Source organism: Mustela erminea, chromosome 5 (assembly GCF_009829155.1).
Source record: "Mustela erminea isolate mMusErm1 chromosome 5, mMusErm1.Pri, whole genome shotgun sequence".
Classification (NCBI taxonomy): Eukaryota; Metazoa; Chordata; class Mammalia; order Carnivora; family Mustelidae; genus Mustela; species Mustela erminea.
In genome coordinates this window covers 88,871,467-88,993,362 of record NC_045618.1, presented here as the reverse complement: position 1 = coordinate 88,993,362, position 121,896 = coordinate 88,871,467, and the positions used below count along the sequence as shown (strand labels likewise).

The 121,896-nt window shown below is 38.7% G+C and overlaps 1 protein-coding gene, 1 long non-coding RNA gene and 1 other non-coding gene across 4 annotated transcripts in view; all 3 read left to right on the top strand.

The window, feature by feature from the left end:
- Positions 1–5,595: 5,595 nt before the first annotated feature.
- SEC23A (Sec23 homolog A, COPII coat complex component) lies at positions 5,596–70,418 on the top strand. Of its 2 annotated transcripts, none has more exons than XM_032344088.1 (20): positions 5,596–5,861; positions 11,302–11,540; positions 13,501–13,558; positions 13,762–13,848; positions 14,781–15,017; positions 18,309–18,388; positions 20,246–20,390; positions 22,278–22,436; positions 23,519–23,634; positions 27,083–27,206; positions 29,203–29,283; positions 31,486–31,575; positions 32,964–33,070; positions 39,101–39,254; positions 48,166–48,243; positions 50,465–50,626; positions 52,860–52,946; positions 55,118–55,273; positions 57,432–57,497; positions 68,119–70,418. In XM_032344088.1, the coding sequence occupies exons 2-20, from the start codon at positions 11,320–11,322 to the stop codon at positions 68,206–68,208; spliced, it is 2,298 nt and encodes a 765-aa protein (XP_032199979.1). In that variant the 5' UTR covers positions 5,596–5,861; positions 11,302–11,319; the 3' UTR covers positions 68,209–70,418. The 2 variants fall into 2 exon arrangements, with proteins under 2 accessions (XP_032199979.1, XP_032199978.1); XM_032344087.1 differs by having other exon boundaries at positions 5,597–5,861; positions 11,299–11,540.
- Positions 70,419–100,072: 29,654 nt separating this feature from the next.
- LOC116592295 lies at positions 100,073–100,257 on the top strand. Its single transcript, XR_004286451.1, has one exon. It is a non-coding gene; the product is annotated as a U2 spliceosomal RNA (small nuclear RNA).
- Positions 100,258–120,183: 19,926 nt separating this feature from the next.
- LOC116590002 overlaps positions 120,184–121,896 on the top strand; it is a 10,959-nt gene continuing 9,246 nt past the window's right edge. Inside the window, exon 1 of the long non-coding RNA XR_004285478.1 lies at positions 120,184–120,193. This is a non-coding gene — a long non-coding RNA (uncharacterized LOC116590002). The remainder of the gene's footprint in view (positions 120,194–121,896) is intronic.

The following is a 121,896-nucleotide window of genomic DNA, read 5'->3' as shown; positions in this document are numbered from 1 at the left end:
CAGAGTGGCAGGATGAAGTGATGCTGAAATATAGTATTGGTGGCTCACTCTGTGGAACAGAAACACCTGCTGTTTGAACAAGAGCGAGAAGCTTTTTTTTTTTTTTTAAGATTTTATTTATTTATTTGACAGACAGAGATCACAAGTAGGCAGAGAAGCTGGCAGGAAGAGGAGGAAGCAGGCTCCCGGCTGAGCAGAGAACCCGATGTGGGGCTCGATCCCAGGACCCTGGGATCATGATCTGAGCTGAAGGCAGAGGCTTTAACCCACTGAGCCACCCAGGCGCCCCAAGAGGGAGAAACTTTGAAAGCAAGTCTTATTAACATTTAAAGGGGAAAACATAGACATGACATGAAAACTCAGTGTTATAGTTTTTTTTTTAATATTTTATTTGTTTATTTGACAGAGAGCTAGAGAGAGAGAGCACAAGTAAGCAGAGCATCAGGGAGAGGGGGAGAGAGAGAGAAGCAGGCTCTCTGCTGAGCAGGGAGCCCAATGTGGGGCTTGATCCCAGGATCCTGGAATCATGACCCTAGCCGAAGGCAGCTGCCCAACCAACTGAGCCCCCCGGGCGCCCCAGTGTTATAGGTTTTAAATGGGCATCAGCACCTTGACCTTGGATATGCTATTTAACCTCTTTTATCTTTACTTTCATTGTGATGTATAGGGGTTAGACCAAATGATCATCAAGTTCTATTTGAATTTAGAATTCTGTAACTCTCGTGTGTAATTTATAAATTAGCCTTATTTATAATTACTATATTGAATGTGATTCTAGTGTGTGTGCATACACTAGAGCACACTAGTCCAATATATATGGACTTGACACACTACTGATGCTGAAAATTCAAAGTTAGAACAATCTGAGTATTGCTTTTTCTAGTGAGTACTACAAAAATAGCTGGTGAGTGCCTTATAATGTCACAGTCTGAACAAATGGAAGAGAATCCACATTAGAAAAAACGACAGGCACTTGATTTATATTAGAAAATGTGTTAAACAAACAAAAAGAACCAGGGAAAGCTCCATCTGGTGGTGATCATATGAAATTCCAAGCAAATTACATTATTATATTTCCGTTGACTCTTCAAAGTTCTGGAGTCTTCAGTTGAGAAATATCTTTGGGGAACACCTGGGTGGCTCAGTGGGTTAAAGCCTCTGCCTTTGGCTCAGTCATGATCCTGGGTCCTAGGATTGAGTCCGGCATCAGGCTCTCCGCCCAGCGGGGAGCCTGCTTCCTCCTCTGTCTCTGCCTGACTCTCTGCCTACTTGTGATCTCTGTCTGTCAAATCAATCAATCAATCAATCTTTAAAAAACAAAAAACAAGAAATATCTTTGGGTTCAGAAGTAGGCAGGAAAATACTGGTTGTTACACACTAACTATTATTTAAGGCAATTAATGACTGAAAACAAAGTCATAGGGTGTTCAGAATACTTGATCCTAGATAGTCCTAGGGAAATTTCGAGGTAAAATATCTTTGGGAAATGTATTTATTTTTTAATTTTTATTATTTTTTAAAGATTTTATTTATTCACTCGACAGACAGAGATCACAAGTAGGCAGAGAAGCAGGCAGAGAGAGGAGGAAGCAGGCTCCCCTCTGAGCAGAGAGCCAGATGTGAGGCTCAATCCCAGGACTCTGAGCCGAAGGCAGAGGTTTTAACCCACTGAGCCACCCAGGTGGCCTGGGAAATGTATTTAAATGTTGTCCTTAGAGCGCCTGAGTGACTCAGTGGGTTAAGCCTCTGTCTTGGCTCAGGTCATGATCTCAGGATCCTGGGATCGAGTCCCGCATGGGGCTCTCTGCTCAGCGGGGAGCCTGCTTCCTCCTCTCTGCCTGCCTCTCTGCCTACTTGTGATCTCTGTCAAATAAATAAATAAAATCTTTAAAAAAATGCTGTGCTTAAAGATTCACAATGAATATTAGCATATTAAAACCTCTGACGAGTCAGGAGACCTATTTTACATAATTTAACTGGTGTTACCAGACTTTACTTGACTCTAGAACCTCTCCCTCTCTTTCTCTCTCTCTTTTTAAAGATTTGTTTATTTTAGAGAGAGGGGCAGAGAAAGTGGGAAAGAGAGAATCTCAAGTAAATTCCCTCCTGAGTGCAGAGCCCCATGCAGGACTTGATCTTAAGACCCTGAGATCTTGGGGCACCTGGGTGGCTCAGTGGGTTGAGCCTCTACCTTCAGCTCAGGTCATGATCTCAGGGTCTTGGGATCAAACCACACATCACGCTCTTTGCTCAGCGGGGAGCCTGCTTCCCCCTGCCTCTCTGCCTACCTGTGATCTCTCTGTGTGTCAAATAAATAAGTAAAATCTTTAAAAAAAGAAGAAGACCCTGAAATCATGACCTGAGGTGAAATGAAGAGTGGACACTTAACTGACTGTGCCACCCAAGCGCCCCTTCTCTTTATATATATATATTTTTTTTTAAGATTTTATTTATTTATTTATTTGAGGGAGAGACAGAGTCAGAGAGCAGGGGCAGGGCAGAAGGAGAAGCAGACTCCTCGCTGAGCAGGGAACCCAGCTTGATATCAGGACCCTGGGATCATGACCCAAGCTGAGTTGATGGCAGATGTTTAACCCACTGAGCCACCCAGGAACCCTACTCTCTCTTTAAAAAAAAAATTTTTTTAAGATTCTATTTATTTATTTATTTATTTGAGAGCAAGAGAGAAAGCATGAGAAGGGGGAGAGTCAGAGGGAGAAGCATACTCCCTGCTGAGCAGAGAGCCCAATGCAGGACTCGATCAGGGGACTCCAGGATCACTATCTGAGCTGAAGGCAGTCGCTTAACCAAGTGAGCCACCCAGGTGCCCCTCTCTTTTTTTTTTTAAGAGGAGGTAGAATGTTGAATACACTGCAAGGGAGCAGCTGGTAGGACAGCAGAGAAGAGGCTCTCTGCCTCCCTCTCTTTTTTAACATTCTCTGGCATTTTAAAAATGCCAGTTTGAAAAAGTAATGATCTTAGAGTATTGGGTTTTAAAAAAGGGAATTTTATTTATTGCAGCATTATTTGCAATGGCCAGATTATGGAAGCAACCCAAGTGTCTATTACTAAATGAATGGGTGAAAGACATGTGTATGTATACATACACACACGTACAGACACGCACAACGGGATATTCTGCCATAAAAAAGAATAAAATCTTGCCATTTGCAACAAAATGGTTGGATCTAGAGAGTTTAATTTTGTTGTTGTTGTTTTTAATTTTTTATTTATTTGACAGAGAGAGCGAGAGAGGGAACAGAGCAGGGGGAGTGGGAGAGGCCGAAGCAGGCTTCCTGCTGAGCAGGGAGCCCAATGTAGGGCTCAATCCCAGGACCCTGAGATCATGACCCAAGCTGAAGGCAGATACTTAACCACCTGAGCCACCCAGGCACCCATGGAATTAAAATTTTAAAAATAATGAAAATAAAAAATTTTGGGGGGGAGCTTATGTCAGATTTTATATTTTTATAGTTAATGCCAAAGCTTAAAAATGATGATAGTGGGCGCCTGGGTGGCTCAGCGGGTTAAGCCGCTGCCTTCGGCTCAGGTCATGATCTCAGGGTCCTGGGATCGAGTCCCATATCGGGCTCTCTGCTCAGCAGGGAGCCTGCTTCCCTCTCTCTCTCTCTCTGCCTGCCTCTCTCTCTGTCAAATAAATAAATAAAATCTTAAAAAAAAATGATGATAGTAATAATTTTTTAAAGATTTATTTACTTAGTTGGGCGGGGGGGGGGGGCGCAGAGGGAGAGAGAGAAAGAATCTCAAGCAGACCCTGTTGCTGACTGCAGAGCCCAACAATGTAAGGCTTGATCTCATGATCCTGCGATCATTACCTGAGCTGAAATCAATAGTCAGATATTTTTTTGTTTCCTTTCCCCTAAAGACTTTATTTATTATTTGTCAGAGTGGGAGAGAGAGAGAGAACAAGCACAAGCGGAGGAGCGGTAGGCAGAGGGAAGAGCAGGCTCCTCATGAAGCCTGATGTGGGACTCAGTCCCAGGACCCTGGCACCATGACCTGAGCTGAAGGCAGACACTTAACCCACTGAGTCACCCAGGCATCCCAATAGTCAGATACCTAAGCAACTGTGCCATCCAGGCACCCCAATAATAGTAGTAATAATAATAATAAATATGTATATAATTATTTAGGTTTTCATGCTCATTCTTGAATTTTTTTTTTTAATGCTGCAAAATAGTGGTTATATAAAAGCATGGGACAAGACCTATGGGCAGAAAGAGCTGCTGCTCATTTATGAACATTTAAGGAAAAATTATTTTGTGCCAGGACCTGTACAAGGTGGTGTAATGAAAGTAAACAATTACAGTCAGTTGCATGTTGGTAAATGTTTAACAACCTTCAGATTCACAAATTAATCCCAAATGCCTTGGGCCAGGGATGTCTATAGATTATGTTTGAAAGCCAGAGAAGGTTGTTTTAGGAGAGTCTTCCCTTTCTCCAATTCCTAGTCTAACTCTCTTTTCCCAGTACCTCAAGATATTTTCCATTCTTTCTCTATTCTTCTCTTCCTCAAGTCAAAACCTCTTAACTTTCAGTACACCAAGAAAAATAGTCTTTACCATTTATAATGAGTTCAATGGACTGTATAATTTTTACATTTTTATGAGATATTTTTATGAGATACAAATTAGAGTAAAGGGATATTCAAAGCTGTTATAAAAAGAGTAAGCTTGTATAAAAAGAGTAAAGGCATAATGGAAAACAGCTGTATTGGAAATTTAATTATCTAAATATAGCAAATCCCAATTTTTATTCCATATTTTCCTGGTTTTGTAGACATACCCAAAATGAGCAATGTCCTCTGAATGCAACTGCGATGCATGAGTATGGAACATACCCATCTTGTAAACAGTGACTGCAGATTTCCAATGCATCACTACTATATCCTAGCTAATTGATACGTTTGGTTCTTCATGCATTTGTACCATTAAAACACAGGACTTGAGGACTTTTTTGAGACCTTTAAAGTCTCGTAATTTTTGTTGAAAAGAGGACAGCCTTTTTTTTTTTTTTTTTGCTCTGTAATTGCACATTTTTTGTATTTTTAGTTTTATAAATAGGCCTGTTTTGCCTATGTCATATCATAGGCACTGCTACTGTACCTGGTACATAGTGTTCAGGGAATATATGTTGCACTAAGTGAATAAACGAACTTTTCACTTTGTTTGTTTTTTTTAGGGGCGATGTAGTTTTGTGGTTTTAGGAATCAACCAGGGGCCTTACAGGAGGGGATGTCCTACCGGACGCCGCCCCCGCCCCACCGCGAGTTGAGGAGTCTGAATGGCGACAGAAGGTCCTACTCTGGCCTGTGGCCCTCAGGGAGTGGGATCTGCCCTAGATCCGTGGAAAGGGTTAAGGAGCTCCAATTCCGCTGGGGCCACTCTCCGCTCAGGTGGTCCCCGACCGGGTCAGTTTCGGTTGCCTCGCCGCCCCCGGTTCCGTCACCGCCCCTTCCCTCCCCTTTCTCGTTCTCGTCTCCGCCCTCACGGCTCCGCCCGGGTGCCCTCCCATTAGTTCGCTCCTCCGCGAGCCCCGCCCCGGCTCCGTGCCCGCCCCTTCCCCTCCCCACTCTCCTCCTAGTGCCCTATCCCCGCGGCGTTCCGCCGGGTCCCGCACTCTCCCCTTCGGTTCCCCGGCGCGGTCGCCCCGCCCCTCCACCCCTTGACGTGGCAGAGGCGGCACCAGCCATGTTGGCCCGGCGGTGTTCTGCGCGGAGGCCGGGGGCGGGGCGGCGCCGGCCGTGATTGCAGTGCCACGGTTGCTCTGGGTCGGCTGAAGGGACCGATTTTGCGAGGCGGTGGCTGCGGCCGGCGCGGATCTCGTTTGGAGGCCCTGGGGTAAGGACCGACTTCGGGTCTTCCTCCTCCCGGCTCCCCGGAGAGGCCGCGGGCGCTCCGCGGAAAGCGGGGGAGGGGAAGCTGTGCTGCTGTGGGCCGGCGGGCGGGTGGGCCGGGGTCTCTTGGGGCCGGTGCCCGCTCTGCCCTTTTGGGGTGCTCCGGAACAGACGGGGGCGCCGGCGGCAGCGACCGGCCGGCGAGGGCACCTTTGAATCCTGACCCCTTCACCCTCTCACCCACCACTCCGCTTCGTTCTTCCGGGCCTGGGGGCCCGGGCCCCTCAGCAAGCTCTCCTGGGTAAGGTGCGAAAGATGGGAGTCGGGTGCAAAACGGCAGTTCAGCATCTCGCCCAGCACCCACCCCCGACTCCAGGGCGACCTGCCTTCCTCGCCCCAGCTTATCACTGCTTCTGGACACTTGGCTTCTCGGTTCATGCCTTCCCTGATCTGGAGTGCCCTAGACTTTGAACCCAGGTGACTTCGTCACGGGTCGTTCGGCCTTGGGAGTCGAAGAGGGTAAGGAGAATTAAGTGGCAGGTCAAGCTAACGCCTTAGGCCTCGATTGCAAGTGGGGTGCGGTTTTCAGATCCGACCAGTCTTCTCTGTTGAGCTAGCGTTTTCCCGTTTTGGTGGGAAAGGAAAAGTACAGTCTACATGTAGTCTCTGGGGTATGTTGAATTCACGTGAATTTCCTCAGCCTCCATCCGGTACAGCCGCGTATAACCAGACACATTAACTTGGTTAAAAAAAGTTGTAGGTTTAATGTGGGTTTAAATATAAATGGTAAGTTTTCCTTCTCTCCCTTTCCAGTAGTCTCACCTCGTTTTGGAAGTCCGACCATTTTTATTTGACTCATAGAGTTTTAGAGTTAGAAGGGGCCTTGTAGTGTTTTAGCCTCAACCCCTCATCTTACCTGAGAAATTGAGGATCAGAGAAGTTAAGCTATTTGTTCAAGATCATTAATCTACGCATGGAAAGCAGTTGAAAACACTTCATTGAGGATTTTACAGCTGGAAAGTAGAGGGGCACACTTAATTGGTAAACACATCTGATTGGAAGAAATTCAAATTTTACTTGCAATTTAGGTTATTTTTCACTTGGGATCTATAAGCGTGCTATAATTGGAATATTGCAAACTCCTGATTTTTACTGAATAGAAAAAGCTTTAAAAATACTGTGGGCATAAAAAAAAATTAAAAAAAAATACTGTGGTTATGTGTTTAATAGGTTAAAGAGACATGATGTTTTGCTTCTTTGATTTTATATCATGAGAAATTATTTAAAGTAAGTTCTGCTGATTATATATAAGTTGTGCTGGGAAACGAGACATTTCTTTAGCATAGTCTTTGTGTTTTTGTACCACTTTAAAAAATATTATGACTACAGTTTTTTTTATGATTAGTATTTTTAATCTCCATTCTAATACAGTCTCTGAATCATATTTATTTGGTTTTAACATAAGATTAGGGGACAGAGTGCTGATCAAATAATGCCATTTTATAAAAAGCTAGTTTGTGAAAGGAATTTATTTTATTCATTTATTTATTTATTTATTAAAGATTTTATTTATTTATTTGACAGAGAGAGATCACAAGTAGGCAGAGAGGCAGGCAGAGAGAGAGGAAGGGAAGCAGGCCCCCCCCGCCGAGCAGGGAGCCCAATGCAGGACTCGATCCCAGGACCCTGAGATCATGACCTGAGCCAAAGGCAGCGGCTTAACCCACTGAGCCTCCCAGGCGCCCAGGAATTTATTTTAGATATGCCATTGTTGGATATGGGGTCCAGCGTGGAAAGGTTTGTACTAGAATTAGTGATTTTAAAGGTGAGGGAAGTTGGGGAGGTGTTGTGCATGGCCATGTAACTGGACCAGTTAAGAAGAAGTAGGTGGGACTTTTTCAAAATACTGCTGAAAAGTGAGAATGTACAAAATACAATAGATGTCATTTAGTAAACAAATACGATCTTAGAGCAGAGAGGAGAAGGAGGGTAATTGTGCTCAGATATCACACAGGTGATATTTAGTATTTCATAATAAAAAGCAAGGGTGTTACGATCCACCTTTGTTACTTGTAGAAACTTAAACCTGTCAATTGTGTGTCAATGTCTTTATGTTAAATCTAATAGAGCCTTTCTCTACTAGGCTCTCTGAATGAATTGTCCTAACGTCCTAAAACCTTGCTTCTTAGGACCCCTTTGGACTCTTGAACATTGTTGAGGATCCAAAACAAAAACCAAAAAACCCCAACTGCCCCCCTCCTTGGAAAAGCCCACCCTGCCTTAATAGAAGACAGGTGGATTTTCATATTTACTTCTGCATTCAGTCTATTGTAATATGTTATTTTGCTTAAATTGTATGAAAGAAGTCTTGCCTTATATAGATACATAGCTGGAAAAAGGAGGAATATTTTAATAACTTTTCCAGATAATTGTGCATATTCTTTTTTTCATACTACACTCCAACTTGACAGTTTTAATTCAGAAATCAAGGGTTAATAGCAGTGTGAATAATGAAATTTTAGAAATGAACTTTTTGTACTATATTGCATTGAAATTCATTGGTCTGTCCTGCACTTTGAATGGATCTCTATCCATGCATGATTTTGTAATATCATGAACTGACCTTTTGGGAGATTTGCTTCACTGAATAAAGTATATTTTCCAAATGTTGACATGTTTCATTATACAATAGAAAATTCACATTAGTATCACCACCGATCTTATCAGAAAAATCTTTACATATTAGCCGGCTGCGAAGCTCAGGGTCATGGTCACCGGTTTTCATAAATTTTGATATTTGCAGGGCACCTGGGTGGTTCAGTGGGTTAAGCATCTGCCTTCTGCTCAGGTCATGATCCCAGGAGCTTGAGATGGAGCCCCACATTGGACTTCTTGCTCAGCAGTGAGCCTGCTTTTCCCTCTCCCTCTGTCTGCCACTCTCCCTGCTTGTACACTTTCTGTGTCTTTATCTGTCAAAGAAATAAATAAAATCCTAAACATTTTTTCTAAACAGCTTAGTTATTTTATTTTTATTTATTTATTTATTTTTAAAGATTTTATTTATTTATTTGACAGAGAGAAATCACAAGCAGATGGAGAGGCAGGCAGAGAGAGAGAGGGAGGAGGAAGCAGGCTCCCCGCTGAGCAGAGAGCCCGATGCGGAACTCGATCCCAGGACCCCGAGATCATGACCTGAGCCCAAGGCAGCGGCTCAACCCACTGAGCCACCCAGGCGCCCTTAGTTATTTTATTTTATTTTATTTTTTTTTCAGCTTAGTTATTTTAGAATTCCTCTCTATATTTATCAATCTTTGAAAAATCTGTTTGCTTTTGATTAGCATATAGTTTTCTGGTTGTGAGATTCTGATAGGAATACAGTGTTTCATTTTTTTTTTTATATATATGTATTTGTATATATATTTAAAGATTTTATTTATTTGATAGGCAGTAAAAGAGGGAACACAAGCAGGGGGAGTGAGAGAGGGAGAAGCAGGCTTCCTGCTCAGCAGGGAGCCCAATTGGAGTGGTGGGTGCCCATTCCAGGACACTGGGATCATGCTGAGCAAAAGGCAGATGCTTAACAACTGAGCCACCCAGGCGCCCCTAATTTTTCTTTTTTTTAACAGGGATATATTTAAAATAGAAGATTCTTATGTCTTTTAAATAAAAGAAAATTCTTAGCTGCCAAGGAAGAGAAATAACCTAGATTTGTTAAGCTTCGCTTTCTGTAAAACTTATTAACAAAATCTATTTGAAAATGTTCCTAAAATTAAAACTATTATATTCAATATGCTTTTTTCAAATAATATCTTTTCTTCCCTCAGTTACATTTTAGAATCAGTTCCTTGTCCTATTGTCATTCTTAGCAACTTCAGTATTTCTGTTGGCTTTTGGTACCCTACCTTCATAATTCTTTAGTTCTTGATATCTTTCATCTCTCCTTCAAATCTTTGGCCAGCCACATAACAATTTAAACTCTCTATCCTCTCAGAACTTTAAATTTTACAGTTTCCTTCCTTACAAATCACTGTTGCAGTTTGAGAATGTGAGATAGACCTAACTGTTGCCTAGGTAGGAAGGCTGGCATTCTAGATAGGTAGTAAGAAGAGTAACGAGATGGATATATGTCTTGATACTGGGCCCTAATGAGAGTGGAATCCTCCTTCTAATAAATTTAAGAGAGTATATTGAAATTGTATGGATCAACTTAGAGTTTAAAATGCTCTCCTTGGGGCACCTGAATGGTTCAGTGGGTTAGGCCTCTGCCATCGGCTCAGGTTGTAATCCCAGGGTCCTGGGATCGAGCCCCGTATTGGGCTCTCTGCACAGCGGGGAGCCTGTTTCCCCCCCCCTCTCTGCCTCCCTCTCTGCCTGCTTGTGATCTCTCTTTCTGTCAAATAAATAAATAAAATCTTAAAAAAAAAATAAAATGCTCTCCTAACTTGGAATGTTAAAAATATTCTTTTTTTTTTTTTTTAAAGATTTTATTCATTTATTTGTCAGAGAGATAGAGTATAGGCAGGCAGAGTGGCAGGCAGAGGCGGAGCGAGAAGCAGGCTTCCTGCAGAGCAAGGAGCCAGATGTGGGGCTCGATCCCTGGATCCTGGGATCATGACCTGAGCTGAAGGCAGCCGCTTAACCGACTGAGCCACCCAGGCGTCCCTAAAAATATTCTAATTAAGTTTCTGCAAAAGAAGTCAGATGGCATATATAGAACACCACTTAGCAAGCATTTTACTTATTGTGCCACAAATGGTCCTATATTCACACAGTAGAAAAATTTACCTGTCTCAAACAGAAGTACTCAGTTTTAGAAAAATGTTTTTGTTGTGTACTGTTAAGCATTCTCTTCTAGTAGGTTTTGTGGAAACTTGTCATCTTCTGGTTAGAAAACCATATGAGCTTTAGAATTTAATGTTTTTGATAATCTGTTCATTAGAATAATGTAATTTAGAGGGCTGATACCGAAAACATTGGCTCTTTATTTCCCCCCATCTTTGACTTTCTTTCCTATACACCTTAAATAAATAGGACACCTATTATACCTTTTTTTTTTTTAAGAATGGCTGAAAAAGGATGAAATACCTCTTACTGAGCCTAATGAACACTTAGTTCTGTAGAGTCATTCATTTGTTATAAGTGAGGTTATTGTTGCTTGCTAATTTTTTTTCTGGGATTTCTCATTTTTCTTGGGTGAATATGGCTGACAGTGGAAAAAAAATACTTACTTTTTTAAGAGGATTTTTAGGAGTGCCTAGGTGGCTCAGTTGGTTAAGTGTCTGTCTTCTGCTCAGGGTATGATCAGGCCCCCTGTTCAGCCAGGAGCCTGCTTCTCCCTCTCCTTCTGCCTGCTGTTCTCCCTGCTTGTGCTCTGTCTGTCCAGTAAATAAATAAAATCTTAAAAAGAATAAAATTTTTAAACATCTTTAATTTTGTCACAGAAGTAAGCATCACGCACTACGATGACAACGTATTTGGAATTCATCCAACAAAATGAAGAACGAGATGGAGTCCGATTTAGTTGGAATGTTTGGCCATCAAGTCGACTGGAAGCTACAAGAATGGTCGTTCCAGTAGCAGCCCTATTTACACCACTGAAGGAGAGACCTGATTTACCACCTATTCAATATGAACCTGTTCTGTGTAGTAGGACCACTTGCCGTGCAGTTTTGAATCCTTTATGGTAATTAAAATTATATTGAAAAATGAATGTTGAAATCCTGTTTAAGAGTATAGTTTCTTTCTTGTGCATTTATATGAAGGTGTTTGTTTTGTTACAGTTATTTTTTCAAATTAGAGTAGTCACATCCAAGGAGCTGTAAAATTGAAGGATATTCTAGTTGTAGTGAGTTGATAAGAGACCAAAGGTAAAATTATCACTATATGAACTGTTAGATTCTGTCACTAGTATTGCTAGGTAGGTGATGGCTGTGCATAATTAGACCCATCTTGTGTCATTAGAAAAGTTGTAATTGAGTGGTATGGTGTTTGAAAATGTTATGATTTTTTAAAAAATATTTTATTTATTTATTTGACAGACAGAGATCATAAGTAGGCAGAGAAGCAGGCAGGGAAAGAAGAGGCCTTAACCCACTGAGCCACCCAGGCGCCCCTGAAAATGTTATGATTTCTTTTTCTTTCTTTTTTTTTTTTTTTTAAAGATTTTATTTATTTATTTATTTATTTGACAGAGAGAAATCACAAGTAGATGGAGAGGCAGGCAGAGAGAGAGAGAGAGAGAGGGAAGCAGGCTCCCTGCTGAGCAGAGAGCCCGATGTGGGACTCGATCCCAGGACCCTGAGATCACAACCTGAGCTGAAGGCAGCGGCTTAACCCACTGAGCCACCCAGGCGCCCCGGAAATGTTATGATTTCTTAATGCATAAACCAGAATATCAAGAATCATCTTTTATTCTTTTTTCCACACTCTCTCCCTACTCAGTCCACTAGCAACTCTGAATCTGCCTCTGGAACATTACTGATTCCATCTCTCATATTCAGTCTCTGCGAGTACACTCTACTTCAAAGTATACCATCTTTTTTTCTGGACAATTTTCTGGACATCCTGTTTCCATTCTTGTCTTTTAGCAGTTTATTCTTTATCCAGAAGCTAAAGTGTTACAAATGGATATCAGATGATTAAAATCCTTTAATAGTGTCTTATAGACTGAAAATCCAAACTGTTTGTCAAGACTTATAAAACCCTTTATCATCTAGCCTTTGTATATTTCTGCCTTCTTCTTATCCATTTCCTTTATTCTTATCTACATTATACCTTACCCTCTTTCTGATCCTTGAACATACGAAATTTTTTCCTACCTTGAAACTTGTGCAATAGCTATATATTCTGCCTGGATTGTTCTGCCTGGATTGACTGGTTCCTTTTCATTTAGATCACATTTCAGTTGTTTATTTAAGAAGGCTTTCTTTTAAAGTACCCCTCCCAAGCACATTCTTACACCCTACTTTATTATCTTTAATCTCTATTATCACTGTCTGAAAGTATCTTCTGTATTTATGCACCTACTTTTCTATAGTATGTTTTTCTGTTCTAGATTATAAGCTCAGTGATTACAGGGTACTTTGATCTCTTATTTACTGCTGTATTATCAGTTTCTGGAATAATGGCAGGTACATATAAAGTATTCAAGAAATATACTTCTGAATTAATTATTTTTTAGATCTGAGTGTAGAAGTTACTAAATTATTTGAAGAAAAAGGATTATCTTAATTTTACTGTTATTTGCTATGTATTAAAAGTTCATTTAGGTAAACTTTGCTAAAAGTGTGAATTAGATATTGGCAACATCTAGAAGTAATAGCTTTTTTTTTTTTTTTTAAAGATTTTATTTATTTATTTGACAGAGAGAAATTACAAGTATACTGAGAGGCAGGCAGAGAGAGAGAGAGAAGGAAGCAGGCTCCCTGCTGAGCAGAGAGCCTGATGCGGGACTCGATCCCAGGACCCTGAGACCATGACCTGAGCCGAAGGCAGCGGCTTAACCCACTGAGCCACCCAGGCGCCCTAGAAGTAATAGCTTTTAAAGATCACTTTAACTATTTGAATGTTTTCATGTTTCAAAATTAAGATCATTGTACAGTTGAACTGAAACATGAGCTCTGTTTTATCTTTTCTTAAAACAGTCAGGTGGATTATCGAGCAAAACTCTGGGCTTGCAACTTTTGTTATCAAAGGAATCAGGTAAGAAAACTCGCAATGCAGATGTTAATGCTTTGGTATTAATCTAAATATGTAGAAAAATGTGTATTAAAAAAAGATGAAATAAATTTTCATGTGAAAAACACTTTTTAATAACTAAATGATCAGAAAATTATTTGCAGTTTAGAATTTCATTACTCTTTCTGGCAAGTAATTTGTTAAAAATTTCTTTTTTTCCTCCATAGTTTCCACCTACTTATGCTGGTATATCTGAACTGAATCAACCCGCTGAGCTTTTACCTCAGTTTTCTAGCATCGAATATGTAGTTCTGGTAAGAGCACAAGAATAAATCCTTAAGAAGGTTTTAAATATCTAGTAATTTACTTTATACCAAAATAATTGTTAAATTCAGATGAATTAATGGGCATCATTCTTGATTCTCACATTGAATTGATGGAGCTTTTAAGAGGTAAGAACTGTCTTGGTCAATTTGAATAAGATAATCTCTCTGTTGTAGTCATTTAATGGGTGGCCAGGATATTGGGTGATGGGATGATTTGCTATATTGAGTAGATCAATAAATAGTACAGAGTCCGTGTTGCTGTGTAGTTGGAAGGTTAGTTCAGAAATACTTAAGTCAGTATGATGCTAGAACTTGATGGTATATCTCCAAGTCTAACTAATAAAGTCACTCTTACATTGGTCCTTGTTAAGAAAGTCATTTTTCTTCCCTTTCTGAAAGGCTTTACATAGTTGTTTACATATGTAAGTATTAAAGTTATAATATTCTTTGTGAGTGTTGTAGAGAAAGCAGAATATGGATCACTTCAGCCAGTAAGTAATTTGTCCAGCCTACCTAGTTTCCAGGTCTCTTGCAGTAAAATTCAGGTTTAGATAATTATTTTATAAAAATCACCTTATTTTGTTTTTAAGCTTTATAGCTATTGTTTTCTTATTTTGAGAGAAATAAGTACTTGTATAGGAGATGAAGGCTCATACAATTAAATGAAATCAAAAGCTTTTGAAACTATAAATAATGTTTGTAAATTTAGTTTTTCTCTTGATATGTCTTAGATGTTTCTGTGTGTATATAAAACTTGTTTCATTTCTGAAATAACTTAAGATTGCATTGTATGAATGAATTGTAAATTTTTTTTTGAACTGTAAATTATTTAATTAGTCCTCTACTAATTATGCTTGTATGTTGTGCTGAGTGTTAATACATTAACATTATTTTCTTATTATTGCAACATTTTTTAAAAGCGTGGTCCTCAGATGCCTTTGATATTCCTCTATGTGGTTGATACTTGCATGGAAGATGAAGATTTACAAGCCCTAAAAGAATCTATGCAGATGTCATTAAGTCTTTTACCACCTACAGCCTTGGTTGGACTTATTACTTTTGGGAGAATGGTACAGGTTCATGAACTTGGATGTGAGGGCATTTCAAAAAGCTATGTGTTCAGAGGAACAAAAGACCTGTCTGCCAAACAACTTCAGGTAAGCAGCAAGAATGGTAGTTTGAACCTTGTCTATGGGCATCACTCCATAAATGTCTATAAATGCATTCTGGATAGAAGTTTGTAGAAAATATTTTTATAATAATGACTAATTGTATTATTATCAATGTATTATAAGACCTTTAAATTTAATATTGGTATCAGTTTTCCTTCAGTTGTCTGAAATTGTTATTATACAGATTGAACCCCTCACATTTAATGGTGAAACTGAAGGTATTTTGCTAGAGATTTGAAGGGCTTATGGAATTCATGCTGAAGACTGAGGGAAAGCAACCACAGAATATTACCTTTTGCTTCTTGACATCTCATTTAGGACCTAAACACTTTTTTTTTTTTTTTTTAAAGATTTTATTTATTTATTTGACAGACAGAGATCACAAGCAGGCAGAGAGGCAGGCAGAGAGAGAGAGAGGAGGAAGTAGGCTCCCCGCCGAGCGGAGAGCCCGATGCGGGACTCGATCCCAGGACCCTGAGATCATGACCCGAGCCGAAGGCAGAGGCTTAACCCTCTGAGCCACCCAGGCGCCCCCTAAACACTTTTTTTTAAAAGATTTTATTTATTTGTCAGAGAGAGAGAGAGCACAAGCAGAGGGAGGAGTGGCAGGCAGAGGGAGAAGCAGGCTTCCTGCCAAGCAGGGAGCCCGATGTGGGACTCCATCCCAGAGCTCTGGGATCATAACCTGAGCCAAAGACACACACTTACCTGACTGAGCTGCCCAGGTGTCCCATGACCCAAACACTTTTATTAGGTTTGGCAAAGGGAATATTTTAAGGCTTGAGGGTTATTAATATATGAACTAAGAGTATATATTTTTTCATACACTAGGACATTTTTATTTTGGGGGTAAATTGAAGCTTTTCTTCCAAGATAGGGAGTTTTGTGTGGTTTACTAGGATCATGTGGGGATATTTTTCAATATATATTTTTGATTAGAGATTTTGCTAGACTCTGAGCGTGAGTGAACATGTGCTTGTATTGGGAGGTTATTAAGAGGGTAAGATTGTTCATATAAGTATTTTGATAAACTCTGTGATTCTGATACAACTCCCAGTTAAGAGTAGTTATCCTAGAAGATGATAGGTAAGCCTTGTACAAAGTAGACAGACATGAAGTCAGACTTTGGAGCATCCAGGTAGCCCAAAATGAAAAAGAAAAAGAAGATTTTAGGAATGGATTTAAATGATTCTAATTTGAAGCTTGGCAGACTGGGGTAGTGGCGCGACAGTTAATTGAGATAGAAAATAGTGGAGAAATTTGCAGGTTTGGATGGGGAGGATAATGAACAGTGAATAAGATTGTGAATAAGATTTGAGGAGGTGAAGAAAATTAGAGTCTGTTCTATTTTTTTTTTTTTTAAAGAGTTTATTTATTTATCTGACAGACAGAGATCAGGAGTAGGCAGAGAGGCAGGCAGAGAAAGAGGGAAGCAGGCTCCCCGAGGAGCAGAGAGCCCAACGTGGGGCTTGATCCCAGGACTCCAGGTTCATGACCCGGGCCGAAGGTAGAGGCTTTAACCCACTGAGTTACCCAGGCACCCCTAGAGTCTGTTCTTTTAAGAGGTTTGTTGAAGGTAAGCTTAGCAATAGTGTGGGAACTTGAGAGAGGGAATTGAGTTCACGGGTTTACTCTAGGAGGTACACTTGAATGTGTTTACACACAGGAGAAAAGAGAGACTAAAGAGGGTGAGTGAAAGCAGGAGTGAGGTGAGGTTTCAGAAGAGGTGATGGGGATTCCTTCAGGAGCGTAGGAAGCAGAGTACCTTGGAGTGGAGGATCATTTGTTTCTATGAGACAGGAGAGAAAGTGGGCAAGTTTTAGTCTTTCTGTGCCTTAGGTTTTTTTTTTTTTTTTTGTTTGTAGAAGAGAGGTAATAATGGTATCTATCTTACTTTGTGGTCATGAAAATTAAATGGATTGTGCCTCTAAGTATTTGCTGTTGTTTGTTTTTTTTAACTGTAATTTTTTTTTAAGTTGTTTAATGTTAACCTCTGATTGTAGAGTACATTTTACTTAAATTATATAACACATATGTAACACATAATATTCCTCCTTTTTTGTAGCAGGAAATAAATGCCTACAGACTAAATTTTTTTCTCCATTAAAGTGTTTTTATTTTTCTTCTCTATTTTCTCAAAAAGAGCTTGGTCTTTGCTCCCCAAATAGTCCTGGATTCAAATCTTAAACTCTTCCAGTTATGCAGTCTTGGTTTGATCTCCTTGCTTGTTTTATTATCCTCTGTGGAAAGGGATAAACACCTGTTTTACAAGGCTGTTACTAGTACCAAGTGAAGTAACATGAGAATACGAAGAATTGTATAAACTCTTACAAGGGCTTTCCGGCAAAATATAGATTAATATATTGCTTTACCACTTACTAGTTGTGTAACCTTTAGCAGGTTATGTAGCCTTTCTGAGTGTCAGTTTTCATTTTTAAAGTAAGGATAAAAAAATCCACTTCATTATTGTTCTTTGAAGAAATAGTGTATATAAGGAGTTTGGCACAGAATCTAACGTGCAGTAAGTCGTTGGTAAAAAGTGGTTTTTCTTCTTAGGAGTATAGGAAATACTGTAGTACTAGTTCAGTATTTTTTCTTTCCAAATATTTAGACTTTCTGATTTTCTGTTATGTACTTTTACTCTATTACTTCATGACTAAGCATTTCTAAATTCAAGGAGACTTTGGTAAAATAATATTTTCATGTGTCTAGAAAGGAATTTTGTGCACATTTAAAATTCAAAATGAAACTGGCAGTTTGGTTAGGCAGTAGGTTAAAAATTAAGAAATATAGACATACAAAGTATATGTACCTTATAACCCCATTTATATGATTCAACTGCTATTTGTTTTGCCAGATTTTAATTTCATAAGGTCAGGGACTTTATATATTTTACTACCATTAGATTTTCTGGCACATAGCAGACACTTGAAATATAGTTGCTCAAAGGGGTGGATGAATATAAGTTAAGAAATACATTCAAGTTACCCAGTAACTTTTTGACTATTAATTAGAAAGAAAGTATTTCTGAACTAGTATCCCTCTTTGCTTCTGTAGCACCTTGTACTTTGCTCTCTTATTGTGATTATTTCATTGTACTGTTATTGGTTACCTGACAGTCTCCCCACCTGGACCTTTTGCTTTCTGAGGAAAGAGACTTTATGTTCTTTATTTTTGTGTTCCTACTACCTAGCATAGCACCTTGCACATGTTAAGTAGTTGATATATCTTTGTAGGAGTAATTGAATGGATATCACAGAAATCATCTCTTTACAGGAAATGCTGGGACTCTCTAAAGTACCCGTTACTCAAGCAACACGTGGTCCTCAGGTACAGCAGCCACCTCCTTCCAATAGGTAATAATTAAATAATAATTAAATATAGCAAAGTTAATTTTACAATTTGTGCAGCTCTTTTAAGCAACCCGTACCCTTAATTTGAACATAGACATTCAGTGATACTATGTTGTTAAATATTTTTAGTAATATAAATACATTGCTTCAGTATACCTTCTAAAGAGATGAGGCAGAATCATGTCACCAAAATGGTTTCTCATCATTACAATGTTAAGGAGTTACTTTAGTTTTGATATGTTCCTGATCTTCTGTTCTTAAGTTCATAAAAACTTTTCTGGTTGAAGGCCGCCAAGCAAAAATACGGCCTCAAGAGCTTTTCAGGGGTGCCTGGATGGCTCAGTCATTAGGAGTCTGCCTTCGGCTCAGTCCTGGGATCAAGCCCTACTCAGGCTTCCTGCTTGGCATGAGGCCTGCTTCTCCCTCTTCCACTGCCCCAGCTTGGGTTCCCTTTCTTGCTGTGTCTCTGTCAAGTGAATAAATAAAATCTTAAAAAAAAGCAAACAAACTTTCATTTTGCATTTTTAGCCTTTGAGGTAGTTTTTTCCCCCCTAAACTGACTAATCAGAGGTGGTATTACTAAAATTGAGTTGATGTGTATTCTTAAAATTATTTCAGTAGCCTAAAAACATTCTCGACTTTTAAATAAAAGATGCAGTCCTGATACTTGGTGTGAGAGCGTTTCCGTTATAGCAGTTGTACTCAAACTGTGGTTCTGAACCAGCAGATAGCATCACCTGGGAACTTATTTGAAATGCAAAGTCTTGGACCCTACCCCTGACCTACTGAAACAAAGCTGTGCAACCAGCAGTCTATTAAAATAAATCCTCCCACCAATTCTGATGTACACAAAAGTTAGAAAACCATTGGTCTCATTTGCAACGACATGGATGGAACTAGAGGGTATTATGCTGAGCAGAATAAGTCAATCAGAGAAAGAAAATTGTCATATGATCTCCCTGATATGAGGAACTTGAGAGGCAGGGTCGGGGTTTGAGAGGTAGGGAAGGAAAAAATGCAACAAGATGGGATCGGGAGGGAGACAAACCATAAGAGACTCTTAATCTCACAAAACAAACTGAGGGTTGCTGAGGGGCGAGGGCAGGTATGGAGAGGGTGGTGGGGTTATGGACATTGGGGAGGGTATGTGCTCTGGTGAGTGCTGTGAAGTGTGTAAACCTGGTGATTCACAGACCTGTACCCCTGGGGCTAATACTACATTATATGTTAATAAAAATAATCATAATACAAAAAAGGAAACCATTGTTATGTATTTAAATTACTTTTTCTATTTCTTTCTTTTTTTTTTTTCTTTTTAAGAGAGAAAGAACAGGTGAGCCGGCAGAGGGTGGTGGGGGGAGAACAGAGGGAGAGAAAGAAGCAGGCTCCCAGCCGAGCATTTGGTTATAGTGTTTCATTAGTCATCACAAACCTATTCAATTAGAGGTTAATATGAGTTATTAATATGATGAACACCTGTCTTCTATTTCATAGAAGAGAGCTTAAACAGAGACACCTGGGTGGCTCAGTCAGTTAAGCATCTGTCTTCCATTCAGGTCATGAACCTTCAGGCCCTGTGCCCAGCTTGATCTCAGGACCCCAGGATCATGACTTGAGCAAAAGGTAGATGCTTAACCCACTGCGCCACACAGGCACCCCATGCTTTTCTCTTTCTAAAAAAGTAGACAGCTTGGTTCTTAAACTCTTTTTTTTTTTAAATAATTTTTTATTTTTTATAAACATATTTTTATCCCCAGGGGTACAGGTCTGTGAATCGCCAGGTTTACACACTTCACAGGGTTCTTAAACTCTTAACCACAAACATTTATAAATGACTTTTTATTTAATTTTGTTTTACAGATTCTTGCAGCCAGTACAGAAAATAGACATGAATCTCACAGATCTTCTGGGAGAACTGCAGCGAGACCCTTGGCCTGTACCACAAGGAAAGAGACCCTTACGTTCCTCTGGAGTGGCACTCTCCATAGCTGTGGGACTACTTGAGGTAATGATGATAACTCTGTTTTGGAATGTAAATGTATATGTATGTGTATCAGTAATATGTACAAGGTAATGTTGAGTATAAAAATCAGGTCATTAGGACAGCAAGTATATAATTATATTTGAAGTTGGACTTGCAGGGTATCCTTTTGTGTACAGAGAGGCACCTAGAAGGGTGTTTGTCCAAATATTAACAGTGGTAGAATAAGGGGAATTTTGCTTTTAAGTAGTATTTGAAAATTTTACACATCTCTTAGGCTTTGTAACTATAGTTAGAACTTTATAATTATAAAAATGCTTTTTAAAATTGTGAAATGATACCAAATTTACAGAAAAGTTGTAAAGAACTTTTTTCTCCTTGAACTATTTAAGTTGCTAGTATGTTCTCAACCCCTTGAATACTGGAGTTGTGTTTTCTATAAATGAGGATGTTTTCCTACATAACCACAATACAATTATGAAAATCAGAGTATTGACACTGATAAATTACTACCACCTAATTTTCAGACCTCATTCAATTATTTCAATAATTTCTTTTACAAAAGAGATATAGTTCAGAGACATGTATTTAGTGGTATGTCCATTTAGTCTCCTTCGGTCGGGTATAGTTCCTCAGCTTTGCTTTTACTTTCATGACCTTGATGCTTTGGAAGATTCAGTCCAGTTATTTCATAGATTCTCTCAAATGAGGTTTGTTTTGATGTATCCTCACAATTAGATTCAGGTCTTGCATGATTGGCAGGGATATCAGAGGAAAATGCTGTGTTTTCATTACACCCTATGAGGTGACCCATGATTTTCATTTGCCCCATTCAAGGTGATATAATCACCACGATCACTTACTAAGATTGTGTCTGCAGGTTTCTCCACTATAGAAGTACTTTTAAAATTTCTCCTCCTTTTGTGATTAATTAAACGTTAGATGGTAAGGAACTTTGAAACCATGCAAATATCCCATTCTTCATCAAACTTTCAGTTTATTTATTAATACCATTATGGAGTTTACATTTCCTTCTCTCTATGTATAGTTACTCTACTTTGTCCCATAATTAGAAAAATTTATATAATCATTTTAGAAATGCTTTTATTTGTAATTTCTCTAGTCAGTTACTGGACAAAAATACAGAGCACATTTTTCATGTTATGTTATAGCTTCAGAAAAGAAAGAAATGACAACTTTTGTTATCCATTGTGTTTGGATTCCTCAAAATTTCTGGTCTACTGAGAGCAGTCTTTCTTATTTTAAAAATAATACCATTTTTCTCATGTCACTGGTACCTTGGTTAGGAAGGAGAGGTAGATTGGAGTACTTTGTCCATCATCTTGAACTAGAAACATAAGCTATGCTTGTGTTTTAAACATAAAAAGTAAAACAACAACAACAAAAAATAGAAGATGCGCTCTTGGGGTGCCTGTTTGGCTCAGTGGGTTAAGCCTCTGCCTTCGGCTCTGGGATCGAGCCCTGCATCGCATTGGGCTCTGTACTCAGCAGGGAGCCTGCTTCCCCCTCTCTCTCTGCCTACTTGTGATCTCTGTCTGATGAATGAATAAATAAAATCTTAAAAAAAAAAAGAAGATTCTTTCTTTCACTCTTTCTCTACTCCTCCCAGTCAGGCTTTAAGTAAGCAGGAGAAGCATCCTTGTTTAGAGAGATCAGGTTTATAGATTATTTTAAAGTTAGGAAGGCACTATTGTTTAGGGTAGGATTTCAAAAGAAAGGTATTCAAATAAATACCTTGTTTTTAAATTTCACTTTACAACATTTGGTTATTTCCTGAAAAATATATGCTTTCCTGTTTTCTAGAAAGAATATATCAAAATTCACTTTTAGAAATGTATATCCTTGTATTTTCTTTTAAATTCTTTTGACAAGTTACTTTTTTTCCAATAGTGTACTTTTCCCAACACTGGTGCTCGTATCATGATGTTCATTGGTGGTCCAGCCACTCAGGGGCCCGGAATGGTGGTTGGTGATGAACTGAAGACACCTATAAGATCATGGCATGACATTGAAAAAGATAATGCCAAATATGTTAAAAAGGGAACTAAGGTAAATTTTGGTTTTTAAGCCTTTTTGCTTTAGTAGAAAAATTCATTTTATGGAAGAGGAAGTATACAAATACTTGATGATAAGTGATCTGATATTGTGAAGTCTGATATTGTTACTACTATTCAGAATTGGAGAAACAGTGTTTTTTTTTCTTGATAATTTTTCTGGTTTTAAATATTTAAAGACTTAATAGCACCAATAAGTATCTCTTTAAAGAATATTCTAGAGAGAAGCTCTGTGTGCCTTTTTAAATATTCATTTTAAAGAATATCCTGCCTGCTTTGGAAAAATTCCTTGCATTTTCCTTTTTCATTTCCAGAGGCTGTCTTGTAGATACATATATTGTTCATAGCATGAATAGTCCATTATTTTCTTGTGAGTTGTTTTCTGTTCATGTTACTTCAATTTTATTTGTGTTTGTGACAGTATATTCTCACTTTTGACTGTGTACTCCCTTGAATTGGTTTTGCTGTTAATGTCCCTTTTTAAAAAAGAAATTCTCTATAGTTCACAATTTTATTTTAGTTTTGCTGTATTATCTCTTTTCTTTTTGGCAGTCATTATACATAATTTTAAAAGTATAACAACATGATTTTTGTCACTATTACTGGATGCTTTTTTCCTGCTACCTAATTTTTCTTTTGAGCTTGGAATTTTTATTAGAGCTTCAAAAAGTATTTCTTTTATTGTTTATCTAATAGTTTTTGTTACTGTCTTTCCGTACTTGACGTTTTTGTTGCCTGGATGTGGATTTAGCCAGGAAAACCAGTTCTGTCTTCTACTATGTTCATGTATGAAGAGCAAGATATTTGGTATGCCTTTTCTCCAAAGTTAGCTTCATTTAGGAGTATATTTAGAAAGAATTCTTAAAATTTGAAAGTGTCATACTTATAGAAGTTATTATATCACTTTATGAACAATTTTTTATCATAGAAAATTAAATTAGAACATCACATTTAAATTATTATGTATTATTCTTTTAGAATTTTTAAATGTTATTTTGATCTCTTTATGGAAAAATGATTTATAGGGTGGTTAAGTTTGTGCATTGCTTTGATTTGATTAAAAAAAATCTTTTGTAGCACTTTGAAGCATTGGCTAATCGAGCTGCTACGACTGGTCATGTTATCGATATCTATGCATGTGCGTTAGATCAGACAGGTCTCCTGGAGATGAAATGCTGTCCCAACCTTACTGGGTATGTATTTACAGTGTTTACGGTTTTTGCAATTATAGACTGATGATTACAGTTTACAAATATAAACCAATAATGACAGTTTAGGAAAAACAGTCATCATCCTGCCACTCCAGGACAACTATTAACAATTTTTGATACTCCTTTCAGTAAAGCTCACTTTAAATTTTTTCTGAAATTCAGTTATAAAGTCACAAGTTCTGTTTGAAAAGCTGTTTTGATATCGTGCATTGTTTTATTATTGTAGCAGCTTTTTTTTTTTTTAAAGATTTTATTTATTTATTTGACATACAGAGATCACAGGTAGGCAGAGAGGCAGGCAGAGGTGGTGGGGGAAGCAGGCTCCTCCCAAGCAGAGAGCCCGACGTAAGACTCGATTCCAGGACCCCGAGATCATGACCTGAGCTGAAGGCAGAGGCCCAACCCAGTGAGCCAACCAGGCCCCCCTGTAGTAGCTTTGTGAGATATAATTCACACACCATACAATTTCCCGTTCAAAGCTTACAATTTAATGTTTTGTTTTTGGTTATTTACAGGCGAGCAACCATCACCAAGTTTTGTTTTTGAACATTTATGCTACCCCAGAAAGTAGCTCTGTACCCATTAGCTGTCATTTCCCTTTCCTGCTTCCTTGTTCCCCACATCCCCCACCCCGCCGCCGCCCCTCAGCCTGGGCCACTAATCTACTTCTCTCTCTATAGATTTGCCTGTTCTTGATCTTAGGGGGAAACTATTTCATCTTTCACCATTAAGTGTGATGTTAGCTGTGGGGTTTTGTAGATATGTTTATCAGGTTGAAGAATTTTCTGTCCTTAGTTGAGATTTTGTTAATTAAGGGTGTTAGATTTGTAGCTGGAGTGGGGTAAGTGAGAAGGACAGATTGTGAGGGTCTTTTGACTGATGTAAGGCTTCAGATTTTACTTTGAGTGAGATGCAGAGTCATTGGAGAGTTTTCAGTTGAGGTGTGATACGATCTGATGTAATGTTTTAAAGGGACCATTTGACTTCAGTTGTCTACAGTAGAGATATATAGGGATACAGGAATACCAAGTGGTGGCTGAGAAGTGGTTGGATTTGGGGTATATTTAGAAGGTAGAAGATTTGCTGATAGGTTGGATCTAGGGTTTGGGAAAATCAGAGGGAGTGTACTGGAAGGATTGCCTTTTGTTGAATAAGACTGTGGAAAGAAGAGTATTTGGGGAGAAGATTGGGAGTTCAGTTCTGAATATGTTTGGTTTCAGATGCCATTTGATATCCATGAGGAGGTATTGAGTAGGCAGTCAGGTATTACAACATAGAGTGCAGGAGATGGGTCTGGGCTGGAGATAAAAAGGTGGGAACTGTCAGAATTTTGGTGTTTCTTTTTTTTAAAATAGCAATAAAAATGGTAGTGTTCTAAGATTTTGCAATTTAACACCACAAAGATCATTGGTGACCTTCCTAAGAGCAGTGAAAGTTGACTTAGAGTAAACTAGAAGAATAGGAAGACGAGATTGATAACAGCTGGTATAGATTACAACTTTTCAAACTTTCACATATTAGGTCAGCCGGGTATCTTATTAAAGTACAAATTCTGGATTTACTGTGCGAGGGATGAGACTTGGAATTCTGCTTTTCATACAAAATCCTTGATGATGCCAGTATTGCTAGACCAGGGTCCACACTGAGTAGTTAAAGGTATAGATAGCTCTTTCTTAGTGGTTTGCTGTAAAGGAGGAAAAATTAGTGAGGTGGTATAAGTTGTCCTTAATGTATTATGCATTACCAGGTTTAGTGATAAGAGAACATCATAGATGGACATGTTTGTTGAAATAGAAAGTCTGAAAGAATTTATATACTGCTATTGGAATTAAAATGTTAAGTTGTTAAGACTTCTAGATAAAGGTCAGCATACAAAATTCAACTATATTTTTGTACACTGGTGAGAAACATAGAGAAAACAGCATTTACAAAGGTATAATATAGGGGCGTCTGTGTGGCTCAGGCTGTTAAGTGTCTGCCTTCAGCTCGAGTCATGATCCCAGGGTCTTGGGATCCGAGCCTCATGTCTGCCTCCCTGCTTAATGGGGAGTCTGCCTCTCCTTGTCCATCTGTCTCTCCCCCAGCTCATGCTCTCTCACTCTCAAATAAATAAATAAAATCTTTAAAAAAAGGATGTATAATAGCATCAGAGATAACATAAATCAAGAGTTTCATAGTATCAAAAATAAAATTATCATTAATTAATTGTGCCATATCAGTTTTATTCTTTGGCCTCTTTTAAATTTTGATTATATTTTAAAAATATGAGGAAATACATGTAAATATTTGTATGCATTTGGGTATATGGGTGTGTGTGTGTCCTCTTTTTGTATGAGAAGCAGAAAGATCTACATATCTTTACCAACCTTGCATTTTCACTTATACCCTACAAAGTGGTTTATAGGAGTTTATTACCTCATTGTGTGGATGTACCATATTTTATTTAACTAGTCTCTAATAGATGATCATCCAGATTGTCATCTGGAATATTTCCAATCTTGTATTATTAGAAATAGTGAATACTCTCGTGCGTATATTCTTCTTTTGTTTTTGTTTTCCAGAATATCTTTGGGATAGATTCCCAATAGTGGGTTGGCTAGAGTAAAGAGAAAACACATAGGTAATTTTGTTAGATATTGTCAAATTCTCCTGCATTCAGGTTCCATCGTTTTGCACTCCCATCTGTGTTTCCATAGTCTCATCAACAGAATATGTTGTCAAACTGTGATTTTTGCCAATCTGTTAGGACAAAATGTTATCTCTGTTATCAGAATTATTTTTGACAGTTAATATATAATAATATAATAATATCTGTTATCAGAATTATTTTTGACAGTTAATGTTCTTTAAAACTTAAAAAAAAATTAAAATAGGTATATGCTTACTGAAAAAAATCAAGCCGAATATAAGAGCTTAAAGTGAAAACGGTCCTTCAGTCTCCTAGTCTCACTGAGTGTGATCCTGTTAAGTTTGTGTGATATACACAGGGACAGTATATGCAAATATATACATACACAGGTATATATTTGTTTTTAAGAATGAGAACGTGTGCCGTAAACTGTCAGGTATCTTCACCAGTGTGGAGAACTGGGTGGCTGGAATGGGAGAGATGTATTTGCTACCATGCACCATTTTGTACCTTTTGAATTTTGTAATGTATGGCTGTATATCTGTTTATAAAGGAATGTTAGTAAATTACTGAGGATCAATGCAAGTGTTAGGGGCACTCAGATACCCTCAGGATTGAGATTATTTGTGGGGTGAAGATAGTCTTATATATTTGAATTTTTTTAAATTGATGATAATATAGCACATTTTGGAAAGCAACTTCAAAATTTGTTGGTAGTACTGAGAGGTAATTTACTTCTGTTTTTAACACATGGACCCAATACTTGTGTCACTTACATTATTTTTTGTTCTTTCCATGCAGAGGATACATGGTAATGGGTGATTCTTTCAACACTTCCTTATTCAAGCAGACTTTTCAAAGAGTCTTTACCAAAGATATGCATGGACAGTTTAAAATGGGCTTTGGTGGTACATTAGAAATAAAGGTAAGAGCCAAAACTTGATATGTATGGTATGTTATCAAAGAAATTTGTAGGCTTGAGTGTGATTTTAAAATATCATTAATCAAATTCAATATATGTATTAAAAGTAGTGGTGGTTTTATTTCAAAAACCAGAATTAGAGGTTTTACCAGAAAAATGTGTCATCATTAAATGTACATGAAATTTTACTTGAGCATTTCCAAATAATTGTTAGAAAGAAAGATACTATATAGGTAAACTTCCATTTTAAGTGTGCTTTGTCTTTTTAGTGTTGTGTTTGCTGTTGTTAATGCTAGATTTTTTTAATTGTAGGAGTTAGTAACTAACTTAAAAGAAACCTGTTCTGTTCTATTTAGGTAATCGGTAATTGTTTCATGGTTGGTAGGTTGTTGATATTGGTTACTTCTGTCATTCACTTCAAATTTGGATTTGAAGAGTCCAAAGGCTTGGGGATACCTGGGTGGCACAGTCGGTTGGGCATTGGACTCTTGGTTTCAGCTCAGGTTGTGGATTGAGCCTTAGCCTCAAGGCTAAGAGGGGAGTAAGCTTGAGATTCTCTCTTGCCATCCTTTGTCCCTCCCCTCTTCTCTTTCTCTCTAAAATAAATAAATCTTTAAACGAAACAAAAACTCAAAGGCTTAGTGTTAGTTACAAGTGTATTACAAACACATTGATTTTGAATTTCCATTAAATGTTTCTTATTAATCTTTTTATTTGAATGCTTGTTCTATGTCCAGCATTAAAAAAGGAAATTACAAATTATAGAGATCTCAAGGGATATATAGGGCACAGGTTTTATTAAGAAGAAACTCAATCTTGGGGCACCTGGTTGGCTTGGGCAGTAGAGCGTGCAGTTCTTGATCTCAGATCTTGAATTCAAGTTCCACCTTGGGTGCGAAGCTTACTTAAAAAAAAAGTTTTGATAGAAAGATAAGATTAACACTTGTGATAGAGTGAAATAACAGATTATAAAAGTCCTACACAGGTTTATGGAAGAAACATGAATGTATGCAGGACACAGTTTACTCTTGACAAATGGTTTTATAGTAACTTACAGTGGTTTTGAAAGATGGCAGAATTAAAGCTGGTTGAAGAGAACACATTTTAGTTAGGATCCCATTTGATGAGACGTAAAGAAGTGAGAATCAACATGGTATATTTGGGGAAACTTCCCAGTTAGTGAATGGTTTTTATTGCAGGGTAAGGGAAATAGTTTCAATTATGTGGTTGGTTGTAGTTTGGAGATGCATGTCTAGGCCAAAGAAGCCATTGTAAATTAATGAAGAACAGTGTTTTCGAGTAAAATTTGTCTGACTGTGATATTCAGTTTGTTGGGAAAAAGAATCTCAAGAAAAGTGAACTAGGCTACCTAATTTTTTTTTAAGATTTAATTTATTTATTTGGCAGACAGAGTGACACAGGCAGGGGGAGTGGCAGAGGGAAAGGGAGAAGCAGGCTTACTGCTGATCAGAGAGCCTGACCTGGAGCTTGATGTGGAGCTCAATCCCAGGATCCTGGGATCATGACCTGAGCTGAAGGCAGATACTCAAAAGATTGAGCCACCCAGGCACTCCCTATTTTTTTGATAGAAAGTAACAATGGCTTGAATTTTGGTGTCAGTAGAAATTGGAAAGGAACCAATCTTGGTGACAGATTTTCTAAGGGAGGAAAAACAGAAGATAGCATTTAAGGTTTTGAATTAGGATGTATGAATTTTGGAGATGCTGTTATTTTGAATTGAGGGTGAGGTTCCCAAATGGAGTCCTCCTATGGGCAGTTGGAAATAGAGTATTAAAGTTAGGTCAGGGCTAGATTTTAAATTAGGGCATTGCAATCTAGAAGTACCTGGTGATTCATTATTTCTAATATTAGTATGTTTTCATTGACTTTTGAGTTTTAAATATGGAAAAAATGTCTATTCTTATATACTTGTAGTTGAGTGTATATTTGAGTTTGTCTTTGAGTACACTGAGGTTTTCACTGTATTCTTACTTTGCAGACCTCAAGGGAAATAAAGATTTCAGGAGCTATTGGACCCTGTGTGTCTCTCAATTCTAAAGGACCTTGTGTATCTGAAAATGTAAGTCATCTTTACTCTAAAAAGAAAATACAGTTAATTCAAATGGCAGACCAACAAGAGACCTAGAGTGGCAGCCTATAGCATTCCTTTCAAAATTATTGTGTAGGCTAAGTTTCAGTAGAATGTGGTTCAGTTTCCATTTCCATTGGTATAATCTACTTGTGCTCATTCCTTTTGCATATCCCTTTTACCATCTACCCCTAAATCTAAACCTTATATAAATTTGTACTGTCAGCAGTCTTCTTTTTTTTTTTTTGCCCAAGTTATTCCTTGTCTCATTATGTCTGGAAAAACTGAACAACTGTGATTTAAAAATTTGGAGACCTTTGAAAGTCAAATCCGAAACTTTTTTTGTTGTAGGATTTCCAGGAAAGTAACCAAATTAGCCAGATTTGAGTTTCAATTCCTTTCTTTTTTGTTATCCCATCTAGGGGCCATATAATACACTTTAAAATGGTAGAATTAATATAGCTATAGAGAGGATGATGGGACATAACAAAGTGAGTAATCATCTCTAAAAATATAGTTTAAAAGTTACTTCTAAGCAATTTTCATGGTAAAAATTGATATCTAAAGTTTTTTTTTTAATCAGACTGCTTACATTATGGAATTCTGATCTAGAGAACCTATTCATATGTGCGTATGAGTTAAATCGATATCACTTTACACAGATCAATTAGTTGGATAGAAGGATAGTGTTAATTGTAATTACTTCATTAAATGGTATGTGCTTTTTTAAAATCATTAAATGGTGTATACTTTTTTTTTCTTTTTTTTTTTAAAGATTTTATTTATTTATTGGACAGAGAGAGAGATCACAAGTAGGCAGAGAGGCAGGCAGAGAGAGAAGGGGGGAAGCAGGATCCCCGCTGAGCAGAGAGCCCGATGTGGGGCTCGATCCCAGGACCCTGAGATCATGACCTGAGCCGAAGGCAGAGGCTTTAACCCACTGAGCCACCCAGGTGCCCCTACTGTTTTTTTTGTTTTTAAGATTTTATTTATTTATTTGACAGACAGATCACAAGTAGGCAGAGAGGCAGGCAGAGAGAGAGAGGAGGAAGCAGGCTCCCTGCTAAGCAGAGAGCCCTACTCGGGGCTCGATCCCAGGACCCTGAGATCATGACCTGAGCCGAAGGCAGAGGCTTTAACCCACTGAGCCATCCAGGTGCCCCTAAATGGTGTATACTTTTAGGGTTGCCTGGGAGGCTCTGTTGGTTAAGTGTCTGCCATTAGCTCAGGTCATGATCCCAGGGCCCTGGGATCAAGGCCTTCATGGAGCTCCTTGCTTAGTGGGGAGCCTGCTTTTCCTTCTCCCTCTCCCTCAGCCTGCCGCTCCCCCTGCTTGTGTTCTCTCTGTGTCAAATAAATAAAAATATTTTTTTATGAATTAGGAAAAAAGTAAATGATGTCTACTTTTTAAGTCTACAATATGAAGAGCTTGTATCAATACTTAGCAAGAACTTGAATTATTTTATAATTTTACTTTGTAAAAATTGTTTAATTTTATTTAATGACATATTTATATGACTTCAAAAAATCTTAAGCTTTTAACATTCATTAAATTAGAAATGTGAAAGTTTTTTTTTTTAAAGATTTTATTTATTGATTTGACAGAGAGAGATCACAGGTGGGCTGAGAGAGTGGGAAACAGGCTTCCTGCCGAGCAGAGATCCCGATGCAGGGCTTGATCCCAGGACTCTAAAATCATGACCTGAGCCGAAGGAAGAGGCTTGACCCACTGAGCCACACAGGCACCCCAAAACAGTTTTTCTTAACTGCAGTTTTTTCTTCCCCTTTTTACCTTACTATATATTGTTGTAGTAGGGATGCCTAGGTGGCTCAGTCAGTTCAGTCCTGGGATGAAGTCTGGCATCAGCCTCCTTAGTCACCGGGGATCCTGCTTCTCCCTCTTCTCCCTACTTGTGCTCTCTCATTCCCTCTCTCTCTGACAAATAAATAAAATATTAAGAAAAAAAAAAGAAATGTGAAACAGTTTTTCTTACTTCAGGTTTTTCCTCCCCTTTTTACCTTACTATATGTTATAGTATTAGATTGAGGGTACGTGGCTGGCTCATTCAATGGAGCATGCAACTGTAGATCTTGGGTTGTGAGTTCAAGCCGCACCCTGGGTATATAGATTACTTAAAATCTTTAGAAAAATTGTGTTCTCTAGATTTCACATATACTCTTTTATTTTTACAGGAGATAGGAACAGGCGGCACTTGTCAATGGAAGATATGTGGACTCAGTCCCACTACAACCTTAGCTATCTATTTTGAGGTTGTCAATCAGGTATGACTTTTTATATTATAAGTACTCAATTTAGGCCATAAATGTTTCATATTTTTTCCAGTAGTAATTATGACTTGAAACTTAATCTGTTTTGGAATTTTTGTTTATCATTTTCTGTTTCTCAAGGCTAAACTTCTTGGTGAGAGGATAAACTATAATAGAGATGTTAGGGAAACCCACCAATGCCCAACATTGGGCAACCCAACTTTTAGTCTGTTTTTTTTTTTCTTTTTGTTGGTCTTAATATAAAACTGAAGCATAAATAAAATCTTAAATTCTGTCTAGTTATGCATTTTTGTAATTAGCGATTGAGGTCCTCCTAGTTGTCACAAGGTATATAAAGATATATGAAGCCCCTACAAGAAAGTTTAATATATCAAAATTCATAGAAAAAGATTGGAAGGTAAAGATTCTAATATGTGAAAAATTTTTTCTGGTATAGGAAGAAGTTATATTAAAGAATGATGTAATATACAAATTACTGCATTACATACCAATAGATATTAGGCATAAAATGAACCACAGAGGTTCATGGTTAGCCTTCCTAAGATACAGAAGTTTTTTTGTTTAACCATCAGAATTTGTGAAAAAGAGGTGGCTCTTAACTGACTGACCAGTCAGTCAATAAAGCAAGAATCCTTATTGTTAAAGGTCATGAAGGTTTCTTGTATTGACTACCTGCTATTTCTTTCTAAGGATCATTATTATAAATTACTGTTGGGCTCTTCTTTTTTTTTTTTTAATCTTTTTTAAAAATTTAATTATTTATTTATTTGACAGAGAGAAATCACAAGTAGATGGAGAGGCAGGCAGAGAGAGAGAGAGGGAAGCAGGCCCCCTGCTGAGCAGAGAGCCTGATGCGGAACTCGATCCCAGGACCCTGAGATCATGACCTGAGCCGAAGGCAGCGGCTTAACCCACTGAGCCACCCAGGCGCCCCAAGGGCTCTTCTTATTAATAGTTTTCCGTTGGTCATCTGTTTATCATGTGATTATCTTCCTATAAGTTCAGTTTTCATTTCCTATACTGAGGGGAGAAGGACTTGGTTCAGTTTCTCTTTTTCCAGCTACAATTTGGCAAAATTGCCTTGCTGTGCCTTTGTGTATCTGTTAATTTCTTTACACTTCTCCCTTCATTTTGTTCTTTTACATCTTCCGATTATATATTACTTGAAACTGATATCCTAAATGGACTCACTTCTTTTTTTCTTTGTCATTTTTCCCCTTTCCCAGATCCATTTCTCTTTTATGTGGCAAATCACAACTGTTTGGTGTGCACTGGAAACAAGCATCCTTCTAATTGATTTTAGAATGACTTTCATTAATGCTAGGGAAACTGTATAACATTATAATAGATTTTACTTAGTTTTTACTCTTATTTTCACATAGCATAATGCTCCAATTCCTCAAGGAGGACGTGGTGCAATCCAGTTTGTGACTCAGTATCAGCATTCAAGTGGGCAGAGACGCATCCGAGTGACCACCATCGCTAGGAAGTGAGTTGTATTTGTTAGACACTTAATTTACATATCAAAACTATTCTTGGTCATGTTTCCAAACTGGGTTTCTGTTTTGAGCAATATCTCTAACTAGAAAGTGGACATTTATGATTAATAGCATTTTATTATTTTAACTCAGCTTATTGGCTAAAATATTCATTGTTAGGATCCATAATTTTAAAAAAATGACTCCTAAGACACATTCTTCAAAATATTCTTGTATTTAGCATAGTCCTCAGAGAGGAGGAGAAAAACTAATAAACATTATCCTATAATAGGCAGTGGTAATATGTATATACGTGTAGAATAATATACCATAATAATAGCATTATTTTTCAATTGATAATAAAGTTCTTAGCTAGTTTTATCATTCTATATTTTTTTCAAGTTTTTATTAGATATTTAATTCATTTACCAAGCCTTTATTCCTTGTCTCCTTTGTGATTAGGTACTTCTAGGGCAGGCTATGGAATGCAAAGGACTTGAATATACTTGGTCTGCTATATGATACAGAATAGTCCAGTCCTCAGAATTCTGTGTAGTGAAGGGACAGTTTTTTTTTTTTTTTTCTTCCAATTTTTTGGAGACTAATACTTTTATTAAATACAATAAAAATGAATTATTAGAAAATGTAACTTTACAAATTCAAAATATAAGTCTCTATTTTTATTAGATTTATTAGACAAAAAATTATTTTATTAAATTGCTTAAAAATTTCTAAATATTTATTCTCAGTTTCTGTTCTTATCTCATGGCAAACTGACACTAGATTTGCATACCACACTTTGTATAGCACTGCTTGAGACCACAAAGGTGAAAGTCTTTCAACAGTTAATATTATAAGGTAGTATTTTATGTAACAAAGTAATGTCCTATATTTCTTGAGGTAGTTACAGTTCCCAAAGAAAGTGATAAGACATACCAGATCCCTTTTCTTGCTCATCTCTATATGATGTATTTTCTGAGTAAGGCAAAAGAGAGAGTTGATTAGGATAAACTTAACAGATTTAAGCATGGGCTAGAAAATGGACACAGAGGGCATCAAAGCTCTTATTTTATTGAACTGTATTTAAACTCTGGCTTCATTCCTGAAAACCACGAGATTGTTTTGGTGAGTGATGGACATTAACCTTATGCTTAAACTGAGTATTAGTTGGTTGGATTGTCTTTTGGTTAGCAAAGGATTGTACATAGGTTTGTTGTCCTGCTCTGCTACCTTGGTTTGACTTAAAATCCCGGACCAATTTCTTGGAAGTTTTGATTCTTGGCAAACATGTCAATTTATTTTTTTAAAATTACTTACTTATTTATTTATTTATTTATTTTTTAAAGGGTTTTTATTTATTTGACAAATGGAGATCACAAGTAGGCAGAGAGGCAGGCAGAGTGAGAGGAGGAAGCAGAAAGCCTGATGCGGGGCTCGATGTCTGGACCCTGGGATCATGACCTGAGCTGAAGGCAGAGGCTTTAACCCACTGAGCCACCCAGGCACCCCCATGTCAATTTATTTATGCCTCCTCACACACACACATGCATGCACGCATATACATGTGCAACTTAAATTCGACATTCAAAACATTTACATAAGGAAACAACTGGACATACCAACTGAGGGATATTTTATAAAGCTACTGACTTAGACTTGTCAAAAATGTCTTAGAGGGCAAGAAAAGCATTATAACCAGTCCAGATTAAAGGAGACTGAAGAGATGTTATGACTAAAGCCAGTATGTGATTCTGGGTAAAATCCGGTGTCAGGAAAAATTTTGCTGTAGAGGACACTACAGAGACAATTAGACAAATTTGAATGTGGTTCATATATAAGATAATGTTACATCAGTTTTTAATTTCATGAATTTGATCATTAAGGCTTTATAAGAATAGAAGATAATTTTCTTGATCTTAAGAGATACACACTGAAGGTTTTTTTTTTTTTTTAAAGATTTTATTTATTTATTTGACACAGAGAGATCACAAGTAGACAGAGAGGCAGGCAGAGAGAGAGGACGGAAGCAGGCTCCCCGCTGAGCAGAGAGCCCGATGCGGGGCTCGATCCCAGGACCCTGAGATCACGACCCGAGCCGAAAGCAGCGGCTTAACGCACTGAGCCACCCAGGCACCCCGACACTGAAGTTTTTAAGGGAGGGTCATATCTCTAACTTACCCAAGAAGTTTGACAAAGGAAAGAGTACGTGTATGAAGGAAGAGAGAATGATAAAGCAAATGTGTTAAAATGCTAACAATTGATAAATCTAGATGATGGATGTATAGGAGTTTATTCTAATCGTAGCTTTTTTTTTTTTTTTTTTTTAAGATTTATTTGTTTATTTGAGAAAAAGAGAGCATGAGTGGGAGGGGCAGAGAGAGAACAGGAGACCGTCTCAAGCAAACTCCACACTGAGCGTGGAGCTGGACACAGGGCTTCATCTCACAACCCTGAGATCATGACCTGAGCCAAGTGCAAGACTCAAGTTGCTTAACTGACCTCCCAGGCATCCCTCTAGTCATAGCTTTTATGTTTAAAATACATTTTAAAAGAATATATATTTATTTATTTGAGAGAGTGAGTATGTACACGAGCAGGGGACGGGCAGAGGAGGAAGGGGAGAGAGAATCCTCAAGCAGACTCCCCACTTATTTAGGAGCCCAACTCAGGACTTGATGGCAGGGTCCTGAGATCATGACTTGAGCCCAGATCTCCAGCTTGGCCACTTAACCGACTGAGCCACTCAGGCATCCCTATTTAAATATTCTTAAAGTGAAAAGTTTTAAAAAGTTAGGTAATCCAGTTAAGAAATGGGCAGCAGAAGACCTGAATAGATATTTTTCTAAAGAAGACACACAGATGGGTAATAGACATATGAAAAGATGCTCAACATCACTCATCATCAGGGAAAAACAAATAAAAACTACAGTGAGATACATATACCTTACACCTGTCAGGATACTTAAAATTAACAACACAGGAAACAACATATACTGGTGAGGATGTTAAGGAAAGAGGAACACTCTTACTCTGTTAGTGGGAATGCTAACTGGTGTAGCCACTCTGGAAAATAGTGTGGAGGTTCCTCAAAAAGTTAAAAATAGAGTTACCCTACACCCAGCAATTACACTACTAAGTATTTACCAAAAGTGTATAAAGATACTGATTCAAAGGAATACATGCATCCCGATGTTTATTTATTTTTATTTTTAAAATGGTTTTTATTTATTTGACAGAGAGACAGTGAGCAGGAATGCAAGCAGTGGGAGTGGGAGAGGGGGGAGCAGGCTTCCTGCTGAGTGGGGAGTCTGATGTGGGGCTCAATCCCAGGACCCTGAGATCAAGACCTGAGCTGAAGGCAGCCGCTTACTGACTGACCCACCCAGGCGCCCTGAATCTCAATGTTTGTAACAGCATTATCAATAATAGTCCAACCATTGAAAGAGCCCAAATGCCCATCGACTGATGAATGGATAAAGAAGAGGTGATATAAATATATATATATACACCCATGGAATATCACTCAACCTTCAAAAAGAATGAAATCTTGCCATTTGCAATGATGTGTGTAGAACTAGAGTGTATTATGCTAAGTGAAATAAGTCAGAGAAAGACAAATACTTCTGATTTCACTCATATGTAGAATTTAAGAAATGGGACATAAGAGCATGGGGGAAAGAGAGGGAGAGACAAACCATAAAACAGACTTTTTTTTTAAAAGTAGGTTCCATCCTAGGGGTTGAACTCATGATCCTGAGATCAAGACCTGAGCTGAAATCAAGGGTCTAATGCTTAACTGACTGAACCACCCAGGCGCCCCTAAAACATTTTCTTAACTATAGATAGTACAAACAGGGTTGGAGGAGAGAGGTGGTCAGGGAATGGGCTAAATGGGTGATGGGCATTAAGAAGGGGCCTTGTTTTGTTTAGCACTGGGTGTTAAATGTAAGTGATGTGTCACTAAATTCTACTCCTGAAAATAATACTACACTGTATAAGTAACTGGGATTTAAACAAAAATCTTAAACAAAACAACAAAAAAGTTAGGTAAAATTTTTTTTTTCGTTAGGTAAATTTTTTAAGAGAAAGGGGACTCTCTTGTGAGAAATTTCATGGGTTTATATATTTTCAATTTGCACAGAATTTATGAGGTTATTATAGAGATACATATTATGTGTGTTTTGGTGCCATTTATGTCATTATGTCTCATCAAAACACCCATCTTTTCAAATTAACTTATCCTGACCATTTTCAATAATCAGCACTTACTTATTTTTTTATTTATTAGGAGTATGATTTTAGGGGCGTAGGCAAGTGTAATTGTTTAAGTGAATAAGCCATGTGAAAATAAAGGACTCAGGTTCCTGAGATACAGTCAAAAGTTAACCCTATTTTTCATAAAGAAAATAACTTTGATTTGGAAAGTTTGGTGTGAAACTAGTTGTAAGAATTACAGTGAGAAGGGAATATTGGAAATGCAGAAGACAGATTTTTACCATGTGAATAAACTCTTTAAAACTTGATTCTAAGAGCATAATTTTTAAGTTATAGCTAAATAAGTTTTAATTAGTAAATATGCATGTGCTTACTTGTCACTGTAGTTAAAATATCATCTTTATGTTTCATTTTGAAGCAAGTGAATATCATGGTCATCCAAGCTGGGGAAATACTGATTTGGATAATTTTGTTTTTAGTTCTTTGAGTTTTTTAAATTAAAACTTAAAAAATAACTGAACTATTAGTATAACTATTGTTTAAGTTGTATTAAAAATGATTTCAAAATTACTAGTTCTTACTCTTTTACTCATTCTCATTCTTTTTTTGCCTCTTGCCTGTTTCACTAGACTGAGATACTTAACAGTTGTTAGTCATCTAGAAAATATTAAAAAATTGTTTGTTTGAAACAAATTAAAAGTAGAGGAAGAAGGGAGAAGAATTTTGAATATGTTACTGCCTAAATTTTCATGGGATCACTTCTTACATCTTTGAGTAATGCAAAAGTGGTCTAGCTTTTCAAAAGCGCTTAAGTATTACCATACTTGGTTAAAGTGAGGCACTTTAGAATTAGGATCAGCTGAAGTATTTCAAAACTCTGTGAAACATTAAACTAACAAACCACATATAAGCTGTTGCTATGTCTACCCAAGATCAATTTGACTGGATTGGATTTATAAAACATGTGAATTTAAGGGGCGCCTGGGTGGCTCAATAGGTTAAAGCCTCTGCCTTCGGCTCAGGTCATGATCCCAGGGTCCTGGGATCAAGCCCCGCATTGGGCTCTCTGCTCAGCAGGGAGCCTGCTTCCTCCTCCCTTTCTCCCTGCCTCTCTGCCTACTTGTGATCTCTGTCAAATAAAAAAAAAAACAAAAACCCCAAAAAAAACCACATGTGAATTTAATAAATTATTGCTATTTTTATACATAATAGCAAATTAGTCCCTTAAAGTAAAATTTTCAGTTACTAACTTTTGATTAGTTTTGGTCATTGTATTAGCATGGAGAGAAAAGAATACATAGAAACTTCAATTATATCATTTTTGTCATTAATAATTGAATTAAAGACCAAATGAGAAAACTTTTTGAAATAATTTTGTTCATTTTCCAGGTTAGTAAATGAGAATTATTTAGGCTGGGAGAAAACTTGTATTTTTTTGTTTTAGTTCCATGTTGCTGCCTTTAGAAAATTGAAGAAATAATTTCAAAGTCTGACATAGAGACTTGTGTACATGCACACAAACACATATACTTGTGCCATTTTTTTACTTGTAAAAGTCTTAATGTTTTAAGGAATGTGTTTGAAGATCTGTCTTTACAGTTATTTTTGAGGACTTTATTAGATTTGGATATATTTTTCTGAAAAATAATGCTATACTGAAACTGCTATTAGTGATTTTAAAATGCTCGTTTTCTAGGCAATGTTGGAGTTTTCAAGTATTGAAGTAATTTTCTGCATCATTTTAATTTAAGTCTGTGTGGTAGCCAGCTGTGATATTGTAACTTTAGTAATTCAACAGTATCTCTGTGCTTTCTTCTTGCCTTTAGCTGGGCAGATGCTCAAACTCAAATCCAAAACATTGCTGCATCTTTTGACCAGGAGGCAGCTGCCATTCTTATGGCCCGGCTGGCAATCTATAGAGCAGAAACAGAGGAAGGACCAGATGTGCTCAGATGGCTAGACAGACAGCTCATTCGACTGGTAAGAAGTGAACATAGCGCTTTTCTCAATCTGAATGCTTTTGTTTGTCGTATTTGTTGCTTTTGTTAAGTATCTCTTTCAACATACTTAACAGTTAACTGAAAGACTGTATGGGAGATTCCTATTCAAGTTGCTGAGAAAGGCATAGTACATTTATCTCTTCCAGTAAACTAAAATACATTTTTTTTCTTAAAACGAAAGAGTGCCACTTAAGTAACCTATTCTTTTTCTTTTTTCGGGGCTAGAATCATATTGTTCCAAATCTAATCCTAAATTATTGAAATGTTTTTTTCTTAGTGCCTTTTTGGATATTTTTTCTTCATTGCTATGATTTTAGTTTATTTTTACTTAAGAGAAGTTAATTGTGACATAAAATTGTATACATTAATATACAAAAATATAGGTAAGTCTTGATTATTTGAATCTATATTAGCAAGTTAGTGTTAGTACAGTTACTGGTAATGCTGATTTACTTGGGTTTTTAATGTGGCAGGAATCCGATACATTTTGACCTAGAATGCTTAAGTTCTAGTCTTTTTTTTTTTTCCTTAAGATTGATTTATTAATTTGAGAGGGAGAGAGAGAGCACGAGCACATAGAGGGAAAGGGAGAGGGAGAAATAGACTCCTCACTGAGCAGAGAGCCCGATGCAGGGCTCGATGTGGGGCTCGATCCCAGCACGCTGAGATCATGACCTGAGCCGAAGGCAGACGCTTAACCAACTGAACCACTCAGACACCCCTCAAAATTCTGTTCTTTTTTTTTTTTTTTTTAATTTAATTTTTTTAGTTTTTCAAGATTCATTGTTCATGCACCACACTCAGTGCTCCATTTTTACTCAGCAAACTGTGGCCTATTATTTTAGTCAAACACCCTGTTGAGAACTCTCTCTGCTAAGCTATTAGATTTCTGTTTGTTTTGTCCTCTTTGTTTAGATTCTCAGGTAGTTTTTTAAAACATTCTTGAGTGAACTAGTCTTTGTTAATATAATTAGCCATTTTTGTAGCCATCATCCAGGACTTTTTTTTTCACTTTACTGTCAAGGGGGTTTTTATACTAACTTCTCTGTGATAAAAGCAGTGTTAAAATATCAGCACATCTTTTTTTTTTACAAGAAGAGGCGTAAAACCTCTCATAGAGTTAATCACTGATTGAAAACACCCTCAGTACAAATGCCAACTCAGTTCCTCCAAGATGAACCATTGTTTCTAGATAGGAAGATAAAATAGTAAATATATTTTGACTTATGCTAGTTTAGAACAGCAGAAACATTTTTTTTTTAAAAGATTTTATTTATTTATTTGACAGAGATCACAAGTAGGCAGAGAGGCAGGCAGAGAGAGAAGGAAGGCAGGCTCCCTGCTGAGCAGAGCCCAATGTGGGGCTCTATCCCAGGACCCTGGAATCATGACCTGAGCCGAAGGCAGAGGCTTTAACCCATTGAGCCACCTGTCAGGCACCCCAGCAGAAACATTTTCTTGAGTCACACTATCATTTAGCGATTTGACATGACATTAGTGAAATCTGTTGACTCATCAACCTGGATAGAAGCTTTTGTTTTTCAGCTGATTGCATAAACCGCTTCAGTATCATGTGACATGTTATCAATGCATTCACTTATTGTAGTGTTTTAAAATGGAACCTTTTCGGGTCGCCTGGGTGGCTCAGTGGGTTAAAGCCTCTGCCTTCAGCTCAGGTCATGATCCCAGGGTCCTGGGATTGAGCCCCGCATCAGGCTCTCTGCTCAGCCAGGAGCCTGCTTCCTCCTCTCTCTCTCTGCCTGCCTCTCTGCCTACTTGTGATCTCTGTCTTTCAAATAAATAAATAAAATCTAAAAAAAAGAAAAAAAAAAAAAGAAAAAGAAGGTATTTGAAGTAAGCACCTTTATTTGCCAGATGACTGTGGTTTATAATGAAGTGCTTTTGCTGTTTTGGTAGAACTATTACTGCATTTTTAGGTTATGACACGTGATACAAAACTGAGTAGTACAGCTTGGGTTATCAGCCCTCATAAAACCCCGTGATGGGGCACCTGGGTGTCTCATTCTTTAAGCATCTGCCTTTGGCTCTCTGGGATCAAGACCTGCATTGTGCTCCCTGCTCAACAGGACGCCTGCTTCTCCCTCTCCCACTCCGTCTGCTTATGTTCTGTCTCTCTGTCAAATAATAAGTAAAATCTTAAAAAAAACAAAACCCATTAATTAGTAGCTTTCATTGTAAAGATCAACCTTTTCTGTATCCCTTATTGCCTAGGTGTAGTGAAATGACTCCGAAGATTGTAATTCTTAGGAATTCTCTGTGGGCTTATGTTGAATCTTTGTCTTATATTTCACACCCGAACTTCAAAATTTGCCATATTGTTTGACATGCTTGTAAAACATAAATGCTATTAATATATAAAACAGAATGGTTTTGTAAAGAACTAAATGAGATACTTACAAAAACTATGAAATTACAAAACCTACAATATAATTCACTTGTACACATTCTGTAATTTTGTAGCATTAAAACAGGAGCACAAGGCTTCTGAGGATAGAGAATAGATGAATCATGGGATGATGAAAATTTTACTCTTATCTTTGTCACACCAGTGTAGCTTCTTTGTTCCTATCAGTCAGTTGGCAAATGTATGTAAGAGGAAGTTGGTGGAGGTAATTTGAAGGAGAGGCTGACATTACCAGACTATTGCCCTGCTTTCTCTGCAAAATAGCTTTCTAGCTTTCACTAGTTCCTGGTGGCCTCCCTTATATGTCAAAAACTGAGAATGAAGTTCTCCAAATGAACATAGTCCTACTGCATACTGACACATGGGACTGAAAGGTGGCTTAAAGAAATTGTTAACAGGATATCTTGGAAACTGTTTATCACTGTGGCTGGCATCATATGGTATACAAAGTTCAGAAAACAAATTAAAAAAAAAAAGTTTTGGGGCACCTGGGTGGCTCAGTTGGTTAAGCCTTCGGCTCAGGTGGTGATCCCGGGATTCTGGGATCAAGCCCCGTGTTGGGCTCCTTGCTTCAGCGGGAGCCTGCTTATTCTTCTGCCCGCTGCTCCCACTGCTTGTTCTCACACTCTCCATCTGTCTAATAAATAAATAAAAATTTTTAAAAAAGTTTCTTGTGGAACCCCTAGTGACTGAGGGGCCCTCATCTATGGTAAAAGTGGTGAGAATATGATCTTTACATTCTTTTAATTGATTGACTCAAATTAGCATACAGTTGAAGTAAAGCTCCCAGTGATGACCAGTGAACCTTAGTTACAGAGGCTGTTCTAAGATTCATTTTTTGTACTGATTCCACATTGCTAAAATTTTAGTTGTAAGAGTGATAACAACATAAATAGAGAAGGGGTTAATAATACCTTTTAGGTACTATACTTCTGTAAGTTTTTTCCTAATGAAAAAAAATCTGTGAAATTATACTAACTTCTTTCCTCAGCTTGGCATAGTGAATATAATGTTTTCTTTTTTCTTGATGACTCAGACTAATTTTTGTTAAAAATAAACATCTTTTTTGGGGCACCTGGGTGGCTGGCTCAGATCGTAATCTCAGGATCATGAGATCGAGTTTGACATTGTGCTCCGTGCTTGGTGCGAAATCGGCTTGAGATTCTTTTTACTTTCCCTCTGTCACTCCTGCTCATGCTCTATCTCTCTGTAAATCTCTTTAAAAAGCCAGACATCTTTTTAAAAACTGTTTTGTAGATAATGGGAAAATTATGGCCAGATTGATGCTGTAGCACATTTGCTTCTGACCCTTTTAATCTAAGTCCTTGCTCCCCTTGGGCATAATCACTTAAGATACTGGTATCAACATTTGATCTGTCACCTCCATGCAGAGTCTCTTGTTTGGATCCCTCTTGTGCCCACCTCCATGGATCTGTTCCTTACCTTTTATGGTTGCTGTGCCTTTTTTGACTCTTGACCTTTTCTATTGAATGACATCCTTTTTACAACTTAAACCTGATATTTGATTTTTTCCCCCCATCTTTGACCTTTGGTTTACTCACTAACCACAAATTGTATTTTCCCTTTCGCTGTGCTGCTAGCTACAGTGGATAAACAGTTCATCTGATTAGACTTGGCTCAGGAAATCGCTGTTAAGACCCTTGGACTTTTCTAGCAAATCCTACCCCTGCCAGGTTTTTTCTTGTTATACCAGTGGGATCAGGCACTTTAGTTGTGCTCTTTTGTGTGTGTGTGTGTGTGTGTGTGTGTGTGTGTTTTTAGGGAGAGCGAGTGGGGGTGGGGGAGCAGACAGAGACTCTTAAGCAGGTTCCACAGCCAGCTCAGAGCCTGACACAGAGCTTGATCTCACAACCCTGAAATCATGACCTGAGCCAAATCAAGAGTCAGCCTCTCAACCAACGGAACCATGCAGGCACCCCTGTTGTGCTGTTTTTAAAGATGACCATATTTGTCATACCAAATTCTTATAGAGGTTAGGCACTGACCATTAGGGCCCTTTTATATGTCTGCCTTTGTGTGTAAATAGTTAACTGAATTAAAGACAGGACTAGATTCCTTATAAGTTGTTATTTTCCTCAAGAAAATTATATTATTGGGGCACCTGGGTGGCTCAGTGGTTTAAGCCTCTGCCTTCAGCTCGGGTCATGATCTCAGGGTCCTGGGATCTAGCCCCACATCGGGCTCTCTGCTCAGCAGGGAGCCTGCTTCCCCCATCTCTCTCTCTGCCTGCCTCTCTGCCTACTTGTGATTTCTCTCTGTCTATCAAATAAATAAATAAAAATCTTTAAAAAAAAAAAAGAAAATTATATTATTATTGCTTTTTCTGCCTGAAAAAGCAATATTCTTATTACTTCTAAATAACTCAAGCCATGGATCTTTGATATACCTCCTTTATTCTTAAATCTGTTTTTGTTTGTTTTTTTTTCCCATCTGTGGTAGTGTTTTGGTTAGGTTGTTAATAAGGACAATTCCTCATGATTCCAGTAATTAATGCTAGGGCACTTGATAAGTGTTTAAAAATTTTTTTAAGAAGTAACTCAAAGTGGGACACCTGGGTGGCTGTTAAGTCTCTTAAATGTCTGCCTTCAGCTCAGGTCATGATCCCAGGGTCCTGGGATCAAATCCTGAATCAGGCTCCTTGCTAAGCTGGGAGCCTGCTTCTCCCTCTTCCTGCTACTCCCCCTGCTTGTGTGTGCTCTCTCTCTGTCTCTCTGAGAAATAAATAAATAAAACCTTAAAAAAAAAAGTAACTCAACGATTAGAAATGTATGTTTTTAAGAAGTTTTGCAAATTTTATATTGTTATCTGCGGTAAAGTTTGGGTATATTTATCAAAAAATAGGTTAATACACATTTAACTTTTTTTTTTTTAAAGACTTTATGTGACAGACTACAAGGAGGCAGAGAGGCAGGCAGAGAGAGAGAGGAGGAAGCAGGCTCCCTGCTGAGCAGAGAGCCTGACGTAGGTCTCGATCCCCCAGGACCCTGGGATCAGGACCTGAGCTGAAGGCAGAGGCTTTAACCCACTGAGCCACCCAGGTGCCCCCACATTTAACTTCTGGATGCAGTTTTTTTGTTTTTGTTTTTGTTTTTTTTTTTAGAGGGAGTGTGGGAGGAGCAGAGGGAGAGAGAGAATTTTAAGCAGGTTCCACACCCAGTGTGGGGCCTGATATAGGACTGGATCACACAACCCTGAGATCATGACCTTGAGCCAGTGCTTAACTGACTGACTCACCCAGGTGCCCCTGATACAGAAGGATTTTTTTACAGGAACTATTAAATAAAAATATTAAAAGTTTTACTATAGGGGCACCTGCGTGTCTCAGTTGGTTAAAAGTCCGACTCTTGATTTTGGCTCAGATCAGGATCTCAGAGTTGTGGGACTGAGCCCTGTATCGGGCTCCAAAATCAACAGGGAGTCTGCTTCAGATTCTTTCCCTCTTCCTCTGCCCTTGTTCTCTCTCTCTAAAATAAACAAATAAATCTTTTTTTATTATTACTTTTTATTATGTTAGTCACCCTACATCATTACTTTTTGATGTAGTGTTCCAAGATTCATAAAAATAAACAAATCTTTAAAAAAAATAAAAGGTTTTATTACATTAAAATGGAATAAAAAATCTGTGTGGTAGGGGCACCTAGGTGGCTCAGCTGATTAAGTATCTGCCTTTGGTTCAGGTAATGATCCCCAGGTCCTGGATAGAGCCTGGTGTCAGGCTCCCTGCCCAGCAAGGGAGTCTGCTTCTCCCTCTAACTCTGTCCTTCTTCCCAGCTTGTACCCTCTCCCTCTTTCTCTCAAATAAATAAAATCTGTGTGGTAAAAATACCATTATCAAAATTTAATGCCAACTTGTATGTATTGCTTATATCTTTGATATATTCTTATATGTATAACAGAATGTGGAAATTTTCATATACATATATGTATATGTATGTTTATATGCTCTTATATATCAGTAATATTTGGGCAAAAAATCAGTAAAGTTCATGAATAAGGAATTAGCCAAAGAAGGAATGCAAGTGACCAGTCAACATATGAAAAAATTACCAATCTTATTTATAATCAGTGTTAGAAAATAGAAGATAATAGTTTTTATCTGTTAAACTGGTAAGAATTAGAAAAACACAGTAAAGCTTAAAAGTTGGGTAGTATTCAGGGAAACGGACAGCTTGTAGGTTTGAAGTATGAGCTGTATTGTAAACATCTGTCTAATCTTATATATAGAAGGCAATTTATGACATACAACAGAAGCTTAAAAACTGCCTTTTAGGGGCACCTGGGTGGCTCAGTGGGTTAAAGCCTCTGCTTTCAGCTCAGGTCCTGATCCCAGGGTCCTGGGATTGAGACCCACGTCAGGCTCTCTGCTCAGCAGGGAGCCTGCTTCCTTTCCTCTCTCTCTCTCTCTCTGCCTGCCTCTCTGCCTACTTGTGATCTGTCAAATAAATAAATAAATCTTTTAAAAAAAAAAACAAAACTTCCTTTTACCTAGAAATTCTACCTCTAAGAATTTATTCTCGAGATAAAACAGGATAAATATAAATGCTAATAATGATTGGATAAGATTGTTATGGTGTATACTTTAATATAGTGGAATCCTAGTCAGCCTTTAAAAATGAAATGATAGATTATATTTAGCGATATGAAAATAAATACTCATATTACAAGCAAAAATGGACATAAGTATCAAATGCATCCCACTCTAAAAATCAGCCTTTTGGACATTCCTAGTTATCCAAGCATAAAAGTCAACAATGTTTTTGTTACCCTTATTAACCATAACATCAGATTTTCCTAACACTTTAACAGAATTCCAGGCACGGTTTAAAATGTATATATTGTAATGCTATCAGTAGTTCTGAATAATGTGTGACTACTGGTTTTGCTCACAGTGTCTTTTCAGTGTATTTCATTGTATTTTCAGTGTATTTCATTGTATTTGACATTTTAGATTTCAAGAGTATCTGATACTCAGATCAGCAAATCAGGAGAGCTTTCTGCAATGGTGAAAATGTGTAATCTGCACTGTCCCTTACAGAAGTGTTTACTACGCACATAGAACTGTTGAACTCTTGATATATGGCTAGTGCAATTGAGAGGAACTGGACTTTAATTTCAGTTTATTTAAATTGCTGCATATAGCTGTGGCTATCATATTGTACAGTGGAGATCATTCTCTTAATCTGTAAATTCGTCAGTGAAATGTTACTAGGGGCATTAAAGAAATAATAATCTTATTTCCAGATATCAAGATCTATTTTCGGAGGATTAGCTCTACAACTATAGCTTTTCTTGCTCAACAGTGGTTCTGAAATGAACTTCCTCGGAAGCCAAAAATGTGATCAAACCAATTATGCCTTTTTATGTGCTCTATACAGCACAGATGACTACACAAATCATATAGTTGAACATTCCAGGAAGCAAAAGCAGCTGCACTAACTATAGCAGCTAACTCTTTGCTAGTTTTTACTTGTTATTTGTACCCTTGATCATATGTGAGTGCCATGGATATAGACCAATTACATAAGTACTTTAAACATTTTTTCAGATCAGAGACTGCACAGGAACAAGAAGAGGAAGCTAATGTTTGTTGAGTGCTCAGTGTTAGTCATTGTGCTAAGCAATTTCTCATGGATTATCTCAGTTATTTAGTTGCCTTTTGTCACATTCTCATGGAGGGCTTTCTTGCTTGCCAGTGTATGTGCTTTCCTTTACTTTATTTCCTTCTAATTTCAGCCTTTGTGTTTTTTCTTTGTTTACCAGCTTACCTGTTCATCTCAGATTTTTTCCTCCGCTCTTCTTTCTTTTTTGGCATTGTTTCTATTGTACAATTTTATATCATCGACTTGCTTTTGTTATAACCACTATGGTATTTTGATAGTTGTATCTTCCTGTCAGTAGGCTCTTGTCCTTCATAGGCAGAGTCTTAAGGGGCACATATTGAGCTCTTTTGGCCATTATATAAGATCTCTTTATTTGCTATCAGAGATGCTTAGTTAAAAAAAAATGCAAACATTGAAGATGAGTTGTTACTGCATTGGAGCAATGTTTTGTTTGCTGCTTAAATTCAAATGTATTTCTTTTGGTGTAATCCTTCTCTTGGTAAGTAAATTCCAATTTTATCCCATATCAAGTATCTACCTTCTAAAGAGTAATAGCTCTTTTAAAAAAAAAATATTTTTAATTTACTTATTTGAGAGAGAGAGAGTGCTGGCAGAGGGAGAGGAAGAGGGAGAAATGGACTCCTTGCTGAGCAGGAAGCCCTGAGTAGGGGCTCAATCCCAGGACCCTGGGATCATGACCTTAGCCGAAGGCAGATGCTTAACTAATTGAGCCACCAAGGTACCCCAAGAGTAATAACTTTTAAAGAATAGAATATTTATAGGTAAGAGAGTTAGTTGTATTCCAGGGAATATATTACTAACACATTTTATTTTATTTTATTTAGTGTCAGAAATTTGGAGAGTATCACAAAGATGATCCAAGTTCCTTCAGATTTTCAGAAACTTTCTCCCTTTATCCACAGGTGAGTAGATAAAAAGTCGGTGTTCTTTTCTTAGTGTTGACAGTATAGCACTGGGTTTCACTTTCTCTGTTGTATAAGAATGTGGGACCTGTTGTATTGGGTTATTCTTTTGGTAGTGTTTTAAGTTTTGGGATAGCTAAGAAATTAATATTGTGCTTGTGTAGTCATTGAAAAGCATATAATATGTTTGTGAGGGCCTTCAAAACAGTCATTTATTTGTGGTGAAAGAAATTTACATTGCAATTCTACTCTGGAATAGAATTAGGTGTGAGGTAGATTAGCTTTCTGTCTGATGTAAGGGATCTATCTAATTACAATAGTACCAAAAGGTAGTAACTTGACCAGTTAGTCTTACAGTGTGGTACCATTACCTGAGAACAATTTTATGGGGATATACCAGGTAAATAAAAATGAAGCGAATTTGATTTATCTTACAGGACTTTTTCCACTTGTGTTGTAGACTCTACCTGTCTTATTTTGATAGATATTTTTTGAAAGTCTAGGTTGTTTATATGATAAGTAACAGAGAACATTTATTCAGCTGAGGTCTTGAAGAAAAGAACTTTAGGAGAATAAAGATGACTGCCACAGATCTTACTTTCCAAATGCTTTCAGTCTGAAGGGTGAGACCTGAAATATATATAACACAGAACAGAAAGGGAGAAATGCTATGAAAGATATACAAAATTTAAAGGAAACTTAAAGGAATCCTTCCAAGTGAATGGTGTGATACATCTTTATAGAAGAGGTGTCATTTTAGCTTAGCCTGGAAGGATGATTATATTGAGATGTGGAAATTCAAATTTTAGCCCATGAATATCTTGCTCAAAGCTTCAACTTTGTTTTCAGAACTACTCGCATTTTTTATTGATCTGTAGTGTAGAAACTTCATGTTTATACAGGGAGATGTCCCTGAACCTCTGGTTGCAGTTTTGGAGAACTAGGAAAGGGCAGAGTCTCTTTGTCTTAAGGCAGGCAAAACCCTGTCTCAGGCCTTCCATATTAGTAGCAGAAACTAAGAGGAAAGAGAATGTGGGCATTAGCCTCAGTATTTGATTGAATGCTGAACTGTTTCTTTTCTTTCTCTTCTCTCCCAACTCCAAGCCTTCTTTTTAGGCTTTTGATAGTTGATAGATCTCCTGAGAGATCTGGGCCTCTTATTTTTTCCCCTCTGTTGGAAATCATAGAGGACCCAGAAATAATTTTTTTCTTTGGGCCTTCAAAGCCTAATGCTCTTCTAAAAGGTAACATAAACTAAATTTAGAAAAGGTTTTTATTTCTGAAATATCTACTCCCAGATTTACCAATTACACATTGCCTTGAAACAGAAATGGCTGAAGTGGTAAGGGTTGAGAGAGCCTCTCAGTGAATTCTGATCACTGAACAGAAAAGGAGTGAAAGTGTCACTAAGTAGCACTGGGAGAGACCTGTGGAATGAGTCCCAAGCAATGGCATCATGTTGGCACATGAGCCCTAAGGGCAGAGGAAAGTGGAGAGAAGTAACTGAAAGACAAGTAAGAGTTCTTTGGAGAGCTGATTCTGTTTGATTATATCTGAGACCCTTTGATTGTATCAAAGCACAATTTTGCTGTCCTTTATTCAGGCCAGACTCTTCCCCATTTTGATCTCTTTCACATGAGGAGTGGGTGGAAGGAAGGTGAAAGGAGAAAGAAGTAATGAGACAAGTCTAAAGAATGTTTCTTAGGAATGAGGAAGAACTTAAATGTTAAGAAACAAGTGGGTGTATTTAAGTCCTTTTTTTCCCCCCTCCCCCAAATCATTGCAGGCCCTTTCCAGTGCAACTTTTGGGAGCTCTCAAAAAGTAGAAAATCTGTTAATCTATTTTTATATTCTCTTGGAGTCTTTTGATGGTGGTAAGGAATAGTAATAAAGAAGTTCAGAGATGTGTCCAGAGAGATGGGGGATAAAAACAATGCTGATAAAGCACCATGTACTATCAGCCTCTGAATAACTTAGATCTGAGCAAGGAGTTTTTTGTTCCTAGTCATGTCCTTTTGAGTCATCTCTTTTCCTTTAATTTTTTATTGTTATATTTTCAAGTAACTTATAAAGATCATGAATAAGATTCTTAAGAATACAATTTAGAATGTCCTTATTGTAACTTGTTTTGTCTTAATAGTTCTAATCAAATGCTTTTGTAATAGTAAACTCCTATTGCAGTAAAATCAGTAAAACTATCTCACATGTTTTTTTCTTGTAGTTTATGTTTCATTTAAGAAGATCTCCTTTCTTACAAGTTTTTAACAATAGTCCTGATGAGAGTTCATATTATCGTCACCATTTTATGCGTCAAGATTTGACCCAGTCTCTAATTATGATTCAGCCTATTCTGTATGCATATTCTTTTAGTGGACCCCCAGAGGTAAGAGAGACAGAAAACAAAAATTGGTTTCATTAATGTGATGTGTGTGATTAAAAAGTGAAAACAACTAAGGTTTTTTTGGAATATAGTTACTAAACACAGGAATTTAGTTCAAGAAGTTAGGTTATTCATATATTCACTTAAAAATATTTGAGTGCTTACTATATGTTACGTTGCACAAGGAAATTATTTTACAAATATAAAAAGTGAGGTGGGAGAGACTTTTAAGATAAATTTGTGTAATTTCATTGATCAAATCCTCTAGGTTTTATGATTATTCTTATGTCTTTAATGATATGATGGTAATCATGATTCTAGAACCTGTAGCTTATTCCAGAGTATGGTGTCTAATAATTAGGACGTTCTGTCCAAAGAAAATCTCTTGCTTACATATCATTTCATTCTCCTGTAGCTTTTTTTGAACATAGATACAGTTGATTATAAAGATGTATATTTAGAAAGGTAATAATAAAGTCATAGTTTTAGATTTCTTAGCAAACTGTTCCACTTACTTTAACCAGTTGTTAAATAAACAGTTTTTCTATTTTAAGTTAAAATTGTCTGTTTTACCACTTTTAAGTATGCAGTGACTGTATTTAAAAATATTTAAGAATGGTCAGCATAAAGAGAATATTTATAGTATCTCCTGATTAATGATCTCTCATGATTCCTTTATTATTGTTTTGTTAAAAAATATTGTATAAAGCATTTTGTTACTATAATTGTTTTTAGTAGTTTGTCATAGTGTCTTCTTTCCTGGAAAATATGTATTGTTAGTGTGATGGTCTAGCTATGTATTAGGTTTTATAGTTCTTTGAATCAGGAAAGAAAGTTTTAGAGATTTTTTTTTTTCTTATTTCAGAGTAATACATGTAAATTGTAGACACTTGAAAAATGTACATTAGTGTTTAGAGGAGATTTGGAATCGCACAGTCTCTACTGTCTGCTTCTGTTAAATTCCAGCCTTCCCGTTTAATCCATGAATCCCATTAGCTTCATTTACTTAAGGGTTTGCTTTTGGAGTTATTCTCTTTCTTCCATCATCCCTTGCTCTTCCTCTGGATCATTCTCATTAGCAAGAAACCTGAGTCACATTCACGTTAAAAACCAACAGATAGGGTGACTAGGGTTATGGACACTGGGGAGGGTATATGCTGTGGTGAGTGCTATGACGTGTGTAAGCCTGACAATTCACAGACCTGTACCCTTGGGGCTAATAGTACATTATATGTTAATTTTTAAAAAAAGAAATAAAAAAAAACCCCAAACCCAACAGACAGAACCACTCTTGACCACATTTTCTCTAATTGCCATTTCTCTGGTCTCAGTTGCAGCTAAACTCAGAAAGTTACCTGTTGTCTATATGATAATCTCACCTCACATTCTCTTTTCAACCTACATTATTCAGATTCTTGTCCTTAACATTACACTGAAACAACTCTTACCAGGTCACCAGTGTCCTACGTCTTGCCAGAAGTCTCGACAGCATTTATTTACCTAGCGAGGACTCTTCTCGAAAACCTTTTGTTTAAAGCCTCTCTGACACATGCACTACCTAGTGGTTTTCCTCCTAATCATTGCCTGTTCCTTCTCAGTTTCCTTTTGCCTACTTCTCCTTTTCCGATCTTTTGAAGTGTTGGCATGCTCCGGGGCCCAATCTCTGGCATTTGCTCTGTATTCCCTCTCTGTGGTGTAGATATATACTGTGATGCGATATGATCACATAGCTTTCATTACCATCTTCATGCATGTAATATCAAAATTTATGTCATTAGTTCTGGCCACTCCTTTACATCCCTACTCTGAACTGTTTTTCCATCTCTAAATTTGCTCTTTCCCAAGCCTCTCCCCTCTTACGCAGTGGGGCCATCATCAGGCTTAGGAATGGAAATTTCCTGATTTCCTCTTGGCTCTACTCTGTTCTTTAATTGTTGTCTCTGTTTTTGTGACTTTTTAGAAAATTAAATGTACTGCAAGAATTCATGATAGCCTATGGTGAGTGCTGTGAAGTGCGTAAACTTGGCGATTCACAAGACCTGTACCCCTGGGGCTAATGATACATTATATGTTAATAAAAAATTTTAAAAATTTAACTTAAAAAAAGAATTCATGATAGCAAGATGTTTTCGAGTTATAAGATATAAATTTAAAATGTTAAAGATATTCTCAAAAGATCTGTTTTGTAACTTTAATTTATTTTTCCATCTTCCTGTTCTCTGTTTTCTTCTGTTAGCCGGTTCTTCTTGATAGCAGCAGCATTCTTGCAGATCGCATTCTTCTCATGGACACGTTCTTCCAGATTTTGATTTATCATGGTGAGGTAAGATTCAGTGACACTGAAAGCTATGCACATAGGTGCAATAGAGTTTTTTTATTCATGGAATCTTTCTCTTCTTTACTGTATGACTACTGTTTCTTCTCTAATAAACTTTTATTTCCATTTTTGTATAATAGGTATAAAATATGGTTCTTCCTGCCACAGGTTTTTAGACTTTATTTGCAGTTGACCTACCTGTGCTTGTTTTGTCCATTTGTCCATGTACGATTCGATAAATGGATTTTACACAAAGCATAGTGCTGTGAAATTAAAAGCATTGATGTATACATAGGCATGCCATACTTCTGGTTTTTACCCGAGACATTGAGAAGGGCAAAGCCTTGGTCAATAGGGAGGGTCTCCCTTTCATTATTTGATGTAATCATTTAAAAATATTCCATTTAATGCACTTAAAGTATTTAAAAAATTTATTCCACATGATCTGAAAACTCATTTAAAGCATAAGTGAGGGGCACCTGGGTGGCTCAGTGGGTTAGAGCCTCAGGCCATGATCCCAGGGTCCAGGGATTGAGCCCTGCATCAGGCTCTCTGCTCAGCGGGGAGCTTGCTTCCTCCTCTCTCTTTCTCTCTGCCTGCTTGTGATCCCTGTCAAATACAATCTTTAAAAAAAAATAAATCGTAAGTGAATTAGAAGTAAAATTTGTACCTTTACTTAATTGAAATGGTACATGACTGAAAAGAGCAGAATATCTGAGTAGCCGTTAAGCTTTAGTCCAAGTATTTAGCAGAACTCTGTTCATTCCTGCATTATTTGTTCAGCCAGTAATTAAAATGTTTTCTCTGTATAAGAAAGCATTGTATTCTGGATTCTTTTTTCACAGATCCACACCCAAACTTACAGCCTAGAATTCCAGTAACTTGTACAGATTTGTTTTTCCTCTTATTTTAATTATAAATGATTTTAGATTTGTACTGTAATTGTGGAGGTATACTCAAAATATCCTTTTAAGTAATATGATCTAGGCCTTTTAAAAGATTTATTGATTATTATTTTTAATTGGTACCAGTACTAATATATATATATTTATATATTTATTTATTTATTTTAAGATTTTATTTATTTATTTGACAGAGAGAGAGAGATCACAAGTAGGCAGAGAAGCAGAGAGGAGGAGAAGCAGGCTCCCTGCTGAGCAGAGAGCCTGATGTGGGGCTTAATCCCAGGACCCTGAGATCATGACCTGAACTGAAGGCAGAGGCTTTAACCCACTGAGCCACCCAGGTGCCCCTGTACTTTAATTTTTAAGGATAATGCCTATTATATGACAGAGGGAGGTATTTTGCTGCCCTTTTTAATTTTTTTTAAAAGATTTTATTTATTTATTCGTCAGAGAGCACAAGTAAGCAGAGAGGCAGGCAGAGTGAGAGGGGGAAGCAGGCTTGCCGCTGAGCAGAGAGCCCGATGTGGGGCTCGATCCCAGGACCCTGGGACCACAACCTGAGCCGAAGGCAGAGGCTTTAATCAACTGAGCCACCCAGGCACCCCTGCTTTTTTTTTTTTTTTTTTTTTTTTAAATAGCTTGTTAATGTGCTTAAAGGAGAAATCTGAAATGCACATCACTGTTCCTCTGTTAAATACAGGAATATAAAGCCATATAGAGTATATATTGACTGATGCAGTTAAGTTAGAAACGAAGACAAATTTAAATATTTGGATGATTTAATTACATGATTTTTGGAGCCATTTGCCTTAATAAAAGAATTGATTGAGATGCTCTTCTACAGGTCTGTTGTCTTTATAATGTTATTGCTATCATCACTAAATTTTTTCTGTTTATCTATCTTGCCAGACTGTAAAGCCATTGATAAAGAGTTCATAATAGTAGGTGGTTAATTTTGAAGTCTCTGGGAAATCTTCTGTTAACAGAAGTCCCCCTTGTTCATCATAAACTTAAATAAATAGGTTTTAGCTAATAATGTTTAAAATTTTTTCTGGTTTATTATTTCTTTTTACTTTTAAAGGAGAAGAAATATTCTAATTTTGTATCTATTTACCCAAGGATACCAAAATTAGTGTTCTTGATTTGATAACTGATAAATGAAACAATGATTATAATTTTCTTATTTTCTGAGGATCGATTCCTTTGGAAAAACCTCTTAAAGGTTTTGGGTCGGCAAGAAATTAATAATTCCTTTAATTGCTTTAAAATTAGACCATTGCACAGTGGCGCAAGTCAGGATACCAGGACATGCCAGAATATGAAAATTTCCGCCATCTTCTACAAGCCCCGGTGGATGATGCACAGGAGATTCTTCACTCCAGATTTCCGATGCCGAGATACATTGACACTGAACATGGAGGTAGCCAGGTGAGTATAGTTAATGTTTTGTTGTTAGTATTGTAATGAGTTGTTCCTACTTGCTTTCTTGACTTTAATTTGAAAAGACTGCTTCATAAGGCCAGGAAAGGGGAAGAAGATGGGTAAAAAGGTTTTTTTTTGTTTTAGCATTGAGAGCAAAGCAGTGATGATTGGCTAGCTGCCTAAAGCTAGCAATTTCTACCACCTTCTGCCACCAGCCCACATTTAATAACGGAGCCAGGATGATGTTATGGTGGCACGTCTGCTTTAGTTGAGCAAGAAGAACAACTTGGAAGAAAATGTAGTGTATCTTTTCAGTATAATTCCATTAATTCTGTTTATTTAGTGAAGAAGTCTATGAATATGAACTTCACGGTAACATTTTCTGTTTTCCTCATTCTTTCATTTCAGTGCTCTAGAAAATATCATGTAATGGGAAAGTATATTACAGAAGAAGGCTTTGTGGTTTTTAGAGTTAGGAGGATTTAATAAGGTACATGTACATATACACACAGCCCTTCAGGACCTTTCAGAAGGCTAGGCTTAAGACCCCTTAACATATACGGTTTTATTTATCTATTTATTTATTCACTTATTTATTTTTAATTTTTAAATTAACATATAATGTATTATTTGCCCCAGGGGTACAGGTCTGTGAATTATCAGGCTTACATGTTTCACAGCACTCACCATAGCACATACCCTCCCCAATGTCCATAACCCAACCACTCTCTCCCTACTCCTCTTTCCCCAGCAACCCTCAGTTTGTTTTGTTAGATAGAGTCTCTTATGGTTTGTCTCCTTCCTGATCCCATCTTGTTTGATATTTTCCTTGCCAAACCCCTCAAAATTCCTCATATCAGAGAGATCATATGATAATTGTCTTTCTCTGATTTATTTTGCTTAGCATAATACCCTCTAGTTCCATCCACATCATTGTAAATGGTAAGATTTCGGGTTTTTTGATGGTTGCATAGTATTCCATTATATATATATATACACCACATCTTCTTCCTCCATTCATCTCTTGATGGACATCTAGGTTCTTTCCATGGTTTGGCTATCCCTTCACATCTACTCTTTTTTTTTTTAAATCCCTTAACATATACTCTTAAAATAATTTTTATTTCTTCCTTGTAATTTTATTAGAACTATAATAAATTAATTATAGGTTATTGTAAGTTTGTTTTACTTGCCAAAGGCAGGGACCTTGCTTTGTTTATTGTTTCCCTAGTGCTTAGCACAGTATTATAAAATAGGTGGTAAATATTAGTAGCTATTATTCAGAAATGGTAGCAGTTATTTTTAGAGCTTTATTATATTTCTAATAAGAGATACCATGTATTGAGAATTTGCAAAGCTGTTAGTACTTTATACACCTTGTCTCATTTGATCCTCGTAACAGTGCTGTTGTTATCTCCATTTTACAGATAATAACACCGAGACTTAGGTTACTTGTGACCAAGGAAACACAGTAAATGGAGAAGCTAGTATTTGAACCTAGGTGTTCTCACTTCAGAGCCAGTGCTCTGGTGTTAAACTACTTATAGAGTAGAAAAAGATTTTGTGTGATACTAAATTTCAGAAGATATGACTACCTGTGTTTATCCAGTGTGAAATAATAATTTATGCCTAGTTCTCTCCTTGATCTCTCATCATGTGTGGTGCTCTTTTCCTCTTTTATTCTGGTTTTCATGATTATAAGTCTTAGTGGAGAGATGGTTAAAATGTTGGGTAAGTTGTCTTATGGAATAGCCTACAGTCTAAGAAAGTTTGAGAGTCATTGTTTAAAGTAAAAGAATGTATAGGGTACTTTTTGCTTTTTCAAATCTCTGATGATGTTTCAGACCAGGTGTTTAGTACATTCCACACTAATCTTGTTGTACACATAAATTTTACCTGCTCAGTTTTGGATTCAACAGTTTATTATTTGTTGTTATGAATGTATGATTTGGAGAGAAGAGACTACATTTATTTATTTGTAACATGTAGTGGCCCACATATTTCCAAAATTTAGTTTATTTTTTTGAAAGTTGCCTTTTAATAAAATTAATTTTACCAAAACATATTGAATAAAGTTGATTTTAGATCACATAATGTGTTTGTTCAGCTCATATTGATTAAATCTATTTTTGATGGATAACGTTATTTCATCTTTGCTTTTAAGGCCCGTTTCCTGCTTTCAAAAGTCAACCCTTCACAGACTCATAATAATATGTATGCCTGGGGACAGGTAAGTGTAAATAGTGGATATTGGAAATTATTTCTTGTGTATTTATAGTTTGTTATTTTAGTGAGAGCTGTATTTTCCCCTATGTATTTGCTAATGATTTCTTTTGGCAGAGTAATGAAAAAATGAGTAGAAAATAGAATTAGCATTTGGTGGCATCAGAGAAAGTAAAAAGTGATCATATCAAATAGGTAGAATTCCTTCATATTCCTAGTTTAGGACTACGCCCTTGAGATAAAAAGCAATATAGTGTATAATATAGGGAGTGACGATTTAAGCTTAATGCTAGGACATGAACTATAAAAGGCCACATATAATAAATTGGAAGAGGTCAGGGATTGTAATTGAACAAGAGAGGTGGAGGCCTGGAAATCTCTCAATATATTTTGATTTGTTACAAGTCCTACCTCTTGGTACAATATATCAGCATTTATCAAGTATCCAATATACAGGACTCTGTATTGGTACTTTCCAGTCCATAGTGATCATCCTTGCTTTTTTTTTTCTTTTTAATGTTTCAACTTTTTAGTTTAAATTCTAGTTAGTTAACATAGTGTAATATTGCTTTCAGAAGTAGAATTTAGTGATTCATCACTTTGATCATCTCTGCTTTTAAGGAGCTGGTAATCTAGTATTAGAGATAATATACATATCTTTAAGTAATTAAAATATAAGTCAGTATGAGATATGTTCCTTTTAGAAAGATATTTAGAAAAATATTACAGGGTTTAGCAGAGGAAGAGGGCTTTGAAGAGAGCACATGGTGGCAGCAGGAGACTGTGTGTGATCAGAAAAGGGAACATTTCCTTTTAAAATGGTTACCATTTCAAGAAGTAGAAATTGTGCGAGGAATTCCAGGTAGAGGGCAGTGTAGACTGTATGAGGTACAGAGCACACAGGATGAATAGAACAATAAACTGGAAACGTATCATGTGGCTAAATTGTGGAGGATCTTACATGCTGAGGAGCTGAGTCTTTAGTAAATAATAAAATGTTACTGAAGGTTTTTGGACAGGGTCAAATTTGAGTCTTAGATAATATAGGTGAATGTTAGGGTTAATTGAGAGCAGTCTGTAGATTGAAACTATATTTTGAAGTTATCCAGATGAGGGGGAATGAAGGCAGGATGGTGAAAAGGAATACATTTTGGTGATATTTTAGGAGTGGAACCAGTGAGATTTGGTTAGAAGTTGCAGGAAAGTAAAAATTACTCTAGAGCAAGATAGCTAAATGCAAAATCTGAATTCTCTCTCTCTCTCTTTTTTTTTTTTTTTTAGATTTTATTTATTTATTGGACATAGGGATCACAAATAGGCAGTCAGGCAGAGAGAGGGGGGAAGCAGGCTCTCTGCTCAGAGCCTGATGCGGGGCTCGATCCCAGGACCCTGAGATCATGATCTGAGCCGAAGGCAGAGGCTTAACCCACTGAGCCACCCAGGCGCCCCCCAAATCTGAATTCTGATTGGACTCTGGATTAGAGAAAAACAGCTATAAAGAACATAATTGGGATAACTTGTGAAATTTGAATATGGACTGTATACCAATTACTAGTATAATACTGTCACGTTTCTTGATTGTGATACTGTTGTTGTAGTTATATAGGTGATTGTTCATGACCTTGGAGATCTATCCTAAAGGGAGTAAAATATCATGATGTCTTCAACTTATGGAAATTATTCAACAAAAGAAAGAAAAGGAAGCATATATAGAAACAAAGCAAATGTGGCAAAATGTTAATCATTGAGTTTAGGTATAGGGTATGTGGGTGTTCATTGTACTTTTTTCTCAACTTTTCTACAAGTTTGAATTTTCAAAAAATAAATAGTTGAGGGAGAACAAGGATTTTGAGCCTGGGTAACTAGGAGAACGTGCCAGGGATTGGGAAAGCAGAGAGAAATGTTTGATTTCAGGTACACTGAATTTGAGATAATATTTAGATGGCCAAATTGAGGATGCTATTAGAAATTTGGGTTTGGTAATCAGGCAAGGATGTGAAAATTGATCATGGACAAGTGACACTTAACGTCATCACAGCGGATACTTATTCAAGAGGGAGTAGAGAGGCAAAAGAAGGATGAGATAAACCTCGAGGAATTACGAGTGATTGGAGTATTTTATAAATAGAGAGGTGGAAGGAAAATGAAAATAATACCATACCTTGGGGTGCCCGGGTGGCTCAGTTGTTAAGCGTCTGTCTTCAGCTTGGGTCATGATCCCAGGGTCCTGGGATCAAGCCCCACATAGGGCTTTCTGCTCAGCGAGAAGCCTGCTTTTCCCTCTAACACTCCCCATGCTTGTGTTCCCTCTCTTTGCTGTGTCTCTCTGTGTCAAATAGATAAATAAAATCTTAAAAGAAAAACAAAAAAGAATACCATACCATGTCATAATAGGTGAGGGAGGGCTTTATATAAAGAAAGAAGAAAGGGGGTTAACAAATTCTGAGATGCTGCAGACCTTAAAGGAGGGTGAAGACTTAAAAAGGTGGATGGGTTTGTTTTTTTTAAAGATTTTATTTATTTATTTGTAAGAGAGAGCGAGAGTGAGAGCGAACACAGGCAGACAGAGTGGCAGGCAGAGTCAGAGGAAGAAGCAGGCTCCCTGTGGAGCAGGGAGCCTGATGTGGGACTCGATCCCAGGACACTGGGATCATGACCTGAGCCAAAGGCAGCTGCTTAACCAACTGAGCCCAGGCGTCCCAAAAAGGTGGATGGGTTTGAAGACTAGGTGGTCATTTGTGGTCCTGGTAAGCAGTTTTAAGTAGTAGTTGAGTACAAGGCAGATCATAAGGAATTAGTGGCGGTAAAGGAGTGGAGGTTGTAAGGAGGTTGCAATTTAGTTTGTTCGGGTGGTAGGATAGAAAGATGATTCTTATTAGGATAAGGGCACAGAACTTACTTGTAGTCCAAGTGTAAGGTGCTGACCAAAGAACAGCTTATAGATGTTTAAGATCTTCAAAAGCAGACAGTGTGATCACAAGTACTGTGTGGAGTTGAAGCATTGGTACGGAGGCAGGACATTTCCTTCTGCAGAACCAAATGGTAGGAAGGGTAATGACAGAGAAAGATGTTGGGGACAGAATGCTCATATTGGGTAATTGCCTGTTTCTTTTAGATAATAGTGGATTATTCACTAAGAGTGAGACATGCTGGGGTTAAAGGACTAGAAAATAGAAAAGATTTAAAAACAGCTATACGGAATAGCTGTTTAGAAATAGAAATAGAAAGCAACAGCAGGCGAATAAAAGGCTTTTATAGCAGTGAGGGCCCATTTTATTTCCTAACAATTTCTAGAGTTTGCTTCCATTATGTTTAACCATGCTTTGTAGTTCAGGCATTGCATCAAAGGTGGAAGATTTTGGGGGTGATTTAGTGCTGGAGATAAGAAAGATGGACACATTAAAGGGAGTGCAGTAATTTAGAGCAATGTTAAATGACTGTGAGGTCCAGGTTGGGTAGAAGATGTAGTAATTAGGATTAAGGCCCCTTCCCTCTAAATAGAGGTGCTTCAAAATGTTGCCCTGATTTCTTTGCATACATTGTTTTTCTGGGTGATTACATACACCCCTATGGCTTCAGCTTTCATCTGAGGCTAACTTAACAAATCTTCATCTTTGGTTTGACTTCACCTTGAGCTGTAGACTGGAATTTCTGTAACTGTCTGTTACACATCACTGGAGCTTCCTATAGACATTTCCTAAGCAACATGTTCCAACTTGAATTTATCTCCTTTATACCATCTTATTCTGCATGACTTTCATATTTTTACAAAGGGCACCACTACTTTCTCAGTTCCCAAGACTTGGAACTTTAACTTTAGTCATTTGCATTTTATTTTCTCCCTTCTATCCCTAATTATTCACAAATGGTTTGGTCTCTTTCTCCTATCCATTATCTCCTTTTTCTGTCACTAACTGAGGTCAAGCGCTTGTTACTTTTAACATAGACTGTCAGTGCTTTTAGCCCTATTTCTTCCATTTTGACAGTGGCCACCGTGGTCTGGAAGCAGTTCTAAGTCAAGAGAACTGTGTAGAAATCTTTAATCTTTGCGGCACCTGGGTGGCTCGGTTTCATGTCCAACTGTTAGTTTTGGCTTAGGTCATGATCTCAGAGTCGTGAGATCAAGCCCTGGGTCGGGCTCTGTGCTCAGCGCAGTCTGCTGAAGATTCTCTCTCTCCCTCTGCCCCTCCCCCGGCTCATGTGCTTGCTGACTCTTAAATAAATAAATAACATAAAATTAAAAAAAAAAAGGAGGGGCACCTGGGTGGCTCAGTGGGTTAAGCCTCTGCCTTTGGCTCAGGTCATGATCTCAGGGTCATGGGATCGAGCCCCACATCGGGCTCTCTGCTCGGCGGGGAGCCTGCTTCCCCCTCTCTCTCTGCCTGCCTCTCTGCCTACTTATGATCTCTCTCTCTCTGTGTCAAATAAATAAAATCTTTTTTTTTTTTTTTAAAGATTTTTATTTATTTATTTGTTAGACAGAGATCACAGAGATCACAAGTAGGCAGGGAAGCAGGCTCCCCACTGAGCAGAGAGCCCGATGTGGGGCTCGATCCCAGGACCCTGAGATCATGACCTGAGCTGAAGGCAGAGGCTTAAACCACTGAGCCACCCAGGCGCCCCAAAAAAATAAAATCTTTAAAAAAAAAAAAAAAAGGAATCTTTAATCTTTAATAATCCCCTTTGGAATTACTTACAGACTCTTTATACTGCTTTTGAGGGTCCTTTATTGCATAATCCAAAGAAGTTTTCTCACTTTCAGCTACAATTTTAGAATTTCTTATTCTACTTTGAATTCAGTAAGCATGTTACCTACCATCTTTGTGACTCGTCTGTATCACCACATGGTAGCCATCCTTTAAGGCTGAGTTCAAAGTTCGTTGACTCCACGAAACTTTCTCTTTTTCTTTTTCTTTTTTCTAAAGATATTTATTCAAGAGAGAGAGAGCACAAGCAGTGGGGAGGGGTAGAGGGAGAAGCAGACACCCTGCTCCCTGGTGAGCTCCTGATGTGGAGCTCAGTTCCAGGAGCCTGGGATCATGACATGAGCCAAAGGCAGACGTTTAATTGACTGAGCACCCCAGGCACCATCCATGAAACTTTTTCGATGATTACATGACTCATTTGGTATAATATGCCTGCCCCTTCATTCCTTTTTTTCCCATCCATTTCTGATGTCACTTAGGAGTGATGGCTGTGTCATTTTAATTTTTGACTTTCCACAGTGCCTTAACATAGCATGTATTGAGTATAGTAGATTTGGGCAGGAGAACAGAGATTAGAGTATGGAAGCTTTGTGGAGGTATTTAAGAGTTAAGGAGCCTTTATGATATAGATAAAAAAATTGAATCCATGATCTAAAACTCCTGAAAGGTAAGGTTTTTATAGCAAGGAAAGGAGCTTATTCTTGGGAAGTGTGGAAGGGGTATAGCATGTGAGAGAAAAAAATTATGCCTGTGTAATGCATATACGCATTATCATATCAACCTCGCCATTCCACTTGCTATGAAACGAAAAGTCAAGTATAGTATTATGACGTGGAAGTTTGGAATACAGAATGGACCATGAATCAGCCTTTCCATTATGATTGAGTCATCTGAGCATTGGATTTAGTTCTGGATCTCACAGTTTAAGAGAAACTTACTTAAGAAAAGAAAATTGCAAGAAGATAGGAAAGTAGGACCAATTACTAAAGTTCATGGAAATGGTGATTAGTCATAATGAAGAAGGGGACGTTAAAGGTTGCTTTAAAATAGTATTCATCCGGGGTTCCTTATCAAATGCCCTTAGAGGCCAGGGGAGTAACAAATGGGTGAAATTCTTTTTAGAAAATCTCATACTCTCAGTGTGAAGAGGCAATACTTGGGGGTCAGGGGGCTTGGGTGGACTAGGGTTTGTAGGAAAAATACAGAAATCCTTTTCTAGAAGGGATAGCTGTTCCTCCCCTCTAGCTGATTGTTGTCATTTACATAATTTATTTTAACAAAGTGTTGTGAGCTCACATTAATGCAGACCAAATAAAATATATCTTTGTGGCTGAATTTGTACATTATTAAAGAGCATGGTTTAGTTCATGGAAATAAAACTTTGTTCTTGCTTCTCTGGGTTTAAATTACAACATGGGGGTGCCTGGTTGGCTCAGTCAGTAAAGCTTGTGACTCTTGATCTTGGGTTGTGAGTTCAAGCCCCATATTGGGTTTGGGGCCTATTAAAAAAAAATTATAACATGGAGATGTAGTTGGTATGTTTATAAAGAACTTGTTGAGCTGGTAAACATAGAGAGGCATCATTCTGGGCTGGATGTTGAAAACTATAAGTTACTTATCTTTCCCTTTTCTTTGTCTATTACAGAGTTTAATAATATGTGCAGTTAAGACTCAGTAAATATTAGGTATAGTTTTCCTTGTTATCAGTGGGGAAAATAAGTCTTAAGATATTTTATTTTTAATAATTTTTTAAAAAGATTTATTTATTTATTTGACAGAGAGAGACATAGAGAGGGAACACAAGTAGGGAGAGTGGGAGAGGGAGAAGCAAACTTCCCGCCAAGCAGAGAGCTGGATGTGGGGTTCGATCCCAGGACCCTGGGATCTTGACCTGAGCCGAAGGCAGACGCTTAACAACTGAGCCACCCAGATGCCCCAAGATACTTTATTTTTAAAGATTTAGTTGTTTATTTTAGAGAGAAGGGGAGAGGATCTCAAGCATGCTCCCCGATGAGTGTGGAGCCCGATATAAGATTCAGTCCCATAACCCCCTGAGATCATGACCTGAAGTGAAATTAAGAGTTGGTTGCCTAACTGACTGAGTCACCTGGGTGCCCCAAAGATATTTTAAAATAGGAAAGAAAACCTATTTTAAACTTTGAAGTTTTATTATTATGACCTGTAAGTAGAGGCATTAGAGGCATAAATGAGAGCCCTAAGGTCTTTATTGGCCTATGCTTTTTGTAAGAGAAATTATGTTAATATTTATTTATTTATTGATTTGACAGAGAGAGACAGCGAGAGAAGGAACACAAGCAGGGGGAGTAGGAGAGGGAGAAGCAGACTCCCCACTGAGCAAGGAGTCTGATGTGGGGCTGGATCCCAGGAGTCGGGGATCATGACCTGAGCCGAAGGCAGATGCTTAACAACTGAGCCACTTAGGCGCCCCAGTGTTAGTATTTTTATAGATAATAATAATAACTGATAAACTGAATCCGTACTGTTTTAGTTCCCATGCTGAGCTTCTTATGCACTTCTGTTTAATCATTAAAACACTCTCATGGGGTGGTAACTATTAACTCTGTTTTTCAGAAGAGGAAATTAGGCTTAAATAGCGTCAATAACTTATCGAAGATCACATAGCTAAACCGCGCAGAGTCTGGACTTGACTATAGGCCATATGAATTTTTTTTTTTTTTTTAAAGATTTTATTTATTTGTCATAGAAAGAGAAGCGAGAGCAAGCACAGGCAGACAGAGTGGAAGGCAGAGTCAGAGGGAGAAGCAGGCTCCCTGCGGAGCAAGGAGCCCGATGTGGGACTCGATCCCAGGACGCTGGGATCATGACCTGAGCCGAAGGCAGCTGCTTAACCAACTGAGCCACCCAGGCGTCCCGAGAATATGAATTTTTAATCATTAAGCTAAATCGATGATTGCAATTTAGGGAGTTAACTTGGTAGCCAAGCATTTTACTAAAAATTACACAATCTTGCACTTGAGTTTTCTTTTTGTCAGAAATCAAGTAAGTTGGTGGTTAAGTTGGTAGTTAAGTTCCAGTGGTAAGTTTTTTCCATAGATGGCCTGAAGAGGGCACCACTGCAACACTGCTTCCCCACTGCTGTCGCGCTTCATACACCGAGTGATAGAAAGCTTGGCTCTTACTGCCTAATCATGGATATATTTTAAGAAGAAAAAAGGTGCAGTTGAAAAATTAAGATCAGCGCAAATTTTTGATAAGTTGAGTCGAGCATTAGTATTTGTAATTTCAAGTAAGATCTCTACAGTATATAAATTAGAAAATTGATGTGTATTTTGTCTTGACTGGTTGAAATAGATCTGAGATTGGGTGAATTGAGGTGGAAAACATGTAAATTGAAAGAAAATCAGGAATAGTTACAAAAAGAAAAAAAAGTAAGAGCTACCAGGTTATTATTAGTCGAGGTCATATTTTTGAGGCCTTTGCTTCTCTGTGTTAACTGTGAATGTATAATGAAAAATATTTCAGTGTTATAAAATAATACATTTCTCGAAGAGGTAATAATAGCTCACACATGTTTATTCCTGCTGTGTATGTCAGGTATTGTGCTGTTTCTTTACACAGTTGAACTCATTTAATCATTATAACATCCATATGAAATAGGTCCTTTTGTTATCCTTATTTTACAAATGAGGAAACTCAGACACACGGAGGTTATGTAACTTCTCTTCCTCAAAGTCATACAGGCAGTAAGTGGCTGAGTAAAGAATTGAGCCGATGCAGTCTGTCTCCAAACTCCAAACTCTTATTCCCAGTGCTACTGTCTCCCTTCATTGTCCAGTTTTTCAAGTTTTTTGAATTTGAAAAAACTTAATAAAATTGATTTTCCTTTATTCAGGAGAGGTTATGGCATGTCTGTGGCAATACCAGACTAGAATTTTTGAAAGATATAAATCCCAGTCTCTTATTTGTTATTTAGTTGCTGATCTCTGAAAATTACTTGTTTTAGATTTTTTATATTTACTTATAAATGAGAACTTGAGTATCAGGTGAAAAATTTAAAAATCCATATAGAAAATCTTTCAGAAAACTTTTTTCTTGCTACAGTAGATTTCACTATTAGTGGTTTGGATTACCAAAGTCATCCTACCAACACAGTTTTTATTAAAATAGAAGTTAGGAATTTTCCTTAACTCTTGTTAATTACTTAGAACCTACAGAGATCAATTAAAATGACTTGAATGAAAATGATAAGCACAGTTTATTTTATTTATTATTTTTTTTAAATTATTTTTTAAAATTTTTTATTTTTTATAAACATATATTTTTATCCCCAGGGGTACAGGTCTGTGAATCGCCAGGTTTACACACTTCACAGCACTCACCAAAGCACATACTCTCCCCAATGTCCATAACCCCACCCCCCTTCTCCCTTATTTTATTTTTTTAAAGATTTTATTTATTTATTTGAGAGAGAGAGAAAGCACGAGAAGGGGGAGGGCCAGAGAGAGAAGCAAACTTCCTACTGAGCAGGGAGACTGATGTGGAACTCGATGCAGGACTCCAGGATCATGTCCTGAGCGGAAGGCAGTCACTTAACCAACTGAGCCACCCAGGTGCCCAGCATAATTTATTTAAAAAATACTGTAAATATACTTCCTTCCAGCTGGTATGTCTGTTAAAATATGTGCAATTTCTTTGTTTTTATTTTTTTTAAAGATTTTATTTATTTGAGAGAGAGCATATGAACAGGAGGAGAAACAGTGGGGTGGGGGAGAGGGAGAAAGAATTTCTTAAACAGATTCCTCACTGAGCACAGAGCCGGACATGGGGCTTAATGCCGAGACTCAGAGACCATGACCTGAGTGGAAACCACTCAGAGAGTTCAAGAGAATTCAAGAGTCAAATGCTCAATTGACTGAGCCACACAGGCACCCCCAAATATGTGCAATTTCAATTTTACTTAGTAGTCAGGCAGCAGTAATCTCACCAAGGCATGTATTTACTCCTTAGTAGTGATAAAGCTCCAATATGTTCAAGACAAATGAACACTTTACTACTGTAAAGATTAAATTGGTTACATAGCTATTCCGATTCTGCAGTGCAAATCTGGTGGTGACCCCTTGGGGCAGTGCAGGCTCCACAGGTTAATGGACATGGTACACAGCGAACCTGTCCCCAACTTCAGATGCCACCTACAAGTGGTATCCCTGCACTTCCGACCAACTAGCTACAAATTGTGTGTGTGTGTGTGTGTGTGTGTGTGTGTTTGGGGGTTATTAGTGCTCCCCACCCCTCTCCCCATCTCAGGTTTGACAACTCCCTAGAACAACTCACAGAAGCACTGTATTTATGATCACAGTTTTATTACACAGATTGCAAATAAAGACAGCAAAGAGATCGCACAGAATGAGATCTAGGAGGGCTCCAGATACAGAGCTTCTGTGTTTTTTCCCCATGGAATGAGAATGTGTTATCCTCCTAGCATATTGATAAATCTGTTAGATAGGAAGCTCCACTGAGCATTGGTATCCAGAATTTGTTCCTTTACTACCAAGCCTGATTGATTGAATCTCCGGTTCCCTTCCTCTTCTTTTCCTTCCCTTGACCTCACTTTCCCTCCCTCAAGGTCAGGCTGTCTTAAATCCCCAGCCCTTTGATCACATGTTGATCTTTCTGGTGTCTGGCCCCATCCTGATTCATCTCATCTTAAAGCCTGAACTCCGGTGTGATCGGAGGGGCTCAGGAAAAATAAGACACTATTAGGACATTCCAAGGATGTAGAGACTTTTTCAGAGGAACCAGGGGCAAAGGCCAGTCAGATTATTTTTACAACAGGAGCATAGGCATTAGTCTGCTTACAAGGATTCCTTGTCTGTTGCAAACATTTGCTTAGAAATTTTAAGGGACGTTTTAATCATAGCAAGTATCTTTCTTTTCCTCTAGGAGTCTGGAGCACCTATTCTTACAGATGATGTTAGTTTACAAGTGTTTATGGATCACTTGAAGAAACTTGCTGTGTCAAGTGCTGCTTGAAGTGCTAAACATATTAAGGACTCTTAAGAGGATGAAATAATATTTCAATTTCCTTTTTTTCCTTTTTCATTTTATCTGTGGAAACCAACAGAGGTATCTCTCTAGACTCTATGGTTTAAGACAACATGTGGAAAAATGTTCACATTTGTAGATTAAGCTGGAATATAAGAGCAATAAGAACAAATTTATTTTGCTTGCCACAGTATTATGACTGGGTTTAGAAATCTGAGATCTTTGTAACTTAATTATGTTAAAGAGTAAAAATAGAGTTGGCCTTGTACTACAGAGATAGAACTCATTTGTGTATTGCAGAAAAATCCAAAGTGGCACTGAATGTCCTTGCTGATTTTTTGAAAACTTGTTTCTTGGTTTTACCAGAAAGTAAAAAAATCATCAACAGTAATGATAAATGCGAACATTTTGCCTGTTTATTGAAATATATCTGTGATTTTCAAGCACTTATGCATATACTTTTTCTGTACTTATTCTGTTAAGGCAGATTTATTTTTATGATGATTTGTTTAGGAATTATTTGACTTTATATAAGGTAATTTTCATGAAGATAATTTAATGTTTTTGGTCATTTGGAAAAATAGTTTAGAGATGAAAAGATGAAAAGTTTCTGGGGTAACAGTTCCATAACTGACAAAAAATGTGGAATTCCCATAAAGTACCCAACTTACATGATTAAATGTGATAATTTTTTTAAGAAGGGTTATTGAAAATAAACCATTTTGTCATAATGCATTTTAGGAAGTCTGCAGTAAAATAAATGTTGTCACTACTAAACCAAAATTGATTTTTACTGCATGGTTATGTTATTTCCCCTTGTTTTTCTGAGGTAAATTTTACATTATATCCTACAGTATTTTAACACTATTTTGGGAGTTTACATATTACTTCTTATTTTTGCTTCCATTTTGTGAAATGTATTAAGTTGTTCTCATTGAAACAGTATTATATAATATTTTGTTGAATGATATCATGTGATGCTCAGTTTTATTTTGATTTATTCATTAGTATCATTCACTTTTACCTTTTAAAGTTTACTTGTAGCAAATGTTTACATTGCTAAAGCCAGATGTTTGACAATGAAATTTATATCAAGTACTGCAAATAAAAGGTGGTGCTATGATAAATGCTTAGAAGGACAGTTTGATGATTGTACTTGCATGAACACAATCATATGATAAAACAGAAACTTAAAAAAATGTTTATATGTTATATTCAATTAAATAAATTGCTTTGTTCCATTTTATTTGATTTGAACTATGCTAGGTCTAAATACCAATAAAATATACTTTTTCTGTGTTTCCTGCTTATTTCGAAGTCTAGTAAAGCCTGCGAAGCCTAATGTGGAATTAGAGCAGTTATAAAATCTGCTATGAATAGATTACAAAGTGTTCAATTTTTTTTAAATGGCAGCTTTATTGAGATATAATTCACATACCACATAGTTCACCCAATTAAAATGTATAGCTCAGTGGTTTTTAGAATACTCAGAGTTATGTGATCATCACCACAATCAATTTTAGAGCATTTTCATCTTCCCCAAAGTAGTTGATTTTGCTGTAAGGAAATTGTGTTTTGGAGTTAGCATATTTTGAATTGAATTAAGCCCCTGTGATGGTAATACATGTTTAATTTGCGTGGCCCCTTAATTTACGCTCTTTAAGAACACATTGCTATTCTTGAGTGATAAGTCACTACTTACCCCCACACTGTGCTTTCCTTCCAAATCAATTACAGCTGAAGCTGCTAAAGTACCTCTGTATTTAAGGGATAAGGAGGAACAAATAGAGCATCATGCCCTTTTAACTTACCCTTTGAAAGAAAGCACCTGAGATCTTTGTGTATAATGTAGCTATTACTAAATTGCTAGCTATTTAAATAGATTGTTGAAGAAAGAAATGTTTAACCCTTTTAATGAAATTTAGAGTGGATAAAGAGTATTTGCTAAATTGTTAGCAGCACTGAGAAGCTTTGGTATGTCCACAACTATTTTGGAATTCACTGTTGAACGTGCTACCCCTAGTGGCCTTATTTCTAAAAGCAACTTTAGATGTCATCTGTGTACACTTTTATATTTTGTTATAACAAGATAAAATTATTCTTTTATTGGCTGATTCCAAAAGTGAGCTGATATTTTCTCTATCGAGTGCCCCACTTGATAAACTTCCCTCTTACATTCCCTGATCCATGGACTGCACTTAATGAATGTGCTTTTTGTTCTGTCCGGGCCAGAAATCATTGAATCATTTTCTTTCTTTTTTTTTTTAAGATTTTATTTATTTGACAGAGAGAAATCACAAGTAGATGGAGAGGCAGGCAGAGAGAGAGAGGGAAGCAGGCTCCCTGCTGAGCAGAGAGCCCGACGCTCGACTCGATCCCAGGACCCTGAGATCATGACCTGAGCCGAAGGCAGCGGCCCAACCCACTGAGCCACCCAGGCGTCCCCATTGAATCATTTTCAGTTCTTACTCTTTACATCTTTAATGACCAGCCCCTACCAGTTCTGCCTCTCTAACATCTCCCTGTTCTGTTTGCTGTTTTTCATTTTACTGCTCTTCTACCTTCATCAGATTGCACGTGCTTGGTACAACAGCCTTCTAACCAGTGTGTTCTCCCCAGTCTCCTCCAGCCCTCTCTTCAATTCACTGAAATACAGATCTGATTATGTAATTCCCTTTGCCGTCATAGTGAAATCCAGACACTTTGGTATGGTAGCATTGAATACTACAAATCAGTCGTATCTTAGATCTCACTTAGAAAATTAGCACAAAGGACACAGTTGAAAAGGTATAGTATTGGAGAGGGGTCTCTAGTTCTACCTAAGCATTAGTCTTAGGTGTGGCATTTGGTATTTAATACAGTGACAAAAGCAAATGCATTCTTCACTGGTTGTTACAAATTAAATGCTGTGGCTTATTGCACGTGATTTTATTTTAAATGAAAACACTTATTCAGTTACTTTTCAGACATTATCAACAAATTAGGATTACTTGCTTTCTAATCCCTATATTTGCATTTGTATTTTCATTTTCCATTTTCCAATATATGTGCTTTTATGTGTTTGATTTGTATTCATCTTGAGCATTTTATCAGGTAATTCAGATGTTTCTCTTGTTTGCTTTTTAATAGCTTACCTTATGAAATTAAAACATTTTCCTTATGTTCATTCTTCCATTCTTTAATAGGGAAACAAACTTTGGTCTAGGCTTAATATATTAATACTGGTGAATATAATAATTGGTATGCAATACTAGATATGGAATAATGAAGTCACATTACTAAATAAATTCAGAATTTTTTTCTTCCCCATCTATGGATTATACTGACATAAAGCCCAATTATTTGGGTTGAGAATGTGACACTGGGGAAGTTTTTCCTCTAAGGAAACATTAAAGAAGCCCAAAAAACTGTAAAATGTCTAAGCATTTGAAAGAAGTGTTAATTTTAGGCTTTGTTAAATTAACATAGAATTACCTATGTATTTTTGTCTTTTTATTATTACATCTTTTTTTTTCTTTTTTAAGATTTTATCAGAGAGAGCACAAGCAGGGGGAGTGGCAAGCAGAGGGAAAAGGAGGCTCCCCACTGGACAGGGAGCCCAATGCGGGACTTCATCTTAGGACTCTGGGATCATGACCTGAGCAGAAGGCAGACACTCAACTAAGCCACCCAGGTGTCCCTCGCTATTTTTTTTTTTTTTTTTAAGATTTTATGTATTTGACAGACAACCAGAGAGGGAACACAAGCAGGGGGACTGGGAGAGAGAGAAGCAAGCTTCCCACAGAGTAGGGAGCCGGACATTGGCTCGATTCCGGTACCCTGGGATCATGACCTGAGCTGAAGGCATATGCTTAATGACTGCGCCACCCAGGCACCCTCCTAGCTATGTATTTTTAAAAGTTAAGGATAACAAAGATCAAACCAGGATATAAAACTTTCAGACCCGAATATATAACTTTGAAACCTGTGGAGTAAAAGAAGTGATAAATGCAATCTCATCCCCTCCCCCCCCCCCCAAAAAAAAACGGTGAAAAAGGCACAAAAGAAAAGCATGGTAGATAAGAGACATAAAAAAGAAAAAATAAGGGGTGCCTGAGTGGCTCAGTCATTAAGCATCTGCTTTCAGCTCAGGTCATGGTCCCAGGGTCTGGGATTGAGCCCCACATTGAGCTCTCTGCTTGGCGGGAAGCTTGCTTCTCCCTCTCCCACTCCCCCTGCTTGTGTTCCTGCTCTCACTACTTCTCTCTCTGTCAAAGAAAATCAAAGAAAAACCAAAAACAACCAAATTAATACTTTTTATTTATTTATTTATTTTTAAAGATTTTATTTATTTGTCAGAGAGAGAGAAAGAGAGAAACAGTGTGTGCACAAGCAGGCAGAGAGGCAGGCAGAGGCAGAGAGAAGCAGGCTTCCTGCGGGACTAGATCCCAGGATCCTGGGATCATGACCTGAGCCAAAGGTAGCGGCTTAACCGACTGAGCCACCCAGGTGTCCTGGATTAATACTTTTTTTAAGTGTATTTTATGGAAATTGAGAATATTTAATGGTCTTTTACTGTAATGAACAAAATTATATGTAGTATTTTGAACCACCTGTAAATTTGTCTTAAGACTTCATAAAAATTGATCTGGTCATGTATCCATGCTTTACTGAGTATAGTCAGACTTGTCAATCTTTTTTCACAGTTGATTGTGAAGAATACATTTCAAAAGCTTTTTTTTCATTTGAAGCAAAAGATACACAAATAGGAAAATGCTCAAAGGTTTGATATATTCATAAATTATTTTCACAAATTTCATGAATTCCTAAATTCTTAAAACTTTCTTCAAAACTTATGCTAGTGGCTTTCAAAAAGCTTCTTGGTAGAAAGATTTCCACTGTAATATATAAGCTAGACAATTCAAGATAAATTCCTATTATGTTTGATAAAACCCTCCAAAGTTCTTTTGCAAAAATGAGTGCAAATGGCTGAATGATGGTGCACATTGGCATTATTTGATCCATTGGTTTTGAAAAAATGTTCAGTTATAGATCAAGACATTTGAATATTGCTGTTTTAATTTCTTCTGGCCATGTAAGACAAACATCTTATGTTCCTTTACATGCATTCTTTGAAATTTGATTCTTCAGTGTAAATGTCTATTTCCTTACATTTTGTTATTGCATATTTAATTGCCTTCTCTACAGTTTCTATGTGCTGATCTAAAGCTTAGTGTCGACTGCAACTACTTAGAGTTTTGATTAACCTCATCTAAAACTTTATTTTTTATTTATTTTTATTTATTTATTTTTATTTTTTTATTTTTTTAAAGATTTTATTTATTTATCAGAGGGAGAGAGAGTGAGCACAGGCAGACAGAGTGGCAGGCAGAGGCAGAGGGAGAAGCAGGCTCCCTGCTGAGCAAGGAGCCCGATGTGGGACTTGATCCCAGGACGCTGGGATCATGACCTGAGCTGAAGGCAGCTGCTTAACCAACTGAGCCACCCAGGCGTCCCCATCTAAAACTTTATACCAAGAGAAATCTCTAAATTTTGCCATGATTTAATGGTTTATTTTCTTGTTGGTCCTTTAGTTTAAAAAAAAAAACCCAGCAGTTAAAAAAACAAATTTGGCTTGTAAAGATATTCAAATTCAGTAAAAGATTCCATGCAGGCACTACAAATGTGCACTTGGAAAAATTACACTTCAAAGTTCACACTTCGTTTTGCTATTTTAACTCCACAAACAAAAACTTCCAAGTTTAGATTGAGAGAATTGTTTCTTCATCTTTGTGATTACTAGGCTACTGTGGTTTACTTGAACCTATTGTTTAAGCAGTGGGATATTTACTACCATGGGTATTGAAGAAATAAACTCTCCCCACCCCCACCTAATGATTCAAAATGTGTTATTAACTTACCCTCCAGGTTTAAGGGTGTCTATGTATGTTGGGACTGGACTCTATCTAACTGGAAGTTCCCTGAATTAAGTTCCATACAGAACACAATGTTTATTAAAGGATAAGTAATAAAAATGTGCTAATTGGAAGGTTACAAACATGTTAAAACTCAGCAGTAGCCATAGCAAATGTACAGATTTTTTTTTTTCTTCCAAGATTTTAGATTTTAGGCCAATAAAAGCCTTTTTTCAGCTTGGAGTATTTTGTCACTGATATTATTTGTAATTGCTGGCATAGAAGGATAAAACTATCTTTGTTACACCACTGTGTTTGGAAACTAAACAATAAAGTTTGATTTACTCATGAATTAAATAAGAAACTTCAGTGATTATAAAATATTTAGAACTAAAAAATAAAGATGCTATGTATCAAAACTTGTGGTATGGGAAAAAGGTTACTAGAGGGATATATGTTATTTTAAATGCAACCAGAGAAAAAGGATTGGAAATAAACTTTGCATTCAACTCAAGAAAATAAAGAACAAATCTAAAAAAAGAAGAAGAAAGGAAATAATGATATCTGGTTTTTAATGAGAAAACAAAACAAAAATCAATGGAGATTTTCCATAAAACAAAAGAGAAAAGCTTTAAAGTGCTAAGCCCATTTTTAAAGCTGAGAAGGAAGTTGAGTATCTGCTCATCCTCTGAATAGTAAAATGGTATTTAAAAAAAAAATGGAAGTCTTAATAATTCTTTAAAAATTTTTGTTCAGGCCAATTAAGAAGTGTAATTGTTTAGTTGTTTAATGACCAAGCCATCTAAAATTTTTCCTCCAGTGAATTTCAGGGAAGATTAGATGTTACAATCATGTGGATTCTTGGAGTTCAGAGTCCATTGAAGTCAAGCCCTATCTCTTCATTCAATTTAAGAATTCCCTGTCACTGTTCTGGATGGTTGATCATCTGACCTCTGTATACAGAACACTTTCGATGACAAGTAAAACACGATAGCTGTAAATTGCTGAATGCTACAGATGACTTAACCCTTTTAGAGAAAAGATAATGTTAGTGAATTGGGAAGGAATAACATGCCACATACCAAAATAAGCCCTGATCAGAATTTGATGGAGAACTTTTAAATCTGTTTTACACAACACATTCTGAGGGATGATAATCATTGACCTACAAAGCCATCTGGCACTCTCTGATACTGTCATTAAAAGAAAGCAGGCAGCCCATAATGCAGGAGGTGTTTGCCAATGTAGAAAAACACTTCTAAGCAGGACATCGTTCACTCACTTTCTAACAGAGCACTGTGTATTTTCCAACTGCAGTAGCCAGAGTATTTAGGTAAAGAAGTGTGCATTGCAGAGACAAGTGGCGTGAATCTGTTTCCTATAGGAAATGTGGCTTGCTTTGCTGGGGAATATGCTGTTCCTCTGATCTGTGTGAAGATCTCGCTCAGCTGCCTCACCAGAGTGAAGCAGCCGCAGAATGATCCTTATGTAGATGCTTAACCTGTTCTGGGGACTGCACTATTTGTTTTGGCAAAGTAGGGAGATCCATAAAATCAACAATTTTTCTAGGGGTTAGAGATTTTTCTAAGAGAAACAAATCTGGAGATTATTTTTGAGTTACAGTCAGGATGTCATTTTGAAGTGGTAAGTCTACTGATTAAAGACCCTCCAGAAGTGAGGGATCACATTTCACTTTATTGAGTGCATTAGAGCAGATAGTTCCTGCCTTTGAGGAAGTGTAAAAATAACTTAATCTGCAAAGGTTTAAAAATTAATCTCCATAAAATCCCTGTGAGATGCTGATAGGTCAAATAGTTTGCATGTTTGAAAACATTTGTGAAGAAGTAAAATTCAACAGAGATGAATCCCTGAGCAGTACTTCTCAAACTTGAACACACATAGGAATCACCTACAGATGGTCATTGAATGGAGATTTTGAAGTGGGTCTGAGATGGGGTCCGAGATTTTGCATTTCTAGCAAGTTCCCCAGGTTACCAGTGCTGCTTTCTGGACCACAATTTAAATAGAAAGCAACATTTTCACCATGTGTTGGGACTTCCATACAAAGAAACCCAACAGTCGGTTGGAAATGTGCATTCCGGAATCAGGAAACAGGTCTGGGAACTATAAGCTTAGAATTGATAGCTGAAGCTAGAAGATTAGATGAAGTCGCTTTTATTAATTATTTACTAAGTGCTAACAAGGTATATAGGGAGCACATCAGACAGTCTTCCTCAGCTGAGTGTAGATTATGCCATCATGTATGGTCTCTTGCAGTGTTTAATTGTAAAATTCTATTTTTAATGAGAACATTAAGCCAACTGATTTATCAAATATATCTTTTTCAGCAAGGAAGTATTTCTATTAAAAAGGCTATCAGGTTACTGAAATATTAATAGTAGTACAATATCATATGATCAAAGAGAATGTTTTCATTGAATCCTGGGTTTTGATAATACCCAGAATTAGGTTCTGTATTTTAAGAGGGGTTTTGAAAAAAATAAGATCCTGACTAATATACTATGAAATGGCTTAATGAACAACTGCCTTTAATTATTATTATTATTTTTAAAAAAGGTTTACTTATTAATTTATTTGATAGAGAGAGAGCACAAGTACGCAGAGAGGCAGGCAGAGAGAGAGAGGAGGAAGCAGGCTCTCCACTGAGCAGGGAGCCCGAAGTGGGGCAATATGCCAGGACCCTGGGATCATGACCTGAGCTGAAGACAGCCGCTTAACCAACTGAGCCACCCAGACGCCCTGCCTTTAATTATTTTAAGAAGATACATCCCATTTTTTTTATGACCATGAAATAGACTGCCAAGGCCTGTTATGAAATGCTCTTAATTAGATATGTTTATTAGTTGCTTAGAGAACCATTATGGATTAGGTTCTTCCTAGAATTAGAAAAATAAATTTTGACAGCCTGAGCAGACTTTAGTCCAACAGGCTACTGATTCATGTGTGTTGTGTCTCCTCATCTGCTTATATATTTATAGTGAGTCTTTTCAATTATGTTTACTTATTGAGTGTCATACATGTTTTTGACATGGCTTGTTGTAAATGACTCTAATGATTAGCTTCTATTTGGAGTCTAAAGTCCAGCAAGGTTTCAGGGAGCTGATGTTTCATTATTGCCGGTCCTGTGGCTGGAACATTCACGGCGCCCACTGTGCTTACTCAGCTTCTACTGGTGACAGCTACATCTGCTTCTCCATCTGCACCTTGTAGTTCTGAGTCGCTATTGTTAGCTGTCTGTAAAACTTAAGAATCTGAGTGTACCTAATGCACTTAAGAATATGAGTATATCTAATTCACTCAATCCAGTTGAGGAAGTGTAAAAATTACTTAAACGAACTGGATTGAAAAAAGAAGTCTCCACTTCTCAGGACCTTCCATAAAATAACAGCTCTGTGGAAGGCTGTGGGGATTTCTTATGATTAAGGAGATGATGAGGCCGTGATTGTCAGATACATTTAAACATGTCCATAGAATACTTTTATTTATTAAGGACATAATCACAAAACGTGTTTAATAATGATGTAGTTATTATGTGTGTCTATAAAGCTCTGTTTCTGTTCATAGATGTTAAAACCCATTTTTATAAGGAAAACCTAAAGTTACCACTACAGAGGAAGAAAATCAAATCCTTACCGTAGTGCTGGAGACACGTCAATCATCGCCCCCGCTACATTCAGGATGCCTTCCCGGTGGCAGCCTTCTGCTGGGCTAAGCAGCCAGCCCCAGTCTCTTTCCTAAGCAAAGAGATGGGATCAAATTTTCTAAAGGCACCTAAACCACAGACTGGCTGGTGAGCTATGAAGTGAGTTGGCGTGAAAAACTTCCCTCTGTAAGGATAACGGTAACTAACTAGACCAATTATACTCTCCTCCTCTAAAAGCTGATTAGAAAACTCCAGAGAACAGCAGCCATTCTGTAATGAGAGAAAAAATGATAGAGAAGAAACAAGAAGTGGAAGAGGCACATTGACAGTGGAACATTAGTGCGAAGATTCATTGAACTGGCTGGGAAATTGTTCCCAGATTGCCTTGAATCCTGTGGAATGGCTGTTTCTGGAATCCCTTCACGCTGGTTGCCAAATCACCACTATTTGAGAAGAATTAAATTACTGATGAAACAAAGATCACGGTAGCCACAATGATTTACCTTTTGGAGCGGATACTGCAAAGAATAGGGATTCAGTATTCCTGAAACTCATCAGACGAAGCAAGAGTGTGGCACATTGGACACAGTCCCAGAAGATGCAGTGTTTTATCTGTCCAGGCACCTGGTTTAGGTGTCTAACACTATCCAGCAGGATTCCTAACTTACAGCTTTCTGACAACAGAAGCCTTAATATCAATGAGTAATGGGAGTTACATATGATTCACTCCACATCTTTGTAACTAGTGCGTTGAATGAGTAGGATTGTGAGCCATAAGTATGAAAGCTACTGTATTTTGTCTCTGTCCCTTTAAAGTTGTTCAACGTATGTAGTTTCCCACCCCTCAGCCCCCGTTGGAGACTGATCATTTTGGGGTGACTCTCACCAAATAGACTCAAAGATCACTCTAGGTCATAGACATAGCCCCACTTACTAGTGACCAAGTCCTATGCTAGGTGGGAAATATGTATCACCTCATTTATATTTCTGCCCGATGGCCTTACAGCTCCCTTTGGAACCTGCTGTCTATGTTATCTTGACATCTTAGTCCAAGCCACTCACCGCATACTTATCCATAAGAAGGGCATGAGCAGTATATGCACAGAGAATCCCATGGTCAGTCTCTGGTTCTTCTCTCACAGATAGTTCTTCATCTGCATGTGTTGGAAATAGTTCTATTTTCTGACACATTCTTTGCCCAGATTTTCTCCTGGGTCCCACCCACTCAACTCTTCCTCCACAGTCTGTTTCGTGATATATAAGTTCTGACTGTAGAACCTTTATTCCTACTTACAGGAATTGCTTATAAACTGCTCAGAGTAAACCTTAAGAGCTGAATCTTCACCAACCATTTCTTACGAAAAGCTACACTGGCCTCTAAAACACAGCACAAAGCCATCAGCCCGTTTTCTTATTAATGAGAATGGTGGTGACACAACGCAGCAGCTTTCTGTAGAATGTTGTGCGGTTATGTTCTTTTCTGCGTGCTGGGTCTGTCCTGCTGGGTGGGGATTCCTTGTGGGCTGGAACCCTGGGAAGTGTATTTGGAGACGAGAGTCCCTCCCTGCCTGGAGTCAGGACTAAAAATGGACACTCCTTCTCACAACTCTATGAGTAGCATCAGTGTTTCTTGGCAGTTGTAGCTAAAAAATAGCTCAGAGATATTACCATTCAATCACTTTATATGCAATAGTTTGTAGGTTACATAAGTGCTCAGAGACAAGAGATAGAAATGATTTATAGAGCAGTGCTTTGTGCTAAAAATACCAGTTGCTGATGATTCTAGAAAGTTAGAAATAGAACTCACCTGCCAGTCAGATATCTGCAGGGAGGAAGGCGTATTTAGTCATTTATCCTATCAATGAAAGATTTGCTATGTGTTCGATGACTCATACAGTAGAGTAGATTTGTCATTTATTTCTGAATCCTGCAATTTTATAAAATTAATAAACTTGTATATTTCTAGCCAATTCTTTACTATTAAATTTTAGAAGGATGTGAAACAATCCTTCTAAATCATGAGATCGAGTTCCCTTTTGGGCTCTGCCATCAGCTAGGAGTCTGCTTCAGAGATTCTGTCTCCTTCTGCTTCTCCCCCTGCTCTGCTCTTTATATTTCTCTAAAATAAATAAATAAAATCTTAAAAAAAAAACTTTTCAAGAGACAAAAGGAGTGCACATGTATTGCACGGAGCACTGGGTGTGGTTCATAAACATTGAATATTGGAACACTGAAAAAAAAACCTCTAGACATGCAAAAAACTTATTCTGTGCTTTTTTTTTCTGTTGAGGAATGTGTCATTACATTTCTCTATTATTTTCATTTTTGACTTATTCATGAAATTGCTGAACTAGCTCTTGAATCGAGTGAACATTTTAATTCACTCTGAGTTTTTATGTTAAGCTTCCAGTGAACAAAAAAGAGAATCACTAAAGGAAGAAATAAATAATAATATAATAAAAATAGCAAAGAGAGCATTTCAGAGAAACAGGAAATGCTAAGGATAAAATAAATTTCAATCAAGAGGACTACAGCTTGAAGGCCCTAACACTTTTTCACCTCAGGGGGGCAGTAGCTACTACATAACTGGAAACTCAAATCCTGATTTCAGTATCTTTCTCTTCCAACTTCAATTCTGAACTTTTCTAATTTTTAATGTGACCTTTTTTTTTCTATCAACACCCATGCTTTAGTATTTGTTTTTTGAAACCTAATCCCTATTACTGTCTGAAATAATTGGACCCTAAAAGAAAAACATAGTTTGTTGAAAGGGTACAAAATTGGAGAGTATGACTTTAATTCCACGTCATGCATGACAAGCTTTCAAAATCGGAGTTGTCAGAAGAAAATTATAAAGACATCACTTTTTTTTTTATTTGTTCTGTAAATCAATTCTCTTAAAAGCAGCAATTGTGATACAATAAGAGAGGCTGGGTTTGGATTTTGAGGTCACGTATCATCCTGGCATCTCTAGATAGGATCACATTTTTTTTTTCTTTTAAAGATTTGTTTATTTTAGGGAGAGAATGCATTGGGAGGGGGGCAGAGGAAGAGGAAGAGAGAATCTTAAGCAGACTCCACACTGAGCTCAGGGCCTAATGCTAGACTCCATCTCACAATCCTGAGATCAGGACCTGAGCCGAAATCAAGAGTCGATACTCAACAACTGAGCCACCCAGGTGCCCCATCTCTTGACAACTTTTGTTTCACATCCTTCTAAAATCAAGGTACCTACCTCATATAGTGTTGTGTGGGGAATAAGTGACTGAGGGCTTGTAACATGCAGTCAGGCCTCCCATGACAATGATGACAGTCAACACTTGCAGGGCATTTAGTAAGTGCCAGGTAGTGTTCTTCTCCTTTTTTTTTTCTTTCCTTAAAAGAAAATTTGAGAGAGAGAGAGAGAGAGAGAGACTGTGGGAGTGTGAATGAGCATGTATGAGTGTGCATGAGTGTGCATGAGCCAGGGAGAGGAAGGAGAGGGAACAGCAGACTCCCCACTGAGTGCAGAGCCCTGTGGGGCTCTTCCCAGAACTTGTAGATCTTGACCTGGGCAGAAGTCTGGTGTCTAAGCGACTGAGCCCCTCAGGTGTCCCCTAGGCAGTGTTCTTTGTGCTAAGGATAACCTCTAAGACACACACTATTATAATCCCCAGTTTGTCAAAGAGGAAACTAAGGCACAGAGTGGTTAACCAACTTACTCACAATCACATTGCTGCTGAGAGGTAGACTAAAGATGTACGTCCAGAGAGGTTGCTCCAGAATCCAAGCTCCTTTTTTGTTTGGTTCCCTGAGGGTGGTTAAAATTCCTGTGGAGCTTTGTAGTGGTCCAGAGATCAGGGAAGGATGTTGGTAGAAGTCATTGGGAGGATGTGACCTCCAGTTGACCTGTGACCTAACCCCAGAAAATTAGAGGCTCCTCATTCTCCTTGTCCTTGTAATGTGGATTTCTCCCACCATTCTCTCTTCTGGGCTGGTTTCTGTAACACAGCCTTGATTGGTGTTAACTGAACCCAGTTAAGGTGGTTGTAGAAACTTAAGATTCTGGCGAGTGGGTCCAGAGATCTCCTTGGCTTGTGGCCGCTAGAGACGAGCTTCGTTAAGTAAGTTCTCTTGCTTATTATAAGGGCCATTTCCCTAGCTGGAGTGGCCTGCCTCTTTTTTCAGTCTCTCCTTGCCCTCAGTGTACAGGGGCAAGTTTACAAACCCCGCAAATGGTCATTTGGTCGCCGCTGACTTCCTGGCTGGAAGGCAGTCCCATCTGTTCTTTGGCCCTCTGCCTTTTCCTCACTGGGCGTCGCTCCTGTCACTTCTGGGCTGTTTCTCTTGGTGATGCTCCGGGAAAGTCCGGCTGTGACCCCTTGCAGATCAGGCTCCCACACCTGCTCACACTGGTCCTCCTGGCCTTCCCAAAGCCAGCCAGTCCGCACTGGCCCCTGCCTGCAGGCCATTGCCGCTCTAAGCGGAGATGACCTCTTGCTCAGGTGCTGATTTTCAAGCACCTTCTGCACCTTTCATTAAGCGGTTTGAAACCTCTTTCCAGCTCCCTGCCTGAATCCCGGTACACCTGAGCAGGACTGAAGCTCTGTTCTCTCAGGCCTTCTCCACACTGCTACCTACTTTACTGTAATCACCAGTAGAATAGAACTCCAGGCAGTAACAAAGACTCAAGCCTTTGTGGACTGGGGATTTATACTTACTTGGATCTCTAATACTTATACCTTCCACCAAGCACTTTGGTGCTGGGCTGAGAGCCAAGGCTTCACACTCATGTCCTAAATTCCCCTCTTTTACTACGACCCATCTCCTACTTTCCACTCTCTCAATTCCGAACCTCCTAATTTCCTTTTTTTTTTTTTCTCTTTTTAAGATTTTCTTTATTTTCGTGCACACGAGGGAGAGAGAGAAAGCGAGCGAGTATGCACACGTGCATGCAGGAGCTGTGGTGGGGGGTTGGAATGGTGGGAAGGGGCAGAGGGGGAAGCAGACTCCCTGCTGAGCAGGGAGCCCAATGTGGAACTTGATCCCAGCACCCTGGGATTATGACCTGAGCCAGCAGACACTTAACCAACTGAACCACCCAGGTGCCCTGATTTTGCTATTTTTAATGGAAATATAGTCTATTTCCCCCACTATCACTGCCATCAGTGTTGTCAGGCCCAATGAGGGTACAACAGCATATTCCGGGGCCCTGGTACTATGTCAGACTTGTGTAGCAAAAGAATGTTGGGACCTGCAAGAAACTCTAACAAATTTTCTAGCAAGACTGTAGGGGCTCATTTCATTTGGGTAATTTCTGCTCCCAATTAATACCCTGGGAAAATACAGTAGATAAAACTGGTGAGATAGACAGGGGTCCGATCTAGAAGGGCAAGGTATGATCAGAGCAGAAAAGTCTGAAGTGTGGTAAGGCTGGATGTAATCAACAGAAGGACACATGGGAAGGACTTGTGGTCATCAAGGCAAGACCTGTGATGCTTGGAGGAGGGTAGTGGAAGTCGTAGGACTACCTGGAGATTGGTTGCGGGAGGGAGAGGAGACAGACAGCCTGTGCCTGGAGGTATCTCACTGTAGCTAGAAAATTCACATGTATTCTTTATTTTTTAACAACTTTATTGAGGCATGTTTGATATATAAAAATTGTATATGTTTAGGGGCTACAACTTCATGTTTCGTTATATGTACACATTGTAAAAAACTCACCACAGTCCAGCTAAATAACTTACCCATCATCTCTACGTAGTTACCATTTTGTATTTGTGTGTGTGGTGAAAGATTTAAATTGAGATCTATCCTCTTAGCAAATTTCAAGTATACAAGCAGTATTGTTGCAATTTCCTTCTTTTCAAAGGATGAATAATAATATGTTGTGTGTGTGTGTGTGTAATATATGTATAAAATTGAACATTATTCAGCTTAAAAAAGAAGGAAATCCTGCCATTTTCAATGATATAGATGAATCTGGAAGACATTACACTAAGTGAAATAAACCAGACCCAGAAAGACAAATAATGCATACTTAACTATTCTTTGTTAAAAAATATTTAATTTATTTATTTGACACAGAGACAGACAGCAAGAGAGGGAACACAGCAAGGGGAATGTGAGAGGGAGAAGCAGGCTTCCTGCAGAGCAGGGAGCCCAATGTGGGACACGATCCCAGGACTCTGGAATCACAACCTGAGCTGAAGGCAGATGCTTAACAGCTGAGCCACCCAAGTGTCCCTTTTTTTTTTTTTTTTAAATTTTATTTATTTATTTGAGAGAGTGAGTGAGTGAGAATGGTGGGGGTAGTTGGGGGAGGGGCAGAAGGAGAGGAAGATGCTGGGCTTGATCCCTTGATTCCGGAATTAGTACTTGAGCAGAAGGCACACCCTTAACACCCTTAACCAACACCCAGGAGCCCCTCTGCATACTTATTCTTAAGGATGCTTTCCCAGTGAAATTTTCCCTGACTTCCCATGGCTTGCTTCTGTAGATACTGGTACATGGTTGGTATTATAATTTTTTTTTTTTTTTAATGTGTCTCTTTCCCACTTGAATGTGCTGTCCCTATTGAGGGTAGTAATTTTTTCCAGTTTCTGTATTTCCAGGGCTTATTAGATTGCTTGGCTCAGGAAAGGCTATCAAATATCTGTTGAATAAATGAATGAACAAATGAATAGGTGTACCAGAGTAGTGGGTCTTACACTGTGAAAAGTTATGGCCAACACTTGGTACATAAATTCCCTGAGAGACATAAATGAAAACCACCTGGATCCTGCAGTGCAGACGAGGGCATTGCTCTAGAGCTGACACAGCAAGTATGTCAAGGCGCAGAACCTAAACAGTAGGGACAGGCAACTTGGCTTCTTGAGGAGCAAAAGCTGTTTCTGGATTTTAGTGTGCTTGGGTTATTAACAAATCAGGGAGACATCCATTCTAGGCTTCTCTGACCCGCCGAGCTAAAGTTCTAGTGTGCCACCGTGAAAATCAAGGGAAGTATTGGGGAGCTGCATCTAGCCGCCTGCATACCCTTTGCCCTGACTATTTGCTGCGTTGGGACTAGACCCAAATAAAAAAAACTTAAGCCACTTGGAAATCTTCAGTGTTGCCTTCACCTCGAAACGAAAGCAACTTTCAAATAGTCTAGCCTAGTGCAGTCACTGCCCATGTGCAGCCTTGATTATTGTTAGATTTTTATGATTTTTGCCAAACTCACCTGTGTGAAATTGTATTTTATTGTTTGAGTGAGATTTTCAAGACTTTTGTATTTTATTTTATTATTTTTTTTAAAAGATTTTATTTATTTATTTGACAGGCAGCGATCACAAGGAGGCAGAGAGGCAGGCAGAGAGAGAGAGAGAGAGAGAGAGGGAAGCAGGCTCCCTGCTGAGCAGAGAACCCGATGCGGGACTCGATCCCAGGACCCTGACATCATGACCTGAGCCGAAGGCAGCGGCTTAACCCACTGAGCCACCCAGGCGCCCCGAGACTTTTGTATTTTAAAGAAGTTCTCACCTCTCAATTTCTGATCCTCTGGGAGTATTTTCTATCTTTGCTTATTAGAGTGAACAGAATTTTATCCATTTTATGGGTTTTTCCAAAGAACCATCTTTGGGTTGTGCCTGGTTGGCTTAGTCAGTTCGGTGTCCGACTCTTGGCTTCGGCTCAGGTCATGATTTCAGGGTGGTGAGATGGAGCCTGCATAGGGCTCCCCCGCTCAGGGGCGCTCAAGATTCTCGTCCTCTGCCCCTCCCCTTGCTCTTGCATGCACTTGGGTGCTCTCTCTCAAATAAGTAAATAAATCTTAAAAAACAAACAAACCATCTTTGGGGTTATTTATCAATTCCATTTTCTTATTCATTATTGTCTTTCTTTATTAATTCCTTCTTTGTGTTTATCCTTGAGTTGCTTTATTGCTTTCTTATAAGTGCTCAGCTCATTTATTTTTAAATTTTTATTTATTTATTTTTTAAAAGATTTTATTTATTTCTTTGACAGAGAGAGACAGAGAGCACAAACAGGGGGAGTAGCAGGCAGAGGGAGAAGGAGAAGCAGGTTCCACATAGAGCAGGGGGAGCCTCATGTGGGGCTCCATCCCAGGACCTGGGGACCATGACCTGGACTCAAGACAGTCGCTCAACCAACTGAGCCGCCCAGGCGCCCTCAGCTCATTTATTTTAATGTTTTCTTGCTTAATATTTAAAATGTTTATTACTATTTTTCATCTGAGTATCTCATTGGTGATAGTATATCCTTTTACATGTGCTGTTCTTCATTTTGGTTATCTCTAAATTGATCCTATCATAGCTAATTTTTTAAAATTTTTCTTTTATGGGGGTACCTGGGTGGCTCAGTGGGTTAAAGCCTCTGCCTTTGGCTCAGGTCATGATCTTAGGGTCCTGGGGTTGAGCCCCGCATCGGGCTCTCTGCCCAGCGGAGAGCCTGCTTCCTCCTCTCTCTCTCTCTGCCTGCCTGTCTGGCTACTTGTGATCTCTGTCAAATAAATAAATAAAATCTTTAAAAAACAATAAATTTTTCTTTTATGTAGTAGGTTTTTAGGGGGTGGTGTTGGTTTATGGGCTATGTAATTTGATATACATACCTATTAACATGATCTTATTATGTTTTCTTTTTTTTTTTTTAAGATTTTATTTATTTATTTGACAGAAAGAGACAATGAAAGAGGGACCACAAGCAGGGGGAGTGGGAGAGGGAAAGCTGGCCTCCTGAGGTTCAGGGAGCCTGATGTGGGGTTGATCCCAGGACCCTGGCATCATGACCCGAGGCTAAGGCAGATGCTTAATGACCGAGCCACCCAGGTGCCCCGTGATTTTCCTTAAAAAAAAAAAAAAAAAAAAGATTTTATTTATTTATTTTTGTCTGTGAGAGAGAGAGACAGAGAGTGTGAGCACCAGCAGTGGGGGCAGAGGGAAAAGCAGACTCCTTGCTGAGCAGGGAGCCCAATGTGGGACTCATGACCTGAGCTGAAGGCAGCCAGTTAACTGACTAAACCACCCAGACACCCTTATTGTGAATTTCTTGAAACACCGTCCTTGTTTATTTTTTGCCTATTTGATTTGTCAGGATAGAGATTGTGTCAAAGTCCCCTGCTACTAAGGAGTCGCTGAAAATGTATTCTTGTATTTCGGAGGACATATTCCCTGTATGGGTTTCAGTGCAATCCTAGTCAGCATATAATGAGTTGACTGCTGTGCTGGTACTCAAGGCCATCTTACTTACTAATATGAGATGATCCTATTTGCCCTGTGTGAGGTTTTTGGCCTTAAGTTCCCCTTTTAATTTGATATTAGTATTTTCATCGCTGCTTGCTTGCTTCCTTGCTTTATTTATTTAGTTATATTTAATTCATTTATTTGACAGAGAGAGACACAGTGAGAGAGGGAACACAAGCAGGGGAAGTGGGAAAGGGAGAAGCAGGCTTCCCACCACTGAGCAGGGAGCCTGATGCAGGGTTTGATCTCAGGACCCTGGAATCATGACCTGAACTGAAGGCAGATGCTTAAGGACTGAGCCACCCAGGCGCTCCTATTGCTGCTGCTTTTATACCTGCCTTTGTCTTAACTACATTTTTTCTTCCCTCTTTTATCCCTTTATGTCACTTTATATTAGATGGGGCTTTTAAACACAATCTGCAAGCCATTTGACTATAAGACATTGGGTTTTACTTTTCATCTTGTTTCATGTTTTATTCTCCCCTGCCCCCCACCCTTTTTTGCGTTTTCTTTGTTTTGAAGTTTGGATCTCATTTGCTTTGCTTTGATCTTCTTTTGGAGATATTTGAACACATATTTAAATTCTGTTAGTGGTACTTAGTTTTCCAAAAGCATTTTTTTTTTTAAAGATTTTATTTATTTATTTGACAGACAGATCACAAATAGGCAGAGAGGCAGCCAGAGAGAGGAAGGGAAGCAGGCTCCCTTCCGAGCAGAGAGCTCGATGGGGGGCTTGATCCCAGGATTGATCCCAGGACCCTGGGATCATGACCTGAGCCGAAGGCAGAGGCTTAAGCCACTGAGCCACCCAGGCGCCCCTCTCCTTAAATCTTTTAAACAATTTTCTCCACTGACCTCTGGCCTTGAGGTTGAGGTACATTGTGTTTTAATCCAGGGCAGGGAAAATAGGTGATGCCTTGGTATAATGCTTCATAGGCCTGACTTTGGTACCTCACAGACAGGGGCTCAAGGCTTCTATTTACCTCTTACCTGCCTACAGCTTCCGCGCCACAAGATCATAGGAAAGTTGGGTCTTGGTTTTCCCACCATTGTAAAGAAGAGAACTGATGTTGATATTTAACCTCCTATATTGTAAGGATTCAGCGGGCTATTTATCTAAAGTACTTGGCCTAGCACCTGTTACATTACTCAGTTACCATTTATTGGATTTCCCCTTCTGTTTTATTTTGGACTTTTTTTTCTGGCGATATCATTTGTCTAAATTTCAACCTCTTTCTTTTTCCTCCATGGTCATCATCTCACCTCTCATTGTTTTCATCTTTGGTCTCTACCTCTGTATTTTATAAGAGGATACAAGTTTCCCTTCATTTTTTTTCGCTTATCAAACCTACCTCTTCTGTCAACTTAGATTTAATTCTGCTAATATGTTTCTAACACTTTTTAAAGTTGTGAACTATGATGTACATACAGAGGAGTGTCTACATCCTGAATGTACGGCTGGAGAAATTATAAGAAGATGAACTGTGTGTACGAGCTCAGGTCAGAAATAGAAACCACAACATTCCCGGGTAGCCAACAGACCTCATTCCAAGCACAAAGCCTTTTTTTCCCTCAAAGTTCACGCAATTCTCCCTTTGGTGGTAACCGCTACCTTACTTTTTCTTTTTTTTAATAGTTTGACTGTCCATATGTGTATCCCTAAATATTGTAGTTTAACTTTTGAACTTTATATACATGAAATAAATCAATATGAAGGTTTTTTCTGGCTTCTTCCACAAGTTAGGATACTTGTGACATTCATGTATGCCGTGGTGAGTAGTTTTACATTGCTCATTTTTATTTCTGTAGAGTATTCTATCATTTGTGTATACTACCATATTATCCCATCTACAGTTGGACAGTTGGATTGTTTGTTTTTGCTACTACAAGTGATGCTGCTACAAACATTCTTTAAAAACTTTTTAAAAATAAAACTGTATATATTTAAGCTATGCAACATGGTGATTTGAGATATCATAGTAAAACGATTACTTCAGTCAAGCTAATCAACATATCTTTTTAAAAAAGGACCTATTTATTTAGGAGAGGGGGCAGGGGAAGAGAGAATCCCATGCAGACTCTGTGCTCAGCGTGGAACCTGATGTAGGGCTCAATCCCACAACCCTGAGATCATCATCTGAGCTGCCACCAAGAGTCGGTTGCCCACTGATGGAGCCACCCAGGTGCCCCTAATCCACATCTCTTTTCCTCACATACAGTTTTTTTGTATGTGATTACAGCCCCCCAAATCTATTCTCTTAGCAAATTTCCAATATTCAGTATAGTATTATTAACTTGAAATGTGTATCCTGATGCCCCTGTGACATTCCTTTGGGTAAATATTCTATCTAGGACAGGGTTTGTTGGGTAATAGGGCATGCATATAAACAACCCCATAGATATTATCAAACTCTTCACTAAAACAGTGCCGTGGGCCAGAGTGCTTTCAGTCTCTTTCAGATCATTCATCATTTTGCCATCTCATTTCTGCCTGCTCCTTCCTTGTCCCGCTTCTCTTGTTAAACCCTGTGTCTTTTTACATTGTCCTTAAAAGGCTAGCCTAGCCTTAAAAGGCTAGGAAATTTTCTTCTGGGATATAAAAAGATTTTATTTTCGGAGGTTCGCTCTTTTTCTCCTGGTCTCTTCCATATGGTTCTCTTTTTCTTTATCCTGTAATTTCTTCCCATAGACTCATGTTGGCTTTTCTTCTTTTTTCCCCCCTTGAACAAGGTGAGATGAATCCAGACTGTGTATTTGTCATCAGGTCGGTGAGGAGGCCTTTTATTATTTTCCCCTTGCCTGTATCTCCCACAAAAATGTGTTGATGTATTGATACGGTCCAAAGACATTTTGATATGGTCTCTTTTTCAGAGGAGATTAATGTTTTTTCTGGCCTCTCTTTCTGAGGAGGGCAGGTTAATGCACTGAGCCTTCCACCTAGCTCCCTATTTCTAAGTAAGCATTTGTTTCACTGACACACCATCTATCTCTAATGCTTGATTCTGTGATACATGAAGCATCATGATAGGTAAAAAGTACAATTCCCAGCCGTCAGGCTTCCTATGGCAGAAGCCACAGCTGCCCCCAGTCCCTCACTGCATCTTCTCGCAGCTCTGCACACATACTGACCACCCAGCTCTGCCTGCCCTTTGCGGTCTCTGCCCAGGTACAGAGATTTGGGGTAGCAGGGTAGGGAAGGAGAGGCTTGGGTGATACTGTATGGCACACAGAGGAGCACCCAGGGGAACAGAGAGGGCAGCTGCCTTTTTCTCTGGTTGGTACATTTTTTTTTTTAAGAGTATTTAAAAATTTTTTTTTTAAAAACTTTATTTCTTAGAGAGAGACACAGCAAAAGAGGGAACACAAGCAGGGGGAGTGGGAGAGGGAGAAGCAGGCTTCCTGCCCAGCAGGGAGCCCAATGCAGGGCTCTATCCTAGGATCCTGGGACCATGACCTGAGTTGAAGCCAGCCGCTTAATGGCTGAACCACACAGGCACCCCAGGAATATTTAAAATTTTAATACAGTTCAAATCATTGTGCCAGGTTCATTTCAGCCCATCACTCCCAGACTTGGGGGCAGGGACTGCTTCAGTGTCTCTACCTTCTTCTGGTATGTGAAGACCAGGGTATAAAGGCTATCTGCTGCTTATTGAACTTTAAGCTTCACATTACCCTTATTTTTATCAGTCTTGATGGGTTCAATATCTTTTTGCCAGGGTATGAGCCGAAAGTCCTTGATGACTTCAGTTTTGCAAGGCATGTCTGGGGGTGGGGGGGGCAGTGGGTGCGGGGTGGTGGTGGGGCATTGCAGCCGGCACCTCCAGGAGGGACACTCACAGTGAGAGGCAAGAAGGAAGGACACAAATGCAGTTGTTACATTCTTTTGGACTCTGAGTCAATGAACTGAAGGTGGGGGAAATAGAAAGATCTTTCTTTTTAACTGAAGGGCAAAGCCCGATGTTGGGGGATTGGGGTAGTGGTTGGGAAGGGGCCTGAGGGCACCCTTTGGGCAGCTGGTCATCTGTTGATGTGGGTGCTCTGACACAGAGTTTAGTTGGTAAAAATCCAATGCATCACTTATGGTACATGAGCTTTTCTGTATCTATATTATACTCTAATAAAAAATCTTGTTGTTTGTTTCAGTAAAAAAATCTGTATTTTTTTTTTTCCCCAAGCAGCTTCTTTTTCATGATGTAAACCAGAGTATGTGGTGTGATGAACAACAAATAGGTCTTTCTGTTTATGCATTTTCACATGCCTTGGGCTTTGTTTGATTCCACTAAGAGTCAGCCATGAGGTTATTGATCACTAAGTTATATGTGTGGTGGGTTTTGTCTTATATTTTCATGGCTCTTTCAGCAGTACAAACATAGGAGCAGCTTTATGGGAAAATGTTAACCAGGCTCTACTTTGACCTGGAAGCCATAACATTACATTTAATTAGCAAAGTAGAAAATACGAAGGCAAGGTATATATTCTTAAATCTACTGAACTGTATCAGCTGGAAACATTATAGTAAGGATGCATGAAGACCTGTTGAAAGAATAAAATCTAAATCTACCTTGTTATTTTACGGGGTAAAGGTACCCATTTTAGGATGACTACTGAGATTTTGAAAACCTTTTGAGACATTAAATTGGTTTTATGCCTCAGCATTAAAGAAGATAGTTGATGACATCTAGTGAATTGAAGATGTCAAGATAGACAGTCCACGTAATTAAAAATGTATCATCTTTCACATACCATTAGTAGGACAGGTGGTACCCTGAGGAGTAAAAACTATCAGTTTTTCCTCAATTAGTTACATTTTTAAATGGACCAGGACAGTGGTTTTCAAACATGACTGTGTATCAAAATCATTTGGGGAGCTTGTGAAAAACGCAGACTTATTCACTGTCACACCCAGACTTACCGAGCCGGCATAGCCATGGGTACCGGGATATGTATGCACTTTCATGCATTGCACTGGGGCATAGAGTCTCTCTTCTTGCTTTTCTAGGATTCCGAGACACTGTCCTTACAACTGCATCTGGCCCAGAGGGATCACTGGGTCTGGTCTCCTGGTCCCGAGGGCCCTTTCACCCAGACTGTCCTGAAGGGAAAGCGACTATCTTTCGAGAAGGAATTGTTGAAACTTTGTAACAATTCTGGGAGTTGGGATGGATTTTAGGAAGGAGGAGGCAGTGTCAGTACAGGAGTGTCATGCATGGGGGATCTGAAATTTGAGTGTATGGGGTCACGGAAGCAGATCAAGATCCCGTGGAAAACCACCGCTGAAGCTGGTGCTGTTGATGACGATGCACAGGCTTTGATGCGGGCAGTGTGATGGAGTAGAGACAACAAGGTCATTGGCAGTACCAAGTTTAGTATTTCAATCCAAGTTTTTACACTTCACAACCATTTGGCCAAGTTAGTTAAGAGCCTCAGTTTTCTCATCAGTAGAAAATGCAGGAAAATAATATCTACTCATTAGGTTGTAGTTGAGAAAATGAAATGTAAATGTGAAAATGCCTTGGTGTAACACCTGGGGCATAGAAGGGTCTCAAGAAATGTGTTTTTTCTCTTTCTCCATGCGTTCTCCTTCTTTTCAACCCACTCTTTTGAGTTTTTAAAATTTTTTTCAGATGGACCAAATGGTACTTAACATGTTTTTAAAAATTGAGATATAATTGACATCTCACATATTAGTTTCAAATGCACAACATAATGACTCAGTATTTGTACACACTGTGGAATGATCACTGCAATAACTCTAGTTACCATCAACCCCCATAAAAGTTATAAAATCTAAATTTAAACGTTTTTTATTGTGATGAGAACTTTTAAGATTTATTCTCTTAGCAACTTTCAAATATGAGATATAATTTATTAACAATAGTCACCGTGCCATACATTACATCCCCGTGACTTACTTGTTTTATTACTTTAAGTTTGTGCCTCTTGATCTCCTTCACCCATTTCACCCTCAACCCCCTTCCTCTCTGGCAGCCACCGTCTGGCCTCTGTATCCAGCAGTTTTGTTTTGTTTGTTCATTTGTTTTGTTTCTTTATGAGTTTTTAATGTCACATTTGCTATGGTAGTTTTTTAACAAAAGTAATAAAAAATGAATTCTGTTCATTCATTCAACAAATACATTATGAAGATTTATTTGGCAGAGAAAGAGAGAGGGGGAGAGAGAGAGAGAGAATAAGTAAGGGGAGCGGCAGGCAGAGGCAGAGGGAGAAGCAGGCTCCTTGCTCCCTGAGGGGCTCGATCCCTGGACCCTGGGATCATGACCTGAGCTGAAAGCAGATGCTTAACCATCTGAACTACCCAGACACCCTCAAAAAATATTTTTCAAATACCTCTTTCAGTTATCCATTATTGCATAATAAATCCCAAAACTTAGTGTCTTAAAACAACTTTAAAACAACCCTTAATTTTCTTATAATTCTGAAGTATGGGCTCCGCTGTAGAGTTCTTTTGATCTGATTTATTTTTTTTAAAGATTTTATTTATTCATTTGACAGACAGAGATCACAAGTAGGCAGAGAGGAAGGCAGGAAGAGAGAGGAGGAAGCAGGTTCTCCACGAAGCAGACAGCCTGATGTGGGGCTTGATCCCACATCATGGACCATGATCATGGATCATGATCATGAATCATGATCTGAGCCAAAGGCAGGGGCTTTAACCCACTGAGCCACCCAGGCGCCCCTCTTTTGATCTTATTGATGGTGACTCCTGTGGTTCAGTCAACTTCTGAAGTCAACTTCTGAAACTTCTTAGAATCTTTCTGAAGCAACTAAATTGGGACGGTGGGGATGACTGTTCTTCAACAGAGCAGCCCAGCTTCTTATACAGAACTCCCACAGGTTCAAAAGCAGAAGTTCCAGATCTTCTCTAGGCTTAGGCCAGGGGTCAACAGTGTCACTTCCAATTCTGTGATTAACACCAGTCACATGGTATACTCTAAATGAGGAGGGAAGCATGCAGATGTGTGGATATTGGGTGTAGTGGTTCACTGTGAAACACTGATGTAATAGAATGTCACAGTGAGTATCGCTGTGGTAGATATTGACAAAGGGGCAGGGATGCTAGGAGGTGACACTGATGTCAAAATGTCAAAATGGACACCTGTGTGGCTCACTCAGTTAAGCATCTGACCATTGGGACCATTGAGGTCATGATCTCAGGGGTCATGAGATGGAGCCCAGCAAAGGATCTGCGCTCAGTGGGGAGTCGGCTTGAAGATTCTTACCCTCTGCCCCTCCTCCCAACTTGCTCTCTCTCTCTCAAATAAATAAATAAATCTTTAAAAAAGAGGTCACATTCTAGTTGGAGTTATGGCTGATATACAAGCACTTCTAAATAACACTGAATTAAAGATATTAGGTCCTTACTGTTATTGTCAAATCTGTGCTAAGAGAATTCTGTATGGGGATGAGTGCTGAGGCAAATTACGGATGTATGGTGAACGAGCCCCTTCTACCCATTCTTGAGAGATGGGTAGAAGTTTCCCTGGGAGCAAGGTGGTAGGCTGTGTGCTTCAGCGGTCTTTAAACTCTGTAATGGTTCATATTCCACACCTGGGAAATTTGATATCCTTTCTGAATAGGTGCTTTGTTTTAGAATCTTTTTAGGTCACCAGCATTCCTCAGATACCTTCTGGTTTGTTAGGTGCAGGTTAGCTCAGGAGGAAAAGAAACACGGACACATGCAGCACGAGCAAAGAGGATAAAACTTGGCAAACAGGGCTGAGACAAGACCCTATGTCATTCTAGAGCTGGTCTACTTTAGGGGGACATGCATTTGTATTTTCTGCAGGGATGATGCCCGCATTTCCATTGTTGGTGTTGTCTAAAAACACAACAACTAAGGTCATCTTCTGCTCTTGAAATTCTGTTTGCCTCAGGGTGCCTGGTGGCTCTGTAGGTTGAGTGTCTTCCTTTGGTTCAGGTCATGATCCCAGGGTTCTGGGATCAAGTCCTGCTTCAGGCTCCTTCTCTCTCTCTCTCTCTTTCTCTTCCAAATAAGTAAGTAAAATCGTTTTAAAAAATCCCATGTTCCTCACAAGATAGGATTTCCAGTTTAAGATTTTGTTCCTTCGGGGCACCTGGGTGGCTCAGTGGGTTAAAGCCTCCGCCTTCGGCTCAGCTCATGATTCCAGGCTCCTGGGATCGAGCCCATATTGGGCTTTCTGCTCAGCAGGGAGCCTGCTTCCCTTCCTCTCTCTCTCTCTCTCTGCCTCTCTGCCTACCTGTGATCTCTGTCTGTCAAATAAATAAATTAAAAAAAAAATCTAAAAAAAAAATTTTGTTCCTTCAAAGAGATTGATAGTCTCACTATTCTATAATTATCTTCATGTGTGTTTCAAAATGTCAGGCATATCATTAGATATTTGGTGCTGTGTCTTTGAGCTAGTATCATGGAAAGAAACCAAGCATTTTGAGCCAAAAGACTTAGGTTTAAGTTCTGATACCTAAATTCCCTTACCTCTCTGGCTGTTTCCTTGTAGTGAAGCAGGTTTCCACAATAATATAAACTTTCCCAACTAACTCACCAAGTTGGGAGGAGAATTAAATGACATAATGACACATAAATGACCAAACATTCTTAAAGTAAACATTTTAGAATATCATATAAATATTTTTCAGCTACTTAAATTCCATTGTGGAATAAGTAAAATATTCATTAGTATTATTACCCAATGTTGAAAATCGTAAGAACTCAAACGTGGAGTGAATTAATGCAGGACGTAGAAAAGCCCCCTGGGAGAACAGCACATTTATCAGTTTGGGGCTGAATACGTGATAATGTGACTGTTAGCTAAATTAACCATATGTTCATTGGTAATTTGAGAGTCAGCATGCTTAGACAATGGCTTTTAAATCTGTAGAAGGTTATTCACATGGCATGGGACCTCCATGGCCGCAATGCTAGGAAACCTCAGTCAACATGGGTAAATAAATGGTTTTTGCAAGCCCTCAGATTGAGAGATTTTTAAAATTGAGATTTAAAAAAAAATATCTTATTTTTTAAATAAGAGAGAGGGAGGGAGAGAGAGAGTGAGCAGGAGGCAGAGAGAGAATCTAAAGCAGGCTCTCCACTGAGCACAGAGCCTTACGTGGGACTGGATTCCATGACTACAGGATGGTGACCTGAGCTGATACCAAGACTTACCTGCTTAACTGACTGAGTCACCCCGGTGCCCCAGATAGAACAGATTTGAAAGACTTCAGTACACTCAAGTACCATCACATTGTAACCTCAACTGGTTATCCCTCTCAAAAAATTTAATCTTTGGGATGCCTGGGTGGCTCAGTTGCTAAGCGTCTGCCTTTGGCTCGGGTCATGATCCCAGGGTCCTGGGATTGAGCCCCGAACTGGGCTTCCTGCTCTGCGGGAGGCCTGCTTCTCCCTCTCCCTCTGCTTGTGTTCCCTCTCTCTGTCTCTCTGTCAAATAAAATCTTAAAAAAGGGCATATATCTTTTTTTTTTTTAACATTTATTTATTTGACAGAGATCACAAGTAGGTGGAGAGGCAGGCAGAGAGAGAGAGAGAGAGAAGGAAGCAGGCTCCCCGCCAAACAGAGAGCCTGATGTGGGACTCGATTCCAGGACCCTGAGATCATGACTTGAGCTGAAGGCAGAGGCTTAACCCACTGAGCCACCCAGGTGCCCCAAAGGCATATATCTTTTAAAATAAAAGATAATCTTCAAGTGAAAATCTTAAAATTGCCAAATTTGCTTTTTATCTTATTCTGATAAAGTCATAAGAAGGTCCTTATGAAAAACAAAACAAAACAAAACAAAACCACGATATGAAATTCTGAAATACTCTATGACAAAGGTTGGCAAACTACGGCTTATGAACCGATTCTGGTCCTCTATCTGTTTCTGTATGGTCTTGCAAACTAAGAATATTTCTCCATTCTAAATTGTTGAAAGAAAATATTTTATGTCATGTGAAAATGATGTGAAATTCAAATTTCAGTGCTTGTCAGTAAAATTTTATTGTAAGTCAGCTTTGGACTTCGGTTTACACGTTGTCTGCAGCTGCTTTCATGCCCCAAACAGCAGAGTCGAATAGCTACAATGGAGACCGTAGTAGGGCCGCAAAGTCTAGAATGTGTGCTGTATGCCCCCTTGCAGAAAAAGTTCACTGATTCCAGCTCTGGGGTCTGTAAAAAGGAAGCAGAGCAGCTGGAATTTTCTCCACAGCATAAGGAGTGACTGATATTTGGGATTTCCTGATAGGCAATGAGGAGCCACAGGGGCCCATCTCCCTTGAGAACAAGGTCTATTGGCCCCAATGATGGGAATTTCTTCCCTATGTATGGAGGTTGCCAGTCCTGTAGAGACTTTGAGCTTTTCTCTGGGCAGGTTGCCAGTCCCATAGAGACTTTGAGCTTTTCTCTGGGCATCTCATTGTTCACACAAGAGGAATTCTCTTATTTGATGAGTATATATAGAATACGTAGTAATGACGTATTTCATATGAGGCCAGGTGGTGAAGTATAGTGAAAGTGTCTGACCTCCAGGAACATACTGTCTGGGCAGGTAAAGCAAGATGTACACACATAAATCTGGAGCATAGGAGTGCTGAATCAGGAAGACAACTTTTATTTTTGTCTGTATAGCATTGTTCCTTTTGGAGCCAAAAGCTGTCTTTTCTTATTTTTTTTTAAATTAAATTTATTTATTTTCAGCATAACAGTATTCATTATTTTTTCACCGCACCCAGTGCTCCGTGCAATCCGTGTCCTCTATAATGCCCAGCACCTGGTACCCCGACCTCCCACCCCCCGCCCCTTCAAACCCCTCAGATTGTTTCTCAGAGTCCATAGTCTCTCATGGCTCACCTCCCCTTCCAATTTCCCCCAACTCCCTTCTCCTCTCTAACTCCCCATGTCCTCCATGCTATTTGTTATGCTCCACAAATAAGTGAAACCATATGATAATTGACTCTCTCTGCTTGACTTATTTCACCGTCTTTTCTTTGGGGATCCTTTCTTCCCCCTTCTCAGCGCATGGGCTTTGGGTGGAGCTGATCTTTTTTTTTTTTTTTTCCCCTTCTAAGATTGTATTTACTTATTTGAGAAAGAGAGCACTAGGACCGGGTGGGTGGGGCAGAGGGAGAGGGAGAGGCAAACTCCCTGATGGGCAAGGAGCGCAACAACAGGGACGTGAGCCAAAGGCAGATGCTTAACCAAATGAGCCACCCAGGCGCCCTGCATGGGGTTGAACTTGAGCCCTGTGCCAGAGGTGAGCCTGTAACTCAGGGCTGGGCCTCTCGTTACCAGCTTCAGGACTTTTTCCAGAACTTTGGGGAAGAGGTTCTCTTTTCCTGGGGTCTCCAGCTCTACGATTATGTAAGCCACCTTGTGGGGAGAGCTTGCCTGGGAAAGACACTGCACAGAGGAAAAGCAAAGCCAAAGGGATGGAGAAGGAGGCAGAGATCCTGAGAACACGGAGGGAACCTCTGAACACAGACGGCTCTTAATTCCTTCTCCTTCCTCTTACGGGAACCAAAGTGGCCCATTTATTAGATTTCTTGTCAGTACAAAGATAAGACGATGTAGGCCAGGGTGAGTGGATAGAGAGAAAGATGCAGGAAGTCAGTGATGAGCAGGGTCAGAGGCAGCTGGTGTGATTGGGAAGATGTCGCAGGTGTGGTAGACCTCGCTGGGCTTGGGAGGGTGGAGGTGGGCAGGCGTGGTGAAGGGGAAGAAAGAAGGACCCAGGGAAAGAGAGAAGAAAAGTCTATCACTCTTATGCACTCTTTTTTTTTTTTTTTAAAAAGATTTTATTTATTTATTTGACAGACAGAGATCACAAGTAGTCAGAGAGAGAGGAGGAAGCAGGCTCCCTGCTAAGCAGAGAGCCCGATGCGGGACTCCATCCCAGGACCCTGAGATCATGACCTGAGCTGAAGGCAGAGGCTTAAACCCACTGAGCCACCCAGGTGCCCCTCTTATCCACTCTTGAAATGCAACCAATCAGCTGTGAGAAAAGAGGCATAGGTTAAAGCAATTTCAAAGTCAAGTCTCACAAAAGTGTAAGTTAATGAGACTTCCTCTTATCCCAGATCTTCATGGCTTCAGTTATTTTTCTTGGTAAAGGCAGTCTTAGTTTCTCTTAGAATACTACGTGGGGAGAAAAATGAAATGCAAAGGGAGAAAGATAGCAGTTATTAATGGATTCTTCCGGAGAGTAGTTCGGATGATAGCAGAGAGGAAAAAAAATGCTTTGCCTCCATGAAGGTTGAGTGGGGGCCCCTCTCCTGGATTCCTCGCAGCCAGTCCTCGCAGACACAATAATATCAGATCTGGTCCTTAGCATTTGAAAGGGGAATTTGACCTTTAAGTTTGAAAGGAAATGAGAAACAAAGGGATTACATAATTAAAAATCTGTTTCTGTCTCTTAAAAGCAATTCAATTTAGGTCAGGAGCCAACAGTCTTCCTTTCCCTCTAATTGTTTTACCTTGGCTTCGGGTACCCTGTTCTTGTTTCTCCTGTGAATAGCTCATTAGTGTTGGGCAGATGTTCCCCTTGGGTGCACCGCGTTAATGGGAAAATAATGGAGGCAGCATTGTCATCCATGAGAAGTTAATATTGGATCCAAAATAGAACGATGCATGAGAGTGTGTGCCTCCTACATGTCTGTTAGCAGCAAACTCTCAACTGTGGTTTATTTTCTGTTTGACCTTGGTAAACCTACCATTAAGAAGGATGGGGTGAAACTATGTGAAATAAAGGGCTGTCTCCTTCTACCCAGGTCATCTTCTTTCCTTTTAACATTTGAAAAGAGACCAAGTAGATATGGGAAAAAAAAAAAAAGAACCATGCAAATGAAGATTTGAATATCATTGATATTAAATCAAGACTGAACAACTCCACCAATCGCTTAGGTAAAATTCTAGGAATACACGATAAAAAAGGTAAGTCCCTGAGAAGTACAAACGACTAACTGAAATTTCATTTTGGACTAGGTAATCCATTCACAGGTTTCAGACATCCTGTCCCCCTCAGCTCAGCTGTTTCCTCACAGGTGAACCTGTTACAAGTTTCTTTTTTACCTTTCAGATAACTTTTATATAGCTTCTCAGCCTTTTGGCTAAGATCAAGTGTAGTATCAGATAACTTTTATGCACATAGGTGCCTGTCTAATGTATCTTCTTTATTTTCCCTTCTTTTGTGAACAATTGTTTGCATACTCTACATTTTCTGCCTCCTGATTTTGCTTTTTCACTTAATTCATGTTGGGGATGTAGAAACTGCTTTTTTTTTTTTTTTTTTTTTTAAGATTTCATTCATTATTTGAGAGAGAGGGCGCACACGCGTGATTGAGCGAGTGAGAGAGAGAGAGAGAGAGCGCACGTGTTGCAAAAGGGGCAGAGGGAGAGGGAAAAGCAGGCTCTCTACTGAGCACAGAGTCTGATGTGGGGCTCCATCCCAGAACAAGATTATGACCCAAGCCAAACGCAGATGCTTAAATGAGTGAGCCACACGGGCGTCCCAAGACTGATGATTTTAAAAGAGCACTAGATGTGGCTTCTGAGATTTGCATATAAATGTAATCACTGTATGCATTTATGGCATAATATTGCTTTAGTAAATGATAGCGTAAAAAAAAAATAAAGTAAAATGCTGGGTTACTACTTTAATGATCAACTTCAGCCACAGCTACTCAGTTTTCTTCTTGGCAGCTCTCTTTAATTTTTACCCATGTAAGTCATAGTTCTTGGAGAAACATTAGCAAATAGAAATAAGCAAAAAGAAAGAAATCATTCATAATTGGTATCTCTCAAAAATATCCACTTACGTCTTGGTGTTTAATCAAATCTTTTCTCTCTTCTCTCTCCCCTTTTCCCTCTACACATATATTCAAAGATACATGAAAACATACATATTTAAAAAAAACAAGATCACATTTTACTTCTAGTTCCGTAACCTGCTTTTCTTACCTAACAAGTTTCTGTGACAGTAAAAGCAGGTCTACACCATAGCTTTAAGTCCCAGAAAATTATTTCATTGTACAGATAGTCCATAAAATATTTAACCAATCCTCTGTGGTTGCACACTTCACCAACTTCAAGTATTTGCTATTGGAAAATGACTCACGCTGTAACATTCTTAAGTGCCTAATGTCTTATTGAGAGATTTTTCAGAGACTTAGTGGAAGACATTTATTTCTCTTTGATTTCTTTCCTTTTCTTTCCTTTCCTCCCCTACCCGCCCACCCCAACCCTGTGTCTTTCTTTCTTTTTGTAGGGAGGCGGGAGGGGGATAGTTTCCATCAGTAAGGCATTTAGTTCTGTCCTGGTAGGATAATGGGCCTAAATCAGGATGGGCAGCTGCCAAGAGTCTAAGAGGAGCCTTTAACAGCTGGTGGGAGAGAAGAGAGGCTTCTGCCTCTGTAGACTCTCCATGGGCATTAAGGGACCATGCAACCCTATCTCAGCACACCCGTCCCACACAGCATTTTTTTTTTTTTAAAAGATTTTATTTATTTATTTGAAAGAGAGAGCTCACAAGTAGGCAGAGAGGCAGGCAGAGAGAGAGAGGAGGAAGCAGGCTCCCTGCTGAGCAGAGAGCCCGTTGCGGGGCTCCATCCCAGGACCCTGAGATCATGACCTGAGCCGAGGGCAGAGGCTTAACCCACTGAGCCACCCAGGAGCCCCCACATAGCATTTTTGATGTAGTATTTGATAGAGTGGTTTTTTTTTTTTTTGACATAGTATTTTAATGAGAGTTCACTGGTATCAAAACGCGCCATGCCAACTAAGTATTTAGCCTCCCAATGTGATTATTTAGAAAGATAAGACTTGATCCGGATGCAGAAGTTCTGATATGTTTGTTTAAAACAAAAAGCCTCACTATCTCAGGGTGATGGTAGACATTTCACCAGGATAGAGTCCCTAGATGGTGAAAGGTGGGAGATAGAGTAGGATGCTGGAAATGAAACTAAAGAAAAGTCCCATACTTGAATCCTGTTGGAGAAGAAAAATACATTTGAATAGGGCAAGAGCAGCTGTAATTATATTATGTCTTAATTCGCATCTCACCTTCCTGGCAGGTCATGCAGGATAGCAGAAACAATTAGCATTTCCTAATGTTGTAATCCTGTATTCTAGAAAAACAACCCATATGTGAAAGCCAAATGAATTCATAGAATTACTGCACTGCCCAGGCATCCTCCCTGGTTTGGTCATTGCATGTTTCGTCTGTTCTGAAGCAGGGGAAGCAGACAAGGTCGTGGAGATAAGGGCTTCCCTACTTTGAGAAAGATACAGTGTCCTAGTTTTCCTCCTGCTCGTTCAGTGTGGGGTTTTGCACATGTGTGAGTTGCGTTGGAGCTCCAGGCTTTTTCAATTAAGTCACGGTTTCTATGAGCCCAAGATCACAGAGCAATGAGACCATCACTGAGAGTGAGGCACCAGGGCAGGCTTGGTCCTGTGGTGATAACTGATTCCTCTTCATCTCCCAAATCACCCAGCCTTAAGGTTTCAGAATGGGGATGTTATTTAAGGTTGATAAAGGTTGTTAAAGTAAAAACAACAACAAAACCCAAACAAACAAAACAAAAACTCTTTCTTACCTCAAATCCAATTAATAGCTGCCTTTCTTGTTGAAGTAATTCAAAGCACTCCATAAAAAAAAAAAAAAAAAAATCCTAGGTTATACAAGTAAGAGTTGCTGATACTTAAGACCTTGTCTTTCTAACCAATGTATGGTGGCATTCATTTCCTAAACTACATCTGAGCATAAGAATTTTCTAGGGTCTGATTTTAAAGGTTTTTTTTTTTTTTAAGATTTTATTTATTTATTTGTCAGAGAGAGAGAGAGAGAGAGTGAGCACTGGCAGACAGAGAATCAGGCTCGCTGCCGTGCAAGGAGCCTGATGTGGGACTCGATCTCAGGACACTGGGATCATGACCCAAGCTGAAGGCAGCTGCTTAACCAACTGAGCCACCCAGGCGTTCCTGATTTTAAAGGTTTTCAGGGCATTCTGGTTAGAGAGCGTGGCCCCTCTGGGTTTTCTCCATCCAGCTCCACATCCCAGGAGGGTGACCTCTATTAATGGTTCCATGGGTTCCTCCTTTCTGGCTTCTGGTTGGGTTCAGCGGGTAAGAGGTTGGAGGAGGCAAGTTGGAGTACTTCTGGCCTCAGCGAGGGTGGTAGGTAATGGCTGAGGCTAGTCTGGGGTATTGTACTGTCCCTCATGCTTTCCCTGCCACGTCTTAGTAGAAAAAAAGTTATGGGTTGAATTGCATCTCCCTAGAGTTGTTAAGAGTCCCAACCCCAGAACCTGTGAATGTGTGACCTTTGGAAATTTGGGACATCTTTGGAAATAGGGTCTTCACAGATGATCAAGTTAAGTTAGCTGAGGTCGTTAGGGTGAGCCTTATTCCAATGTGCCTGGTGTCCATATAGAAAAGGGAAATTTGGACCCAGAGATACACACACAAGGAGAATGTCATGTGAAAATGAAGGCAGAAATTCATGCAATGCATCTATAAGCCGAGGACCATCAAAGATGGCCAGCAAGCCACGAGCTGCTGGGGAGAGGCATGGAAGAGATTCTCCCCACAGTCCTCAGAAGGAACGTCCCTTCTGGCCTCCAGATGTTGGGAGACCACACATTTCTGTTGTTTAAGCCACCCAGTTTGTGATACTGTGTGATGGCAGCCCTACGCAACTAATACAGTTCCTTCATTAAATTCTCAGATTATCCAATTTGTATGTACTATCTCTTTTATGGGGGACTCTAACTGATCCTCCTTCTAGGGCGTTCTAATATTTTGGGGTAGGTCCTAGGAATCTGTATGTTAACAAGCACCTTAGGTGACTCTTCAGATCTGGTTTGGGGAGTCTGCTGGATTGGCGAGGGATATTGTCTTTGAGTCATACTGATGCGGGATCGGAAACTGGCTCTGTTTCCAGCTGGGGAAGCTTGGGTATGTTACTTAACCACTCTGAGCTTCAGTTTCTTCATCTGTAAAAAGCTTACTATTTCAATCTAATTTTGTGCCCGTTTCCCTTTGCCAGTTCTGAGCTGGCCAACCCTGGTCCTCAAAGGTGACAAACCCTTTCCTGCTTCAGGGTTTTGCATGTGCCGTCCTCTGTCTACAAATCTCTTGCCTCAACTCATTTTTCTGTTTTAGCTCAGATGTCACTCATTTAGAGGCCTTCTTTGATTTTTATAGTCTAAATTACATCTTCCACCTCATCTGAATTATTCTGTCATATAATTTCTTTTCCTTCATTGCCTTCTCTTTTTCCTTCTCTTAAAAAAATGACGTCTTTTCTAGATTGCACTGAACACTCCATGAGGGTAGAGGTCATGTCTCTTTTGTTCGGTATCATTGTTGGGGCCAAAGCATGATTTGAGGAGGGGGCTTGTACCTACTGTTAACTTTCCTTATTAAATTGCCCTCAAGACACTTAAAATGTTCAATCTAAATAAGAATAGTGCTTTTGTGCAAATGTAGTTCCAAGAGAAATCCCATAGCCTCTGATTATTTCCCTTACCACCTTCTTCATAGCATTTTGGATCCTGTATTATTGCTCTTAAACATTCTGCACCAAACATAGTGCCTGGCCTAGAGTGGACGCTCAAAAATATTTGTATGCAGATGACCCCTGCATATATTTGTAATTCTAGACCTACCTCACTTTTCAGCTCTAGCTCTGAATTTCCAATTTTTTCCTACAACTCACTGATATCTGGTGATGGCTATTTCTGTAATTATTTTAGTGGGCTTTTGTTTTGCTGTCATTAAAAAAACCAATTGTACCATGTGTCATTTTGAATTTAAAAATGTTAATTCAAATTTTTTGTTTTTTAGAGAGAGTAAGAGTGTGCATCTGGGGAAGGAGGAGCAGAAGGACAGAGAGAGAGAATCTTAAGCAGCTTTCACACCAAGCAGATGTGGGGTTTGATCTTAACACCCTGAGATCATGACCTGAGCCGAAAATCAGGAGTCAGATGCTTAACTAACAGAGCCACCCACATCCCCCAATCTTTTTAAAAGCAGGTGGCAGATTATTTGGTAGATTCAAATAAATAATAAACTGTTGATTTAATATTTTCATTTACATCTTTAGTATCACCTCAAACTCAGCATGCTTATAACCAAACTCTTAGGCTGTTTCCACATTTACTCCCTTCCTGATTTCCTTTGTTAGTGACATATTATTTTTTCAGCCAAACAAGTGAGAACCTTGTAGTATTCTTTGGTTCCCCTTTTTCCCCATATTCCTTCCTACCATTAATTATTTTGAGTCCGTTACCATCTTACTCTTGGCCCTTATCCCTTTCCCCTTTCTTTAAGCACATCCTGATAGTTTCCCTAAATTCTGCCTCTCATCCTGCCCAAGTGCTCTGTAGTTTTCTAGAAGAGAAACGTATCTGGAATTCTGTATAATGATTTTTCATTTTCTACAGAGTTCCAGCTCTCTGACCTGGTTTTCCAGGCCTTCCTCAGGCTGTCCACTACCCACAATTCTAGTCTCATTTCTTCCACTTTCTTAGATGTGTGTCAGATTTATCTACTCACTGTTTCAAGCTGTTGTGCTTCCTTTCAGTAAAAATAGCTCACTGAATTCCTTTAATATCTTCTCTTCCCTCAAGGGCGCCCTTGGTAGATGGCCCTGTCCTAGACCTAATGAAGATTTACAGAATGAGGTAGACATGTTCTTTGACCTTGAGAAGCTGTTGGGAAAATGAGGAGAAATGGATAGAGTTTGTCTCTCTGCTTTAGCTGTCTTTGTGATCAATATCTGTTTCTACTAAGTCAGCTTTATGGGGCCTAGAACTTGTGGTTAAAGACCAGATTGAATACTGCAGCCATGTTATGTATGTCCACTCATATTTTCCATGTTGGCTGGGCCAAGGGCTATTCATTCAGTGTGGTACCATCACTGAGGTTAAACATGTATAAAAGTCATCTTTGAAGTGGAATATTATTCTTTATATATTTTTTCTCTATAAAGTAAATACTCTGGCTTCATTACAACACAAGAAAAAAGGAATCACGAACTTTTGGTCCAAAGACGGTGATGATAAAAAACTAGGTAAAGTTTTTCTGAAATTCTGATATTGTCATTTATTTTTTTCACCCACTAGAACAACTAAAAAACATTAAAACAACAACAACAACAACAACAACAACAACAACAACAATGATTAGTGTCTGTATTTATCTTTGTGAATTAGTGGGGAATTGGTACTAATCTTACTAAAGTGGAGCTTCTCATTGTTGTTGTTTTTTTTTTTTTCATGGCATTTGGTTGTTTCCTCACTATTTGTAATACTGCATCTTCTCAATTCTCATTTGTCTCTCTCATGTAAATTTCATAAAGGCAGTGGATGTATTTGTTTTGTTCCATACTGAATCCCCAGAGCCCACCTCAGTGCCTGGCTAGAGTGGGTCTTCTAGAAGTTCCCTACTTCCCTTCTCCTTTTCAGATGTTTTTAGAAAACTCTAGTAGGAAGAGTTAAACTAAGCACATATTTTTACCTCTATCTGAAATAAAGTTACATTCTTTATTTTTTCCCTAAGATGCTTGTAGTCTTACTTGATACCATCTTCATTTGGTTATTATATTTTTCTTTTTTATTTACCGTTAAGGGACTGTGTTTGAGATAGTTTTTCATTTAATTTTTGTATTTCAGTTTGATATTAAATATTGTACTCATGATGCCTTTTGTGGAATAATATAAAGACTCATTTTAAAAGGAATAAATTAATTTACTTTGTTTAAAGCTTAAGACATTATATTTTTGTATTAATCATATTATGTACAGATGTATGTATTAATGTCTTGAGATAGACTCACAGGGGATTATTTCTGAAGTAAAACCCTGAGGAACATGCTGTATATTGAAAATATAATTATAATGCTAAACTACAAGCAAATGTGTTCTTTTCCAGTCTAGCCAAGTATGGTTCTCAGCTTATATTTCTTACTTTCTTTAAAGATGCATTTGTTTTGTAAAGAACTCAGGGAACATGAAAACATGATACATGAAAAAATGGATTTTTGGGGTGTTTGGGTGACTCAATTGGTTAAGCGCCCACCTCTTGATTTTGGCTCCAGTCCTGATCTCAGGGTCATATGATTGAGCCCTGGATCCTGTCAGGCTCTTGCACTGCTGAGGGTGGAGCCTGCTTAAGGTTCTCTTCTTTTCTCTGCCCCTCTCCTGCTCTCTCTCTCTCTCTTAACAAAATGAATTTTAGTTTTGTTGCTAAAGCATCGTAAGACCCAATGTTTCATGTATCTTAGAGGTGACAGTGTATCTATTCAGGCATTTTTAGTCAGAGGATATTAGAATTTCTAAAAAAAAAAACAAACCCTTGAAAATGATGTAAAATAGAATTCATCTTAAGAACTCTATTGATTCTGCTGTTCTCATCTGTCATTTATACTTTACTCTCCTGCCATTTGCACTAGTAACGCCACTGAGGCATGCATGCAAAAAAGCATTTTCTTTTCTTTTTTGAAGTTGAGGCATAATTGACATATAACATTATATTACAAAAATGCATTTTCCATATGAAATCTTGTACTACCACACCGACAGCCATTTATCTAGTTAGTACCATGATATCCATCCAATTCTCACATGTATTTTTCTTGAAAATTAGCTTGATGGTTCATTTTCAAAAATTAGCAATAACTTGGGCTGAATTATAGGCTCCCAGTGAAGTAAGTCCTTTTATAATGGAATCTGTTTTTCTTGATACAGAGTCTCTCCTTAATGCATAAGGATGAACAGACATAAGACCACCCAAGGTTCCAGATGGATCAGTGTTGATGAGTGGTTAGAAGCAACTGAACGACCAAAGATGCTCTTGGTTGGCATGAGAAAAACTGTGCAAAAATCTTTCTCTGTCTGGGGTGCCCATCCCTTCTTTGTCTACTTTGGTCCTGCTTTTCTGTGTTGCCTGACGCCTGAAGGGCACCCAAATAATGTCTTTTGAATGAGTACATTCGATGATTAGTGAGAGAGGACTTTCTAAGTTAGATTTAGATAATAACAAGAAAAAAATAAGTTAGTAAAAAGGTGTCCATTAATATACACACCAGTTTTATTCAAATGAAGTAAAATTGTCTGGAGGATAGAGGGAAGCTGGCATCTTTATCTTCTCCAGGTCATTGGAGATAGAGTCTAGTAACTATCAGCGCCATGGTGGGGGAAAATCCAGCATAGTCAAAGAGGTGTTGTGACAGAGTTAAAGGGTTATCTCTTTCACATTCCCCTTCTGCTGCTGCTCCTTGGTGCTAGTCACCGACACTGGTAAGAGCCCTGGCATGGGACCCTGATGGCAGTGTCTGAGGGGTTATCTCTGAGCCTAGTGGGGGCTTGTTATTGATTTTGTAAATTTGCTGAATCAGTATTTATTCTCTAGTACATTTCTATATATATTTTTAGGGAAATAATAAATAATTTATCTTATGTTTAAAAATGGTCAGATCTAAGGGCACCTGGGTGACTCAGTCAGTTAAACGTCTGACTCTTGGTTTCCGTTCAATTTGTGATCTTGAGGTCCTGGGATTGAGGGCTGGGTGGGGCTCTGCCTTCAGTGTGAGTCTGCTTCTGACTCTTCTCCCCTCCCTCTGCCCCTCCCCACTTGTTCTCTCTGTCTCTCTCTCATAAATAAATAGAATCTTAAAAATAATGACCAGGTGTGCCTGGGTGGCTCAGTGGGTTAATCCTCTGCCTTCGGCTCAGGTCATGATCTCAGGGTCCTGGGATGGAGCCCCGCATCTGGCTCTCTGCTCGGCAGGGAGCCTGCTTCCTCCTCTCTCTCTCTGCCTGCCTCTCTGCCTACTTGTGATCTCTGTCTGTCAAATCAATAAATAAAATCTTTAAAAAATGATTAGGATCTAGTGTCTTATTCATATACAAATTCTGATTATAGATTGTGTCGGTTCTCTGGCTTGTCACTGTAATGGCAGTAATCCGGGACTGGAGAAAATATTCTTAGTGAGGATTTTAATATTAAACCAGAAAAAAAAAAAAAGAGGTAAATGATCCTTCGGTATTAGAAGAGACCTGAAAGTCCCCGGTGGATTGGGCATAAGATAGTTTTTGCTCTTTGACTCTATACATAGTAGTTGCTGAACAAATGGCTGCTGTTTTTGTTATTTGCAAGTGCTAAATTTTGAATTACCTTTGGGCTATACAGTTACGGTCTCAGAAGTAATATGGTAAATATTTGTACATTTTTAAAAAAGATTTATTTATTTTAGAGAGAGTGCGAGAGCGCAAAGTAGTGCATAAGCAGGAAGGAGAGAGAATCTCAGGCAGACTTGATGCTGAGCAAGGAGCTAGACACCAGGCTTGATTTCACAATCCCCTGAGGTCATGACCTGAGTGGAAAACAAGAGTTGCATGCCTAACTGACTGAGCCACTCAGGCGCCCCAATGCTTGTACATTTTATTTACTTATTTATTTTTATTATTTTTTTATTTTTAAGATTTCATTTATTTGAGAGAGATAGCATGAGGTGGGGAGCAGCAGAGGAAGAGGGAGAACCAGAGTCCCCGCAGGGAGTCCGATGGGGGGACTGGATCCCAGGATTCTGGGATCACGACCTGAGCCGAAGGCAGGTGCTCAACAGACTGAGCCATTCAGATGTTCCTATTTGTACAAATAGGATATTTGTACAAATATTAACATTTCTTTTTTTTTTTACTTAAGAGAAGGAAATAAAAGCAAGCCCCATTACTTATGCTTATTCTCCCTTAAAGCTAGAATCACTCTTTGATTACATCGAATACTTTGGGACTATTTGTTAAATTATTATTTAGGCTTTTATTGGTTGGAGAAGGGCATACGGCTATAGTGCAGCATTTTAAAAGAAAGTGTAGCGAATCTCGATCTTGGGTTGTGAACAATGGTTTACTCGCTCTTCACCTGACTACTGCTGGCATTAGAAGCACATACTATCTTTTGAGTAAAAAGACAATTATAATCATTTTGATGTACATTGGTTTGCTCAGAAGATGTTAACTTTTGTTATAACCCAGACATTGAGAAGAGAGGATAAACCTGTGGAAACAGAGGTAGTATTTAAAATAAAAATTTTTAAATTCACTGATCTCAACTTGTCATTCTTATTTGAGATAATAAAAAGATACCTTAGGGAAGAATGCAGATTCTGACTAATGATTAAATCTGAAGGCAGCATGGGACAGGGGAGTTTGAAACTCATATCATTTTATTATTGTCAATAGCAGTCACACAGACTGACAAGAACACCTAATAGATACCTCCTTCAATAAATTTATGAGCTAATCTGAATTAATCTTTGTAAAATCCCATGAGCCATCTATCCCTGGACACTATACCAAGCAGTCCATAACAGGCCACATGGCTTTCCTCATAATTAGAAAAGAGAGTTGGAGCCTGGTGTATTCTATGCAATCATAAAAAAGCCTCAATTCACTCTGCTGTGATTAAAACTCCAAGATATACAGAGAAGGAACAAAAAGCTCTATATTGGAATTCTCTAGCATGTTTAAGAATGAATTGAGTGGCTCAGACCTAAAGCCGTCATACACAACATTGATTAATCAAAATACAAATGTGAACAGGTCCCAGGCTGCTAAGAAGAATACCATAGTACTGAAACTTGGCTGAGGGGATTGGGGACCTTGACGAAATTATGAGGCAGGCAAAGTGTGAGACTCAGTTTCCCTGTCTCCAAAATAGGGCTTTTGGATTTAGATGATCTGATAAGTATCTTTTAGGCTTAAAGTGCCACGAGGCTATAATTCTAAAATTTAGGGATTGTCCATTTTCTTATCTCTGTGCTGCCTTTGGCGCATGTCTTTCAACTACTAGATGCCGGCCTTTTCTTCACATCTTGGACCTAACTAAGGGGTCTCATTCAGTTCTCTTTTTTTCCCTTCTGTCCTCTGTCCTGTCATATACTCTTCTCCTTTAAGACCTCCTAGACCAGTTGCCTGGGTGGCTCAGTGGGTTAAGCCTCTGCCTTCTGCTCAGGTCATGATCTCATGAGGTCCTGGGATTGAGGCCCACATCGGACTCTCCACTCAGCAGGGAGCCTGTTCCCCCTCTCTGTCTCTGACTGCCTTTCTGCCTACTTGTGAGCTTTCTCTCTGTCAAATAAATAAAATAAAAATAAAAAATAAAAAAAAGTCCTCCTAGACCAACAACCCAATTTGTCCAAACGGCGATTTTAATATGTTCCCTTTTCCCTGATACATTTGCATGTATAGAGGAATATTTTGAAAGATTTATCTATGCACTTCCCCCTTTCTTATTATCTTTGGCCCTTGCAGCATTAAAATTGGACAGTGAGATTGAATCTTGCAGCCCCAGGGAAAGAAGAATACAAAGAAGCACAGAGAGAAGAAAATATTTCATGGAGTTTCTATCTAGACTGAACACCACCATCACCGCCAGAAGTAATAGATACAAAATTCCTGGATTTTCATAGCAAGTGCTAGTTTCTGTTTCTGATAATTTCTTAGTAACTTCTATCAGAATAATTCTTCCACAAAGAACTATAAACTTTGCATAAAATAAAAAACGCAACCATCTGAAGGCATCAGAAAGCAAACCAAAGTAGGCACATAATGTATGCATTTTATGTGGACATTTGGAGGAAGGGAGCATTACTGAGTAGGTTTTCAATTTCTTAGAGGTTTTAGCCCAAAGGTAAGTCCCAGTTGTCACACTAGGAAGCCAAAACATGGATAGAAAACCCATACATAGCCTTACTGAGCATAGAGTTTGAGACAACCATAGCAGTTCAGGTATAAGGCAGGAGCTCTCAAAAAGAGCCAAAGAGGGTGAGCCCAAATTCTTTCTATCAATTGCCCAAAAATCTGGGCAAGCCCTGAATGACACCTACATGGGAAGACTCCAAGCTTCCAGCCAAGAACTGAGAACTGAGATTTCCGAGTTTGAGATCAGCCTCATTAACTTTTTGTCAAATAAACAAACAAAAATAAAACTCTTTGGAGAAACATAAGAGAATCCATTTTTTAGTGAAATTGAACAGTATACAAAAGTGCACAGAACCTCTTTGTACAATTTAACCAATTGTCCAGGTTAAGAAATAGGACATTGCTAAGTCTTCAGTATTCTCATTCATGATCACAGACCCTTTCCTTCCTCCTAATGGCAAATACTCTCTTGATGATTAGTTTTTGTTTCTTTAAAAAAAAAAATTTTACCACCTACTGTAAGAGCAGTCATGCTGTATTTTTTCTTGTACAGGGGCTAGCATTATAGCACACACATTTCTATAGCATAAATACCTAGGAATGACATTGCTGAGTCATGGAACAGGCATGTCTTTGCCTTTCCTGAATAATGTCACAGTATTTTCCAGTAGTCTTACTGATCTTCATACCCACCCATAGTGTATGAAAGTTTCTGTTTCATATCCTTGATGACTCCTTTTTTTGTATCAGACTTTAATTTTTTTTTTTTTTTTGCCAGTGATGCTCACACCATTTTTGCAGGCCACTTTCACAACTGATGACTTTCTTTCCTGTTTCTCTGAGAAAATAAAAACAGTTGGAATAGATATGCCACAATTCCCAATTCACAACTTCCCCCTGCCTACCTCCTGAGTACCCCTGTACATGCATTTTCTCCTGTTATTATGAAGGAATGGTCTGAGCTGTTAGCTGCAGTAATCATCCCACTTGTGCCCTAGATCCCATTCTTAATTACTTACTCAAGGACATTGCTCTATTAAGTCTATCCTCTTTCTCCTTCATCATTTCCCCCTCTCTAGATAGTTTCCGTTAGCATACAGACAATGCACCTATTTCTCCCAACTTAAAAAAAGATAAACAAAATGGTGGTTAACACAATGGCCAGCAACTGCTCCATTTTTCTGCTTTTCTTTACAACAAAACTTTGAAAGAGCTGTCTCTTCTTGTCTCCAATTCCTTACTTCCATTCTCTCTTAAATGCAATCCAATCGAGCTTTCCGCCCTCCTATTTCATGAGAACTGCTTCTGTCACAGTCACCGACGACAGCCGGATCACTAACTCCAGGCGTCACTTCTCAGTCCTTATCTTACTTGATCAGTCAGCAGTATTTGACATCACTTTCTTTCATTTTCCAGGATGCCTCCCGAGTTTCCTCCTACTCCACTGCTAATTTTTTCTTGGTCTCCTTAGCTTGTTCTTTCTTTTCAGCCTAAGCTTTTAACATTGGATATTCTGGATCTCAGTTCTTGGATCTTTCATTTTTTTCCCTTTCTATGGATGATCTTATCCAGCCTCACGGTTTTAACAGTGTAATTAAGCTTGCAACTCCCAAATTAGATTTCCTTTCTGGACCCATTCAGGGAACTCAGATTTGTTTGTTCAACTGCTTACTTGACCAATTTGTTTGGATGTCTAATAAATCCCTTAACGTGCTTGAAACCAAACTTGATTTTTCTTAGAGTTGCTGTAACATCTGCTTTTTGTAAATTAGAAAAAGACCTTTCGCTAGACAGACGCTGCCTGTGTAGGGTACACAGCTTTGGCTTCTTTTTTTGGCAGCTTCCCTTACCTTGCTCTTCAAACTGTCCTCCCGTGGGTTTTAATTCCAGGTGATAACAGCTCTATCCTTCCTGTTGTTGCAGTCCAATATTTCGCAATCATCCTTGACTTCTTTCTTTTCCCCAACCATGTCCAATTACCCACTTGGTCCTGTTGGATATATTAGGTTGGATAAGGGGGAAGAAAATTCTAGCTAAAGGAATAGCATGATGACAGGGAGGTCAAAGAGCAGGTAACACATTTGAGGAGGCTGTCAAGCTCTTGAGCCTTGCCAGCTTTTTTAAAATGCTATTCCTTTTGCCTGGAACATCTTCCTTTCCATGTTTTATGGCCTAGTTCATTTTCTACAGCTTATCTCAACTAAGAGCTACCCTACTGGAATTTCTTCCACCCTGTCTTTTTCTACTTACTAGTACTCTGTGTGTCAGTTTGGTTTTACCTTGGTTTGCTTGTCTGCACAAATGGGGATACTAAAAAACCTAATAGAGTCTTCATGAAATTAAATTGAATTAATACTTGTAAGTTGCTTAGAACAATGCCTGGTACATGGTAAATACCAAAAAAAGTTAGCTTTAAAAAAAATGATTGATTTGTTTATTGTGAGAGAACACCAGTGGGGGGAGGGGCAAAGGGAGAGTCTTTAAGCAGACCCACGGCTGAGTGTGGAGCCTGATGCGGCCCGATCTCATGACCCATGAGATCATGACTTGAGCTGAAACCATGAGTCAGATGCTTAACTGACTGAGCCACCTAGATGCCCCCAGTTAGCTCTTTTGATAACACTGATGATGTCACAGTCTTCCTAGTAGATTGTGTGCTCCTGAGGGGTCAATGAGGTTATCTAATTCATCTCTGAATACTCAGCATTTAACATAGTGCTAAGCATTTAGTAGATGATCAGTAAATGTTTCTGGAGGAGGTAGATTCATACTATCAGTCATGCAGATGGGGTTGGATAGACATAGACATATGGAGGCAACAGTGGTACATTGGAAAAAGGGAAGAAGATTTTGTGAGAAGATTGAGAATGAGAAGATTTTGTGGCAGAGCTCTGGTGCAGACTTTACTAGTTGCATGAATTTGGGCAAGCCACTTGACCCTGAACCTTAGTTTCTTCAGCTGAAATTAAGGGTAATAATATTTCAGGATATTGTTTTAAGGATGACTTGAGATACATAAAAGTCTATAGCTCCTGATGCTGTAAGTTTGTTTGTTTGGTATTAAGATTTGTAATTCAAGGTCTACCTAGTATGATTATAAAGCAATGAGACTTATGTAAGAAAACCAAGTTGTATAAGAAAAGCAATCCTGACATTTTATACTTATCTTTGTTACATATGTACATGGATCTTTTTACTCTGTCTGGGAAGGTGATGTTTGATTACTGTTGCACATATAATGGAGGCTGTGAGAACACTACTAGAGTCTGCTCCCCTAACGTCATTTTCTGACTTGCTTGAGTCATCACAATCGAAGTCAACAATTCTCTGCAATCTGCTTCTTAAGCTTTTTCTGTTTCAGAAAATCAGTTTGTGAAAGATAAGGCAGGTTAAATACAATCAGACATTATCTTGAAATTACTTTGTAGAATTAAAATGTAAAAAACCCAGTTATTAGTTGGTTAATAGATCCCCCTCCAAATGAATTGCTGGGTGACTAAATCCACACCCAAACCCCTGACATTCAAATAGCTTTCTCTTGTGTATTTTTATGAAGCAGATGGTGTGCTGTGGTGAGCAGTTGGTCAGGTTGAAATTTTAGTCAAACAGGACCCCCATCTCCCACATTCCTCACTACCGTGGGCTGGTCTGCCTGCGCTGATATTTTGCAGCAAGTCTTAGTTCTTAGGTCTATTGTAGTCCCTGAGCCAAGAGAGGCTGCTCAGTCAGAATTTGTTCTTGTTAGTGAAGCTGCATTTTGTCCCATTTATTAAGGGTTTCTTTGTCTCCCTCTCATAGAAGTACAGAAAATAACTGTTTTTGTATTCTGCTGTTACCCATTTAAACCCAGCCATGCTGAAATGTAATAGGCCTAGTTTCTGTGTTGTAGTATTGATTACATTTCAGGTCCTGGATATTGGTGATCTGTCTCATCATTTAGTGTTTGGCAACACTGATGAACCTGTTCCAGGAGTCACGGGTGTCATCAGAGGCAGCTGCAGATCTCACAATCATACTGAAGCTTGTACATAATTGGTTTGGTCTAAAAGATGTGACCCAAACCTGATTACCTTGCAACTCTGTATTTTAGTGCTTTTAAACTTATTTTCAGACTAACTGGAGCTATGACAGTCTCACAAACACCCCACTGTTAGAACGATTCTCAATTAAGATTCATTTATTTCTTCATTTTACCCAGAAATAATTATATAGAAAGGTCTCTGCTTATTTTATACAAGTAAGAAAATTGTATCTAATATGATAGGATACGTACTTTTATTTTTTATTTTTTTAAGTTGAGCCCAAGTTCTCTCTCTGTGTCTCTTTTTTGAAGATTTTTATTTATTTGACAGAGAGAGAGAGAGAGAGAGAGAGAGACAGTGAGACAGGGAACACAAGCAGGGGGAGTAGGAGAGAGAGAAGCAGGCTTCCTGCCAAGCAGGGAGCCCAATGTGGAACTCGATCCCAGGACCCTGGGATCATGACCTGAGCCAAAGGCAGATGCTTAACGACTGAGCCGCCCAAGCACCCCAAGCCTCAGTTCTCTTATATTCTGAATAATTCAAATTTGTGATTAGGAAAAGAAACATTATGTCTAATTTCTATTTATAAAGTCAAATGACTCCTTAGTTTCTACAGTGTGTGTGTGTGTGTGTGTATGTGTTTATACTCCTTTTTCAGTGAAGACCCCTGACTTGGAAGAGGAAAGTCAAGAGAGTCAGCATGGACAACCTTTATTTTCTTTCTAAATTTTAACCCAATGCAAGTGTCATGGGAGGGGTATGCTTACAGTGCTATTGGGGTACAAAGGTATATCTTGGAAGTCTTCTTCCAGGACGTGATGTCTTAATCTAAGTTTTGAAGGATGGTGAGAATTAACTGGATGCAGAAAGTGGAAGATGAGGGAAGACGGTGGCTGAGTGAGAAGTGTATGGAAAGAAACATAGCAGGAAATATCACGTATAATTGGGGAATTGTGCTGGGATCAACAAGAGAATGTACGGGAGCAGTGGGGATGAGCCTGGACCCACAGTGGTGCAAAACAGTTAAGTTGTTGCTGTCGCTATGGCTACCATCACCACCACAACCTCCACTCACATCCACTCCCATTCTTATCATGCTGGTGAGTAGCATGTCACATTCAATTAAGGAAGAGGCAGAAAGGGAATGTTGAGTTGTCTACACTACAGGATTGGGAGACCGAGTTCAAATGAGGTGATTTACACATAGCTGGCTTGTTATGTTTGGCCGATTCTAGGGACATCCACGGAGATATCGATCAGGGTACTGGGTATACAGGATTGAAGTTCAGCAGGGAGGATGGGGCTGCAGACAGACCCTGGGAGTTGTTGGAATATACATATGACTTCATACTTGAAGACATTGGTTTTTGCAAAGAGAATAGGAGAGGGAGAAAGGGTAGAGGAAGCAAACTATACTTTAAGGGGGGGCTTGAAAAATGTTAATTGATATCATGGGAAACAAAAAAGGGAAGGAAGAAAGTTCAGAAAAAGGATAAAAAGGATTAAAGTGGAATCAGAGAAAATGTCAGCAGCAGGAAGAGCACGTTCTCTTACGTACTGAGTGCCTACTGTGTATAGTCATGTGTTAGCTGCTGCGGATACAGAAATGATGAACGGCTCTAACGCATAGGACTGTGGTAGGTGTTATGGGCAATATGAGATAGATTGGACCAAGTCTCTGTTTTCAGGGAACTCTCAGTATATTAGAAAGAGACACATAAGCAACTATCAAGAAATAATATGAAGGAGAATAGAATAAATGCTACAATGGAATACACTATTCTTGATTGGAACAGTCTTCTTGGAGAAGATAACCCTTAGGTAGCATCTGAAGCTTGAGTGGAATGTTTCTCAGAGGGAAAGGGAGGGAAGAACTTTTTGGGGGTGGTGATAGTGCATGAGAGTTATTGACTGAACTATGTCCCTCCAAATTCTTATGTTTGGGCCTTAACCCCTAATGTGACTGCATTTGGAGACAGAGCCTTTAAGGAGGTAATTAAGGTTAAATGAGGTCATCAGAGTGGGGCTCTCGTCCAACAGGACTGATGTCCTTAGAGGAAGAGGAAGAGATACCAGAGCTCTCTTTCTGTCTGTGTGCACAAAGAAGAAAGTTCTTGTGAGGAGGTAGTCTGACATGGCATGTTTAGACGAAGACAAATAACTTCATGAGGCTGGGGACAAAGACATATGAAGGGCTGTGGTGGGAGGTGAGAGAGTTAAATTTATTCTTTGAGTAACTGCATATCATGAAGGAAGTGGTCACTTGGTTTACTACCTCTCAGATTATAAATACTGATCATACAGCAGAAGAAGCAGAAGTTGGGTGGGGGGTGCTCCTGGGTGGCTCAGATGGTTAAGCATCCTACTCTTGATTCTGGCTCAGGTCATGATCTCAGGATCTGCATTGAGCTTGGAGTCTGCTTGAGATTCTCTTTCTTTCTTCTTCTACCCCTCTCCTGTTCACATTCTCTTTCTTGAATAAATAAATCTTAAAGAAAAAGGAGAGGTGGGAAAATCCTTGGATTCCTTAAGGAGGGTTAGAGCTAGTGGTCATAGTAGGTTTGCATCACAAAGGCTTTTGGGGTAGACTCCTCAGAATGAAATTCTGAAAAATTAAGATTCAGGTAAAACATGAAGCATTTCCCACAATCCCTAACAGATCTGTTGCTATACAGACATTAGCTATGTTTCATTATGTGATTTTTGGTTCCTTGGTTAGCAGTGTTTGAAATTCAGCTTGAGGGTAATTTTGGTAGCACCAACCAGGTGGTTGTATTCATTAATCTTGTTGCTGTCAATGGAAGAAATGCTTACCCAGGCGGCTTTGTAAACCAGTGTGAAAATGTTTCTTTTCCATCTTCTTGAACCAGCAGGCTTCAGCAGTGATGCATTGGCTGATTAATGCTAGTCTGGGCCAAGCCAAAGTCATGTACAGAGCAGCCTGAATAATCAACTCTCATTTAGAAGGAAATAGAAAGTTGTTTCAAATTAAACACTAAAGGGAAAGTGGTGACAGATGTTTAATTGGTTGCTTTCTTGTGCCTTCTTAATGTGTCAGACGCCCTCTGGAGAAAGGTTAGAGTAGACAGATGGAATGGGAACCGCCACTTAGCTCTCCTCTGCTCTCACGCGCATGATAACATTCACTCTTCACTTCTTCTCGATATATCCTCTACTTCTTATCATTTTTCAGAATCTGATGGTAGACAAGGAGTTACTGTCCCCATATATTTGTTACTGGTTGGAAAGATAGTTTTGAGAGAACTTTATGCTTACCACGCCCGAAATGTGGAAAGCTGAGCTTGTCCCAGCCTTGAGCAGTTCAAAGAATTTTCTCTTTTACTCGAGGCTCTTTGAATACTTGACTCTTTGAATACAGACCAAGGTCTATCACAAACACCTAGCACCTGGGAGCCTTCTGTAGAGCTCATATTTTGCTGTGTTCATCAAGATTGCCACATGTTCTCTTCTTGTTTCTACCTTCCATTTTTCATCTACCCCTGTCTCTGAAACCTGCCTTTCCGCTTATGTCTTGTGGCACGATTTGGTGTTTGCGCCCTGGCTTTGTGCAGCAATGGCTGCTAGTAAGGGGACACTCAGATCTTCTGCCTGACTTTGGAGGGGCTGAACAGAGGAATGAACATTTTAAAGGTTCCTGCTCAATCGGGTCACATATATACAGTATTGGGCAGAGAATGTGGGACTCAGGCATGACATAAATTTCAGTAAATGGTAATTCCTTAACCATTTTTCCATCCTTAGCATTTTCAGATATCAGAGGAAGTACATGATGGGAAGGAAGATGAGAATTTTAGGCTATTTGCTAGATGGAATCAATTAAGAAAGCAGTTGGAACACCTAGGAGGCTCAGTCATTTAAGCCTCTGCCTTGGGCTCAGGTCATGATCTCAGGGTCCTGGAATTGAGCCCTGCATCAGGCTCCCTGCTCAGTGGGGAGCTTGCTTCTCCCTCTCTCTCTGCCTCTCCATTCCACTTGTTATCTCTTTAATAAATAAATAAAATATATAAAAAAAAACTGAGAATGGGGATTTTGAAGTGTAGAGTGAACATTTTATTTTCCTCTCTCCTTTGATCATCACAAGATTTAGTATCATGCTAGTCCTTCCTAATAGGTATAGGTAAGTCTGCTGAGGTTGGAAAATGTGGGTTCAAACCCAGACTCACTAGCTGTGTGACCTTGAGAAGATTACTTAATGCCTCAGTTCCCCTGAAATGGAGATAAGAGTTATACCCAACTGGGAATTATTTAGAGGAATGAAGATATCACAAGTAAAGTACCTAGGAACAGAGCCTGGTGGTTGACAGCTGCTTGATCAAATTAGCTATTACTATGGCTATGGTTGTTTTGTTGCTCTCCACAAAAACGTTATCTGGCATGTAGCAATGTTATTATTAGTATCATTATTATTGTTACCCATGTTGGTCATTTCCTACAGGCATGACATCGATTCAGAGTGTAGTTTTGTGCATTCTTAACCTTATTTAAATGGCATGGCATGACATCGATTCAGAGTGTAGTTTTGTGCATTCTTAACCTTATTTAAATGGCATGTGCATTTATTCATATACACTTACTAGATTAATTAAAAAAATGCAATCTAGCTCTTACTTGAGCTTTTATTTTGGCTTCTCTGTTTCCGGATCCACCAGAAGCTGTCTGCTAGACAGGTGAAGCCACTCAGCTCTTCGCAGCTGTGTGCTGAGACTTGCCAGCCAGCGTGTAAGAGGCCCTTGGATGAGACAAATCTTGTCTCAGAATCAGGTTTACAACATGCCGCCTCATCTACTGAGGTCTTGGACCGACTCACTTTTCCCCTCAGGCTTTGAGCCTTTTAGTTACTGGGACCCGTACTTCTCTCGCTTCCCCTTACTTGTGGGTTGTCTCTGTGGATTGCTGCTTCATCTGCCTCCCTCTTGCTGTGAGTTGTTTGATTCCTGGCCCTTGCCTGATGGGACTCTCATCATCTGTTCCTGGGTTTGAGGAATTGCATTCCGCTTACCTTGCTGGCCTGGAGGCTGGCCTGGCTTTGCCTTCTTACCCGCCCTTATATTACTGAGGACCTCTCAAGCCTAAACCTCTTCTACTGAGCCATGACAGCCAACCATGCTCAAGTGACTCAAGCCTTTCCTGAAAAACTGCTGTGGCTGACATAACACCGTGGCATCAGGGTAAGTTTCCATTTGGTAGTTTGTCCTAGATGATTCTGAGAACATTCTAGGCCTTGCCTCCTGTGGTTCATGTGGTGTGAGTCAGTGGATATTGTTTAACCACAAGTACAAAGTAGATTTGAATTTCTATCCTTGAGGCTGGATCCTTGCCCTGTGGGGGTGGGACAAAGAAAGCTCAGAGTGACCTGCCAGATCCACACACATTCTTCCTCCCAAATAGTGGGCACTTCTTATTCCGTTTTCTTCCACCACACATCTGTGTAGCATGGTGTGATTTTCAACTTCTTGAGAGACTAAGTTTTGTGTCACAAACTCAGAGATTCCTTAATGACATGTTGACAGGTATTGGAAATGATGGGATTGGAGAGCTGACAGGTGACTCATGCATATGGATGTCTTCTGTGATTATACATAGCAATTTATCTGGGGTTATTTATGGTAGCATTGTCACGGCGATCAATGAGCAGTAAACAAGGCTCTCAGAGCCACGGGGAGAGTTTTTATAGCCTCTGTGACCAACTGCATTACGTCCATTTTAAAAAGCAAGTTTGATGATAACCTTATCGAACTTAAGAGTCTTTTTAAAAAATATTTTATTTATTTATTTGAGAGAGAGAGAGCGAGAGAGTGAGAGAGCATGAGAGGGGAGAAAGTCAGAGGGAGAAACAGAATCCCCATGGAGCAGGGAGCCTGGTGCGGGACTCTATCCCAGAACTCCAGGATCACGACCTGAGCCGAAGGCAGTTGCTTAACCAACTAAGCCACCCAGGTGCCCTGAACTTGAGTCTTAATGCTTCTTCTCCTCCTGAACCTTAAAAATCATTTTGAGCTACAAAAAGTCTGATGAGATAGAAAAGAGCTGGGTTTGTGGTCAAATAGAAGCCAGAATTCTAGTCCTCACTGACTGGTTGGGTGACCTTGGACAAGTGACCTATTTTGAGTCTTAGTTCCTCCTTTCTTTATGGGGGCTTAGTAATATTTGTCCTTGCTTAATTCAC

Bases quoted from the DNA above. Each gene is read 5' to 3' on its own strand.
- SEC23A (XM_032344088.1), top strand. From the start codon at position 11,320: ATGACAACGTATTTGGAATTCATCCAACAAAATGAAGAACGAGATGGA. The intron at 33,071-39,100 runs GTGAGTTGTATT...TCTTGCCTTTAG, and splicing joins GTGACCACCATCGCTAGGAA to CTGGGCAGATGCTCAAACTC. The intron at 55,274-57,431 runs GTGAGTATAGTT...TTTGCTTTTAAG, and splicing joins CTGAACATGGAGGTAGCCAG to GCCCGTTTCCTGCTTTCAAA.